The sequence below is a fragment of the Hibiscus syriacus genome, unplaced genomic scaffold (assembly GCF_006381635.1).
Source record: "Hibiscus syriacus cultivar Baekdansim isolate YM2019G1 unplaced genomic scaffold, ASM638163v2 tig00110393_pilon, whole genome shotgun sequence".
Classification (NCBI taxonomy): domain Eukaryota; kingdom Viridiplantae; phylum Streptophyta; class Magnoliopsida; order Malvales; family Malvaceae; genus Hibiscus; species Hibiscus syriacus.
This window is the reverse complement of record NW_024062721.1, coordinates 1425204-1569382: the sequence shown is the minus strand read 5'-3', so window position 1 is coordinate 1569382 and position 144179 is coordinate 1425204. Positions and strand designations below refer to the sequence as shown.

At 34.4% G+C, this 144179-nt stretch overlaps 8 protein-coding genes, 2 long non-coding RNA genes, 1 other non-coding gene and 5 pseudogenes across 11 annotated transcripts in view; 7 read left to right on the top strand and 9 right to left on the bottom strand.

The window, feature by feature from the left end:
• LOC120123541 (E3 ubiquitin-protein ligase PUB23-like) overlaps positions 1–201 on the top strand; it is a 2033-nt gene extending 1832 nt beyond the window's left edge. Inside the window, exon 4 of the mRNA XM_039142400.1 lies at positions 1–201. This exon is cut by the window's left edge and continues 12 nt beyond it. Within this exon, the coding sequence (XP_038998331.1) occupies positions 1–201 (201 nt within the window).
• Positions 202–2606: 2405 nt separating this feature from the next.
• On the bottom strand, positions 2607–5436 carry LOC120123484 (annotated as a pseudogene).
• An 11301-nt stretch (positions 5437–16737) lies between these two features.
• LOC120123436 (diphosphomevalonate decarboxylase MVD2, peroxisomal-like) lies at positions 16738–22008 on the top strand. Its single transcript, XM_039142332.1, has 10 exons — positions 16738–17252; positions 17535–17733; positions 17845–17908; positions 17996–18059; positions 18187–18267; positions 19082–19168; positions 19324–19481; positions 19572–19620; positions 21265–21389; positions 21581–22008. Exons 1-10 carry the CDS (start codon positions 17046–17048, stop codon positions 21792–21794), a joined length of 1248 nt encoding a protein of 415 aa, XP_038998263.1. The 5' UTR covers positions 16738–17045; the 3' UTR covers positions 21795–22008.
• Positions 22009–23463: 1455 nt separating this feature from the next.
• On the top strand, positions 23464–26530 carry LOC120123433 (26S proteasome regulatory subunit 6B homolog). The gene is made up of 6 exons (XM_039142329.1): positions 23464–24021; positions 25016–25246; positions 25429–25587; positions 25727–25879; positions 26036–26119; positions 26226–26530. The coding sequence occupies exons 1-6, from the start codon at positions 23524–23526 to the stop codon at positions 26358–26360; spliced, it is 1260 nt and encodes a 419-aa protein (XP_038998260.1). The 5' UTR covers positions 23464–23523; the 3' UTR covers positions 26361–26530.
• A 1475-nt stretch (positions 26531–28005) lies between these two features.
• Positions 28006–29486, top strand: LOC120123434 (annotated as a pseudogene).
• Positions 29487–33570: 4084 nt separating this feature from the next.
• Positions 33571–37494, bottom strand: LOC120123435 (ACT domain-containing protein ACR12-like). The gene is made up of 10 exons (XM_039142331.1): positions 37284–37494; positions 37156–37210; positions 36470–36592; positions 35889–35983; positions 35422–35506; positions 35194–35253; positions 34463–34518; positions 34216–34321; positions 34053–34121; positions 33571–33872 (listed from the first exon to the last, which is right to left on the bottom strand). Exons 1-10 carry the CDS (start codon positions 37460–37462, stop codon positions 33810–33812), a joined length of 891 nt encoding a protein of 296 aa, XP_038998262.1. The 5' UTR covers positions 37463–37494; the 3' UTR covers positions 33571–33809.
• A 9719-nt stretch (positions 37495–47213) lies between these two features.
• On the top strand, positions 47214–50064 carry LOC120123494 (protein SMAX1-LIKE 3-like). The gene is made up of 3 exons (XM_039142375.1): positions 47214–48562; positions 48665–48872; positions 48965–50064. The coding sequence occupies exons 1-3, from the start codon at positions 47397–47399 to the stop codon at positions 49913–49915; spliced, it is 2325 nt and encodes a 774-aa protein (XP_038998306.1). The 5' UTR covers positions 47214–47396; the 3' UTR covers positions 49916–50064.
• Positions 50065–80848: 30784 nt separating this feature from the next.
• Positions 80849–86223, top strand: LOC120123447 (annotated as a pseudogene).
• A 1626-nt stretch (positions 86224–87849) lies between these two features.
• On the bottom strand, positions 87850–91663 carry LOC120123540 (probable LRR receptor-like serine/threonine-protein kinase At3g47570). The gene is made up of 4 exons (XM_039142399.1): positions 91012–91663; positions 90790–90933; positions 88305–90290; positions 87850–88211 (listed from the first exon to the last, which is right to left on the bottom strand). Exons 1-4 carry the CDS (start codon positions 91637–91639, stop codon positions 87850–87852), a joined length of 3120 nt encoding a protein of 1039 aa, XP_038998330.1. The 5' UTR covers positions 91640–91663.
• Positions 91664–93361: 1698 nt separating this feature from the next.
• Positions 93362–93434, bottom strand: TRNAA-AGC. Its single transcript has one exon. It is a non-coding gene; the product is annotated as a tRNA-Ala (tRNA).
• Positions 93435–94494: 1060 nt separating this feature from the next.
• On the bottom strand, positions 94495–95957 carry LOC120123432. Its single transcript, XR_005516189.1, has 3 exons — positions 95943–95957; positions 95398–95564; positions 94495–94963 (listed from the first exon to the last, which is right to left on the bottom strand). It is a non-coding gene; the product is annotated as an uncharacterized LOC120123432 (long non-coding RNA).
• Positions 95958–104208: 8251 nt separating this feature from the next.
• On the bottom strand, positions 104209–110708 carry LOC120123431 (annotated as a pseudogene).
• Positions 110709–112226: 1518 nt separating this feature from the next.
• Positions 112227–129323, bottom strand: LOC120123539. The gene is made up of 5 exons (XM_039142398.1): positions 129264–129323; positions 129108–129233; positions 112935–113658; positions 112668–112747; positions 112227–112566 (listed from the first exon to the last, which is right to left on the bottom strand). The coding sequence occupies exons 1-5, from the start codon at positions 129321–129323 to the stop codon at positions 112483–112485; spliced, it is 1074 nt and encodes a 357-aa protein (XP_038998329.1). The 3' UTR covers positions 112227–112482.
• Positions 129145–132136, bottom strand: LOC120123429. The gene is made up of 6 exons (XM_039142328.1): positions 131924–132136; positions 131643–131848; positions 131444–131555; positions 131284–131363; positions 131026–131178; positions 129145–130869 (listed from the first exon to the last, which is right to left on the bottom strand). The coding sequence occupies exons 3-6, from the start codon at positions 131492–131494 to the stop codon at positions 129396–129398; spliced, it is 1758 nt and encodes a 585-aa protein (XP_038998259.1). The 5' UTR covers positions 131495–131555; positions 131643–131848; positions 131924–132136; the 3' UTR covers positions 129145–129395.
• Positions 132137–141246: 9110 nt separating this feature from the next.
• The window catches only part of LOC120123454, a 3774-nt pseudogene continuing 841 nt past the window's right edge, over positions 141247–144179 (bottom strand).
• The window catches only part of LOC120123455, a 5640-nt gene continuing 4419 nt past the window's right edge, over positions 142959–144179 (top strand). Inside the window, exon 1 of the long non-coding RNA XR_005516191.1 lies at positions 142959–143078. This is a non-coding gene — a long non-coding RNA (uncharacterized LOC120123455). The remainder of the gene's footprint in view (positions 143079–144179) is intronic.

Sequence of the window (144179 nt, the reverse complement as noted above, 5' to 3'; positions counted from 1 at the left end):
CCTGTGAAGAGGTCCTATAACGGAGGGAGAGCAGCATTGGTAGTGGCACTCCATGATCGTTCACCAAAAGAAGAAAGAGAGAAGAAGATTACATGGTTCCGCCACCGCCGCCCTCCACCGCCCCAAACGCCGACATTGCTCATGAAAGATGACGCAAATTGCTGCATTGGTGGATGTGGGTTGTCAATAATCCACACTTAAAAAAAACAAAAGATAATAGGGTCAGCATACACCGCTGTAATGTGATGGTGAAGGGTTAAGGTCAACCCCTATTTGTTTATTTTGGGTAAACCAATCACTGAGTTTGGTCATCTTCTGAATTCGTCAAGTTCAATGTGTTGCGTTGCATAGTGCCACTCAGCAAAAAAATTTGTTTCTGTTTTGGTCATTCAACTATTGTTTTTGAAAATCACATATAACATTATGCTTTAGTTACTTGCCATTAAAAATTTAATAATGATATTAATGTAGTTTTTTATTTTTCAATATTGATGTGCCTTACTTTATGATGGCACATTAGTATTACTATTAATTTTTTAATAGTAGGTTCTGAAATTTGAACCAAAAAATAATGTTATGAATGATTTTGAAAAAAAAAATAGTTGGATGATCAGAATAAAAATTAAATAATAGATGAATGATCAAATAAGTAATTTACCCTAAATTAATAAAAAGGGTATAGAGCTTGTGTTGTGGTTTTAGTTGACCCTGACTTTTAGCCTCACAAGGTGGGAAATTATTTACAAAAATTTATTAATTACAATTAAAGTGTCAAAATTAACATACTTATTACATTGTCATTATATATTATATCATAATATTGAAATTACTCTTAACTCTCCATCATAGATATGTTTTAAAATAAATCTTAATGTTATATATAAATTTTCGTAGAAGAATTATAACATATGAGCGAAAATAAATTTTCGTAAAATAAACCTTAAACCTAAAACTAACCCAAATGATAAACCTTGAAAAAAAACTAACCCCTAGTTTCAGAATATAGCCGTATCACGAATGAAATGGTATGGAAGTCTAAGTAAAAGAATAGAAAAATAGATGAAAACTCAAGTGAGTTTAATGCAATGTATTATAGTAAATAATAAATACAGATGATCAAACCAATGATATACATATAGACACTTCATCCCACAATGGTGCCTTTTGATTGGCTTCCTTGAACATGGAATCAAGTCTGATTCTGATCTAAAGCAGAGTGAGAGTATGTTGCCCAGGGGCTAGGCTAGGACATCCACTGTTTCCACCATTTCAACTACAAACAGAGTTGCACAAGGGACCAGAAGCTGAGGCACTCGGTAGATGATTATGGTCTAAGAAAACCGCTTGGCATTGCCGTCCCATTGTTGATCGAAATGAATGATTCATTGTATGGATCAGCTAATGGAGCCATGTTTATATATATAAGCCAAGTATGGTTCAGAGGGTTGAGGTAGTGTTGCCAGAAAATGAGTTCTAGCCGGAGATCAGGCAGGTCGTTCTGATCACTCATTTGCATTGGGTTTTCTTAGAGTGAGAAAAGAAGAACCACGATTCTGAATGGAAGGAGTCAAATATTCGTCAGAGATGAAAGGGTTTTTGTACTTTCACTTGGAAGACAGGATCCGGTTCTACCGAAGCATTGCACGTTGATGGATGGAATATACAGGTCGCACTGCTTGTAATGTGTCATTTGACCCACCATGTTCTCAGATGTCGTTTGCACACTACACACTTAAATTATTAGAATTTATTTAAAAAAAAATCGTTGCACTGTTAATGATTTGAGTTCGATGAATCGAATTAGTGCAATTTTAATTTACATGTCGCTCAACTGGATTCCATACATGTAAGAAAGCATAATTACATGAAGCAGCCCTGAAATGGCCAATGCGTGATTGCAGCACCAATCTACGGGCAAACCGAAAGAACCTGGTGGCTGTGTCAACTTCCAGTGATGTATAATAGTTCATCTTAATACATTTTTGCCATTTCTAGGGGGTAATGTCATTAACCACTCGTAGAATTTATTAAATTAATCGAAATTGAAATGAAAACATTTTGTCGATGGAATCATCAATTACTACAACTGTAAACGTGTCCTAAACTAAACTACAGGGTATATCAGATATGTATTTGATATCTTTGCCCTTCGATGGTAAAAGAGTGTTCTATTTAGCATTACCCAAAGCAGAAGTATCAGCTGGCTCGTTAGGGTCTCTTATTTATATATATATATATATATATATATCATTACAGCAAAAATGAATGTTTAAAACTAACAATAAAAAATGAAAACAAATGCAGAAAAAATAAAATAAAATATCTTTACTTAAATTTTTAATCTCAATTATTAATTTCCAATAAATCGGCCATAAAAAATTTTAACAATCGTAACTCATAAATATATAACAAAAATGATTAAAATTACATATGACAGCCTGACAGTTGTTGCAGGGCCTATAGGGTATACCAGTTGTTGACAGCCGAAGTACGACACTAAACTGAAAATTTGAGCTTCTAAGGAGAGGTGTTGTGGAAGACATTAACTTCATAGTTCAGCATTGGTGTGGAGGCTGTTTCCATGAAGTTTAGCAATTAGAAACTTGATCAACTCACTAAAATAAAATACCATGGATACAACAGGATAAAGCCTAACAACCTTACCAGTGCTTAATCTTCATCAAACTTGATCTTCTTAGGAGCAGGCTGAACGCTACCCACCTGCAAAATGTCAACCAGCACACATCTAAGCAAACACAATTCCAGAAAATCTTGTTATCAAAGAATAACATGATTGGAGAAGGAGATCACAGATGCAAATATATTGACAGATTATGAAGCTATATCTCTATTTACAGTCAAACTACACCCATAGTTGTAGTCACAGGCTCACAGCTGAAAACAGGAAGGACCACGTTAAAATGCCCCTTCAACTAAAAGCATCTTAATGGAAAGGAAGATTGCATTAAATAATAGATTTCCCTTTGTCACAAGTAAATCATCCTTCCAAAAGGGGACAAAAGGAGGAGCATCTGAAGCTTTATCAGCATGAGTAATGTTTCTTGTCAATTTTCATAGTCCATGTCAAAACCACAGATTCTTGGAATAAGAATAAAAAGTGATGCACCATGGTAAGAAGTTAAGGTCCTAAGCAAGTTGTTCAAGTCGATAACCGATCCACATGTAATGAAAGCTATGGTTAAACTCTTAGTTCACAAAGCAAAACCCTAAGCAAGTGTTGAGATACAAAATGTTCATTCACCTTTACCCCATGTGTTCCTATAGATTAACAAGTTTCAGTAATAAGGATTAAAGCAAGGAAAATACTGCAGAGGCAGATTCTTACAATTTCTGGGCATTCATAATCAATGCCAGCAGCCTCTATCCTCTTTCTACGCCTCACAACTTGTTTTAGGATCTTCTCCACCAACTTTTTATGCTCTTCCAACGTTCTTACCTGCATAGCAAAACAGACGAAAATTTTAAAAAATGGAATCAACAAATCAACTAGTCATTTAAATAAAAATATGTCAGAAAACTTTCCTATTCTGATGATTACCTTATTATGCCGCTGTCGTTCGATCTGCACATAATCCCCTGGCTTGTATTTAAAACTGAAACCTCTCCATCTATATATAAAAGAATACAGATTAATCAATCACCAACTTATCAGAGAAATGCAAGGAAAATGGCTGTGCACCTCCACAAAGTATTTTAACTACTGAAAATCCTATGCTTGGCCAGCAAGGGAGTAATAATGGTTGGCATAAACAAGCTACCTTCCAACTCACTAGTTTATTTTTTGGACTTGGGCCAAAACATATAAATATAAATTAAAAAAATACAAGCAGACATTAGAAACTCTTAACTCGGCTAACATATCCACGACATTAGGAATCCATCTACTCACCATTCAGATTGCTCAGAATCAGCGGGGGATACATCCAACACAAGTTACACATTTTAACTGTTGACAAGTAAATTACAGTATTTTTTTTCCAAAAGGTTTTTATCCTACTTTTTTAATACAATTTTGGGACTGGGACTCCTTATCCTCTTAAATTATTAAAATATCGTCCCATCACTCCAACCTCAAGTGAAGATAAAAAAGGGTTAAACGTAACCATTTCCTAGATACAAAATCTTGCTAGTACAGTGGCACACAAGGTCTTATTGCATTATATAGTTGGGGATAATATGCAGTAAATAAAGCACAACTAAATCGTTTCAAGAAAAAGCAGAAGAAATTTCCAAACAAAACATGCATGAATGAGAAATCTAAGTCACTCAAAAATTACTCATTGCTTACAATTTTGGATGAACATGCTCAGGGGGGGATAATATGGACTTGCAAAAGATGCTCAAACAACAGATAATTATGCATACAATCAGCTACAACTTCAGCCACCTACAGCCAACAAGAATTATTGTCAAAATAATCAGAATCACGATAAGCATAATTATAACAAACACTGTCTCCAACCTGTGGATTCTCGAATTCAATGAAACCAAAGTGCTTTGATTTTCCTGTCTGTTGAGCACAAATTGAAAAATTGCAGGAGAAAGTGATTTCTTAGTAATTATATTAGTCAAAATGTAAGTGAACAAATATAAAAAAAATGAGTGGAAAACATTCAGCAGATATCACACCCAACCAAATTACAAAGAAATCCATAATTTTCAATCGTAAAAATTTAAAATCAAAGAAGCAACAACTGTAACATGCAAATGTCATTAAAAGAAGAAACATATGTAGGAATTTAACACCAAACAACATCTAAGACACTCATTCTAAAGCATTTTTCCAAAATCAAACTAGAATGCTAGTACCTACAAATAAAAGAAAACACCCCATGCAGCCCGTAAGCGCAAATATGCTAGCAAAAAAGAAAAAAAAGAAAAAATAAAGAAAGATATATAAACGAATGCACATAATAGTGAAGCTGGCAGAATTGCTTAAAACCTTTTTATTTCTAGCAATCCTCAATCTCTTAATGGCACCGAACTGCTTAAAATAAGCTGCAAGAAAATACCCAGTTAGCAAGAATTTAAAAAACAAATATCCACTCCTTTTATACACAATTCACTTACCTTCCATTTCTTTCTCGTAAAAACCATGTGGTATTCGACCAATATATAAGACTGTAGCTTTATTTTGCTGGGGTTTGGTTTCTGGAAGCTCAAGCAATTGATCGCCTTCCAATGGCTTTATTATGCACATATATATGGAGCATTCAAAACCAGTTTAGGGTTACAAAAACAATAAATAAAATAAAATAAAAATAAAAACATGAAAAATATAATTCTAGCAAAGCAACATACCAAGAAATCGGCAGATGCAGGTTTGGAATCAGAGTTTGGAAAGTGTGCAGAAGCCTTCTTTAAGGCTTTCCTGGACGCTTTCCTTGCGTTGGCCCCCATCTACTCAAAACCCTTCAGAGGCTGCTGTATTTGGAAGATGAAAGCTCAATACTAAAACCCTGCCACAGGTTCTAGCTAGAAGGGAAAATATATATGTGTTTCAGGCCAAGTTTCATGGGTAGAGTCTATTAAGTTCAAGCCCATTTGGCCTTAATGTAGAGGAGGCAAATAGGCATATACACGTAGGGGTGTAAACGAGCCGAGTTGAGTTCGAGTATCGCTGAGCTCAACTCGATTCAAAAACTCTGAAATACAGCTTGACACGACTCGAAAACTCGCGAGCTTAAAATTTTTAAGCTTGAATCGAACTCAAAATCCTGAATTGAAGCTCGTGAGCAGCTCGAAAAGGCTCGATATGAAAAAAAATCTTAAACTTAACTAGATTAAAGCCTCAAACTTAAACTCGAATCTGAACCTTAAATACATGAAAGTCTTACTGTATTTTTAAAAAAAAAATCAACACATAAATGTTAATATTATTAATAATTTTTTTTTAAATAAAATCTTAATATATTATATTTTTGAGCTGCTCACGAGCTTTTCGAGTCGAGTATCAAGTAGCTCGTTTCAGCTCGTTAAGAATTCGAGTCGAGATCGAGCTTGATTCGAGTCCATTCGATCCGAGTATTTATCGAGCCTTGACCGAGTCGATCTTGAGTAGCTCGCGATCTGTCTCGTCTCATTTACAACCCTATTAATACACGTATCGGATTGTCTTCACGATTAGGACAATTTTCATCCATTTTTTTAATTATAATAGCAATTAATTTTATTAATAAATAAAAACACAATTAAAATTTATAAAAATAAAAATAAACAAATTCAATTATTCCTATTACAAACATAAAAAAACATGAATTAATCATTAAATAAAGGCTAAAACTAAAAAAATTACTCAAACTATGTCACTTTTTATTTTAAGTGTCTAAACTATTTTTAATCAAATTAAGTCCTTAAACTATTATATGTAACCACTTTAAGTACCTAAACTATTTTTTGGTCAAAATAAGTCCCTAAACTATGACGTTTTTACTTTAATCCTCTAAATTATTTTTTAGTCAAAACAAATACCTAATTTTTATATGACGTGTCAACATCTTATTAGTTGAAAAATATTTTCTAACTGAAAAAAATGATAAGGCTTCAAATGATTAAATATAATAGTTTAAGGACTTAATTTGACAAAAAAAATGATAAGAATTCAAATGATTAAATATAAAAGTTTAACTGAAAAAATAATAAAACTTCAAATGATTAAATATAATAATTTAAATGAACTCTATCTTCTTGAAAGATCACAACTAAAGAAAGACTTAAAGATTTCAACATATTAATTAATCAATGTACGTTTCTGCAAATCTATTATTTTTAGTTCTTGATGGTTTGACATGATTTGATCTTGATTTATTTTCATAATTATTATGATTTAGTACTAACAAATTGTATTATTGTCAGATCATGCTGAATCATTGAGAATCAATTGATTTTATGATTAATAATTTAGGAGATTAAAACTTTGAACAAAGCTATGCGCTAACCCCCTTCACTTTGCGATAAATTTATCTCCACTTTGCCTTAATTTCATCGCATGCCTCTATTTCAATTCTTTGAACTTTATAGATGGTAATTCAATCCACGATTAAGTTTTAGTGATATTGTATATTTTAATTATGCGTATGGAATCCCCAACATGATTCAATTCCTTAATATTGTGCATATCTCTTATTATTATTTAGGAAGCATTAGTTGACAGCAACTTTCTGTTAGTTTATTTAGTTTGCAATAACTTTGCTTTGACTAAAGTCATAATATTAAATACTTTGTTTCATAGTTTATTGAATTCTCTTCGTATCATTGTGATTGAATCTAAACTTTAGTTCTAGTTCTTCTCAATTCTTTTCGAATCTGCACTTGATCCTGTCGAGATTTTGGTTAATTCTATTAAGTAATTATATGCATAAATATACACTTAGTGAGACATTAATATAAAAATACAAGATAATACATAATAATAATAATACAAAACATGTCATATATCGATAGAACGAAGATATCATATAAAAATATAAATGTGACATATATCAAAGTCATTCATATCAAGTATCACCTAAAAATCATCAATTCAGATATAAAGCATTTCATATCAAATCATTTATAATTAATGAAAGATTTACTTTCAAATTCATCAGTCAAACATGTACTTTCCAAATTCTTTTTAAATCATAGCACAAAGTAAATAAATGAGAACGCAATGTATGCGAGTCACAAATATTGCACCTTTAGTGTCGAATCACATGTACAAAGATACCATCAACACATATGTATCAGTGTACTAAAGGTCAGGAATACTATAACAATATCAACACATATGTACTATATAATGTATCTTGAAAGTACTGTAGTACCTTCAACACATATGTACTACGTACCTAATGCAGCTGCTAATACTCTATGACATGTCAACTATACCAAGAACTCTCAATGTACTTACAATGAACATTTCTATTAAAATCACATATAATTCATTTATCAAAGATATACATACATAGAAACAATGAAATTATCATATAAAAGTGTAATGGATAGTTCAAACCCGAAAACATTCAATTCCAATTTAACAAAATAATATCATAAAATAAATCAAAGTTGTTCTTTATAAAATATTCAAGGTTGACTTATTACAAGCCTTCCTTATTTCATATATAATAATATAAGTAAGAATGCACTCACCTTAACACTATGTACTAATCCAAAATGTAGCCTTATGAATTTCTTTTTCGTTTCCTCTTTTGTTCACTTCGTCTTGGCTAAACTTGGATGCTTATATAATAATATAAGTAAGAATGCACTCACCTTAACACTATGTACTAATCCAAAATGTAGCCTTATGAATTTCTTTTTCGTTTCCTCTTTTGTTCACTTCGTCTTGGCTAAACTTGGATGCTTCAAGTGCATAAAATACAAAACCCACACAATTCAAAATGCATGTTGGAATTTAATTATAATCATGCTCATAAATCAAATAAAAAATCTCTAAAAAAATTCAATAGTCATAAATTTAGAGTATATAAACTTCATATACTTTAAATTAGTCTTGAATACCATAATTCCACCAAAACTTTATTTTTCCCTCTTTCAACACTTCAACTCTAATCTAACTAAAAAAATTGAAACTTGAATAATAAAAAATTATCTAAACGCTTAAAATATAATTTCCCTTTAACTTTCCTTAATAACTAAACTATTCCTTAAATCTTAACCTTAGGATTCAAGCTTCAAACAATCCATTTTGAGAATAATATCATTTCCTAATCATTTCCATCATCAAAAAAACATTTACACATCAATACCTTATGTAGACAATGGTTTTCGTCCCAAATTATTATTATTATTATTATTTTATTATTAAATAATTAATAATTACATGCTCAAAATAATATTAATCAGCCCAGCAGAATGACCCAAACCTAGACCCAATTACAAAGATCCGACCAAAAGCCTAAGATCCGACCTAGTCAGCGGGCCCAAACTCGGTTAGGGTTTTGTATCATTCTCCCAACCGCCTTCATCCTTAACTGTTGGATCTGATTTAGATCCAATGTTCCAGATTGGCTAATGATTAGGGTTTTACCCTAAGGAATTATCAACCGCCGTCGCCACCATGGATGACCATCGACCAGTGCGAGAGCTTCACCACTCGCTTCCCGCCGTGTGAGTCGTAGATCGACCTAAAACTGCCACTGTCGTTTTCGGATCTCACCGGTCAGATCTAAAATATATGGGTGTATTTAATGCACCCAACCAACTCACGGACGCCCTTGGTGACTCATGATCTCCTCTGGTGAGTCCCAGTCCCCCTAGGTAAGTCACCACCATAGCCCCGGTGACTCACAGGGCTTCTCCTTTTTGACCGGTTCGAAGGGAGAGCCACGGGGCCTATAAAAACCCTATAACCTGTAAGGAAAAGAGGAAGAGAGGAGAACACAACCACAACAGCCATTCGAGAGCAGCAAAAAATCGAAAATACCACAGCAAACCAACAAGGAATATCAATAACTGAAAGAAAAAGAGATAGGAAAGAAAGACTTACCTCGGTTCGCCGAAGCCTCCACACGTCATCGGAGAGTCGCTGGTTTAAAGGTATTTCCCTAGATATACGGTGTTTGGAAGGTTTTTAGACTTAGGGGATATCAGATTCGAATTTAGGGTGTGAAGGACGTTGATTTGAGGAAATTTTTATGTCGTCGGCCGCCGTAGTTCCGAAGAGCGATGGCCGGCCTCCCTCTAGCAAGGGAGGGAAGAGAGAAGGCATAAAGAACAAAGTTCTCTCTTTTTAGAGAGAGAAAGGTCATGAAAAAATGGGAAACACTGGCTATTTTCAACCGGGTTCATGGTATATATATCCCATGCCGAACAATGACGTTTTGGCCTGTGTGGGATGCACGTTTTAGGGAAATAGGTAAATCACGTGAGAATCCCTCATAGTTTTAATATGTTGCGTTTTAACCCTCTAGCTTTGTAACTTTTCATTTTGGTCACTGAAATTAATTTCCATGTACTTTAATTTGGATTTCAAATTTTATTTTGTTTCTATTTTAGTCACTGACTGTATTTAAATGTGTTTTGGGTAAATATTGGATTTAGTCTCTAGATTTTAATGTTTTCCATTTTAATCCCGAATAGTGATGATGGTTAAATTACAATTCTAGTATCTCAATTTATTTATGTTTCTGATTTAACCCTATTATTTTGTGTGTATTACAATTTGGTCACTTTGAGTTACCGACATTATTTATTTTAATTTCAAGCTCAAAATTTTACATCTTTCATTTTGGCCCTTCATGTTACTTTGGATTATTTATTATTTTAATATTCATATTATATAATATTTGCGCTTTAGTAAGTATATTTTATATTTATATTATTTATGTAGTAAATGTATTATATATTTTTTTGTTTCATGTGCATACCATGTAATATATGTACATTTGTACTTAACATATTTAAAGCTTTACATATATTTCTTTTTCTTCGTTAATTTTATATATTATTATTTATTTGTTATGTTTTTCTTTTATATATGAATATTTGGAATTTTAAAAATTAATATTTTCATTTTATTAGTTATCAAGCTCATAGTACATTATTATATGTATTTAGTTATTATTTTATGTATTGAGAATATATATACACATATGATAATTGTGTGATTTATTGCGTGAGTTTAGTTGTATTTTACTCAATACGTATGATAGCCTCATGAACATTATTTGACTCAAATTAAAATAATGTGATTAAGGGAAATATTCGTTCATTTTAAAATGATCACAAAGTGACTGTCTTGATGAACAAGAAAGTTACTTTCAAATATTTTAAAATGAAAAATATATCTCATTATGTGGAATCTAAAGAAAATGACTACACTTAAAATTTGGGAATGAAAGAAAAATAAATGTTCGTTTATTTAAATTCTTTGAGTAAAGACCGTTAGAACTTATCTAAGGTCTGACCTCGTTATCTTTAAATAATCGAATATCATTCTTCTTTCTAAAAAGAATTGGTAATTTTATAATTTAATTTAATTTTGTGCATTTGAATATTACGATGAAATAGTAATACTTCTTTATTTCGATTGGAGTAAGAATAGATTGTCTCAAGGTATGAGAGGTCGTTTTTTCTCGATAGGAAATAATTAAATATTATTAGATTTTATTTTAAAATTCATAAGGTTTTCTTTTAAGGAATCATAAATTAAATTAAAATTTGAACTTGTAAATTTTATTGCAAAGACAAATAATTAATGGACAAGGTATCGATTTAGGGCGTTGTGGGGGTGCTAATCCTTCCCCACACATAACCGACTCCCGACCCCTTTTCAAAATGAATTTCTGGTTAAACGCATATCATTTTTTTATCTTTTAAAATTGTTTTTCTTAAAATTATTTTAAAATGTATTTTTAGGTATTCGACTTACCTAACTCAGAGGTCGATGGCGACTCCAAGTTTGTTTATATATTTATTTTAAAACTCGATAGTTTCCAATATTAAGTTGGATCGATCCCCGTCATAGCTATAAAAAGCTGTGAGGACAGTTTCGACACCTTATTTTTTAAAACTCTTCGAATTTGTCCTCCATAGTATATCATTGAATTTTTGCTTCAAACAACATTTAAAACTTTTTAAGCACTTAATCCTTCATGACAAAACTCAAAATAAATTTCCATCTCAAATCTTAAACTTTTCCATAATAACCAAATAGGTTCCCATAGCTTTAGCAACTGATTTTCAACGTCAATCAAGTATAGAAATGATAAAACATCTAAGCTTTCATAACCCATCATCATTTCAAGTGAATCCTTAAACCCCAAATTATCTCTCCTCAAAATCCATAACATATATTAATAAAAACCATGAATAAATGGTACCAACTTATAGAAAATTTAATGAAAACAAAATTGGATTTCATGTCTACACCTTAAATCCAACTTAAAAAGCTTTAAAAAATCAAAATTAAACTTACTTTTTTTTGGGAGTTCATAGCAGCCGCTCCAATTTGGAGAGAATTCTTGATGTTTCTTTTATTTTTAGTATTTTTTTACAATTAAATACTTAAAATGAATTTAAAATTCATTTTAATACAAAATGACCACCTTGCTTTTATATTTTAGAGTTTTTGTAATCAAGCCACTTTTCAAGTTTTTCATCCAAAGGTTGAAATTATACCAATGAGTAAGTAGTTACCAACTTTTCCCTTATAAGTTTTCAAAATATCAATATTGCCCCTTTTAATCCTATGGTTAAGATTTATCGTGGAAATTATCTTAAATACAATGGTCCCTATTAAATACTATTCTTTTGAACATAGGAAGTGACTTTTTTAACCTTGTTATATTATCTAGCAAAATTTCCTAAATTTTCTATTCAATCCGTTATCTGAATTTCCCCCGAAAGTTAACAATTTATAACTTTTAAAACAAATTTTGTATAAAAAATTCGAGTAACACGAAAACATCATTCTCGGGGGTAAACTATCATTTAAGGAAATAAAATACATGTTTTTCAAAATTACCATTTAGTCCTTAAACTTTTCCTATGTTTATATTTTAGTCACCAAACTTTCATTTTATTCATTTTGGCCACTAACCAATTTTTTGGTTATTATAATTGAAATTTATTATTATTTTAGTTATATTTTTATTTAATTGAAAGATAAATTAAGATAAATTGATTGTTTGATAATATTTCTATGAATTTATTTATATTGTTAATATAATATATGTATATATTCATTTTGATTTTTTAATTTTGATTGTTGGTTAATAGAATATATATTTTTTGAAAAAAATTAATTCATATGATGGACAACTCATATAAAGATAAGGGAAAAATAAAACTAGAATGTAGTTGTTAAGGGTCAAACTCAAAAGAGATAATAATATGTTATAGGGTAAACTATGCCAATAATCCTCTTTATTTTCGATATGATCAACTTTTTTATTTTTTAATTGCCAACTCAGATTTTCGTTAACGAGTTAATGGAAATTAACAGCTGAGTGACTTAAACTAAACGATCTGATAACATAAGGAACCAAGCGCACTTAATTAAAAAACCGGTGACCAAAGTCGGTTAGACTTTGGTTATCCTGCATTATTTAAGGGTTATAAGTTTTATGATCTTATAATTAAAAACTTAAGGTGAGATCTATAACATTTTTTAGGATGTTGGGTTTGGAGGGAGAAATAGAGTTTAAAGAATCATTTTGAGGGGAATTTAATTATAACTCAATTTCTATTATCATTTTCTTTATGATATTCATGTGTTCATACATATCGTTAATAAAAAAGTGAATCTAGAATCTCAACAATATAATGTTGAACAATGCTCCATTTAATATGAGAAATTATTACGGAAGAATAAACTCAACAACCTTAAAGAACAAATGTCATTAAAAAGATCCACGAGATAAAAAAAATTATATTATTATGTTTCTACAAGAAACAAGGATGATAGTGGAATGATGGAAGATGAACTAATCAATTTTCGTCATGTCATAAAAGTTTTGACCCTTAAAAGTGGATTAATTTCATGTAAGAAGAATATAAGTTCTATACAATAAAATAAATATTTGGAATTTGCCTCATTACATGAAGGTGCAAAATTAATTGGTTACAAATGCATATTTATAACGAAGATGGATGCACGATCTCTGTAACTTTGTCTCCTTTGTCTCCATAAAGAAAGCTACAGAGGGGTTAGCATCTTGCAGTAAATACCAGAGACGACGAATTGTCCGAGGCATCTCCAAGCCTCGGACGTTCAAATTTATGAGTTCCATTGCTTCCGGGCGGCCTGTAATCGTAGGCTTACCGATATCTCTATACTACCACCCAAGTTTTCATCCAAAACAGCCGAGTATGTTTGGTTACTCCTCAGTTGCTTTACAGTCTCTTGCTTATCCATTGGAGTTTCCCCGTCAACTGACGTCATAGCACGTCAAAAACCATTTCGCATGGAGACTTCCGTTGCTTGTATCTTGAAAGTTTTCTCAACCCAAGCTTTAGTCTTACCACTCCCCCCTCGGTGCTATTGATGAGCCCTCTCCCCCTCATCACGAGTAGAGGGCCCAACACCACTCACAGTGTCCTTGCACGACCACAGACTAGACGCTACACCCTTCTCCGTTGAGATGCTCAAAGAGATACATCCCATAATAGAGAAAGATCGGTTTTTTCTTGTAGAATTCGCTGTGAACAAATTTTTTTTCCATGACCAAGTTTCCCACAAAGGAAACAAAAATAATTTGAGTTTCTCATATTGAAAGGTAACATACGAAAAAGAGCTAGACGGTGAAGCAAGATTCTTCTTCCTTTTTAATGGTTTTCGAACATCTATACTCACTCGAATCTGGATGCTTCCCTTATATCCCAATGAAATCGCAGTTGCATCATAATGAAGGAACATACCAATGAAGTTACCAAACTGTTTCGCCACTTGCTCTGAAATAAATCCCATCGGCAGATCCTGATCACCTCTACCCAGAACCAAACCATATTGAGATCAACCAACATTGGATCCTCACCGGGGACAGCTGATGCAAAATCAATAGGTGTGAGTTAAAATATCATGGGCCATCCGAAATTATCTTGTTCAAGTCTATGGCATGATAGAGCCGAAATAAGTAACAACCCTCTCCTAATTTACTAATTGAAATACCCCTAATGGGGTGCTAGACATTCGCCAAAGTATCCTTCATTGCTTGGACATTAATCATATTTGTCGTTAGAAAGCGACCAACCAAATAATTGTCAAACGAAATCGGGGACGTAAATGATTAGGGCTTTGTCCTCCTCTTCCTCCAACTTAAGTCCCTCAAACACCTGTTCAATGGCTCCCTTGACGAATCAAAAGAAAACAAGAAAACTCAATAAAAGACAAGCAAGCAAAACTGAGATCACAACTCAGGATACGTGCCAAAGCGACAGAAGAAGAAACGTTCCAAAGCGGTAAAGAAACCCAAACACAGTTTTTTTTATAGATTTATATTTTTTGGTAAAGGGTAATATTCGTATTCTTAAATTTTAATAGTCAGAAATTCGTATGCAATATAAATTCGTTGATAACGGTGGACTTATGGACAATAAAATATGTTTATGAAAGATTTAAGCATTCATACATTTCATGCGATGTAAGGGAGTAATTAACCAGTGAAAAATCGACGACGAAAGAGGCAGATAGAAATGATAAATTCATTGTGTAGAATTGACAATGATGATAAATTAGAGGGTGGTTTGAGAATTAAAGTTTTAAGGATTTTATAAGTTTTTTTTTAAAATATAAATCGACAATTTAAGATTTTTTTAGAAAAATAAGGATTTTAATTTTGTTAAAAAATTAAAAATCAAATCACGTGTCATGTCATGTAATTATTGGATGATAATATTTAATTATACCCTAAAATAATAACAAAATAAAATTTTAGACATCTATTTTAATAATTCTTTTATGAATTTTGAGGAATGTTGTTAATATTCTCGAAAAAAATACTTTTGATCATTTGAATTTTTGGACGAACACTTTAAACTTTTAAATTCGATAAAGTTCTAAACCCCAAAAAGTCATATATCGACAAACTCACTTCACGTATTTGGTCTATCATTTTATGATTTATATTTTTCAAAATATCTTTTAACTTTTATTAAATAAAAAAAACTTCATATCTATTAGGGGCTTAGAATTTTATCAAATTTGGGGTGTTCATCTTAAAATCCAAACGGTCAAAAGCATTTATCTAAAAATATAAATAATATATCCTAAAACTAACCCATGAATAACTATTAAAATACATTTAAGTACATTTCATTCAAAATAAATAAATAAACTGAATTGAATAACGAAAGTAAAAATACAAAGGATTTGATATTAATTTTATCGTGTTCGACAATCCACATCAACAACGAATAAATGATGTGATTGGTGAAAGAAATTATAATTTTTAAGAAAAAAGATAATAGGCATATTATTACTCCTATAATGATTTAATTCTCAATTTTAGTAATTGAATCATTTTCTAATTAAAAGGGAAAAACTATAATTTTACTTTATATATTTAGGAATAAATATAATAATATCTCTCTATATATTATTTTTTCAATTAAATCTTTATTTTTGTTGAATAAAAATAATATGTTTTTATTATTTCGGGTTGGGTCAGGTTCAGATTTTATCTCAAAAAATCGGTTTGGGTGGAGGATATATATTTTTCGGGTCAATTTGGGTCGGGTGAATGATGTAAAATTTTCGAGTCGGATCGGATTGACATAAAATTAACCCAAACCCGACCTATACCCATCCCTAATCAAATATTCCATTTCCACCTCTCAAAATGTACACTACAGTAAGATCATTAAAAAGAGAGTTAGGAGAGTCAACCACGAAAAATAACAAATTTAACATGGTTAGCAAGAATGTTATTCTCTTGAACTCCTGAACTAAAAGTTATTATATTTGAAGAAAAATATATTTAAATATTTGAATTAATGCAACTTATCTTGACTGATTGAGAAGAATATTGTTCTGGCTATGGTTAATTTTTCAAAATTTGACTAAACTTATCGTCACTGTGCCGCAAAGGTGTACATGTAAGCCAATTATAAATAGGCAGAATAAAGGATCTTTGGTCAGTGAAGAAGATGATTACAGCGAAAAGGAAATTTATTTACATGGATCAGTATACATAAAAATCCAGTCTCTTGAAAACAAGAGAAAAATAGTTGGAGAAAATTGGAGATGATGCTAATTTTATAAGATCCTAAAACGCGAACAATTCGATAAATCCAAATCTCAGGTCAATTCTGCATCAAAAAAGAAAACGTAGTTGTTGGGACTCAACAAGTCATCGAAAAAATCGTAAAAAAAAATGCGATTACACAGCCACCGAACTTGAAATTTTAGTATTTTACTATTCCATATCTTGTCTTAATTGGCTGCGCTCATGCTTGTTCATCTCCAATCCCACCATTTTCTATAAGAAGCCGTTTGGGTTTTCCTCTTTTGAGTCAAAACCATCACTTCTCCTCCCTCGCGTTGCGTTTCTGAAAGAAGAGAGATCCGATCCGATCTGAAAATGGGGGAGAAATGGGTGTTGATGAAAACGGCTCAGACCCCCACAAACATAGCGGTGATAAAGTATTGGGGAAAGCGGGACGAGACCCTTATTTTGCCTGTCAACGACAGTATCAGCGTCACTCTCGATCCCGCCCATCTCTGTACCACAACCACCGTCGCTGTCAGCCCTGCTTTCCAACAAGATCGCATGTGGCTTAATGGCAAGGTAAATTTCTCTATATAAAATAGAAAAGATATAACAACGATGTCATAAATGTTAATTGAATTATTATTATTATTATTATTATTCTTAATCTTTTGTTGGTTACTATAGGAAATGTCCCTTTCCGGAGGAAGGTACCAGAACTGTTTGAGGGAAATCCGAAAACGGGCTAGGGAAGTTGAGGATAAAGAGAAAGGAATAAAGATAGAGAAGAAAGATTGGAGAAACTGCATCTCCATATTGCTCTTATAACAATTTTCCTACAGCAGGTGTTGGTTACTATAGGAAATGTCCCTTTCCGGAGGAAGGTACCAGAACTGTTTGAGGGAAATCCGAAAACGGGCTAGGGAAGTTGAGGATAAAGAGAAAGGAATAAAGATAGAGAAGAAAGATTGGGAGAAACTGCATCTCCATATTGCGTCTTATAACAATTTTCCTACAGCAGCTGGATTGGCTTCCTCCGCTGCTGGTTTTGCTTGTCTTGGTACTATATTTAGATGAAAACATACCTATCCGTTAATCTTCTTTTTTCTCCTCTATTTTCCTTAGATGATCAATACAGTTTATAGGGCTAATGGTTTTCGGTTCGATGCAGTTTTCGCGCTTGCAAAGCTTATGAATGTTGAGGAAGATGAGAGTCAACTTTCTGCTATTGCTAGGTATGGCCATTTCACTTTAAGAAATTAAAGAATCTTAGTTGTAATTCAAGTGACGTATATTGATTTTTTTTTTTAAAATTCGTATAGGCAAGGTTCAGGCAGTGCTTGTCGCAGTTTATTTGGTGGATTTGTTAAGTGGATTATGGGAAAAGTAAGTTATTTCTTACTGTGTTTAGCAGTTCATTACTATATGTATTTAACAATTCTCCTTTCACCAAGAAGGGCAGTTTCGATTGAGTAACCAATGCTACTATTTTCTTCTAATTTGAAACATCTAGGAGGAGGATGGAAGTGATAGTCTTGCAGTTCAACTAGTGGATGAGAAACACTGGGATGATCTTTTCATCATTATTGCCGTTGTGAGTATTTACTCCAATCCTCTCGTTTCACATTCTTCCAAGTATAGGTTTACAGTTGCTACTCTGCAGTGAGATAATTTTTCTCTACAAGAACACAAAATATGTTACTCTTAGATTTCCCTAAATTTTGTCTCAATGGATCTGCACCCTTTTCTAATAGTTTGGTGTTATTGATTGCTGAGACTTCTAGTTTTGAAAGTTGAATTAAAGTGCAGGAAATATATGAAAACTAATATTTGATTTGCATTGTTTTGATCATTGGAGAATGTATAATCTCAGATCAATTTCTTCCCATGCTTTGCGTCTAGAGTAGTTCCTTATTTTTCCGCCCAGTTTCCCCATATTCTAACTAGTTATCTTCTTGTACCATATAATACATGCACACATATCTATTTTGATACATAAATATACATCTAATCGTTTTTGATGCACATATACATGTATGGATACTATACATGCACATATATTGCACTTTCATCCTTTGTGCATAACATGAGTGTAATTGTGTTTCTTTTACATGTTGCAGATACATTTAATATATGTTTTGAAGTTTATTAATATTAGATTTTTGCTTTATCTTGCTATTATATTTTATCAAAAATATTCTCCAATCTTTGAGGTGCTGAACTTGCAAATTATGTGTTTACGTATCTTTGTTATTAGAAAAACATTTCCAACTTGGCATAAGGTTGGGTCTTGTATTCTCCTGATCTGCTTCTATCTATCAGGTTTCTGGAAATGTTCCCAGTAACTGCTGGCAGTTTTACTATTTGCGATTGATGTTTGGTGTTAATTTCTATTTTTCTGGCTCTAGGTAAGTTCACGGCAGAAGGAAACAAGTAGCACCTCTGGAATGCGTGAGAGTGTTGAAACAAGTTTGCTTTTACAGCATAGAGCAAAGGTGGTTTTTGGTTTATTTTTAAAATTACTTTGCAATTTGCTTGGGTGGAACCAAAATAAAATTCACGTGATATTTTAATCATTGAAATATGATCTTGAGATTGTTTGAACTTGTATTGACTCATGCCTTCTTGTTACTGTTTTGGACTGAAATAGGAAGTTGTGCCAAAACGCACGTTAAAGATGGAAGAAGCCATAAAAAACCGTGATTTTGCATCTTTTGCAAAAATAACCTGTGCTGATAGTAACCAGTTCCATGCAGTCTGTTTGGATACGTCTCCACCCATATTCTACATGAATGATACATCTCACAGGTAAGTCCTGGTTATCGAATGCTGATTCCTTTTAGGAGTTTCGTCTTTTTAGCTCTAGAGTTGAGTTTTGATGAAGTGAAAATCTTTCAGGATAATAAGCCATGTTGAGAAGTGGAACCGTTCTGAAGAATCCCCTCAGGTTTGCTTATTTCTGCCATTTTATTTTGCAGCAAATGGCCTTAATCTTGAACATTTATCAGTCTAATTAGTAACCCTACTAAGTTAAGAAATGTAGTATGACAACTGTAAACTTTTGAAAAGACAGTAAAATGTCGAGTGCAGGGCTACCCGTGAATCATTCTGTTTGTTGCGGCCCTATTTATTGAGTCAATATGCTGGGGGCAGTGGAACGTATGCTACTTTGATCAGATGTTGTGTTGCATTGGGCCACTCAATTGTTGTGTCGCTTGCTTCATTTGTGAACCTTTTTGTTTGTTCATGCCTCAAACATGAATTGATGGATAACCTAATGCTCTAACAATAACAGTTTAATCATGAGCATGAATGCAACAGAAAATAAGACATAATATATATAACATAGTATCTGAGAGATTCTATATCAAACATATGATTAATAATCATACCTCAGCTCTTAAATATCATAATTTAGAGTTTAGATGAGATGACCCCCATAGCCTTTGAACTCCAAGAGTTTTCTTGAGGTTGAGCCATTCACGTGTTTGGCCTCTGATGGTGATCTACAGGGATGAGCAATCGGTTAAGTCAGTTTTCATAAATAACCAAATCAATCAACCTCTAACTATGACCGAACCAACCGACCTACATAGGTCTTAACTGACCTAACCATAGACAACGTCGGCCGGTTAAATCGGTTGACTGACATTTTCTTTATTTAGGTTTTTTCCTTTTGGATTTAATATAAATTTGGCTTGGCTTGGCTAGTTGTATTGCGTAAATATTTTTGGAATTCAGCTGTTGCCTTCTTGGGTTGGGGCTGTAAATTAGGTTGGATTAAATTTTTATTATATGTTATGATAAATTATTTAAAATAATATATTTGAATTCGGTCAGTTAAGTTAGTCTCATAGTCTGTTCAGTATTCAATAACCAATAACTGACTTAACCATTTTAACCAAAGCCTGAACCGAATTTGCCAAAATAATTGACTTAACTGAAACTAAAAAAAGTGAATCTGTTGATTAAGTTGATTTTAACTGACTTTTGCTCGCCAGTAGTGATCTCTAGGTTTGAATGACATTGGGTTAGTATATTTGCAAAATACGAACTTCTTGATTTCTATTCCTTTATTGGTAGTCGCTAACAGTTGGTTTCAGTCATTTTTTCTTTCCCTCTAATTGTAGTCAAAGAATGCTCTGAAATAAAAGTTTGTAAGCTATGTATTTAATTGGCTAATTACTGTATGACTAGGCATTATCCCATCATGGTTGATATCTTTTATTCAAAATGTGTTGTTGAAGATAACCAAGTTCATCCTTTTGAAATATATTTCTATACTCACTGTAGTGTGCTGAGGCCTTGTATAATATTAGCTGCAGCTTTCCTAAAAACTTTAACATTCTTGAGAGTACCTTTACATGCATTTGTGTCGGTGCACATGTGCTTGTGTATGTGTGATGGTTATGTTACTTCCAACAACTTCTTGCCATCAATGTCTGAGCTAGAGCAATCCATTCAATGTCGGGATCAAATTCAGCCTATAAGTATTTGTGCTTGGCTTCTTGGAGTTTTTCTATTATTTTTCATGTTTTTTTTCCTTTTTGGATGCAACGATACTTGGAAATTTATGATGAAAAACTGACAGGTGGCATATACATTTGATGCTGGGCCGAATGCAGTTTTAATAGCACAGAACCGAAAGGCAGCTGCTCAATTACTTCAGCGGCTGCTTTTCTCCTTCCCTCCAAAGTCTGATACTGATCTGGACAGGTAAATGGAAGTGCAGGTGCTAAGAAGCATGATGTTGGTATTGGATTATTCTAATACATATGATCATAAGACAAACATCCATTCATGTATCTTTTAGGCTCTTTTGTCACTGCACTCTAACCCCTTTTCCTACATGAAGGGATTCTCGGATATTGACTTTATGTAATTTTCCTTTTCCCCATTTTATTCAGTTACATTATCGGTGATAAGACAATACTTAAAGATGCCGGACTGGAGGGGATGAAGGATGTGGAAGCTTTATCCCCGCATCCCGAAAATGGTTCTGCCCAGAAATACCCTGGGGATGTCAATTACTTCATTTGTACAAGACCTGGGAAAGGCCCTGTTGTGCTTTCAAATGAAAATCTGGCTCTTCTTGACCCAGAAACTGGACTTCCCAAGTAAGAGGTGTCTTGCTTTCTCTATGCAACTTGGGTAACTTATCTTCTAAGGGAAGTGGAATGTCTCTGAGATGGCAAAATGCCAGTTAGGTTTAGCTATGCAGCTTGTTATCCTTTATGTATTTGTAGTTTCTTTTTTTGCCCTTCTACTTAAGATTTGAATCCTCGCCATGATTGAAACAATAATGAATAATTGCTTGCCTAATTGATCCTCTAAACCTCTGGTATTTCCTTGTAGTTTCCAATTGGTAATGTAAGAGACTATTATTGTTCGTTTCCTGATTTATTATTTTGAAACTAAAAAAGAATGGGAACTTCTTCACTCGGGGCTTTACTTTGTTGCTTTATACACTCGTTTTAGGGTAAACTAACTACATTATTAGTTAAAGTATGATTTGATTATTGGACTAAAAAATTACTTTCTTATCACTTGATTAACTGTTTTTTATTATTATTTCACCTCTTGCACTGCTAGTTCATCCCCTTCATCCTTTTAAAATAACACCAAAGGTTGTTCCTTTATTACAAAATATATTTGGGTTTTAAAAATCTCTCTTAGTTGAAGATGTTTTAGGGTTATAAGTGCCTCTATATGAAAGTGAGATTTTTTTAAACAAAAATAAATAATGGAAAACAAAACATAGAAGAAAAAACCCAAAATTTGGTTTAAACTGAAACAAACAAAAATTTTGGAAAAGGAAAATGAAATATAGTATACAGTCATACAGATGAAAGGGAACAAATCGAGAAAATATATTGAAGTTATTTTTTATAATTAGTGTTAGATTAATAATATAAAAATATTAAGAGTTATTTTTCTATAATTATAGATTGAATTGATAAAATATATAAATTTAAAAGTAAAATATTAGTTATATAATTAATTGTTATAATATATTTTCGTTAGAAATTAATGATATGAAATAATAAAAAGTAATTGATTAAATTACTAAAATGATTTTTAATCTAATAAACGAAACATAACTCAATTAATAGTTAAATGATTGTATGTCTATTTTTATTCTTCATTTTTTTGTATTAGTTATTAGTCTTCATTTTAAAATGAACTGATATTTACAAAAAGTGAAAGAATAAGATTCTAGAAGTATTATATGTGATTAAATAAAAACCTATTAATATAATTTTAATATTTATTTATTCAGATAAAACGTTTTAAAAATTTAAAATCAATTTTATAAAACTTTTAGAATGAGAATGTGTTATAAATAAAATAAAGGATAAATTATATATATAATTACTTAACTATCACTTTGGTTTTATTTTGATTAATTAAATATTTTTTTTAAAATTATCACTGATGTTACATTTAGTTTTATTTGATCAGTCACTATTACAAATTAATAATAATACTAACGTGTTATTATAAAGTAATATCACATCATCATTGAAAAAAATTAAAATATCAAATCAATGATTTTGTTATTTGTTTAATAGATGATTAAAATAAAACTGAAATGTAACGTTATTGATGGTTTAACTCAAAAAAATTAATTAAATGATAAAATAAAACTACAATGATAGTTTAAGTGACTAAATATATAGTGTATCCTAGAATAAATTATAATAAAGAGCAACGATGTCGTTTTCATGCAGATTACATTTAAAACTATATAAATAATACTCCCCGGTTGTATTTACCTCTCTAATGTCCTCTTTAGGTTCCATTTCCCTTTTCTTGCTCTTCAATACAAGCTCTGAGTCTGTGAAAACATATGGCAGCTTCTGCGATTGTGGCGGAACCCAAACCCGCGGCGGAGCCGCAGATTCCCAACACAAGACCCGATCTTGGTCAGTACCCTTCAGTGGACCCATCGGGTGCCGAAGAGGATGATCTGTACTGCCGCCTGAAATCCCTTCAAAGGCAGTTGGAGTTCATAGACATCCAAGAAGAGTATGTGAAAGACGAACATAAGAATCTTAAGCGAGAGCTTTTGAGGGCACAGGAGGAAGTCAAGCGGATCCAGTCGGTGCCCCTGGTCATTGGCCAGTTCATGGAGATGGTCGATCAAAACAATGGAATCGTGGGCTCCACCACGGGATCCAATTATTATGTAAGGATATTGAGTACCATTAACAGAGAGCTGCTAAAGCCGTCGGCTTCGGTGGCTCTTCACCGCCACTCTAATGCTTTGGTCGACGTTTTGCCTCCCGAGGCAGATTCCAGTATCTCTTTGCTTAGCCAATCCGAGAAGCCCGACGTTACATACAACGTTAGTTTCTTTCATTTTTCTTTTAAATCTGTTTTGAAGTTTGGTATTCTTTTGATTCATTTGGATTTAGGGTTTCTTAATTTACGGTGAGTTGTTTGGAATTAGGGTTTTGCTTCCTTCCTATTTAAATTAAGGGGATTTTAGGTTAATTGTTCGGAGAAGGGTATTTTAAATTGAGATTACTAGATAAGGGGTTTTTGGTTAATTTACGAACTGTGTGATACACATAGCTTGAAGTTATGTTGATCATTCAGAATTTTGATGTTTGAGTTTGAGGCTATGGATATTTTTAAAACTTTTTATGAGCTCTTTAGCCATGTAGACATAGGCTAGGCCTTAAGCTGGAATATAACATGGAGTGAATTTTAAATATTACTTGGGGAAATTGGCTTCATAGCTTTGTATATATATGCCTTTTAATTATCAGTCTGCAACATATCGCTTTATCCCCTGTAACTAATGTATTCAATATTTCCTAAGTTGGCCATCAATTTCAGTTGTGCTAAATGTTCCTGAATGATTAAATAGTTAGGATTCATGAAGATGTGAAATCATTTATGTAGGACTGATGTGTTCAGCACCCAATCGTTCCAATTTTTTATTTGTTATATCTAACGATGATACTTCACATATAGCATGAGTTTGAGTGATAGTGGTTTATCTCATTTTAAATATGCTTGTTGTGTTAGTGGTTATTGCATTATAACGGACCATATGATAATCTGAGTCTGAGTGTCTTTTAGAATTCATAGTTATCCATGTGTTTATGATTGACATTAAAAGCAATTTATTTGCTAGTAGTTTAGTTGCCTTGTTTTTTTTGAATCATGAATGTGTTTGAATGTTCTATTATCGTAGTTCTTTTATGTACTATAAGTCCTGCTGGAGTACATTGAATGACTCTTTATTTACATATCTTTTTGCTTGGAATCAAAATGACAATAATTATCCGTTTGGTGTTCTTTCTGGCTTATGAGGCATTTTCTTATCTTAGGATATTGGAGGATGTGACATCCAAAAGCAAGAAATTCGTGAGGCAGTGGAGTTACCATTGACTCATCACGAGCTCTACAAGCAGATTGGGATAGACCCTCCTCGTGGCGTTTTACTCTATGGCCCCCCTGGCACTGGAAAAACCATGCTTGCAAAGGCTGTGGCTAACCATACAACAGCTGCCTTCATTAGAGTAGTTGGATCTGAATTTGTTCAAAAGTATTTGGGTGAGGTAAGGAGATCTAACGGTGAAGTTTCTTTTAATTGTCATTACTAAATTCATCACCCCTTAATTAATGCAATACTTAGTTCTCTGCATTGAATTGACTTCCCTTAATACTGATTTGATCAAGTACTGTCTGCTATCATCTTTTGTTGGTGGATAATAGTATCTTGAGCATTGCTTTGTCTCAGGGTCCAAGGATGGTTCGTGATGTCTTCCGTCTTGCTAAAGAGAATGCTCCAGCTATTATCTTTATTGATGAGGTAGATGCCATTGCTACTGCTAGGTTTGATGCTCAAACTGGAGCTGATAGAGAAGTTCAGCGAATCCTCATGGAGCTCCTGAATCAGGTATATATTAGGAATTTTCAATATATCAATAAAGATGCTGCTTAAAATGTTATATCCTTCAACATATACAAGGAAATTGGTGTTTTAATTACTTAACCTTTTTTTCCTGAACTACTGCTTTTGCACCCAACTTTTCTAGATGGATGGATTTGACCAGACTGTGAATGTTAAGGTCATTATGGCAACCAATCGATCCGACACTTTGGACCCTGCTCTTCTTCGTCCTGGAAGGCTTGACCGAAAGATTGAGTTCCCTTTGCCCGATAGAAGGCAGAAGAGGCTTGTTTTCCAGGCAAGCAATGTCATTATTGTAGTTCAAGTTCTTATCTGTGTGATTCATGGTTCTTTGTGGTTGTGTATTTTTCTTTTGTTTCTTTCCATTTCTGGTTTATATTGTGAATAGTAAATGTTGCAATTTATTTTCTAAAGGTAATGTTTCATCTTACAGGTTTGCACTGCTAAAATGAACCTGAGTGATGAGGTAGACTTGGAGGATTATGTTTCTCGGCCAGATAAAATTAGTGCTGCAGAGGTTAGTTGTGGCATGCTATCAAAGCTCCCTATATATTTCTCCTCTCTAGTTTTGGTCATAAATATACTTTTACTTAATAATTGGCATGCCGGTTTGATTGAATCAGATTGCCGCCATCTGCCAAGAAGCTGGAATGCATGCAGTGCGCAAGAACCGATACGTCATACTTCCCAAAGACTTTGAAAAGGGTTACAGAACAAATGTGAAGAAGCCTGACACCGACTTTGAGTTCTACAAATGAAGAGATAAGTTTATGAATGCTGATAACTATGTGTGGGACTATTACATGCAAACATTTGTTGCAACGCGGGGTATGGCATGCTGTACCATTAAGAGAGTGTTAGACATTGAGCTATGCCATATTCTGAGAACGTTTTTCAATTGCAAAAAGAGAATGCTCAGGTATTGCAACTTTGAAGCAAAACTACTTGCTCATAGATATTTGCTGTGGGAATTCTTTTCTAGATTACTTCAATGCACTTGATGTAGAATCAAATCCCAAGTTTCTTTAATATATGTGTTGTTTTTTGGAGTAGGGGTCGTTTTGACTATTCATTTTTCTGGAAATAACAGCATAGATATGCAATTGGTCGATATGTTATTTTTATTTAGAAAAAACACGAAAATTGTAAAAAGCAATGATTCTAGGTAAGGCTTTGTATTAAATGGTATGCCTTAAAATCAGTATGAAAATAACTTGGACGGAAAACGCTACTGTAACGGCGTTTATTGAAACTTGCATCAGCCCATAACTATTGGTACATAGTTTGTTTAACTTTTGACGGGAAAGAAGTTAATGGGACCGTGATGAATGTTGCGACTTTCTCCTTTTGACATTGTAAAGCGAAGAGAAGAGTTAAAAAAGCACTTAAAATCACATTATGTGTTTGCCTTTTAAATCCCGGTTATCACGGCCGCCTCCACCACCACCACCACCACCAGACCTTTTAATCTCTCTCTTCTCATCCTTCTTTTTGGCTTAATGCAAAAATTACCCACTAAACTACTCATTTCTTTCTACATACTCATTTTTTCAGCTAATATAAATATCACACTTCCTAAACAAAACAGGAAGAAAAATAAAAATTCGGGTATCATTCCTAGCAATAATGAGGAAAATGTATAATTTGGGGCCAATTCTTTTTCTTTTTGACAAAATTCTCGCATAAACCAGAAGAAAGGGTTTGAAAGAATGATGACTCAGAGTCGGGATTTAGTGAAAAACATTACGTGTTAATATTAAAGAAACGAATAAATATTTTTTTTATTGTTTTAGAAAATGACACTGTAACTTCATAATGATAGGAAGAAAAGAAAGGAATGAAACCTATAGGTAAGTCGCCAAGAAGAAGAAGAAGAAGAAACCACAAATAAGCAAATAGCATGAAAGCTATATTATGAGAATGGCCTGAAAATTCAAACAGTCTACTTTAGCATTGGCAATTCTAAAAGTTAAGAGCATTGCATCGCAAATGCAAACACCGTTGAATGTTTCTTTTTCAAGAAAAAAAACTACACATATTTTTGTTAACATTTCAGTTGAAATTTTTTTCACTATAAGGAGGATATCTACATTCGATCTTTCGACTGGAGATGACATTGTTAAAAGGAATATTTCAACAGGCTTTTACAATTATATCTCAATTTCATTTAACAGCCATGTTCAATTGAATTACCAAATTACCTGAAGGAGGGAGAAGAAATGGCAATGAGTGAAAAAGACAACACTTTTACTTTCCATGAACTTGTCGTGGTCCACACATAATTACCTCCATTCATGCCTCGATGAAAGAAAGAAGAAAGCAATGGTTGACAACTTTAAGAGCACTTGTTTTCTGCTGTAAATCCTACACTTCCAGAGGACCAAAACCCTCCTCCATTTGCCCTTCAATGGCTAAGTATCCGAGGCATTTCACCTTCCTCTTCCTCACCTTGTTTGCTTGTTGCTTCTTTCAGGGCAAGTCATCGTCTTGGCTCAACACCGAAGCCAATGAAGTTGTAATGGTGCAAAGCAGGCGTCAGGATTGGCCTAAGAGATGTGATTTCTCAGTTGGTAAATGGATTTATGATGAATCATACCCTTTGTATGACTCCAACTGCCCATATCTTAGTACTGCAGTCACCTGTCAAAGAAATGGAAGGCCAGATTCTGGCTACGAGAAGTGGAAATGGAAGCCAAATGGTTGTTCTCTTCCAAGGTACCTACTTCCAATATAATATCGTTTGCAGATGCCCGGATTCGAATCCCGATCCACTCAATGCTATCTTTGATTTCTTGAGCTTATATTATGGTTTCAGGTTTGATGCACTGAAATTTCTTGGGAAGATGAGAAGGAAAAGGATAATGCTGGTGGGTGATTCTATTATGAGGAACCAATGGGAGAGTCTGGTCTGCCTGGTGCAAGGAGTTATACCAACAGGACATAAGAAGGTGACCTACAATGGTCCTTCAATGGCCTTCCATGCCTTGGTAAGAGAGAAATATGAATGGGAAAAAAAAGAGAACCCTTTTCTTTGTAATTGCTGCTCACGCAAATGGACTGATTTATTACAGGATTCCGAGACATCGGTCGAGTTTTCTTGGGCTCCACTGCTTGTGGAGCTGAAGAAAGGAGCTGACTACAAGAGGGTCTTGCATTTGGATCTGATTGAGGAGAATGCAAGATATTGGAGAGGTGTTGATGTTCTTGTGTTTGACTCGGCACACTGGTGGACTCATTCTGATCAATGGAGTTCGTAAGTATATTCGTATCGAACACATAACTGTATTCAACTCTCGTATCTAAGTTCGAGTAACATAAATACCGATTGCTCGGAGCAGTAACTCATGGCAAAATTGTCTTCCAACAACAAATATACAGGTGGGACTATTACATGGAGGGAAAATCTCTCTATAAAACCATGAATCCAATGATTGCATACCAGAAAGGACTCATAACAGGTACTCTATGTTCCTTTATATCTCCATGCTTTCTTAAACAAAGCTGATTCTTTTTCTCCCCTTTTTTGTTCATCGCAGACAAAATGGGTGAAAATGCTATAACCAGATAACTCCCCTTCAAATTTTCAGCCACCCTCGTGTTCCTGAACAAGTTTTAGTACTTAAAGGGGTGTTAAGAAGAATGGGATTTCCAGTATATCTACATGACATTACGACGATGTCGGCTTTTCGAACAGACGGGCGTCCTTCTGTTTATAGAAGGGAGTTGAACCAAGCACAGAGGCGGCACCCGATGGAGTTTTCGTCCGACTGTAGCCATTGGTGCCTCCCTGGGGTGCCTGATATTTGGAATGAGATGTTGAGTGCAATGCTCTAAGAAAGTCACCAATGGTGAACTTGTTTTAACCGTTTCTTCCAAAAATGTAGTCTTTGAGAGGTGACTGTGTATCTGGCATGCTCAATTCAGTAAAACCATCCGTTTATTCGTGTGCTGATTGAGTGTTCATGTTACTTGAGGAAATGTTCTGCAGTTTTTTTATTTCGTTTTTTCACCCTGCTTACAGTATGTGTTTGTAGTGGAACATAAACTGTCCAGGACCATATGTGAAGTACGAAGGACGGTTCCATAGTTGTAATCTATGTTACTCCATTTGATTTCCTTTTTATTTTCTTTGGTACAACACTTGTATTAGACATGCGCCACAAATACAAGGACATGATGCTCTAAATATATAAAAACTTTTAAAAATGAAATAAAACAATATAATCTTAATCTTTTACCTGAAATTTTGTCAATTTATGTATTTGCATCATGATACTATTTAAATCAAGTTGCCCCCTAAAATATTTTTCGAGATGTTTTGTTTCTCTAAGTTTAAATCGTTACCTCATTTACCCCAAATCGGTTAAAAAAACATGTGGGTAAATTACATATTTAGTCACTCAACTATTCATGTGATTCTATTTTGGTCTTCAAACTATTTTTATTTCCAAAATCATCACTGAATTAATTTTTTGTTCCTTTTTGGTCACTCAATCCAATCTGGTTTATTTTAAAACAAATGGGTTGATCGGATACCCTATTTCTTACCTGATATGCGTTGTACCAGAAACGTGTCGGGTTCGGGAGTCGGTTACGATCAAGGAAGGATTAGCACCCTTGAACCGCCCTTTCGGTATCAATTAATTTATCGGTTGTCTTTAATTGCGAAAATTAAAAATTTAAATTTAAATTTAGAAATCCGATTCGAATTACTTACATTTGATTAGTTGAAATTCTTCTACAAATAAAGAGTTGAAAATGTCAAATAAAAATAATAATAATCAAATTAAAGCAAAGTAAAAAATAATAATAAAATAATAAATAATCAAAGGGAAAAAAAGGTGCAAATATGAATATAAATCAAAGTGAAAAATATTAAAAAGAAATGACAAAATAATAAGGACATAAAAATGAAATAGGATAAAAGTGAAAAAAATGAAAAAGGAAAATAAAATAAAATACTAAAAAACAAATATTAAAAAAATGTTAGCGTTTAAAAGTAATGAAATAAAATAACAATAAATAAATAAATAAATAAATAAATAAATAAAAACTAAAAACAATAATAGAAAAAAATAGGAATTAAGGGGACCAAATTGAAACAGATCAAAACTTATGGCTTAAATCGAAATTAGGAAATGGGGTATGGTGACTAAAAAGTCAAGCTAAAAACTCACAGGGACCGCGGGTGAAGTTTACCCAAAAATGAAAATTATAGAAATACCCCCACCCTAAAACGACGTCGCATGGTGGATGTATAAATGGCCGAAATTTGGCCCAAAATTCTTCAAACCTCTCATTTATCCCAAATGTTCTCTCTCTACACAAAGGAGAGAACTAAGTTCTCTCTGGCTTCTCTCTAGCTAGCCTCCACCCAATCGAATCCCGAACGCCGTGAATCGCCACCGAAAATCGCTCCGGCCGCCACCTCCGACGATCGGGTAAACCCAAATTACACCACGAGCTTTTTTTCATCACCCCCAAACCACAAACGAAACCCAAACTATCAAAAAACACCTTTAACGCCGTAGATCTAACCCGAAAGATTAAATGTTTTTATTACCTTTGATGATGACTCCTCTGCTTCCCTGGAAACCGGAAATGCCTTGATTTTTGCTTATTTGTTTCTGATTTTTGCTGCGGGGCTTCGGCCTTTGGTTTATTGTTGTTTTAATGCTGTTTGGTTGTTTTGTGTGGGTGTTTGTCTCGATTCTTTGGTGTATTGTTCTCGTCGTTGGTACTGTGGTTCTCGTTGTTATCCCCCCTTCTCGCCGTGGTTCTGATGATATTTATAGGCCTTCATCGGCCGTTGGTTTGTTTCGAAATTCGGGGCTCTCGTGGCCGTTGAGGCCGGACCCCCCGAGATGGGTCAGTCCCGGGGATCTCGGCCGGCCGTTGACACTGATGACTGTTTGGCTCCCTGACTTTGCGGCGTGAGAAGGGTTGAATGAAACCCTAATCCTTTGCAACCTTGACCGTTGATCTCCATCTTGATCCAACGACTATGAACTGTGCGATGCTGGACTTAGATGAAACCCTATCTTACTACTGGGCTGGTTCAGGCCCAATGTTTGGACCAGAGTTGGACTGTGACTTATTGGACCCAAAACAGACCTGAAAACAAAATAAAAAATAAAATTAATTAAAGATAAAAAGATAACAATAATAATAATAATAATATATAATATAATATACATTTTCAAAAATATTTAAAATTATATATTATATGTTTTTTGAAAAATGTTTTCAAAATTATATAGTTTTCAAAAATGTTTTTAAAACTATATATTATAAGTTTTTGAAATGATTTAAAAACTATATAATATATATATGTTCTTCAAAATATTTTTTAAAAAACTATATATATTTTCAAAATGTTTAAAAACTATATAATATATATTTTTAAAAAAATGTTTTAAAAATTATATATTATATTTATTTTCAAAATACTTTAAAAACTATATAATATATATACTTTCAAAAAATATTTAAAAACTATATATTATATTTATTTTCAAAATATTTTTAAAAACTATATAATATATAAATGTTTTCAAAACTATATATTATATATAGGTTTTTAAAAATATTTTTAAACTAATATATATATATATATAATGAGACGAAAATGAGTGTATACAAATATATAATAATTAATTTATATCACATATTTTTTACTCAAAATATATTTTAATTTATAATAATAAATAATATTATAACATAAATAATAAATAACATATTCAATTGTTCAAACTTCAACCTAGCGACCAAATACAAACAAAAGGCCTGCTTTGGAACAATTCTAAACACACTTTATCCGTGGAGGACAAATTGGTGTGGAAAGGAGCTCCGTTAAAGGATTACCCATCTGGAACAATCTATAAAAACAAAACATTTAAGGGTTACTTTGCAGGACCCGATGATGATGGTTCCTATGCTGTTCTTGCCTACTAAGTAATGGACGAGGGTATACGGTGGGTTGTTGCCTGGGAAAACTTTAAAGATACAAACAACAAGGTATATATTGCATTACTCATCTTTTCACATCCACGTAGTTACACACAATAAATTAGGGTAAACTACACTCGTTGAATTTTTAGGATCATTTCATTTTGGTCACCAAATTTTAAAATTTACATTATAATTGCTAAAATTTTAATTTACTTTCATCAGTCATTATTGTTAAAAAAAATGCTTGTCGGTCAAATGCTTAAAGTTTTAATAAAATAAATATAATCAAAGTTGAATGATGAAATTTGTAGTTTATACTATATAAACATCAATTGCATCTACATGCAGCTCTATACTAATATCATAGATGCACCTGTTGATTGGGATAACGTCACAGACATGCTTGATACAGAAGGGAGCGTAGTTTATGACATTGACAAACATGAATACAAGCTGAAATCAAAATTGATGGCAAGAGCGATTCGCCAAAAAATGATAGCAACCATCGAGCCTGACGCTGTGTCTAATATGGCCGAATGAGGGGTAGAAGTAGGGCGATTTTCGCCTGCTCATCAGGCTGAGGCTGAGGCTGTGAAGCTCAATAATAATGTGCTTTCAAGTCATGGCCCTTTAAAATCACGTCCTTGCCATACTTTCATGCATACATGCGTGGATATTGTTACATACACTAAATGTGGATTCAAATAAACCGAGAGGCCCTCTTTTAGCTTATCTGATCTAGTTACGGTATACTGTTACAAAATATAATTAAATTTAGTGATGATTTTGAAAATAAAAAAATTTTTAGAGCTTAATATATTATGTGTTGGAAAATAGTACTATGATCAAATAAAATAATTTTACTGTGTTGTAGCATAAATCACTACATTAAAAATCCAATATACTCTCATATTCGCACACTCAAATGAGGGATGTAGAATCCAATTAGTATGCTTCTTTCTCGAAAAAGAAAGGAATATTATTGGAAAATTTTTCAAGAGATAAAACAGGAGAGTATCGGAGAAGAGAATGGACTGTTTTCATATATCCAAAGGACGAATTTTTGTAAACAACGTTTAGTTTCATATGGGATGCAGGTCGCCTAAGTGTGTGTGAAGTTTCGAGAAACATCCCAGAACTCATTGTGCAACATGAACCTATATATCTAGAGAGAGAAAGTTTTGATAGCCTGAGCTCCCATAGGAATGGGTACAAGAGAACCAACGAATTTGGTTTATAGGGTACATCTTCAAGTACTAATAGCTATCAATATCGGTTTCCGGCCTTCTAAGGTAATAACGCAGGCAATTCACCAGCACCTGCAAGATATGCAGTTAAAATTTAAGAGCAAAGGAATCACAAAAATCCAGCAGAAACATTATTTATTTTTCAAAACGAATGGCTCCATTCGAAAAGTAAAAGAACAGTTGATACTTGGGCAACTGAGAACAAGCAATTCGATATTGTTGAGAAAATAGATTGTCAGACTTAACAAATACCTGACACAAGGAACTATTTAAAGGTGCTCCTCTGTAGCTAACGTGAAACTTGTCTTTCGCCACTAATCCCTGTATAGTACACAGAACAAAAGGAGGTGAAAAAAGTTGCAGAACCAAATGTTTCAGTGTGCATACACAGACTCAAAAACAGCGAGATGGATACCTCCGTATCAATTTCTGCGGATTCTACATCAATGTTGACATCAGCAATGACTTTGATTATCTCTACCAGCAGTCCAGGTCGATCTGCTGTCTCTACGGAAAGCAAGCTGGTAACACAGGGAGCAAATATATAAGCTGATTATATCATAATGAATTAAAAATATCCCAATATGTGATCTAAACAGTAGAAAGCTGTGACTTATGAGCTGAAATCCATTTCCCATAAGAATATATTTTGGAGAGCAAACCTCCTCTTGGGTCCATCTTCCTTGATACGTATACGAGTAGCAATGTCCACATCAAGCTGCACCAACAAATTTCTAGAGGCTTAGGTTCAAAGTTCATAAGATCCCAAACCCACATAGTGCTTGCAACAACTCTTTATGAACTAATCAGAAAGCACTTTCATTTTTGAAGCCTGATCTAATCTTGATGACATCAAGATGTGATTTTGCTTAGACTGGGGGGGGGGGCAGGAAAAACCAAACTTAAAAAACTATTAAGATTAATTGTCCCCCATTCTATGTCAAAAGAACCAAATTTAACCGACAGGGATTGGGTTGGTTCAAGTGGTAAGCAGCGTGATATCGCTTAAGCAAGGTTTTGAGTTTGAGTCCTTGTGTATGCAAAAAAATCCCACCAAAGCCAGGTGTGCGACGCGGGTCGATCCGAATTAGTCAAGGCGAAGCCTTGGAACTAGAAGGGCAACAACAACAACAAAAAAGAACCAAATTTAATCCGTTCAAAGGATTCAGCTCTGGTGGTAATCAGTTTGGACTAAGAAATACTCTGAAAAGAACTAGAACACCATTTTGAATCCTAGTTAACTTGAATTGAATTACCAGTTTTGAAACGGCACAAAGTTTACAATCAGTTTGCAATCCATTCCAATGTCATAAAAGCAAGAGGCAACATTCAATCTAAGATAATCAAAGTATAAAAATCATGATTCCAATTTTGTACAAAATAATTATGTCACCTTCTTCTTTGGAGCCTTTACTCCAAAAGCCTCACCCATAGCAAGTAGCACACTAGATTCCTAGCAAGTCAAATTCAAACCAGGATATGTGAAAAAAATTAACAACTACATAATAATGTTTATACTTTGACAAGCCATAAGATTGACCATCCATGAGAGAAAGAGAGGGGGAGAGAGGGGGAGGGAGGGGAGGGAGAAAAAGTCAGAGTACGAATTCAGCATACATACTGGATGGTACTTCAAAAGATTGTTTATAATGGTGAGTCGAATTCTCTCTAACATATCAGGATCCTCAATTTTGCGCCCATTGTCTCTAGCATGAACAAACCAATTAATCTCTCTGAAGTAAAAAGAAAATTTTGAGAGAATTTATAAGGACAGTGATACATGCTGTGAGAATGATATTGATGTTTAGTTTTGAATATATCACATACTCACTCACTCTCTCACACAAACAAACAGTCACTCCTATCAAATTCCAATTATGTATTATCACCCACTGTGAAGGAAAAATATAAAATGCAATATTTAAAAGCCAAAATGAGTATGATAGATATTCAGCAATGAGTATGATAGATATGTTGTGACTGTTCAAGCTAATGAGTATGATAGATATTCAGCAACTTGTTATCAAAACATGCTCAAAGAGGGCAGCACAAGAAAATTGAGTCATAACAGTTGTAACAACTACTCACGATCGCGTGATGAAAAATTTTGTTTGTTTGACTAGTCCTTCAGTAACAACAGTTCCCTTTGCAACATCTAATCCCAAATCTTTCAATGCTCTCATCTGCCCAAGAAAAAAGATACTAAACAAATCAACAAGGAAAGAGGGAATTGCCAGATTTATCATTGCCTTTTTTTCTCCCTAAAATGAAATAACCAGAATCTATAACCTTAAAAAATAATGTAAATTGGAATCAAGACCGTTCGTTTGTGTAACACAAGGAAACACTGCTACCAGCATCCATATTACCTAATTATCTGAATCATCCAAATTTACTTAAACAGAAGTGAACTAACCACATGCACATAACAACCAATATTAACAATATTCCTGGATGCCAGCTTTATAAAAGAGTCGAAAAAAATGCAATCAGATAGTACTTTAAACAAACTGAGGTGAGGAGGTCTCTTACCTAAACATAGACAACTCAGTTACTAAATAAAACAAAGAATAGACAAAATAAGTCACATAATTGGCTTGGCGAGTAATCCCAGAAAAATAAGCTTATAACATTTTGAAAGGAGAAATCAATATAAGTTCCCACTTAACTGTATCAATGAGAGCACCCAGACGATCTCCAAAACTCAGCTGCACAACTGTTGCTTCTGGATCTGAGTCTTGATCAATCGAAACAATTGGCATTGGAATACAATCATCATCTTGGTCAGAATCCTGCATCATTATATATGCAGTGTGACGCAGAACAAAAATATGCTCAACAAGGGATTCATATATTTAGATTTTATGATAATTTTAGCATCTAGAAGAAAGGAATGTTAAAGATAGTGAAATAGTAATTTTGTCCATTCAGCTGTAAAAGCACAGTTCATGACATGGGTCATAACCTAGAAACACATATTTTTCGAGCTACAATATCTTTTTGAAGCGACTCAGCTAGGTGCATCTTTAAGAAGATAAAATATTCTCTTTGATTTAATTCATCACTCGTATTTGAGAACCACATTTCTTTCAGTTGTGGCTTAACCCCTTTACTGCAATTTCCTAATGAATCTACACAAATATGGATCTGTAACATTAAATAACCTTTCTTTTTTCCTTCTTTCGCAATTTTTTGGTTAAACTTAAAAAATATATATTAAAATCGGAACAGAAGAGCTACACCATTATGCATTCGAAAAGAAACACTGAGATTATTCATCTTAGTAAAACAAAATGATGCCTCCCAATCCATATGTCAGTTAAGTGAAAGATGAAACAAGAAGATGATTCTTTACCCATGAAAATGAATTAAACGAGTTGAAACCACTGCTAGCAACATTAACAATGTACCTGCGTGGACAATATTCCAAAAGGTAAATAAACCGAAAAAGAAAAAAGAATAGATAGATTGTCGTTATCTTACTTCCTTGCAGAGAAATCGGCCTCAGTGCCGCACTCAGAAAAGTTGAAGCGGAATTTGGAGGGATCAAGAGAAGTGAGAAGAGGTGCGAAGCCGGAACCGGGAGCTGTGGGACGACGGTGGACGAAGGGAGAAATAGAAGAAGAAAAAGAAGGAAAGGAAAGGGAATTAGACAACGCCATGGACTGGAGGTTGAAAAACTTTCAATGATCAAATTCAGGGGGCGATACCCATTTTATAGGCGAATTGCATTTTCCATTTTTTTAATATTTGGGATATGTCATGTACGGACGACTTAATATTAAAAATGTTAATATTTTTTTAATATTTAAGATGATTTACTGTCTAAAATATTATTTTTTTAATGAAAATATTAATATTAGTCGTTATTTAAAATATTTAATATTTTTAATAAAATGTTACTTAAAATATTATATTTTTACACAAAAAAATGTTAATATTAAATATTACCTAAAATAATCTTTTTTTTACATGAAATTATGTAACGGAATTAATATTTTTAATAAAAAAATAATATTTTAAATATGGATTTACCGAAAATATTTAAAAGATATTAACATTTTGTGTATGACATTTCCGTATATTAAAACTGTTTTATAACAGTAATACCATGTGAGAGTTTGGAATGGTTACGTGACGTGGGACCTACACAGTGGTTGTTTGATCCAGGTGAGTATATTGCTTTTCCTTTTTTTATTTTTTTAATAAAAACTGTTTTTTTTTTCTCTCTAACTTTCTTCTAAAAATTTTAATGATCAAAATAATTGCATCGTTGATGTTTATTTAATTATTTTGTTAATTTCTATCTATTTTGTATGTTGTGATTAAATTATAATAAAGTTAATTATTTATATGTTATTATTGCTACATATATTTTATATTAATTTGATGGTGATTGATGTTTATTCTTTTTCGTCGATATTAATATTTATTATTTTTTTTAATTTGTTTGGTTAAAATTTTAGTTATTTGTTTATATATTTTTATTTTTAATGAAAAAAATTTGCATTTCAATAGTTTAAGGAACATGATCATTTGCTGCGATTTAGTTTATTCGAATTTTACAGATTTTATTGTAATTTATTATATTTTTATTTATTTATAAAATTAATAATTAGAATAAACTACGCATTTATTACATAAATGATTAGTTTTAGTCTGTTTTAATACGTAAGCTTTTAATTATCCCTCGACTATTGGATAATGCTTTATTGAGTCCCTTGACTATGAAAAGTTACAAAATGGTCCTAGACTATAAGGAGTTACTTTGTTGCATCCCTCAACTATTAAAAGTTATAAAATGATCATTTGACTTTTCATTATGTACGAAAATCACATTTTTGTTAAAAAATTGAAGACAATCTGAGTTGTACGTTAACCTGATGACTTAGATTTGATAAAATCTGGTCTCATAATATCAAATGACTATCATATCTCAGTCAATATGCTAACGTTCAACTCAGGTAACCGTTAATTTTTAACAGAAAATAACAAGTTAGGAACATAATGAATAGTCGAATGATCATTCTGTAACTTTTAATAGTCGATGGACTTAACAAAGTAACTCCCTATAGTCAGAGAATTATTTTTTAACTTTTAATAGTCAATGAACTAAATAAAATAATATCTTATAACTAGGAATTTGTGTACTTTACCCATAATTTGTTAAGGCAAAATGATAATTTTTACTCATGTAGTAGACTCAATTTATCACTTTTTGCCCTATCATGTTTTCTCATCAATTTAATCATCGAAATTGCTCAATTGCATCATTTTATGTCACACCCTAACTTAAAACCCTAAATTATAAAGCCTAACCCCTAAATCACAACCTCTAAACCTCTAAACCATAAATTCTAAATCATAGACCATAATTTAGGGGTTTAAGTCAGGAGTAGGATATAAAATAACGCAACCGAGCAACTTTGAGAGTTAAATTGATGCGAAAACACGATATGAGCGAAACTGATAAATTTGGTCGACTACAAGAGCAAAAGTGACCCTTAAGCCATTTTTAAGCATGGTTTAATACTGTAATATTCTTAAAATCTAAAATAAATCATTCTTTCTTGATTCACAAAGGAAAAAATACTCTAAAAATGACTCCTCAATCCTATCCTTTATCTTTTGTCTATATAAATCATTTTTAAATGTTATGACACCTGGATAAAAAATAAATTAAAAAATGATCAAACGATCGAAATGTGCCAAAAGAAGAAGAGAAAAACGTATCATAAAGACAAATAAAAAACGTGTCATAAATATAGAGTCGTTAAAAATTTAAAAAAAAAGATGTGATATAAAAAATAACGAGAAAATAAAAAAATATATGTATTGTCCCCTAAAATGTTAAAAATTTTTCCTTCACTCTATCCCTGTGTTGGAATTATTTCGAAAAAGTGTTAAAATTTAATATCATAAATAATATTTTTTTTAAAAATAATTTAACTCTTTTAGAAACCGGCCAAATTAAATTTAAAAAGGGTCAATTTAATAAAAATCTAAAAGATGAAGGTTAAATTTATTATTATATATCTATATAATTTATAGATGAATTCTACATAGATGTGTTAAAAATACCGATTTAAAATATCTGACCTATTGATTTATCGATCTGGTAGAAAATTTTGAATATTTTTCTTGAAAAAATATTTCCACGGGTCGAGTGTCCGGTTCGCTGAAAATTAAGGGTGCGCGAATCAAACTCGAGCCACAACATTTAGTTTATTAAAATACCCAAAGGCCCTATTCTTAATTTATTTTTATTTTTATTTTAAATTACCAATTTTTTACCACAAAATGAAATCTCGAGTTTTAAAATCCATAATTTCAAATCAGATTATCACTCAAAATAAAATACAATAAATTAAAATCAGATTATAAAAGAAAGGTCTTTAATGTACTTGAGGTTGGGCTTTGTTTCATGGTGATGATGACAAAGAAAGGTCTCTAATGTACTTGAGGTTGGACTTTATTCGTTTATTTAAATGTCTTTATAGGATTAATAGAGTATTTGATAATTTTGTAAAGCTATAACGTTAGTTTGAATGGAATAATGGTATGTTGTGATAGACAAACTCTTGCATATGTGCTTTATTTGTTGGGATCTGAATGCATGTTAAATGTATTTTGATGTTAAGATTTGTCCTTAGAGGTTGCTTGATAGTTAAGAATGTGTTCAAGAGTTTCTTGTGATTTAAGAAGACTAATCGTGAATTTGTCCTAGGAGGATTGCTACCATGAGGAGTGCAGACCATGTCAAAAATCCAACAGCATGCAGTCGACTCACGGATGTGTGCCGTCAACGGAGAATCGCTACCCGTGTTCTACTTATATCCAATCGCCGGTAATGCTTCTCTGTTGTCCGATTCCACAATTATTACCTGAGCTCCAAGTTTGAAAGCCATATTCAGACCTTCGTAGATGCCCCACAACTCGGCATCAAAGATCGAGCAAATACCAAATGACTTCGAGAAACCTGTTAACCAAGTACCTGTTGCGTCGCAAATAACTCTCCCACATGTACTCAATCCCAAATCTGTACACTTAGAGCTGTCCGTGTTAAGCTTCCACCACCCTAGTTGGGGTGGAGACCAAACTGCAGCTGGGTTCTTGTTCCTCGCCCTTGAAGAATTGAGGAGACAATCCCGGATGAGGCCTTGAAACATGCGCATGCTCTTTTGGATTACAATTTCTTGTTCAAAAAAATCTGGTTCGAAAATCACCTTGTTTCGTCGAAGCCAAAGGTTCTAAAGAATCAGACTGAAATTGCAGGTAATCCAACTAAGCATATCCAGCTTGAAAATTCAGCGATGCGGTCGGGTTTTAGGAAGCTTCTCCAAACTGTCCTAGCTGGAATGCAATCTCAAAAAATATGCAGGGAGGATTCCACAGAGGCACCACAACTCGGACACCCTGTATCGACTGAGAGATGTCGTCTGGCCCGTTCCTCATTCAATAGGAGGCTACCCCTATAGGTAATCCAAAGAAGATTTTTAACTCAAGGGGAACCATTATATTCAGAAATTAAATTCCAAATAGCCTCTTCATCACTCAACACCATATTCAATCTTCGGTTGTAGACACTCCTCGTCGAAAAACACGACTATTTTCCCATCTCTAACCAGGGAAGTCCGAACCTCCATTAAGATGAGGAGGTTTCGTTGCTACCAGGTTTAAATGAGCTGAGGTAGGGAGATAGGTCATAATATCACTTCACCGGCATTCACCATTTTAATCAACAAAGGCAACCACCTTGGCGTCCTGTGGAGCTTGGCTTCCTTGTGCAAGACAAAGTTCACGCAATGGACCAAAGTCACCAAGCCACGGGTCATTCCAAAAATCCACCGTGGAACCATTCCCCAAATTCCAAACAATTCCATTCCAAACTTCCTCCCATATAAGACTAAGACCTGCCATAATCGAGAATAAACATTCTTCGTAATTGAAGCAGGAACAATTTCATGCATCTTATATTTACTCCGAAATACCCGGGCCCAAAGTTGATCTCGGTTAGACACCAATCGAAATCCAACTTTCATCAAGAGAGCTTCACTTTGGACTTGCAGGTTCTGAATTCCAAGACAACCCTGATGTATGCGCTAGCAAAGAATTTACCAACGTACCAAGTGAATGGCACGGTTATCCTCGGTACTTCCCCGAATAAAATTACGGATGAGGCACTCAATATCGTTACAAATACCTTTAGGCAGACAACAAATTTGCATCGCATAGAATGAAAGAGTCGCCAAGACGGATTTGGCCAACACGATGCATCCTGCCGTGGAAAGATGTTTAGCTTTCCAACCTGTCAGTCGATCTCGAACCTTTTAGACAAGGTAATGATATGTAGAGTGAGTAACACGGCGATGCAAGAGTGGTACCACAAGGTACTTCCCTAAATCATCAACCGGAGTGAATTGGAACCCATGGCTAACATCACTTCTTAAAGCTTCATCAACATTGTTTGAGAAACAAATATTAGTTTTTGATAAGCTGAACTTATGGCCTGATACTTCACAAAAATCTCCAATTACTCGTTTTGATAATATCAAGCTGGGAAAGCGAAGCCTTCGCAAAAAGAACGAGGTCCTTCTCTGAAAATACGAATGGGCTTCCAAAGATTATCCTCTACTGATCGTTTGATTGCTTGTGCAAGGCGTTCCATACAAAGAACAAATAGGTAGGGCGAAATGGGTCACCTTGCCGGTTCCACGAGAAAGGCTTTGTTTCATGGCGATGATGACAAAGAAAGGCTATGTCAAGATATTTCCCAGTGAATTGGGCCTTCACAATGGCACCAATGTCGAAAACACAATCAATGGATATGAAAAACTGCTATAAAAATTCAGGTTAATCCAAAATTTTGAATATCAACTTTTTTAATTTTTTATCTTCAATTTATTTTGTGTGAGATGCATCACAATGTTTATCTACACATCAAACAATATATATCAATAAATCGACTGAACATTTTATTAGAAAATTTAGAAAGCTAATAAAAACAAATACAGAGTCCCCAAAAACAGAGTGTTTGTAGAAGGGAAAGAAAAGAAAAAAATCCTCTACTACTTTATCCCTTTATTTTTTATGATTAATTGTATTTTACTCCTCATTTTATATAATTAATTATATGTTATCCTCTCATACTGATTGAAGACACCAGATTTTGTCTTTTTGATATTATATAATATACTTATATTATATAATATATTTTATTTTATTACATATATCGTATTTACATATATATATATTTGTTTTGCAGTCTGTCGGGCCCAAATTCAAGATCATATATGGCCCGACAAATACAAGAGGATCCAACAGAAGGCCCGGTTGGTGATCATCAGCTTCCATGTTGAACCCTAGCGCCGCATCCTTTGTTTCCAGCCATGCAAAGACCCCATGCCTCACGAGTCTTCACTGGTCACGCCTCTCCCCCGTAATTCCTGACAACAAACCACCTTCGTGGATATGTGAGACTCCAACCCCGGAACGTACAACGCAAGGATCTCGGCATCAACACCAACAACCAACAAATAGAGTTAGAATGGGACTCTGTAACCACATCTAAAAATAGGATTTTTTTTACTCCTATAAATATCAGTAATCAAACCCACTTGAGGGGGATTTTTTAGACTGAATTCACATACGAGATCACTGTGTAACATTCACCCACACACGATAGCCAATAAAGTCCAAGCCCTTGTAAAGATTTTCGAAAAAGATAATAAAAAAGAGGTAGCTTTTTTTTTCTTTTACCTTGTCTGTTCGGTTTCTCACTTTGCATGTTGTATCTCCTGTGTTGTTTGGTACGAATCGAACCCATAAGTTGCTTTTTGGCCGAGGACGAAAGGAGGCCCTTTTTTTGTTGTGTGCGTTTTTTTCTTCTTCTTTTTTAGATATACACTTGACAGGGTTAATTTTTGAAAAATGGTCTCGATCTTTGAAAAGGGAATTCGAAAAGCTTTAAAAAAAAAAGGGTAAACTTTTTGGGTTTCGTCGCCGTTCAAAGGCGGCGGCGAGGCGGCTTGGGTCACAGAATCTGGAAGTTCGCGGCGGCGTACATGTGTTCTTCAAGAACACAAGAACATTACAGAGGAAAATGGAGAGAAAAGGAGGGGAGGAGATGAGCTTCAGTTTGGGTTTGAGAACAAATGAATTCTTAAAACAGATTTTTAAGTTAAATACGCGACCCGTGGAGCCAGCTGACCCGACCCGTTTCATATCAGATCCACGTGTTTTCACGCAAAATAGGGGCAATCTCAGTTTTAGTCCTTTTATCTTAAATCCTTTTATTTTTCCCCCCTAAACCGATTTTAAACACCGATTTGCTTCTAATTTCACCCTACATTTTATCGTTTTTCCAATTTAATCCTTTGTGAGTAATTATTATATTTTATTATTTTATTTCCTTTTTATTTTTTTTATTTTTTTTCTAATATCTAATTATGTTTGTATTTATGAGTGTATTATTATTATTATATGCACGTATTTTCTATTTATGTGAAAAAAATAGTATATTTTATTAGGCTACATATATATTTTCTTCCTCTTATTTATTTTATTAATATTAATATTAGTATTTGTATATACCTATATATTACCATTTGTCTTCTTTATATATATATTTTCTTCTTGCTTTTTTAATATGTATATATTATTCTCATTGTTATTTTCCTATTCTTTATTTATTTCATTTTTCCCCCTCATTTTATTTATTTATTTTCTGTTATTTTCGGTTTCTTCATTATTTATTTTCATTTGTTTTTCCTAACACATTTTTTGACTTTTAAAGGGTACGATTTCAATCAATCAGAGGTAAGCAATTTTGGATCGTGATTTTACCTTTTGAATTAAACTTTCAATTTTCTTACTTAATGACAACTGGAAATTACGTAGTACCGAAAGGGCGGTTCAAGGGTGCTAATCCTTCCTTGACCGTAACCGACTCCCGAGCCCGATATATTTCTGGTAAGACGCAGATCAGGTAAGAAATAGGGTATCCGATCAACCCATTTATCTTTAAATAAATGATCGGTGGCGACTCCAATCCACATTTTTCAAGTCGAAGCCCAATTCCGGGGCCCAACTGAAAGACGGTTGTGACACTGATATTTTGACTTCGTCCCTTATCCTCTACTACTTTATTAATCTTAATTTTAAAACAAGTTTAAATAATTTATCATATATTAAGTATTTTTAATTATTATATACTTTAAAGTTATATTTTAAAATTTACTAGATTAAAATTTTAAGTATTTTTAAATTTACTAGATTAAAATTATAAATCATTATATATTTTAAGCATTTTTAGTGACAATCTATTTTTATTTTTTAAAATTTTATAAATTTATCTTTTCTAAAAATTTAAAAATTTATTTTTCTTAACATAAAATCTCCTATTCATTTCTATTCCGGTTAACATTTCCCCGGTCCATTTTGATAAAGTACAAAAACTCTTCTGTTCACACCTTCTTGCACCTTTTGATTTTATTGTTTCAGTTTCACCACCGTCTTTTGTAATTTTTTTTTTAAAATGGTTGAATTTAAATTTAACACGTATCTCATTTTGAATCAAATCCAACTTATATATATTTGGCTTTATATCTAACTTATTGTTTAAATGCATAACTGAAAGTTAATAATGTAATAAGCATTTATTAACAGTTTAATTATATGTATCCATTTAAGATATGTAACAACAACTTACTAAAGCTCTAATTACAAAAGATAATGTAACAATTATTTATTCATTTAAGGTTTTTAACGATGGGCTCCAGTTGCCATCTAAGACTATACTTTAAAAGAAAAAAATGAAATTTGTATGTACGTGTTTCTTAAGGAATTTTGTATTGGAAATATACGAAAAAAGAAATTTCACGGAAATCAAAACGAAGAAGAAAATAGAAAAAAATGTGAACATGAATCTTCAATTAACTCTGAAAGTATTGTATTTGAAAGATTATTTATATTCGAACCGATGCTTGAATATCTCGTCGACGTCAATATCGACATCGTCATTCATGCCGCTTAACAACCAAGATTTATCAAGTGAAGAAGTGTTTGCCAACACAACATTGGAAGAACATCACTTGTTGTGATGGGATGTTCTAATTGTTTAATATATGTAATGGTATCTGAAATAGAACCCAGTTGTCTTAGATGTCACACCTCTATTCTCATTGATATATTTTGTCCTATAGATAAAAAATCAAAATAATTCATACATTTGACAATGAAAATTCATACATCTGCATACGTAATGCTCAAATCCATGACCTAAACTCGGGACCTTAAGAGATAATAAATCTCTTAACCACTCTTAATCACTGAAATCGTTTAATTCATACCTCTTACATTCATAGTGTTCGAACCCGAAACCTCAAAAAAATCAATAATTCATTTATCACCCATTGGTGTATTTATTTTTTGGTATTTTTAGTCTGTTTTGCTCATACCCGTGATTTTCACTAGTCGATATTTTTTGGTTTGCATCATTTCAAGTTATTTTTTGGGTTTCTTGTCTATTCTTATACACGTCTAGTAAATGACTGTAGACAATTGATCACCTTTAAAAACTATTATCGAAGATGAATAATTATTTTATGAGAACTTTTATATTTTTATAATAAGGGATGGTTGTGTATATGACACTAGAGCTTGATGTGAATCATACTGTAATTGTATAATAAGTGACCGGTTAATGATTTGTAGAAAAAAAATGTGAGGCAAGAAAATTTTCAAAATAGGCACATGCCCATCCATGAGTATATGATTTCAACATTTGGATTTACTCCAATAGCATGCATTTAACGGATTGTATTCATTGCTTTGCTCTCTGGTTAAACAAATGTCAAAATGAGAATTTACAGCCGTAAATAACATGGACGTCAATGGACATGAAAAGCTCAAAGGCTTATTTATAATGAAAATAATGCCAGGAATCAAATTAACAAGGTTCATCGCATCCTTCTGGTGAGAACTTGAACACAAATGAAGTTGAGTTCAGCTGACACAAGAACAAGTCCACCACAACATAAATCATAATTGGTAGATTGAAACGCTGTAGACTGTTATACCTCGTGAATAAATCCGTCGTAGAATACTGCTACCCAATAACATAATTTAACTGTCTAAATTACCCATCACTGGGAATAATCGTTTTAGTGTTTTTTATAAAGACAAATAAAGTGCTTATTCCGTTCTTTGTTCTCAATAAAGTGTTTTAAAATCATATAAAAATAAAAATTATCATTAAAGCTACCAACTTTTAATTTATCGACAAAACTTTATATACTAAAAATAAAAGAAAAGGCAAAGTTAAATCACATGCAAACCACTTTCCCATACAAAAGACCAAAATTTTGCCTCACTAACAAGAAAAGAATAACCCCAACTTCCACTTGTATATATATAAAGCTTGATGGCTGCTGCCTTAGTTTGATAGCTCATGATTGATCAAATTCTTTGCTTTTCTTGATATCTAGATGAAACCCACCGAGCTTGAAGCTCTAAGTGTTTTATTTTCATTTCTTGATTCCCAGCGTTTGGAAGTAGTTTGTGTTTAGATTTGTAGTTAAAAACAGTAGAAAAAAGATGAGAGCTGGAGTTTGCACTGTGCAGCAAGCTTTAACAGTTGAGGCTGCGAGCATGGTGAAGCAAGCAATCGGCCTCGCTCGACGGCGAGGCCATGCGCAAGTTACTCCACTTCACGTCGCGGGCGCTATGCTCGCGACGTCCACCGGTCTTCTTCGAAGAGCTTGTCTTCAATCTCATTCCCATCCACTTCAGTTTAGAGCTTTAGAGCTTTGCTTCAATGTCTCGCTCAATCGTCTCCCTGCATCCACTTCTAGTCCTTTATTAGGCCCTCATCACCATCATCCTTCCCTCTCCAATGCCTTGGCGGCCGCGTTTAAACGCGCCCAGGCTCACCAACGCCGAGGCTCCATCGAGAACCAACAGCAACCGATCTTAGCTGTCAAAATAGAGTTAGAACATCTCATAATCTCCATCTTGGATGATCCGAGTGTTAGTAGGGTTATGAGGGAAGCCGGTTTCTCTAGCACCCAAGTTAAAATCAAAGTAGAACAAACAGTTTCTTTGGAGATCTCTTCCCAAACTCCCTCCACAAAGGAAAACAACCCCATCCCACAACCTCTCGGTTCTAACCCGAACGCTCAGACTCAGTTCGAGTTCGGGTTTTCATCGAGCAAACTGCTAGACCAAGTTAGGAACGACCGAGATGTGACCAATGTTTTGAGCACGATGATGAATAGGAAGGGAAACACCGTCATCATAGGAGAGTCAGTCGAAATTGCTGAGAGTGTTGTTAGAGGAGTGATGGATAAGTTGGAGAAAATGCAAGTCTCCGGGGATTTAAGATACCTTCAGTTAATCAGTTTTCCACTGTTTTCACTCAAAAATCTCGGTAAAGATGAAATGGAGCAGAAGCTTGTAGAGCTTAAATGCCTTTTAAAAAGTTATATGGGAAGAGGGGTTGTCTTGTACTTAGGTGATCTCAAATGGATTTCAGAGTTTTGGTCAAACTATGGTGATCAAGGAAGGAACTACTATTGCCCGGTGGAGCATATAGTTATGGAACTCAAAAGATTAGTGAGTGGGAAATTGTTTCTCATGGGAATTGCAACTTTGAAAACTTACATGAAGTGTAAATTAGGCCATCCTTCTCTTGAATCAATTTGGGAGCTTTATCCTCTTTCAGTTTCAGCTGACAGCTTAAGCCTCAGTCTTAATCTTGAAAGGTAAATTATTTGATTTATTTTCTCGAGAAAAAAAGGGTTGTTTGTTTTACTTATGGCTAATTATGCTAATCATTTTCTTTTCCATTTTTTGCTTTATTCCAGCTGCGATTCTCAGCCTCAGTATAGAGCAAAGGAATCTATAGATTCCATTACTAGGCCAGTGGCTGAAGCTGAAGTAAATAAGAATCAAAGTTCCTTCACTGGTAGATTGTTCAACTTTGACAATGTCGTCTCTTCCAGTTCAAGTTTGCCTTCATGGCTGCAAAGCTACAAGGAAGAAACCAGAACAAATCTTTCCCATGATACTAAGGTATTTATCCTTCTCCTTTGAACTTCAGTTTGCAGAATTAAGCATTGAAACAAGTTAAAATTCACATTTTCTTTTGCTTTTTTATTTCACAGGAAGCTCTTAATCTAAGCTGGCCAGTCATTTTTGAATCCAAGAAGTCACCTAAAGAGATCCAGTTTTGGATATCTGAAAATGACCCCAAGCCGGAACTCCTCTCGAATCCGAACTCTAGCCCGAATCCGAACTCTAGCCCGAATTCGGCTTCTTCGAGTGAGGCGATTGAGGAGGATATCAGCGGATTTAACGCGTTCAGGTCTCTTAATGCTGAAAACATGAATATTTTATGCAATGCTTTGGAGAAACAGGTTCCATGGCAGAAGAATGTGATTCCTGAAATCGTTAGCACCATCCTAGAATGCAGGTCGGGGATGAGAGAAGGCAAAAGCTGGTTAAACCAAAGAGAGCTCAAAGAAGAAACTTGGCTATTCTTCTTAGGATCCGACAATGAAGCCAAGCAGAAGATTGGTAGGGAGTTAGCTAGACTCGTGTTCGGTTCCCAAACCAGCTTTGCCTCCATAAGCCCGAGCGATTTTGGATCGAAAAGGGCCGATTCGAACCAAGATAACAAGAGGAAGAGATCAGATGAGTCAGGCAACGGTGATCATGTTCTTCATAGATTCGGCGAGGCGTTGAACGAGAACCCTCACAGGGTTTTCTTCGTGGAAGACATGGAGCACGTTGATTACGGCTGTCTGAAAAGGATCAAGCAAGCAATTGAAACCGGAAATGTGACTGTTCCTGATGGTGTTACGGTTCCTGTAATGGATGCCATTGTCATTTTCAGCTGCAAAAGCTTCAGTTCGACGTCGAGAGCTTGTTCTTCGAGGAGAAGGCCGAAATGTAGTGACACAGAAGAGATGAAAGAATCAGAAACAGAGCAAGATAAAAACCAATCTGTTTCTCTGGATTTAAACATTGCCATTGGAGATAACAGTGAGGGAAGTGACCATGAAATTGGGATACTGAAATGTGTTGATAACCAAATTGTTTTTAAAGAAGAGTAACAGCCGGGGAAGAAGATGGTGATGAAGGAGGCAATTATTTCTCTCTTTTTTTTTTTTTTTTTTACTTTGATTTTCGTTTCACTTACGTTGTGTGTGGTATATCTCTTTGGAGGGACGGAAAGAAAGAATGAAACTAACAGTGAAATTGTGGTTAGGAAATGACAGATTTAGCAATGTACAACTCATATTGTTATCACTGTATAATTATGTATCTTTAATCCTATTGTTAATATATGCATGTACCAATGATAGAGACGGTTGCATTTTAATCTCTAGTACTTTCCTCTTGCTCTGCCATTGTTACCTTCATTTTCTAAGATCATTATTTGATTCAGGTATCAATAAAATTAAAATTATTTAACCCAACTATAAACATGCATTTGAAAATAGTGTTTGGGGGGGGAACTAGTTGAATGTGAAAGATTCATGCCGTGAGAGCCATGCAAAGTAGCGATCATACTTCAAAATAAAAACAGCATATTCTTCCATAAATAATAAAGATCACTTCTTTTCATGAATGGATAGTTGATTTAACTTTTCTTTCCTTTTTTTTCTTCTTCTTCTTTAGTTCCAGTTAAGTATTTACAGCTTAACAATCCCAGCCCTTGAAAGGTATCGGCGGGATGATCAAAATCTAGAAGAAATAAATATGAATAAAAAACAAAGAGGGAGCATCTAAATCTTTAGACCAAAAAGATGTTGCTACTTTAGCATCACATAAAGGAACTTCAACTTTACAACTTTAATTACCAAACTTGGGGAATATTTGTTGCTTTTTAAGGGATTTTTTTATTAATTCAGATGTGATTAGGATGTTATATTTGTTTAGCTTTTCCTAGTCATTGATAATGTATACATATTTTGAGACATATTTGTTTTAATTTCAAATCTTTACGAAAAATAACATTATTTTCTACTGCTGAAGTCACTTGAGAGTTCACTATTTGTACTTTTCTTTTATAAAAAATATCTAATGATTTAATCAACAGGGGTTTATTCTAGTAGTAAAATGTTCGATTCCGTTTAAACAGATCTCGAATTTGAGTCATTGTAAATATAAAATATCCTTATTGAAAAACTCGTCTATCAAAAGATGCGAATTCATCCGACTATATGTATAACTAATTCCACCACTTATGACGGAAAGACAGAGTAAATTGCATCAAATTAAAACATATATTTTATTCTATTTGCTTAGACATGATCTCGAGTTCTGTTCCCATTAGCAAATTGGATGATAAAAAAAGCTTCTTTTTTTTTTTGGAAAAAGCAAATGGAAATCTTTATAAGATTATAAAACATATACATTCATCGTTAATGATTGAATAGTAAAAAGGAAATCTTTAATAAGTTTTGGTCACCTGTAAGCTCTGTTTTACCTTTTTAAAAAAAATTAAAACATGGTTGTCTTTGTAGTTAAAAGAATGATTTTTATTATTAGGAGTCTCAAGTTTAAGCACTAAAGCATACAGAGATAATTGAACATTCATTATCAAATAATTATAAGTATTTAACATAAAAATTATTTTATAAACACATTAACTTAATTAAAACCTCATTTACTATAAAAATAAATAATGTAACAATTCAAAGTTAAAAGCTACTTGGCACCCTCAAACTTTTGAAAAAACTAATATAATCTTTATATTTATTTTGTACTTAATACAATCTTCAAAATTGTGAAAAAATTAATTTAATTATTTGATTAAAGAAAATTATCTGGCATGACAATTAACCATGTTAACCCTCAAATCATCATGTAATATATTATACATGTAATACACTTTTTATATAATATATGTGAGTATACTAAATATGCCTTATATATGTGTGACAATTAACCATCCCTAGCTTTGGCACACTATCTGATTGGATACAAAATAAAATAAATTAGATAATAAAAATTAATAAATTATCCTCCAATCTATTAATGACACGGGTCACCACCTAATTAGAGATTAAATTTATTAAATTGAATTAAATTTATGATTAAATTGATAGAATGCATAAATATTGAGGACCAAATGTATAGTTATACTAATTTTACTAATTGCCACATCAACACTTATGTTAAATGTTAACGGTGAGTGGTTTAATTGAATGTGTTTAAATAGTTGGATGACTTGATTGAATTTTTTTTAAAACGGTGATCAAAATGGGAAGGGACTATATTTAGGTGATCATCGTTATAGTTTACCCTAATAATTTCATTAAGAAATTTAAAATATTTTTTTAGATTTTAATCTTATAATTATGTTTGTTAAATTATTCTTTTTATTAAAGAATAAGTGCAATGCAGACTACTATTTATTAGCTTCTTTTTTATTTTCACATCCTTCAAAAAAAAAAAAAGAAGGAAAAACAGAAATATATTTGTTGTTTTAATTCAATGGCGGCAGCGTTAAAGCAAAGCGGTAGAACAAAATGGAAGGATTTCGGACAAAGCTTGATCTTATAACATAATATTTGGTATGTCGGGAATACTGCAAAATTTGTGATTACTAATTAGTCAAATCAATGGTATATGTGCTTTTGAAATGACCATTCAGCTCAGTTGGTAGAGCATAAGGTTCTTAACCTTGAGGTCGTAGGATCGAGTCTCACGGAGGGCATTTCATAATTCGGAGGTCTCTTACGGAAGTTGCTTTCAACCTGATGTTGGGGTAATTTACTATCTTACCTCCCCTTACCCTATATATATATATATATATATATATATATATATATATATATATATGAAAAAAAGGGACAGTCATTTAATGGTATATGTGCCTCTCTGCGAAGCAACGAAGTAATCCATAACGGGCAAGTATCCTAATCTAAAAACAAAAGACAAATAAATGACATATTTTCACCAAAGACTGTCATGTCTACTTTTTTTTAAAAAAACTGTGAAATAATATATTAAATATTTAGTTTTTAAAATTAAATTATTAATAATGTTATTATTTATATACTATTTTTTTAAATACATGAATCGTTTTTATGTATTTAATGTTTAAATTTAAGTTCAAGTTCAAGCTTTAGTTTCAATCGAACTGAATCTGAGAATAGTTCGAGTATATTTTTTTTGGAGCTTCAGTTTTTGACTTGGAATTCGAGTCTAACTTGACAAATTTAAACTCATAAACTTTCGAGTTTGGTTGAACTCAACCTTAAACTTTTTGAATTGAGTCGAATCGAACTCAATAGACCCAAACTCGACTCTACTTATTTACATCCCGACATCAAATAATCTATTAAAATAACAGTATATATTTAGAACACAGTCAAGGTGGGATAATTTATCCTTTAATTTCCAAATGGCAGTAAGTAACTCACCGCTTTAGTCTGATTGCTCCACCCAAGACCTCAAAACTTTGAAAAGAAAAGATAAAAGAGGGGATGGGAGATGGTTGGGCAAGGAAATGGAGACAAATTTTCCACACATTTAACCCTTTTGCAGTCTTTAGGACAGATAAAAAAAGAAGACAAAAAGCAGTTTTGTTTACTTTTGTTGAATGTATTGCATGGAAGTAAGGGCATTAATTCTGGGATCTCTCAAAACCCACCACCAAATAATCACCGAATAATTGAACCCAACCAACCTGAACAGCACCGCTGCCTCGGATCCTTCAAAACGCTGCTGCTTTATATGTAGAAAAAGACCAGTCAAAAAGAGGACAATGGCAATGGCATCAAAGTTAACAAAAGAATATGAGTGGTGATATAGATTTTGAGTTACCGTTTTTGATATCATGTTGGCTTTCAATCATTGTTTTTCGTCTTCTCTTTAAGCTTTTTCTTTCTTTCTGGGAGATGGAGACTGTAACTTTTTTTAAGTGCTTACTTTTTGTTAAAATGAGATTAGAAGTTTGATCTTGTCAGGTAGTTGTTCAATGATTGACTCATTCAATGGGTATCGATACTACAAAGTGAGTATCGATATTGGTAAGGGCAATATCGATACCAAAGACACTTTGTAAATTTCAATAGTCATTTTTGGTATCAGTACTTGTCCACGTATTGTGAGTACTAAATATGAACGCGAAATATGTGCAAGTATACACAATCGAATAAGTAATACAATGATGAGTGAGTATCGTATCCACAGGGATTGGAGAGATCTTGAGTAAAGTTTATGCACTATTCTAAAGTAACTAAGTATATCTAATGGTATTCACAAATGAGAATGTTATGACAAAAATGAAATGGATGTAGGTGGGAATGGAAAGATGGTGTAATGTAATGTGGCAGCAAATGGAGATGTTGTGGCAAAATGGATAGAAATGTCGTGACAAATTAAATTGTGTTTAGTGCAATCAAATGAAAATGTAAAAGCAAAATAAAATGTAAATACTAGATTTAGTTATCATGACTTTAGACTCCTCACACGACAAGCTACTATGGGAATGAATGATAGGAGTCATTTGGGAAATTTAAGTCTACTTCTCAGAATGATCTTACTTCTATGTCTTATCTGCCCGACAAAGTTTACTAAAGGTTCCCTGTGCTATCTCTAGTTAAGGGACTCGACAGATTGAAGATGTATTGGAAAATCGGTTGGCGTTAGCTACTGCAGGGATCTTATTGGTCCAAATAACAGGATATGTCTCGGCAAAATCTTTTTGCGGCAACATTAACATCTAACCTATCGATCGTGCACTACTCATTTTAGTCGACTAAAATCCTAGCCTTATCTCTAAGGTGGATTAGGCCTAGTTACTACCTAGAACCCCTTGCTTATGCTGTTCCTCCTTAGTTTCTCTTGAACACTAAGGATGTACTACTTAGTCATTCTCTCGAACACTAAGTAATCTCCTAAGTAATGACTACTCTCATAGCTCCTACAACCTTAAGGCATTAAACTTCATAAACAAAACAGATAACAACATATAAAAACAACCATTCATTAAAGTAAAATCAAATATCCATAAGGAACTCCCACCAAATTAGACTAGTTCATGATGGGGTTCGAATGTTGCAAGCAATAAAGCAAGACAGTAATTCGATCCATACAACCCAAAAATGATATAAATAAAACAAAGAGCAAAGGGAAGGAGGAAAAACCTTTGACGTGCATTGCCAAAACTCCCCTCGGCCACCACGAACTATCCCAACGATCTAGCTCCTCTCGGACGCCTAGTTCGCCACTCCCTCTAGCTTGTCAACGGAGGAATGCCACTGCAAAAGTGATTGACGGAAAAAGGAAAGACCTTTTTCTCTCTAAATTTTTAGCTTAAGGCGACGTGTCAAAAAGTTCATTTTTTCATTATGCCTTCATCTCCTATTTATAGGGGGAGAATAAACCTAGGGTTTTGTGTTAAAATTACCATAGTACCCTAAAGTTCATTCATTTTATGTGAGATATGGTGCAGAGGTGGTAGTGGGCCCCTCCTATATGGTTGATAACAGAAATCACGTGTAGTCAATGACAGCTGACTCTTACTAAAAATATATTATTTTATCTTTTTTGCCCAGAAATGTCGTCCGAGTTGTTTCAGCAATCGTATTTTGCTTAGTAGTCTCATCATGTCATGGCAATTCACTTTTTCTTTTTCTTACTCCTAAATCCTGCACATCACCAAACAAACACCTTCCCCATAAAGCAGCACCGATTACAAAATAAAATGCAGCGACAAACATAATTCCACCACATGCAACTATATACTCCTAAATACATCTATATGATCCTAAATGGGCTCTTAGACAGTCAATAACTTAAGCGAAAAAGTCTCAAATATGACCTTTTTATGGAGTTATCACACCCCAAACTCAAGTTATTGCTTGTCCTCAAGCAATGGATAGTATTAAGAAAAATAAAAAATACCATGGCAAGTTCAGAAGTAGAATAATTATATGGGATAAAATTTCATCCCTCAGAACATTTGGCTTCAACACGCTAGACTAGTTTGAGAAATCAAGTACTCTCCCCTAGGGCAAGATCATTTGTGTGAGTGTGTGTGATTGTATCAAGTCCATGCTTAACAAACCTAAAAATTTTCTAAGTAAGCTTTCTTGTTTTGCCACGACATTTACAAGTTTTACTTCCACATTGTTTTCTTTTTTTTTTTGTTATGAGGGGAGTCAACCCATTACGCCTACTATCCCAAACTCTAGGTAAAAGAGAGCACACCTTCCACCCCGAGCTAGTCAGGTAGAGTCATCCCATGACTACTTTCATTCACTCATATACCATAGCTTCCATTTATTTAAATGCAGTTTCCAGGCAACGCCATAGCATAGCGGAGTGTCCCTCTACAGATATGTCGAAGCATTTATTCGTAATTTCATTTTTTTCATTGTGGGGTTTTAATCATTCTTTGACAAAGTTTAATGCCACGACATTTAAGAATTCTCTTATAAAAAATTTCTAAGTTCCTCAAGCATGGAAAACATACAATCGTGTATTCAAAGGTTTCAAAGAAGCAAGTCCTAGAGTTGATTCTATCATCCTCAACAGTCATGTACATTCTATCATAGCCATAAAGAGTTCATCATAATCGGACATCATTAATTTATTCCAGAAAACTAATTCTAACACTTACTAATGTCATGGCATATTCTTTCTACTAATACTATCATGCAATGATTTGAGAACCCTACCACCCCCAAACTTGAGAGAAGCATTACCCTCAATGCTAAATACAAACTAAGTAAAACTAAACTACATGTTATGTAATGCAATGCAATGCAAGGTACCTTGACTTCATGTTTGTGGTGATGCGACGGTCTTGCAACGTGTGCATTTTCGCAGTTGTGTGGGGCTGGAGTGTTCAGAGTATGATACTGGCGCAGCAGGGGAGTACTGGGGATTGTTGAGGCTCCTCTCGTCTAGACACATTCTTCAACTGATGTCGACTCCTGGTAAAGGAAATTGTTGTTGCATTTCTAATTGTACTACATCGTATGGCTTCGTGGGCTGTATTGGTGTTGTTAGAGTTGGTAGTTAGGGCTCAGTCTCTTGTCGCTCGATTATAGGCACGATCTGGATCGAGTTAACATCTTTCGACTCATCTTCATTATCTGGCTGTTGAGCATCTGCTGATGCCGTGGCATTCACAGATGTTCGTAAAAGTGTATCAATGAAGACTGGAAGATCAAGATCTACGTGCGGAAGGAACTCTATGATGGTTGTTGCCAAATCCTTATCCCGTTGCTTCATATAGGCAAAGAAGGTCATCAGGTTGCTCATCAGATTTACCACTTGGTCTTGGGTCTTTTCCATATATTTGGGAGTATATGCTTTCCGAAATATCTCAAATTGTTATAACAATTTTGTTGCGTTCGATCGGAGCACCAGTATAAACCAAAATAGCCCGAACATATAACAGTTCCACCTTCAAAATATTTTGCCCTGGCATTTTGTTCTCTTTTCGCTCTTTTTTGCTGTGGCAACTTGAAATCATTTGGGCAGCGAATTCGTTGAAAAGGTCGGGGTCATCCCTATGACTGTAGCCACCATCGTGTATGACCTTGTTCTTTCCTAGGCTATTCAAGTAAGGAAGCAAAACAACACTAACGAGAAAATTGACAATGTTAGTATACGACAAAATTGCTGCGACAAATAATAATTTCTTATTAGGGAATTTTCCTTAATCTCCATTCCATTCCATTCCTTAATTCTTTTATAATTTCTAGTCTAGACAGATGAATAATTACTTAGGGTTTAGGATGAGTAAATTCAATAGAATCCAAAGGTTCAAATTTCATACCTGGTCTAGCTATGGGTGAGCTAGACTGACTCATCTCCTTTGGAATATCCTCAAGCTCCTCTTCGTCTTTTTCATCAAGAATCAAGTGATTATCAGTGCATAAAAATTTGTTGCGGTAAAAATCTACAGCTTTCCTTTGGTCATCAACTCCTACTGATGGGGGCTTTTCTTTTGTCGTGGTAATATTTTTCTTGTCTTTATTGGTTGCACTCTTCAAACCCTCATCATTATTTTCCAACGAATGTGAATCTTCTTGCACCTTTAAATCTTCGTGCACGTTCTCATGACCGGGCTCTTCGAGTGTCCCCCCCAAACTTAGCATCTTTGTAGATTTTGATGCCACTCCTTAAGTTGAATATACCACAATGCTCTCTATCTTGAGCCTTAGTGACTTCAGTATCACTAGGAAGACTGCAATATGGGCGTGAATGTAATGCCGTGGCAATTTGGTCAACCTGATCCTCTAAGGCCCTCAAAGATGAGCTATGGCTTTGTAACACCCCAACCCGTACCCGACCCGAAAACGAGTTCGAGATGTCACATTGACTCTTTAAAAACAATTTCCTTACAAAATGACCGAACATTTGGACTTATATTAAGAAAATATAATCATATATTGTTGAATTATATTTCATTATAAATTTTTTTTAAAAAATATGTTTTCATGAACAGTACTATACGGTATGAATAGTACTATACTATATGAACAGTAATGAACAGTACCATGAATAGTAATACAGTGTACCGATGCATTGTTACAGTGTACCAATGTACAAAAAACTTCAAATATAAATTGTGTATCGTATCCACAGGGATTTGAGAGATCTTGAGTAAAGTTTATGCATTATTCTAAAGTAACTAAGTGTAGCTAATGGTATTCACAAATGAGAATAATGTGACAAAATGAAATGGATGTAGGTGGGAATGGAATGATGGTGTAATGTAATATGGCAGCAAATGGAGATGTTGTGGCAAAATGGATAGAAATGTCGTGACAAATTAAATTGTGTTTAGTGCAATCAAATGAAAATGTAAAAACAAAATAAAATGTAAATATTAGATTTGGTTATCAGGACTTTAGACTCCTCACACGACAAGCTACTATGGGAATGAATGATAGGAGTCACTTGGGAAATTTAAGTCTACTTCTCATAATGATCTTACTTCTATGCCTTATTTACCTAACAGAGTTTACTAAAAGTGCCCTGTGCTATCTCTAGTTAAGGGACTCGACAGATTAAAGATGTCTTCACAAACCGGTTGGCGTTAGCTACTGCAAGGATCCTATTGGTCCAGATAACAGGATATGTCTCGGCAATACCTTTTTGCGGTAGCATTAACATCTAACCTATCGATCGTGCACTACTCATTTTAGTCGACTGAAATCCTAGCCTTATCTCTAAGGTGGATTAGGCCTAGTTACTACCTAAAACCCCTTGCTTATGCGGTTCCTCCTTAGTTTCTCTTGAACACTAAGGATGTACTACTTAGACATTCTATCGAACACTAAGTAATCTCCTAATGAATAACTACTCTCATAGCTCCTACAACCTTAAGGCATTAAATTTCATAAATAAAATAGATAACAACATACAAAACAACCATTCATTAAAGCAAAATCAAATATCCATAAGGAACTCCCACCAAATAAGACTAGTTCATAGTGGGGTTCGAATGTTGCAAGCAATAAAGCAAGACAGTAATTAGATCCATACAACCCAAATGATATAAATGAAAACAAAGAGCAAATGGAAGGAGGAAAAACCTTCGACGTGCACTGCCGGAACTCTCCTCGGCCACCATAAACTGTCCCAGCGATCTAGCACCTCTCGGACGCCTAGTTCACCATTCCTTTTAGCTTGTCAACGGAGGAATGCCACGGTAAAAGTGATTGACAAAAAAAAGAGACACCTTTTTCTCTCTTAATTTTTAGCTTAAGGTGGCGTGTCAAAAAGTTTTTTTCATTGTGCCTTCATCTCCTATTTATTGGGGGAGAATAAACCTAAGGTTTTGTGTTAAAATTACCATAGTACCCTAAAGTTCATTCCTTTTATGTGAGATATGGTGCAGATATGGTAGTGGGCCCATTATGTGGCTGGTAGCAGAAATCACGTGTAGTCAATGACAGCTGGCTCTTACTAAAAATATCTTCTTTTTTCTTTTCAGCTCAGAAATACCATCCAAGTTGTCGTGGCAATCTCATTTTCCTCAGTAGTCTCATCATGTCATGGCAATTCGTTTTTTTCTTTTCCTTACTCCCAAATCCTACACATCACCAAACAAACACATTCCCCATAAAGCAGTACCGATTACAAAATAAAATGTCGCGACAAACATAATTTCACCACATGCAATTAAATGCTCCTAAATGCATCTATATGATTATAAATGGTCTCTTAGATAGTCAATAACTTAAGCGAAAAGGTCTCAAATATGACCTTTTTACGGGGTTATCAATACTCATAAGAGTATTTGTACTAGGGGTAGAGTATTGATTCTCTCAATAGAGTATCGATACTAGGAATTATTTTGAAACATCGAAGCTCATTTTGGTATTGGTACTCAGACAGTATAGATACCACAAGGCCAATATCGATACTTCCAATCTGGTATCACTACACTCTTCCTAGTTTTGGTAGAAAATCAAACTATTTTTGTGAGCTTGGTAAGGGTGTTATTAAAACATTGAGATTTCTCCAATAAGACAATAAGTGAGAACACCAATTGAATTTGTTGAAAACGAGCACAAGTATTTATGTGGCATAAGACTAGCATTTGTTTGACGCTCGGGAAACAACGAGGACACCCGAGTTACTTCAGTGTATGCATATTCGATTTATATTGAGAATAGAGATATCCAGATTTTCTCCTTCAATGCTATGACACTTTAATATTAGCGAGTAAGCATTTCCGTAGCAGTGTTGAGACACTTTAGTGATAGTGCTAAGACACTTCAGTGATAAAATTGCAAGGCCGATATGTATATAGGTTCGTATAATGTGTTGATGCATGATATTTTTCCATGATTTATGCTTAATGTATTTTGTTGTAGCATGACTTGACTTGTTAAGTATTCATAGCTAATGTATGTACGTAGTGTTGCGGAGTCATTTATGTGGCACTAAGCCCATAGCTCAACATTCATAATTGTTTTCGTTCGTAGGTTAGTAGGTGTCGAATTTGGAGCTTATCGCCAGACGGATGGATTCCAAATATCATCAGTTGTAGAGTATGCCTTGATTTTCCTTATTGGACATGTATTTCATAGACCCTTGTGTAAATTGAGTCATAACTCTTGTCGTTTTACTTGTCTTTGAGATTTATTTTGGGAGCTCACCGATTTTGTAAACCTAACTATTTTGCTTTTACCTTAATGTAGGGGATGATTTATATTACGAAATTAAAATGTTTTAAGAAAAATTTTGGGTTAGTCACTTCAGTGGCACTGTGTAATATCCAAACCCACCGGGCTTCGGTCAGATCGGATTTTGGGTGCTACAATTTTGGCATTTTTATATCGAGAACTTTACAAGGCTATAATCGTTGAAAAGGGTCAAAAAGACGATCTAGCGGGTTGTCTAGTCTTGCTACAGTCTTGGCATCGTATCAGTTCCCGATTTTTACACTAATTACAATAGTCCCAGTTGAGTTTCCTCTGGCTGGAAGGTTATTTTTTTAACTTTATTTTGTTAGTAAATTTTTCAATTTACTTTTTATCCTTATTTTTTTAGTTTAATTTTTTATATTATTTAGATGGCAACATAAAATTACCAAGACCAAGTAGTTAGGTGCAAATAAAAATTATATATGAATGAGGATCGATATCGTCGGTTGACATACAGTAAATGTTATTTTAGTAAATTACTTAATTTTTTATTTATAATGACTTTTATAATTAATATTTATAGTTTTCTTGGATTTCATATTGTGACGATGAGATCTACCAATTATTGCCACCGGGAATTTTTTGAATACTCAAAGTTGTAGTGTATCGTTACACCTTTGCTTCATTTTATGATTGTGGAGATGCACGTAACAGATTAAGTGTTGCGGTAGTTTGCGCCCCATTAACAAATTCCTACGCAAATATTTGATATGGACACACTCCATAGAATTGATATACATGGGAAACATAAAGAGAATTGACCGAGGAAGCATGTTGCATACATTCAGTAATGGAATTAGTTGCATTTATATGTGTTGAAATAGAGAGAAGAATATTGAGAAACAATAGCTTGACATTTCCATTGATTAAGAGTGAATATATATACACAATATTGGGCACACAGAAATAGGAAACTAGCCTAGAGTTGGGGAATTACAACTAATTACAAGGCACAAAAATAGGAAACTAACCTAGAGTTGGGGGATTACAACTAATTAGAAGGATTTTATAATTAATTACAATAATTTAAAATATAAAGAAAATATGTTATAATTAATTCTCTAATATGCCCCTTAAGATGTAGCTCCAGAGGAGACACCAATCTTGATCCTTAAATCTTGGAATCGGCTTCGTGGAAGCGGTTTGGTAAGAGCGTCGGAAAGTTGATCTGCTAAGGAAACATGAGTAACACGAAGAGCACTTGATTGAACTTGACCCTGAATAAAGTGATAGTCAAGTGCCACATGTTTCATGCACGAATGAAAGACTAGATTAGAACAGAGATATGAGGCACCAACATTATCACAGCAGATAACAGGCGGTGCAGGAAGAGTGATGCCAAGTTCTATGAGAAGGGAACAAACTCAATTGAGTTCAGAAGTAGTAGCAGCAACTGATCGATACTTAGCTTCCGTGGAGGATCGAGCAATTGTACGATGTTTCTTGGATGACCAAGAAATAGGATGACGACCAAGATAGACAATATAGGCAATCGTTAAGGTATAGTCATCTTTGTTTCTAGTCCAATCATCATCTGAGAAGGCATGAAGGGAAAGTGGATTTGCCTTGTGAAGGAATAATCCATGAGTTAATGTGCCACATAGATATCGAAGCAGTCATTTTGCAGCATTCCAATGTTCAGACACCGGATGATGTATGAATTGAGAAAGCTTGTTAACAACATATGCTATGTCTGGGAGAGTGAGGCAAGGATATTGTAGACTGCCAACAATTGTTTTATATTTTGTGCAGTCAGTTAGAGCTGTACCTGAATGAAGTGTGAGATTTTCATCTGTAACAAGTGGTGTAGCAATAGGTTTTGCACCAATCATTTTTGTCCGGGCAAGAAGATCAGTGATGTAGCACCTTTGAGTAAATAGCAGACCAGATGGAGTGGTGAGAACCTCAATATCGAGAAAATAAGACAAGTTACCAAGATCCTTGATTGAAAATCTTGGTGCCATGAGGTCAATGTAGCACTAAATAATATTGGTGTTGGTTCATATGATAATAATGTCATCCACATAAACAAGTAGATATATAGTAATGTCACCTGAGTGAAGAATGAATAGAGAAGTGTCTGTATGAGAGTTCGTGACCCAGACTCAATGAGGAATTGGTGAAGTTCAAGGTACCAAGCCCATAGGGCCTGCTTGAGTCCATATATAACTTTCTTTAGTTTGCATACATGTATTGGGTTGTCTTTATCAACAAATCATGGAGGCTGGGCCATGTAGACATCTTCGGAAAGATAACCCTGAATAAAGACATTATTAACATCCATTTGTTGCAATTGACAACTGTCAGGCTTAGAACAAGTTGTATTATTGTCGGTTTGACAACCAGACTAAAAGTGTCATGATAATCCACTCCAGGTCGTTGATGAAAGCTTTGGCAACTAATCTAGCTTTGTACTTGTCAATAGAACCATTAAGAAGCCATTTAATACAAAAAAACCCACTTACATCCAACAAGATTCTGTATAGAAGTAGATGGAAAAAGCTCCCAAGTTCCATTATGAACAAGAGCATCAAATTCATCATTCATAGCTTGTCTCTATTTAGGATCTTTTAGGGCTTGGGAAACAGTATGAGGCTCAATGTCTGATGGTTGATAAATGATAAAAGTGAGATTCATCTTGGTTAGGGGTTTATAGATGTTGTTTTTCGATCTAGTTGTCATGGGATGAGTATTTTTATGGGTGGGTTGTGCTATGATTGAAACATAAGAGGTCTCAGAATTATGTGGTTCTAGTAGTAAATGGTCGACCATGGTTTATTGGCGATTAACTGAGCTATATTTGGGTAAAGGGAGGTCTATGGACAAGGATCGACGATCGATTGGTGAGGAAGGGCAATGTACTATTTGGGTATTTTGTGACGGATGTTGACATGAGGAATCCTTTTGTGGTGGCATATTGAGTGAGCCACTTGAAATTGGTATAATTTGAACCAAGGGAAGCCATTTGGAAATGTTCTTTGGGGTGGGACGAGCTAGATAGAATTGGTGAGTGCTAAAAGGAAATGAGTTTTTAAGAAATTTGGCATGACGATAAATGTATGTTTTAGAAGTGGATAGAGCGAGACAGATATACACACTTTTTGTTGAAGAGTAGCCAAGTAAAACACAAGAAGTGGAACGAGAGTCAAGTTTATATTGAGAATAAGGACGAAGCCACGAATAACATAAGCAACCAAAAACCTGAAATTTAGTGTAGTTGGGTTGAGACTCAAAGAGTTTCTCAAAGGAGATGAAAGATGTAGTGTGGGTGTGGGCATACAGTTGATGAGATATACAACAGTGGCAAAGGCATAAGTCCAATAAGTTAAAGGCATTGATGCTTGAGTAAGGAGAGATAGACCAGTTTCAACAATATGGCGATGACGTCGTTCAGAAAAACTATTATGTTCTGGTGTATGGGGTGGTGTAGTAAGATATGATATACCGTTGGTGGAGAGGAAACGATCAAGGGCTTGATATTCACCATCATTATCTGAATAGAAGGTAACAATTCAGTGTTTAAATTGGTTTTTGACTAATGCCTTGAAACGTACAAAGACATCATACACATGAGATTTTTGTTTAAGGGGATAATACCAAATATATCGTGTAAAATGATCAACAAAAATAACATAGTATTGAAAACCATCAACAAAATAAACAAGAGAGGTCCAGACATCAGAAAAGATAAGTTCAAGCGGGTAGGATGAAGTTAAGGTAGAAGAAGAAAATGGAATTTTATGACTTTTATTGCATGAACGGGCATTGCAATGTGTGAAGGAGGATAATGGACTAGACAATGGTAAAAGAAATTTGGAAACAATATTTTTCATAATAGTAAATTATGGATGACATAGTCTAGAGTGCCACTCGGAAGAAGTGGTCTTGACACTGGAAAATTCAAGCAATGGTGGAGTGAAAACTAAAGGGGATGTAGTCGACCACTCATATACGACATCCTTAGGTTCACCCATAAAAAGGATTGCCCCGTGTTTAGATCCTTCACCTGAAAAGCAGAGGGTGAGAATTTAATAGAAACATGGTTATGAGTGCAAAATTGATAAATCAAAATTAAGTTCTTTTTCATGGAAGGGACACAAAGGACATTTTATAAAGTAAAGGTGCGAGAGGAAGTAGGTATGGTAGTAGAACCGGTATGGGTTATGTGAAGGGTCGATCCATCGCCAATCATGACATCATCAGATCCTTGGTACGAGCTATGAAGAGAGAGATTGCTAAATTCAAACATAGCGTGGTGAGATGATCCACTATCCACCAACCAAGTAGGTGTAGTGTTGTTGTAACACCCCAACCCGCATCCGATTTGGATCCGAGTCTGAGGTGTCACATTGATTTTTCAAAACTTGTCTCTTATAAAAATCATGAAAATATAATCTTTCATTAAATAAAGATTCATTATTTTATATGAAATAAACTGTTTGGTTTTACAAAACCCATCAGAGCATATTCAACTCAATCTATTAGTACATGCCAACTATATTCAAATAACAAAATACATTTAAAACATCTCTTTTCTAATCTAAACTTTGTAAGGGAGATGCTGACCTGTTTTGCTCCTCTTAGCTTCTCTTCTCGCTTTTCGAAACCTACGTGTGAAATACTCACACGCTAAGTCGATGACATAGTGAGGCATTAAACATATAAAAGTAACTCTAACTACTTAACCATGCATGAACATGTCATATCATGCTATCACACAAACAATATAGCATTACATATAATCAAATGTACACATATACACATCATTCATCCTTTCCAACATTAACCTTATTTTACTATCAATATGATTATCATTTATATCTTGTAATCATATCCTTTTGTACTTAACGTTTTAACCATCATGACTCATTTAACCACACAAAACACATATCATCATTAAAACCATATAATACAATTCGTCTCACAAAAGCATATACGTCATATGTCATATGTTTATTGTCATTGTAATGCCCCAAAAATTTATTTAAGGATTAAATTGAAATGAATTAAAAATACGAGGATTTATTAAATTAAATAATAAAAGACGAGGATGAATATGATTCATAGCTTAGACTAAATTGTAAGAAATGATGATTAAAAGGATATTTTGGTCATTTGGATTAAATTGAATTTAATATTCAATTAGTGGGGAAATAAGATAAGAGATAAGATGAAGAGGGGAATAGGAAGTCAACCCTTTCATCTTCTTATCTTCTTGCCGTGGAAAACTCTCCCCTTCAACTCAAAGGTAAGTTTTCAATTTAATAGTTATTTCATTTGATTATTTTATAGGGATTGAAGCTTTATATATTATGAAAGCTAAAGGAAAATTTAAATGAGATTAAAACTAAGTTATTGATGAGATATTAGAGATTAAAGAAAATGGATTTTTGAGTGACATGATGAAATATGAAGGTTTATGAATGTTTTATGGTAGATTTGACTTGTTATCAACTTAATTAAGAGATATGAAGTGTTAGAATTGGATTTAGAACATGTTAAAAATTGGGTATGATTCTTGAATCTCATGCAGAAGAAAAGATCTTGAGGTTAAGGATGTAGTAAATGCGTATAAATGAGTTTAGATGAAGGTATTGCAGTTAAGGGTATGAAAGGGGTTGGAATATGGAGCATTTGAGCTGGAACTAAGTGATTTTCATGCTCAAAATGTAAATTATGGACAAAGTGCATCGATGCACAAGGAGTGTACCGATGCACACTTAAATAAATAAACATCGAATACAGATAGTGCATCGATGCATAGGCTGTGTACCAATGCACCAGTGAGATGATGCATCGATACACTATAAAATGTACCGATGCATATATTAAATAAATAAATGAAAATAACTTTTATTTTAGTTTAAGAAATGAAAGATTTCAATATATTAATAAGTGATATTGAATGTGCCTTTAATGAATGCTTGAGTAGATCGAAATCAAGCTCCCGAGTCTAGCAAAACAAAATGCAAAGACAAAGTAGCTGAGTAATCAGAATTACGTATTGGAAATAATAGCAAGGCGAACCAGGTGAGTGCATTTAATTATGTACGTACATGTGGTAATAGTTAAAATAGAATAATCTATTGATGTATGCATAGTGATTTCCAAATGGCACTATATATGCTAAAATGATAAGGAAATCATACTGAGTGTATGAATTTCCATATGGAGCACTGAGTGTGCTAAAATTATAAGGAAAACATACTGAGTGTATGGATTTCCATATAGAGCACTGAGTGTACTAAAATGATAAGGAAATCATACTGAATATATGGATTTTTAGATAGGGCATTATATGTGCTAATATGGTAAGGAAATCATACTGAGTGTATGGATTTCCAGAAAAAACACTAAGGGTGATACAAGGATAAGGAAATCATACTAATAGTATGGATTTTCATATAGGGCACTTCATGTGACAAAAATGGTAAAGGAATCATACTAATGGTATGGATTCTCAAATAGGGCACTTCGTTTGCTAAAATGAGAAGGAAATCATATTAAGTATATGATATTCCAGATAGAGCACTGAGAGTCCTAACATTATAAGGAAATTATACGAATTGTATAAATTTCCTATGGAATGTATGGATTCCAATAACGATTAATAAATAAGGTTAATGACATCAGTGATGCAAATTATAGTAAGTATATTGGTAAAATAAGCTTACGAGCTTATGAAATTATAGTAAGTATATTGGTAAAATAAGCTTACAAGCTTATGAAATTATAGAAAGTATATTGGTAAAATAAGTTTATGAGCTTATGAAATTATAGTAAGTATATTGGTAAAATAAGCTTACGTGCTTATGAAATTATAGTAAGTATATTGGTAAAATAAGTTTACGAACTTATGAAATTATAGTAAGTATGTTGGTAAAATAAGCTTACGAGCTTATGGAATAATAGTAAGTATATTGGTAAAATAAGCTTACGAGCTTATGGAATAATGGTAAGTATATTGGTAAAATAAGCTTACGAGCTTAGGGATTTAATGGTAAGTATATTGTTAAAATAAACTTACGAGTTTATGGATTAAATGGTATGTTTATTGATAAGAAATTTTATAGTATCATGGTAAAAGATTGGATATATTGATAACATGATTTTATGGCATTTTGATTTTGACATTGAAATGCATGAATTGTATTGCACGGTTTATTGTTTTAATTGTCTCACTAGGTATATACTTAGCGTGTGATGATTTTCACGCGTAGGTAAAAAGTCAGTAGTGGAATAAAGAATTCAAGGTGACATCAAGCATCGATGAGTATATTTCAATATCAGTAAGACATCATATGATGAAATTTTGACTTAGATAGTGACATGTAATTAATAATGTTCAATTTATTTTGTTGAACTAATTTGGAAACAAAATGGTAAGTTATAGTGATAAAAGAACAAGTTTTTATGAGTTTTATGTAGTTTTCAGAAATTACTGTAGCAGTGCATCGATACAAATTTTAAGTTCAAAATTTTGGTGCATCGACACACTTTTCATGGTACTGTAGCAGTGCATCGGTACACTGTTCACTGTTCATCACTATTCACGGTACTGTTCATACTTATAGTATTGTTCATGAAAAAGTATTTTTTTTCAAATTTGTTATAACAAACATTACTTATTAATATATACTCGTATTTTATTAATATAAGTTCAAATGTGTTGTGATTTTGTAAGAACGTTGTTTTAAAAGTCAATGTGATATCTCAGACTCGTATTCGGGTCGGGTACGGGTTGGGGTGTTACATTTATCTCTTTGTTAGCCCATGTACATATGTGAGAACTAAAGATATGTGAGTACATAGAGGTTGTGCACTATACTGTCACCACAGCTCGTATAATTCCCACTAGGGGCGCGTAGAATTTGTCCCGTAGGACCACTATGTCCCGAAGGACCACATATCACATATTTCCCGAATGACCACTATGTCCCGAAGGACAACATATAACCCTCGACTCTTGGCATGCCAACTATACCCCTAGCTCTCATGACACATAACATGGGCATTATCATTTATCTTATTTCACATATTCACATAAAAACGTAGTTCACTTTCACATATCACGTAGCTTATGTCACATAACTTGGATCATATATCCTTATAGTCACATATATTACTTTTGTAAAACTTGTATCAACTTTTCATGTCATTTCATATTTCATGTCACATTGCTTATATCTTATTCTTATGTTTTTCCATATTCATATATTCACATACCTTAAAATCATATAGCTTATATCATTCATGCATAGTCATATAATTTAATATTACATGGTTTATATCATATTCACATATGATCATATATATCATTTTCACTATCGCACATGACTTATCACACTAACAAACACTTATACAAATCATGTAACATACATAGTAACATGTTATCACATATACTCATGCATACATATAAATCATAACAAACACATGCTTATATATATGAACTCATACATTCTACTATAGGAAATAGACTCATCGCAAGTCGTATTTTCATTAACACCAGATACCAATAGTATGCACTCACCTGGCCTCACTAGTCAATATCGAGCACTTATAACGCTTTGTCTTTCCCTCGATCGATCTTACTCGCCAATTGTTCCGGAACTCGTTTAGACTTAATATCTACATAAATATAGATTCCAAGACAATCATCAGAAGCCTAAACATCATAACTTGATTCTAATAACTTAAGCTAGTTGATGAATATAATTTACGTTTTCCATTAAGGGGGTATCGGTACACTAAGGGTGTATCGGTACCCAAATTGGGTTCGAAATTTCCATGTATCGATACATGCCTGTGTGTATCGATACATAGGTATTGGTACACCTCTGAATGTATCGATGCACCTTAAAGTTATTCTTCAAAATTTAGTCTTAATGTATCGGTACCTATTTATAGTGTACAGATTGACCTACCCTGAATAGACTGTTTTCACCCAAAAATCATCAATGCTTAACACAAATTTTCATGTATAAAACCCTTATTATGTTACCAAACTCATCCATAACACTTTAACTAATTTCTATCATTCCATCACCTTATGATCTCCCATATTTCATCCAAATTCTTAAAGCTAAGAATCATACCAAATTTTCCATGTAATCCAAACTTAATTCTAACACTTATAACTTCTTTTTCACACCTATGTCATGTCAAATTCAGCTTTCAAATTCACTAAAACCTTCTCATTCAAAATTTCTCTTAAAAACTCTATTTATTTAATCTCTCCCAAATATCCATCTTTGAGTTTTTACTTATCTTTAGACTTCCTTAATCTTTCTTAATACCCAAAGAGTCAAAACCAACTTATAAATTCAAAGAACAAACAACTTAAAATCAACTTACCTTAAAATGGAGCTCACGGGAAGAAGAAAGTAAGAAGAAGAAGAGAGCTTCAGACTTTTCCCTTATCTCACCCAATTCCACGTATTTATATCACTTAAAGGGAAAAAATAAAATCTTTGCTTTAAAAAGACCATAATACACTTCCATCTTTCCTTCTTTTCCAATCAGTCATACCCAAAGAAATTATAATTAAATCCCTAAACTTTTTACTTATTTCGAAATTAAGTACCAAATTTCCAAATTTTACATTTTAGTCACTAACCCGGTTATTGGGATGTTACAAATCTCCCCTACTTTAAGAAAATTCGTCATCGAATTTTCATTGCACACATTGATAAGAACATATATTCTAATGTTCTCATGTTGTTTCTTTTATTTAATCTTTCGCATTATCATTAATAACTTGGCTTTCATCACTTCAATTCTTTAACTACCTTTTTCCTATATACATCCATATAATGTCACTTATCATATAGACAATAGCATTAGTTTGTTATCACTCGAAATCATAAATTCGTCACATTCCTTATCAATCTTTAATTGCCTTGCCATAACAACCAAACTTTTACTCCCTCTTAACTTGATTACCTCTAAAACTTCCTTAATACATATAAATCATTCTTTGTTTCTCTGAGTATGTCTACTTGTCAAAGAAAATGAAATCCTTAATTCTTTATCATAATTGATTAACATACACTTTGCAGATTCAAACAACCTTTCGTATTACCCGACATGTCTTTCTTACTTCTAGTCACACTTAAAATCTATACCTCAACATAATCTTTATCACATCTGATTTTTTAAACTCTGTCCTTTTCATTTCTTTTTCCACTTATCCTTTCATAATCAATATTTTCTTATAACATAACTAACCCATATCTTTCACCCGTGCTCTCACACTCTTTTTAAGTTTATTTCCCTTATATTTATCTCTAATTACTCATCTTTATTGCATCTTCATAACTCTTATAATCCATATGAAATGCTCAAAATTTTGTTCTTATACAAAATCCTTATTCTATTTGCAATCTACATATTCTACTACTATCTTTAGCTTCCTTTAGATACACAAATCCTTATCTTCTTAGCTATACCATATTCATAAGATCCAATATACAACTGTATCCAAATTCACGTCACACTTGATTAATTTACTCTGACATTATCTTCTAATCCTTTAACTCAATTACACTAATTATCACATAACTTCGTTAATCAACACTAGTTCTTCCAATCTGAAACGTAAACATTCATCGAACCATTCATATACATTCTTTCATTCGAACTTAACTCATCAAACTCATATTCTTACTTATCAAATCCACATCCTTTCTCATAAACATATGCTCTTATAACTTCTTGTTATATCATTCTCATCACTTACTTTCACCTATATCATAGTCACGTGGCTTATCTTATATACATATATTCACTTACACCTAAATTATTTACATATCAATAATACTCTTTAAGTCTGGTACAAGCTATTCACAAACCACTTACATACTTTCTTTTCATTAAAATCATCCTTACAACGACTCATTCAACTTATCCAACTGCACGCTTATCCATACACGTTACGATTCCCCTGTTCTAAATTCATAAACTTTGTCTTCATATATCAGATAAACTTATCACCGAATATTTATTCTCGAACTTTCTACAATTTCTCACCACATCATTTGATCTTTGAATGTTCTTATGGTGACACTAGTTCACCATATTCTATCTTATCCACAAAATAACAAAACTACTTCATATTATTTTTCCTATTCAAAATGATGAAAACCTTCTATCACTAATCAAATATGATTTCAATCTTTTGAAATCAACATTTGATCTTACGAGACACTTCCAGAGGTGCCCGCTCTTCATCCTGCCTGGCCAGGGCAGGTGAATTACTATCACAATCAGATTTACCTATCACTTCATTTTGAAATCATCATAATCATACTTCTATTATAACTTAACAATCTAATTCTATTAGCAAGACAACATACTCCTTACACTATCATATCAGAAATTTTCACTCTATGTTGGTATGTACACATTTTTAAAACTCGTTTACCTTCAGTTTAAGTCTAGAATCAGCTAAACCTTAGCTCTGATACTATTAAATGTAACACCTCAACCCGTATCCGATCCGGATCTGAGTCTGAGGTGTCATATTGATTTTTCAAAACTTGTCTCTTATAAAAATCATGAAAATCTAATCTTTCATTAAATAAAGATTCATTATTTTACATGAAATAAACTGTTTGGTTTTACAAAACCCATTAGAGCATATTCAACTCAATATATTAGTACATGTCAACTATATTCAAATAACAAAACACATTTAAAACATCTCTTTTCTGATCTGAACTTTGTAAGAGAGATGCTGACCTGTCTTGCTCCTCTTAGCTTCTCTTCTCGCTTTTCGGAACCTACGTGTGAAACACTCACACGCTAAGTCGATGACTTAGTGAGGCATTAAACATATAAAAGTAACTCTAACTACTTAACCATGCATGAACATGTCATATCATACTATCACACAAACAATATAACATTACATATAATCAAATGCACACATATACACATCATTCATCCTTTCCAACATTAACCTTATTTCAATATCAATATGATTATCATTTATATCTTGTGATCATATCTTTTTGTACTTAACGTTTTAACCATCATGACTCATTTAACCACACAATACACATATCATCCTTAAAACCATATAATACAATTCATCTCACAAAAACATATACATCATATGTCATATGTTTATTGTTATCTCTTTGTTAGTCTATGTACATATGTGAGAACTAAAGATATGTGAGTACATAGAGGTTGTGCACTATGTTGTCACCACAGCTCGTATAATTCCCACTAGGGGTGCGTAGAATTTATCCCGTAGGACCACTATATCCCGTAGAACCACTATGTCCCGAAGGACCACATATCACATATGTCCCGAATGACTACTATGTCCCGAAGGATCACATAGAACCCTCGATTCTTGGCATGCCAACTATACCCCTAGCTCTCATGACACATAACATGGGCATTATCATTTATCTTATTTCACATATTCACATAAACACGTAGTTCACTTTCACATATCACGTAGCTTATGTCACATAACTTGGCTCACATATCCTTATAGTCACGTAGATCACTTTTGCATAGCTTGTTTCAACTTTTCATGTCATTTCATATTTCTTGTCACATTGCTTATATCTTATTCTTATGTTTTCTCATATTCATATATTCACATACCTTAAAATCATATAGCTTATACCATTCATGCATAGTCATATAATTTAATATTACATGGTTTATATCATATTCACATATGATCATATAGATCATTTTTACTATTGCACATGACTTATCACACTAACAGACACTTATACAAATCATGTAACATACATAGTAACATGTTATCACATATACTCATGCACACATATAAATCATAAAAAACACATGCTTATATCTATGAACTCATACATTCTACTGTAGGAAATAGACTCATCGCAAGTCATATTTCCATTAACACCAGATATCAATAGTATGCACTCACCTGGCCTCACTACTCAATATCGAGCACTTATAACACTTTGTCTTTCCCTCGATCGATCTTACTCGCCAATTGTTCCGGAACTTGTTTAGGCTTAATATCTACATAAATATAGATTCCAAGATAATCATTAGAAGCCTAAACATCATAACTTGATTCTAATAACTTAAGCTAGTTGAGTAACATAATTTACATTTTTCATTAAGGGGGTATCGATACACTATGGGTGTATCGGTACCTAAATTGGGTTCGAATTTTCCATGCATCGATACATGCCTGTGTGTATCGATAAATAGGTATCGGTACACCTCTGAATGTATCGATGCACCTTAAAGTTGTTCTTCAAAATTTAGTCTTAGTGTATCGGTACCTATTTATAGTGTACAGATAGACCTACCCAGAATAGAGTGTTTTTACCCGAAAATCATCAATACTTAACCCAAATTTTCATGTATAAAACCCTTATTATGTTACCAAACTCATTCATAACACTTTAACTAATTTCTATCATTCCATCACCTTATGATCTCCCATATTTCATCCAAATTCTTAAAGCTAAGAATCATACCAAATTTTCCATGTAATCCAAACTTAATTCTAACACTTATAACTTCTTTTTCACACATATGGAAAGTCAAATTCAGATTCCAAATTTATTAAAACCTTCTCTTTCAAAATTTCTCTTAAAACTCTATTTATTTAATCTCTCCTAACATATCCATCTTTGAGTTTTTACTTTTCTTTAGACTTCCTTAAGCTTTCTTAATACCCAAAGAGTCAAAACCAACTTATAAATTCAAAAAACAAACAACTTGAAATCAACTTACTTTAAAATGGAGCTCACGGGAAGAAGAAAGTAAGAAGAAGAATAGAAATTCCAAACTTTTCCCTTATCTCACCCAACTCCACGTATTTATATCACTTAAAGGGGAAAATAAAATATTTCCTTTGAAAATACCATAATAACCTTCCATCTTTCCTTCTTTTCCAATCAGTCCTACCCAAAGAAATTACGATTAAATCCCTGAACTTTTTACTTATTTCAAAATTGAGTACCAAATTTCCAAATGGGATGTTAGAGTTGTTGCCCAAAATAGCATGATTGGCTCGTGGTTGCCAAGGTGTGGAGGGGTGATATCCCTATGAGCCTTGAGGATAAGATGTTGGTTATTATTGATTAGTGACAATCTGAAACATCGGGTATCATTTGGCAGTGTGTCCTTGAGTGTCACATGCTTGACATCGACCTATATAAGGTTTGGGTTGGTGTTTATCATGAGGAGAAAGCATAGTGGTAAGGCCTGGTTGTTGTGGATTGGTGGCTGGTGGACGCCAGTTTGGACGATTCCGGAAGGCCGTGGGATTTATCGTGGCTGGTAGTGATAGAGAAAGTGGTTGAGCGGTCTGAAGAGATGCTTCTTTGTTGAGAAGTTTTTCATGAAGTTAAGCAAAAGAAATTGACGTGTCACGGGCATTAATGGCATCAATGACATATTTATACTCATCACTTAGTCCTTCTAGAACCCGATCAATAAGATCCTCATCATCAATTAGCTTCCCTAGAAGAGCAAGTTCATCGACACAAGTCTTTATCGCCTATATGTATTCACTAATTGATTTTGAGCCCTTGTTACACCATTTTAATTATTCCTTCAATTGTTTAATATGACCACGAGATGGTTTGGCGTAGGTATTAGCTAAGGTTTGCCATGCATCAAGTGGAGTGGTGGTGCGGGCAATAAGTGGTTGCGGTGAAACGGAGATGACACCAAGGAGAGCGTTAAAAAGAGACGATCTTAACGCTTTTAGGTTGTGTACGCCATATTTGGATATGTAACACCATTGACAGTGACAGTGGGTGGTAGTGGAGTTTGAGTGCCATCAATAAAGTGATAAAGATCATAACCTTCAAGAAGAGATTGGATTTGAAGGTTCCATGTGAGATAATTGGTGGATAACAATTTGGTGATATTGGAGAGATTGATTGTAAGGAGAGGATGTTGAGGATCTAGAGAATTTTAGATAGTAATAGGATCGTTGGTGGAAGAGAAAGTCGTATCGGAAACCATTGAAGGGACTGGTGGTGTAGTTATATATATATATATATATATATATATATATATATATATATGAAAGATCGTGTTGTTTTTGAAAAAAAAGAGGAAAATATACCCAGAAAGATTAGGCTCTTGATACCATGTTGAAATAGAGAGAAGAATATTGAGAAACAATGGTTTGACATTTCCATTGATTAAGAGTGAATATATATACACAAGATTGGGCACACAGAAATAGGAAACTAGCCTAGAGTTAGGGAATTAAAACAAGGTACAGAAATAGGAAACTAGCCTAGAGTTGAGGGATTACAACTAATTACAAGGATATTATAATTAATTACAATAATTTAAAATATAAAGAAAATTTGTTATAATTAATTCTCTAATAATATGTCATATATGTTTCGAGATTACAACTGTTGACCTTGATTTTGACATTTCTCCCTACCTCTGAAATTATGAAGAAAATGGGAAACTATATTTAACAACACCGAAAGAGAGAGAACAATGGGAAGAAATAAAGGTCAAATTCGTAAAGGACAAGAAATCATCATCATCGACTTCTTCGTCTTCGTCTTCTTCTTCTACTTCTGCCGAATATTTTGCATCTTAGACAAGTTATGTTTTATATCATACATATAATGCTTCAATGGAGAGTTAGTCGAAATGGGTTGGAGGTTCATGAGATGTAATGCAAAGCACTCAAACATCTTCAACAAAACATGCGAGTGAATGTGATCATATTATATATGGTCAACAAGGTACTGATTTCAGTGGTCAATTCTAGTCAATGACAAAAATGATAACGTCAAATACCTTAAGAACTCCATCATCGTATTTCGAAGGTGGATATCAAAGTGGAGTGATGTTTAGTGCACCTCTTGTTGAAGAAACAAATAAAGATAAAGACGATTAATGCGGACGACCAAGACGAAATTGATGAATCCTATGCCATTATCATTCGACCACTCCTCGACATCGTCAAGAATTACGAAAATATAAATAAATTTTTGTATGGATCGTATTATTTGTAACACCCCTTTTATTATTATTTTGTAATAAAATTATTTCGTATTAAACCATTTTTAAAATTAAATTTGACCAAACTCGTCACGTCAATGTGACGAGTTTCAACGGTTATATTTTTTAAAATTCAAAAGTTTTTCATTGTCCAACGGCTTGTGGAGTTTTAAATTTCAGAGGAACTCATCACCTCGACGTGACGAGTTTTGTAATTTTTTTTATTTTTTATAATTTTAAATTAATTACTAAATTTAAAAAAAATAAATTACTTTTCATCGGATTCGTCACGTCGCCATGACAAATTTTTATAAAATATATTATAATGTTGGCACACACGTGGTACACTTACCTGGGACCATTAAAAATTATATTTTGGACAAACTCATCACGTCGAGAGGACGAATTTACGTGCACAGTAATTTTGTCATAGTTTACAAAATAAATATCATTATAACTTATTGTACCAATTAATTTTGGCGGGTGACCTATTGGGAAAAAAAACTTGTGCCCTAACCTACAAAGACTGAATACTTGCAAGTAAGTACTAAAAAAATACTGGGTCAAGTCGCAATATATCTAGGATAACTGTGTAACCTTTTACAAATCATATGATTTACAAAAGTTCGCGTTGTAAAACTTAAAATTTAAAAGTTAGAAATTGCATAATCGAGACATAAAGTTAAAAAAATATTGTCATTGATGGAATGATGTCATTTTCCTACTAACAAGTATTACCCAAGTCATCTATTCATGAATACGATTCTTCATATGTGATGTTTGAAAGATTGTCTCATCAATGATTGTTTTCGGTTACTCTAAAGTCAAATCGTACATATTTATCTAAAAATTTAAATATATAATTTACAGGGCGAAGTCGAATACTCATTTAATTAAATATTATATTTAGGTCTGATTCGTGTCTCATACTATTTAATGAGTCTGATACTTAACCTGTAATATTTTTTTTTCTAAAAAAGTACATATTTTTTCCTATCGAGTCAATTATGACAAGTCAAATATTTTTAAAAATTCCTATTTAAAATTCATTCACACATAAAATCTCAGTTTTTGTCAATACAACCAACAGTCTTATCCATAATACTAGAAATACTTTAATGGGTATTATTATTTCTTTATTTTATAATTAAATATAAATAATTTTTATATCTAATTTTAGGTAAGAGTGAATAGAATCAGATTGGGTCAAATTTGAAAACCTCCCATCTAAAACCTAGTTCATACGAGCTGAACTTGTCCATAGGCCAGGCCGTGATCTCATTTTAAAGGATTTCATAGTCAAAATTCACTCAAATTACCCAATTTACAATTCAAATATAAAAAATTATTTAATTTTTTAAGTAGTTATATAATTAAATTTAAATTTGAGCCGAATCGACTCGGAAGTGAAAAACCATGGCCTTAAATCAACCCAAACCAGTTCCGGCCAGTAGGATGGACATGTTATTGGACCCATGAAGAAGTCTAATATGGGTCAAGCCTGCTAGATTGAAGGAGTACCTCCGCCAGCGGACAGTTCTAGCTTTAAGGCCTAAACTATGCGTTACCGCAGTTAAGTAGTCAAGGAAAATTAAAGGATTTGAACTCATATTTTGAACGATCCAATCCGATCCAACTTCGCGTTTAACAATTTTTTTTATCCATGGCAAGATTATCAACACGGAGAGACCTAATTTAAGGAACTCAAAGCACGAAACAAGCTACCTTAGTGATTAAAGAATAATTGTTGTCTTTAGAGGTCTTGGGTTCGAGCATATCATATGACAGAGGTATTTGAGCGCTCATTGTCAAATGAGTTGATAGTCTTTCAGACAAATATTATCTTATAACCATCTTTATGTGGTGTTGAAATGGAACTCAAGAATGTTTATTTGTGTTCATGCATCGGACATTTAAACAAATGAAAAACTCTTATACCATTAAAAATATTAAGATTAACGCATTCATATAACTAAAAACAGGGACAATCGCAAAATTTATACAAAGAGATTAGAATTTAAGAAGTAATATTAAAAATTTAAAATATATGAAATTATAAAATTTTAGAAGTATGAAATTAAATCATTAGTATAAAAAATCTAAAGTATATGAAGATTTAAAATTTTTAAAGATGCAACTGGAATCTAACACTCCCTCAATATATCTTTCAGTAAGAATATTACACCGAGAAGAGCATGCATTCACTCCAGTTGTAGCACATAAGACATTACTTTCTATTGTGGAAAGTGATTTTACCCGGTAGGATCCTTCCCAAACCCATTAGAGCATGAGCTGCAAGCAGTGAACCCTGCGAGTCAGTTCAGTCATTCGGGCAACAAATGGAAGCTTAACCGTTTCTCTATTCCGAAGACGCTTCTTGTCCCACCTACAAACAACATGCATGAAAATTTTCATCATCGACAAGCCAAAAGTATACTTTACAAACTAAGACAGTTTGAAAGGATTTTTATTGATGCAAATCAATTATTATAAAGCTTCTTCAACTAGGAAATGCAGCCTTCCACACATCAATCAAGCTTTGAAGGTATCTCGTATGTCAACAAAGCAATGATACGTAGGAGAATTTATACAAACATGTCTACTGCATACAGTCCCCTTAGCGAAATCAGGGATAAACAATGCCAATCCAAAATTGTAAGAACGTACCCTGCAGAGCTAGCTAATTAATCTCAAGCCTAAAACAACAAAAGACCGCCGAAATTCATGGCGGCAATCAAACATCTAAATCAAAATTTTAATAAGAATTAAAATTGTACCAGCATACTATTTTTATACATTTATCAAAAGGAAATCCAGCAAGTGTACTGTCGCCTGTGGAAATTCATAAATCAAATGCGTTTATCCTGAAATGCGTCACGAACTCAATTAAAATGCTTGATTAAATGAAGTATTCGGTGCATACCGATCTTCATGACGAACAACTTTGCCATCCTCAGCATATAGTCCGATCAGTGATCGGTGATATCATATCTATGTTTCTTCCGAAGAATTTGTATTGTTGTTTAATTGTCAACTAATATCTGGAATAAATATGCAGAGGTTGAAACCTCTAGCTATATCAACCATCAATTTGAAACAAAAGCAAAATGAAAGAGAACTTCAAAGTTCAGACCTCTTGCTTTCCAGCTGAAATTGCATTTTCTGTGACGCATAGCCCAGTGGGCAAGGGTATTAGCAGCTTTGTTTGTTTCTCTACGTGTAAAGACAACCTTGAAGCTAGGGTTCAAACCAAGTGAAGTTTGAGCTTCTTTATGATGGAAACCGGCGATAGAGAGGGCGAGGAAGGGATTAGTTAGTGATGTCAATCAAGCCACATGTCATTAATGTTTAATGAAAGAGCTTACATGATTGTTAATAAAATTGATATAATTCTACATTTGGTCTTCATTACTTATACATTCAATCAATTTGGTCATAATTTTAATTAAAAAAAATTAACCCTTCAATCATGTGATAACACATATAAGAATGTGTCATCACATGATTGGAGGCTAATTTTTTAAATAAAATTAAAATTATGATCAAATTGATTGAATGTGCAAGTATTGAAGATCAAATATAAAATTATATTAATTTTACTAATAAATGTTAACGAAAATTGATTTGATTGATATCATTTAAATAGTTAAATGATCTTATTGATAAAATTAAAAGATAAGAGATTACAATAGAATTATCTTATAATTAAGCAGTCAGATATGTAATTTACCCTTTATTTAAAGGACATAAAAGGCAGCGGGGTGACTGGAGTCTGGCGGTAGCCAAAGGTTTGCGCGTGGAAAATACGGAATAGTAGACGACTTTGGTTTAGGATACATTTCCATAATTCCATTCCCAATAGTGTTTTTGCACGTTTTTTCATTTTGTTTTTCCTTTTATCTTAGTTTCATCGTAGTAAAGACCATTTCTTAAAAAGTAAGTCATTTCCAAAGTTTTCAAGTAAACAAAAATTCAAAAATATCACTGCAAGTTATCGATCGGCAATGGTGAAAGAGACGGAATACTACGATGTGTTAGGGGTCAGCCCTTCTGCTACAGAGGCTGAAATCAAGAAAGCCTATTATATCAAGGTGATTATTTCTCTATTGCTGCTAAATTAGGTTAATCTTTTTTCACAGTTTTGAGTGTTGGTAGATCTATCGGAAAACAATCTTTGATAGTTAAATCAGAGCTCATCTCTGTTCAGCTAGATTAGGTTATATTTTTTAGATTTAGTGCTGACAGATCCGTCTGAAAACACTCTTTGATTGTAGAATCAGAGCTGGCCTTTCTTATTCAAAGAGTACTAACCAATTTAATCTGTTTTTCTTAGATTAATTTGCTCAGTACTAAGAGTTTCCCCCTTTGTCATTCTCCATTCTTTTTTTTTTAAAATAGATCGGTATATCCTTATGCAGTTCAGCTAATGCTCAGCAATTTTTTGCCTTCAACTTTTTCCTGTATGGTTAGTGGTCCTTTTAAGATAAAATCTTCACTTTGTTTATTGTATGCAGGCCCGGCAGGTTCACCCGGATAAAAATCCCAATGATCCTCTAGCAGCACAGAATTTTCAGGCAAGCCTTATATTTAGCATGACCAACAGTCTGCTTCCCAAAAAATTGGTGTTTTAAATAATGGTTTCTCTTCTTATATAGTCTAGTAATTGTAATAATGGAAGTGTAGACTTGCTTGGAGGGATGTCTTCACTTTACCCGCTAATAATGTTTCAGCACCACATACTTGCCTTACTGCCAAATGCTGCAGACTGGCATACTAAATCAGTGTCTTTTTTGTTTAACTCTGGCAATTTTGCCATAGCTTCTTTTCAGGACCTCGCCTACTTAAAATTTTTATTGGCTTGTTGGATCCAGAACTAATAACATTTATCATTGCGCCATGAATTGTTTAGTTGTCTGCTATTGTTTTTAAAACTCTTTAAAGCTGTTTGGGTAAAGAACAATGATCTTTTATCTGAATCTCATTGTTCTTGTGGAACACTGAGATTAAACCTAAATCCTTTCACAGTTCACACCATACGAGGTAATAATTATGAATTATATTATTTTTTTAATATACTTTAATTAGGACCATACCGACATATCCTCAGTAAGAGGAAAAAAGAGACAAATTGTTTAACTATACGGTTATATGGACAGTCTTTTGAACATTGTGTCAAGTACAAACTGCTTCAGTTTCTAACCTTATTGTGTTCATTGCACCTGTTCTTTACCTCAATATTGGTTAGATCTTTCTGGTGAGTTCTTATTTTCTGAGTTCTACTCAGGTGTTGGGAGAGGCCTACCAAGTATTAAGTGATCCAACACAACGACAAGCATATGATGCTTATGGGAAATCAGGAATCTCAACGTTAATTTCCTATTCTAAGTCTATTAATATATATAAATCTCTAGGTTCATAGTTTGTCAATTTTTTTAAAGAAGGGTGATATTCTTTCCATGGATTTTAATTTGATGTTTTTTGTAACCTGCAGTGAAGCAATTATTGATCCTGCAGCAATATTTGCAATGCTTTTTGGTAGTGAGCTTTTTGAGGAATATATAGGGCAGCTTGCTATGGCTTCAATGGCCTCACTAGACATTTCTATGGAAGAGGAGCAATTTGATACTAAAAAGTTGCAGGAGAAAATGAAGGTCAAAGTTCTTGTTTATGCATGTAGAAGATAGGGACTTGTACAAAGAATTTCAATTTTGATAGAGTGAGTTATTGACGGAAGAAATAGGGCAAATGAAGTCTTAATTCAATAAACTACGGATTATGTTTTGCATCATTGTAACTCCTCTTATTGTTTGAACCTAGGAAATATTGTGGAGAGGAGCAAAACTAGCTTTGACTTTACAAGTTTCCATAAAACACCCTTAAACATCTACACCCACTTCCTCTGTAATTTTAAGATAAATATATAGTTGGGTTGGGGCCTTTTTTTTTGGGGTGGGGGGGGGGGATGTATCCTAACTTATCTTCTGAAAAGACAAACATGCCTTTCTATCTCAAGTGATCTTGATTTGAACGGTTTGGGAAAATATTTTTTGAATAAGTCGTTAATTATGGAATTGGTTTTTTAATAATAAAATTATTTTTCTTATTTTCATTGCCAGTGAGGTGTTACTGCATTTATTAGAAGTCACTATTACGGTCCCGTAGCTTCTAACTTTTTGTTCTTGACCTCCTTACATGGTTTTTCTGAAAACAAGAAAACTAAAAAGAGGCAGGTGTTAAAAAGTTAATTTTCTCCTGTATTATTTTATATAATGTCAGAATTTATAAGGCAATGAGTATCTTGGAGTATTAAGAAATTTTGATCAACTTACAGTTGATAAATTATTCTTAGTATCATGATGGATTGTTGGTTTGATGTAGCTTTATTTTTTATAGAAAGATTTTTTTCATCAGTGTTGACTTCTTTTACCTACTGATAAAATATTATCCCCGTCATCATCAACTGTGCAACGTAATACAAAATCTATTCATAGGTGGTAGAAGCATTTGCCAAGTATGGTCACTTGAATCCCATATAACACAATTATATTTTTATATAAATTTCTTGATGCAAAATGTTTGTCTACAGGTTGTTCAAAAGGAAAGAGAAGAAAAACTTGCACAAATTCTGAAGATCGACTAAATCAATATGTCCAAGGAAACAAAGAGGATTTTGTTAATCATGCAAAAGCTGAGGTATCAAGGCTCTCTAATGCAGGTACTATTTCCTGTTCTCTGAAAATTGGAAATCATTTTTCACCTTGTTGGATGAATTCCTACATGTAAACAATTAAACATCTTCATGATTCTTCACCGCTCATTTTAATTGGCCGTCTGAAATGATTGCATTAATGACAAAAGTGAACAGTCATCAACACCAAATTGAAGATTAAACTTAAGTGCTGTATATTCTTAAATATTAATCTGTTTTTCTTGTTGATATCAGTTTAATCTTGCATTTAGGTTCCAATTTTAATTTGCCTGGAGGTGGAAAATTATAAAATTCGATTATTTAATCTAGTTTGTGATTTTTTCAAATGACTTTCCAGTTTGGAAAACCCTTATATGCAATACACATGGGGCAATTTTGGTGCCATTCAGTGTAAACTTGGTCACTATCGGGGTTCTTTGATAAAAGTTTCTAAATTGGTGATTGAAAATGGATGCCAAAGCCTGCTCACAAATTTTAATTTAGGATAGGTATATCTGCTTTGCATGTCTTCAAACTCGTTTTTCCTCATTATCTTTGTTTTTGTTGGATCTTTGATTGTAGAATTGATTTGCAGTACTGACTGATTTGCTGTACATGTTTTACAGCTTATGGTGTTGATATGTTGAATACAATTGGTTATATATGTAAGACAAGCAGCAAAAGAGCTTGGGAAGAAAGCAATATACTTGGGTGTGCCATTTGTTGCTGAGTGGTTCAGAGTCAAAGGCCATTCTATTAAATCCCAATTAACAGCAGCAACAGGTGAGTAAAGTGGCTAACTTTGATGATTAGTACACAATGATCATGTTTTGTTGATAACCCTTTGATTTTGTACTGCTGTTTGATCAATGATGTGTCTTTTATTCAATCCTTAACAAGGATAAAATCAATTGCACTGTTAATGTTTCTTGTAAATAAGACTTTTTGTGGAAAGAGCTGTTGCGCTCAATCATTTTTTAGCCTTCTTGGTTTAGGTGCAATTGCTTTGCTTCAGCTTCAGGAGGATATGAAGAAGCAGCTTAATGAAGAAGGAAACTACACTGAGGAGGAGCTTGAAGAGTACATGCAATCTAACAAGAAGCTGATGATTGATTCTTTATGGAAGCTTAATGTAGCTGACATAGAATCTACTCTTTCTAGTGTTTGTCAAATGGTTGTTTCACTTGTCTCTTCTTTTATGGCTATTAGATGACACTGATTTAGTTATTTGTTGTATATTCCTAGTAATCTGTCAAACTTCTGTTTTAGGTTCTCCAAGATGGCAATTGCAGAAGGGAAGAGCTTCGAGCACGAGCGAAAGGGTTGAAAACTCTTGGTAAAATCTTCCAGGTATGCATTTCTTTTCCCATTTCTATTGCTTTTTCCCTTTCTTAATTTGAAATCTTCATGAAAATGCTATGGTATGGTGTAGAGGGCCAAGTCTGCCAATGGAAGTGAGAGTGAACCTGTTGTAGGCAGTAGTGGTGTACGTACATTGGATGGAAATGAACCAAGCCTTGACGGCAGTTCTCCTAATGCATCATCAATGTCTTTAAATCAGGAAGAGTTATCTCGTTCTACATTTGCATCACAGGTATGATTATTATGCCGGTCAATAAACTCTTTGTTTTATCCATGTGAATATGGGCCCTTATGTGCTGATGGCATTATAACTATTCTAGGTTAGCGTTACCTACCTGCTATATAAGCAGGCTAGCAAAACTATTTTAATTTCATAGTTTTTGGTTACTTTGGTTATGTTTAGAAAATCTGGAATTGATCTTGAGATATGCAGATGAGATCTTGAAGAACTTTCATCTGATATTATCATGTGGTGTGTGTGAGAGTAATGTTTATATTTTTCTTCACATGACCTTGAAATTTTTAACTCAAAATTCTGAACCAAAGTAAATTTAAAGCACTACATTAGATGTAGTGTCTGGGTTCTTATGTTCAAAACAGACAGATTGAAATTATTTTATTTCCAGAAAGACCCTGAATGTGCCACTTTTTCGTTTGGTAGGAGATGGGAAATGAAGGTGAATGCTAGAGAATCACAAATGTTCTTTCTCACCCATGTCACTACTGTTCTTACGTGGCTTAACTACTTTTTTGAAAAAGTATTATTTTTCTGACTATTTAAAGCATTGAAATTGTAGAGTCCCTACGTGGAAGCCCCCAACTTCGTGGATGCCCAGTTCACCTTCAACTTTCCAAGACCAACAGCACCACCTGGTGCACAAAGGACATTCTTGAATTAGCCGAGGTTGAGATGGTTCATCTCTAAATGTGCATGTTTTGTATTCGTGGATGCAGCTATCACAGGTATTTGTGAATGTCATGTCATTTGTGTACGTATACCTGTCTCTGGGTGGTCTGTATGCATAGCGTGAAAGAATGATGGCTGTAGAATATTGTTGTTTGCATTTCACAGGTTGGCTGAGATATTACCTTCTTGCCTGCCTTTTTTTAGTAGTTCTTTTGCATTTGTTGTGTTGTGGTTTTAGAATGTAAATTAGTAATACACACACCCCTTTGCCTCCGTTTCTTTGTTTGAAATGAAGTAATTGAATTCAGATATTGAATACACTGTATACAATGATAGTACTAGCAACATTATTCATGCAATAGCGTAGGGTGAAGGGGAAGTTCTACAGTGCGGCACCCTTAATATACAATTAAAAAAAGGTGTTACCGGTTTTATTATTATTTAAATAACAAAACCGGTAGAAAAAATAACAAAATCGGTAGAAATAATAATGTTTCTAGTAATTTTTTACCGGTTTTATTATTTAAATAATAACAAAACCGGTAACGTCTTTTTTTATCCATATATTAAGGTTGTTGCACGTGATCATTTCCTAGGGTGAAGATATATCATAAAATGATTTTGTATTTTTTTTTCTTCAATTTTCTTTCTTTTGCTTAAGTGAGCTTTTATTTATATATCTAATTAAGTATATGAGAATATTATTATTTTTTGTTTAATTAAGTCTTAAAAGTTCTTTTATCTAACCATTTTAACATCGTTCTCATGTTAATATTTCATCTAATGATGGCTTTGTATATTTCTTGTTAAAATCGTTCTCATATTTATATATTTCTTGTGTATTTATATTTATTTTATTTCTTTATCTAATGATGACCTTTAAGATAATGAATGAAAAAGTTCATGAGCAACAAGTAGGTTACCAGAAATTTGTAAAACACATTAATTTTAGAAGTGCATAATGGCATGATCCCCTTAAGGTGGTTAACAATAGTTTTAAATGCAATCTTAAAAATAACCGTCAATGGCTAATCGATTTAAAAAAAATTATTAATCACGGGCATTAGCTCTTTGGGATCAACATAATGACCCCAAAAGGTTCAAAAGAAAGAAATAGTTGAAAAGTAAAACGCAATCCATACTCTCTTAGAGGTTAAGTCAGGTCGGCTCTGGGTAATTTTTGGCCCGAGACGAAATAAAAGAAATGAACTTTTATTTATGTTCTTTATTTTTTGGCCCATAATTAAATAAAAGAAATGAATCCCTATTTATGTGATATTAACATGCATAGTTTAGATATTATTATAGAAAATATTATGGGCCCTAGGCGGGCGCCCCTCTTGCTCCGACCCAGGGCCGACCCTGGTTAAGTGGTGATGGTCCGATTGATGAAATATTGAAACCTTTAATGAAGCTCATCTATATTTATTTAATATATATCAATGTATTGAATTCGATTCATGATGGTTGTTAGGAATTCGTAAATGAGAAGAGAATCAAAAGCAAGATCAATATAAATGAGATATATATAAGAAATAAGATTTAATATGATTCGATTTTATTTTATCTCTATAAATAAAAGAAACAATAATCCAATATAGAGATTACAAAGAGTTTTTTTGTTTCATATATCTCAAAATTTGATATATATACTAATGTATACCAAAAATACTCTTTCAATATCTTATAAAACTATCTTTATTACCTAAACCTTAAAAATTGCAAATAATTTCTCTTCAAAATAATTTGAAAGATTAAGACTCTATTTATGAAGCTAAATGTTTGGTCACTGAAAATTACATAAATAAATTATAAATATTAAATTAAAAATTAATTAGTAGAAAAAACAAGGTAAATAGACGTGAAACCATCCTGAATATAATCTACTTGATGTGAAGATTAAACATGTTCAACTTGAACTTGATTCAAGTACATGGCTTTGATCTTCTTCAACCTGGCAACAACTTCTTCAATATCAATCCTCTCCTCTGCTAAGTCGGCCGAACATTGCAGGGCTAATTGCAGGACGGAAGATACGCAATCCTTTACCGCTAATCCTTCTCTATCTACCGTATTTAGCAAATTAGTGTCCATAACATGATCTACTTCAAACGGTAATGATTCTTTCACCCAACATTTTAGGCTCATTTCTTCGGCAAACATGTCGTTTGTTGGTTTCTTTCCGGTGAAAGTTTCCATAACAAGAATCCCGAAACTATACACATCACATTTGGTTGAAACAATTCCTTCTGAACCGTATTCTGTGTAACAAACGAAATCATCTGAAAAAATAATTTCAAGGCAAATGCATGTCTATGTGATCGTATATGAGTAGAAATACTAATTTGCATTACCTGGTGACATATAACCTATAGTTGCTAGTGTCTTGGTTTGTGTCATTAAGTCTTCTTCACCCAAGAGTTTTGCAATGCCAAAATCACCCAGGTGTGCGACCATGCTTTTGTCCAGGAGGATATTGTTTGGCTTTAAATCGCAGTGAACGACCGGTGGGGTGTGATTGTGGTGGAGATATTCCAGTGCCGATGCGATATCGATCATTATGTTCAGCCTTTTCGAAATATCCAGATCATGGTTGTGAGAATAAAGCCACTTCTCCAAGCTTCCATTGGGCATGAACTCGAGTACCAAAGCTTTGAATTCGATGTTAGAGCAACTACTGATGATTTTAACCAAATTTCGATGACGGATGTTGCGAAGTACCTCGCACTCGACATCGAAGCTTTTAAGGGCTCTATCTTGATTTGTATCGAAGACTTTTACCGCAATGGTCATCCCGGTTGGGAGAGTCCCTTGGTATACTGACCCAAAACTCCCTGCTCCTAGTAAATTGCTTTCGGAAAATCCATCGGTGGCTTCATGGAGATCATGGTAAGAAACCCTTCTCCATTCAGCCAATGGTAGCAAATCATCGTGCACTTCATCTTTCAAACTTCGACATCGTAAAAGGACAATGACCATGGTCGATATTAATATCACCGAGCCGGTTGCAGGTAGGATATATAATAAAAGCTTGGAACTCCCGGACCTTCTAGAGGGATCATCAGTTCTGCAGAGTGGGACTTGAAACTGTGGTGAACCACACAACTCTTCATTGCCTATGAATGATCGGCTTGAGTAGTTCTGCAACGGCCCTCCGTTCGGAATTTCCCCTGTGAGTCTATTGAAAGAGACATTCAAATATTTGAGATTTCGTAGATTCTCTAACGACTTCGGGATCGATCCTGAGAGGTTGTTTCTCGACAAATCCAAGTACTCCAAACTTGTCAACTCATAGAAAGACTGAGGAACAGAGCCCTGTAACATGTTACCAGATAAGGAGAGATGAGTTAGGTGCATGAGACCAGCAATGCTGCTCGGGATAGCACCGGAGAACCGATTATCAGACAAATTCAAATTGGTCACAGACTTCCAGTTCCCAATATCAACCGGGAGAGAACCAGTTAGGGAATTTGAAGATAACTCCAGGAACAAGATACCATTAAGTCTCGCCAAGGTCGACGGAATCGAAGTAAACTTATTTGAGCCTAAGAACAGATTTCTCAGAGAAACAACATCACCTAAGCATGCTGGAATCGGTCCAGATAGTTCATTATCCGTGAGAGTCAAGTAAGCCAAACTCCGCAAATGACATAACTCGGACGGGATCGATCCGTGTAGCTTATTACTCCCAAGGCTAACATTTTGAAGGTCACTCAAATTCCCAAGTGTTGCAGGCATTGTTCCAGTAAACTCATTGTGATCAAGCCCCAACCAAAACAGCCGCCTTAACTTTCCGATTTCACTTGGGATCCGGCCCTTAATGCTGCAATGAGAAGCATAGAAAAGGGTTACAGAAGCAGATAAATTCCCCACAGAAACCGGAAGTTCACCGCTGATCAAAGGATTATCATCAAATATCACAACTTGCAAGTCTTTACAGTTTGTCAACGATGAGAGAAAGCTCAATTCAGGGTCGCTACTTAAATTGTTATGTCCTACGTCGAAGTGTTGCAGATCTTTTAGATTGCCAAACGTGCTTGGAACAAGCCCGGAAAAGGAATTGTTCGTTAGCTGAAGATAAATAAGTTTAGAGGCATTGGAGATGGAACTTGGGATCGGTCCAATGAGTTCATTTATCTCAAGATAAAGCCCTTCGAGTTTCGGAAGTCCATGACCCGTAACTGGTGGAAGCTGGCCGGAGAGTTGATTGAAACCAAGCCAAATAACTCTTGTAGTAGACATGTTAAAGATCGAAGGAGGGATGAAACCAGTGAAATTATTATGTCCCAAAAATAAGATTTCTAGATTCTCTAGGTTTCCAAACTGAAATGGAAGTGTACCTGCCATAATGAGTAAGCTGTTAAGACTTAAACACGATATCTGGTGTTAACAAAGACCTAAATGAAACAAGGCCGTCAATGAACTAACTTATTAAGTTTAATAAATGAGTATAACTAAAAAATTTATCTTCATTTAATAAATGAATTAATATAAAGAAGTTTCTGTTCAATTATGATCACAAACAATCTCATTTGAAAAACTCGTTTATCATGTTCTCCTTTTACTTTAATTTTTTTATATTTTAAATATCGGTGAAGATAGAGACTAAATTGAGTATAATATGAACTTTAGAATTTAAACTGGTAAAGTTTAAAGAGCCTAAGAATTAATGGTATAATTTCATCATTTTAGTAAATATGTTTAAATGTTGAGCAACACATTCACAACCGTTAAATAACTAACAAGAGTTTTTTTTTTTAAAAAATAAACCAACATCGACGTAAACTTATTCCTCCAAACATACCCCTACAAAGGAAACCATTTACAGCTATAGTATACCTGACAAGCTATTATAAGAAAAGTCAAGGGAACTCAGAAATGTCAAGTTCCCAATACTTGAAGGCACAGGCCCTGTTAAGTTGTTCCATGAAAAGCTAAGCATCTCTAAGTTCAGAAGATCACCGATCGTCCCAGGGATTTGACCTACAAAAGAATACCTGTGGGGGTAAGAAAAAGAACAGCAGAAACATGTCTTGAAACATAAACTGTGGAAAATGGAACCTGAAAGCAGGTTACTTTCCAAAGACAATATCTTCAAGGTGGAAATGTTTCCAAACCCGACAGGAATCCGGCCTTGCAGATTGTTTCTGTTCAAATTCAAAATCTCCAGCTTTGGTAAATAGCACAGAGACGATGGGATTAAACCCGTGAAGTTGTTTCCAAATAGATACAAGGTTCGAAGACGGGTGAAGGAAGAACCAAACCACGACGGGACTTCCCCACTGATTTGGTTGTTCCCCAAGTTCATGTGGCTCAACCGACGCAGATTAGCCAATTGGTTGGGTAATGAGCCATGGAAACTGTTGTTAAGAATGGTGAGGCTTGACAAGAAAGAAAGATTTCCCAGGTCCGGTGGGATGGTCCCTACCAGAGCCATGCCTGTGAGATTTAAAGCCGTGATTCTAACGTTCATGGATCCGCAGGTGACGCCGATCCAACTGCAGACCGGCGTGGTGATGGACCAGTTGGTTGATAAGAGGTTTCGAGGGTCGGAAGTTATACGAGATTTGAGTACGAGAAGAGCAGACTGATCTGTGGTGATGTTGGGTGATTGGGTTGATGAAGAAGAAACAAAATATGGAAACAAAATCAGAGCAACAAGAGGGAGCATGGAGCGAGTATTTGTCATTTGATGAAATGATCAGCAAAATGAACCAGCCTTTCTTTTCCTGAGAATTTAAGTTGCATGTATCTGTTAGAATGTGGATTGGATTTCCAGGCTTTCAGATTTGTCAAATTGGAAGACATCGAATGTCAGAGATGACTGCCCCCAATGGGACCGATTTTCGCAAGTTGTGCAAATTGCCAATGTGATGATTTTGTTTTGATCCCTAAATTAACAAGGTATCCATAATTTGATCCTTCAATGCTCAGCTATAAATAGTCGAATCATTTGCCATTGAAAACCACCCCAAAAATCATTTCAGCATTTATAATATTATGAAAATAATAAAGTTTTATCATCCGCTATAATAATAATTACTGAAATGTAAAAAAAATATCCTTTATTTTTTTTTATTAATCTAAGGTACAAGGTAGTATTTTTTTTTTATAAAAAAATAACATTTGATAGTAAAAATTTATCACCCTTGTAGTTATTAGTGTTCAAATTTAAGATCTTTTTAGAGATAACAGACATCATTTTGACCACTGAAGTAGCTTGGTTAGTACGAAAATATGCTTTATTAAACCTCAATTCAATATGTTATCTTTATTATTTATTTATTTCGTTCAATATGGTATTTAAATATTTAATAGTATAACTAGTTTATCCGTTATGCATTTAAGTAATTTTCATTTTGATTGAGTTTTAAAATTATATTCGTGTGAAAAATAATTTAATTTTTCTAACTGATACTTGATGTTTTAGCGATATTTGTGATTCATCTTTTTTATACTGAGAATTTATTTGATATATTGTTCTTAAATTATATTTCTTATTTCAGGATCTATTATGTAATAATGAATATTGTTTATTTACGTCGAAATGATATCAAAATTTGGATAAAACGAATCATCAAACACTTCGTCCATACAAATGAGGTGGAGGATGGTAAATGTAAATTTCTGAATAAAATTACTTGATGAATCTGATCATTTTGATATGAGATGTCGTAGATATTTTTTTCCTATGAGATCTAGACATCATCATTAAGAGAAAATAATCCACAAATGACGAAGCGACTAAAACAATAATATTTTGTGAATCAGGTGCCACAATCATAAGGCAAAGAACCCTCCTGCAGTGCACCAGAAAAACCACCTTGGCTTGAATCAATATAGCTGGGATATCAGCACAATCCCGCAGATCGTGCATACAGTTTCCTCATGAACACCACACATCGGAATCGGACGTGTCCATTACTCAAATTAGCCGACCACCAAAAGGAATATTAGCTTACTCTTTCTCTGGTTTGGGGTTGTAGCCATTTGAGCAAAGTAGTATATTCTGCCGACATTCATGGTTGTTTTGCCAGCATGGTTACTGCTGCTACATACTGAAGAAGTTTGATTAGGACCACGCAAAGGATGGGTTTTGGCTGACCCTCTCTCGTCGATCGTACCTTGTTAGATTCTTTGACAAGTTTTGCCATCTTAGAAACATTGGCATGATTATCAGACGCCAAACCACTCATGTCATGAAGTTTAATATTTTTGACAAATCAGCTTTGTCACAGCGATATCTGATGAAGAGAAAATCCAAAGATTGCCAAGAACAGCAGAAACATGGAAAAATAGGTAGAAGAAAGGATTAGTGAAATTCAGGGAGAAAAAATTAGAGAGACAAACAAAAAGAACATTGCTGGGTTGATCACAGAGTGAGAATAGAAAGTCCGCATAAAAATAGAAATGGAGATGCGGGGTATCGATCCCCGTACCTCTCGCATGCTAAGCGAGCGCTCTACCATCTGAGCTACATCCACATTGATGATGGTTTAAAGCGTTTTTTTTATTAATTATAAATATAAATCAACATCAACTTAAATCCTTGTTTTCACAATTTTGGCCTGGCTTGGTATCATGGGTTCAGGAGAAGGTGGTCGAATAAATAAGAGTTGTTCAATATTACTAATAATTAAAAGTTATTCAATATTTGTGTCTGTCACATATCCTAATATACACGAGTACGGTCCAAAGACTCACTAAATCCATAGAAAATGTAGGGAAAAATAAATATACACTCACATCCAAATCTGAATAACATAGCTGCTGGGTAAAGAGGGAGATTTGGTAGAAAGAGAATAATAACCAGGATATCTGATGACATTTCTGTTAGTTTACTCTTTCTGGTTTGGGCAATTTGTATATTCTGCTGACATTCTTGGTTGTTTTGCCAGCTTGATTACTGCTAAATACTGAAGAAGTCTGATTAGGACCATGTAAAGGCTGGATTTTGGCTAACCCTCTCTCGTCCATCGTGTCATATTAAATTCTGTGACAAGTTTTGCCATTTTAGAAACATTGGCATGATTATCAGACGCCAATCCACTTGTGCAGTTGAGTATTTTTTGGCAATCAGCTTTTTAAAAGTGATATCTAATGAAGAGCAAATCCAAAGATTGTCAAGAACAACAGAAAATGGCAGAAAATGGGAAAAAAAGGTAGAAGAAAGGATCAGTGAAGTTCAAGGAGAAGAAATAAGAGAGACAGACAAAAAAAAATTGTTGGATTGATCATAGAGTTTGAGCAATATTTGTAAAAAAAAAATCAGTGAATTTAAATCAACCTAATCCTTGTTGGTCAGGTTTGGTATCATGGCTTCAGGACAAGGTGAAGGAACAATTAAGAGTTGTTCAATATTTCCAAAGTTGGTTCCCGCAGGGTAAGGTAGAAATTGAACAACATTTATGTTTGCTCAAGAAATAAAAGTTGAATAAGGAGAATAAAAATGTTAAAATTTCGGTCATAAATTTAGTTTGATCTAATATAATCGAGAAATTGTATAAACTTTTACACCAGTGAATGTAGATCTCTCCCCTCTGTATAAACATATTGTGGGGGTGGCATGACTGAAATATGAGGTGTCAGTTTGCCAAAAAAATGCTTACAGAAACAACAACGGATACTGGTTGATGAGAGAGAGAAAAGGGTTTGCCATTTTCAGTTAATAACACGGCACCTTTCTCTATCAAGAACCAATAGGTAAGGAAATAGAGTGGCTGCATGTGGTCCATAATATTTACAAAATATTGCACTCACTCGATTTTGTAATTACCCAAATGACTAAAATTCCTTGAGAGTTTTTGAATTTCTGTAAATAATGAGGAACAGTGATCCTCCTAACCTAGTGATGCGATTCCTGGAATCTTAAGTGTGTGAAGTAGTTTATGCATACACACCACCAAAAGAATTCTTAGATTAGTAAACAGCAACCTCAATCGATGATTGACAATCTTTAGCGGACTGAAAAATCTTCAACAAAACAAAATGCCTTTGCAAGAATGTCCTCTGCCTGCAAAAGACGATGTCATAGATGGTTACATCTCGAATTACTGGCCGGTAACTCTTACAAAACTCACATTGGATGCGAGGAAGGTGTTAATAACTAGTCGATGGAACTTACTTCTGCAATGCCTTTTTTATATTCATGCAATATTGATCTTAAAATACCAAGAGATCTCAAGGCATCTAGAGTAGTACTGCAAATATCTTTGGAAGCTATCGGAATCATGCAATCTATCGAGCAATGAACACATAGAAGGTAAAACATAAATGCTTCTCTGCAGCTCGACAGTATATGTTGCAACATAATTCTAAATGAATGAGAGAAGTACACCTTAGAATCAAAGATGATTAATCCTAATGAGATACTTATAAAAATAACAAGATTCCGAATATATATATAATCATGAACCACAAAAGCTTAAGTACAGATTAACTGTGTACCTTCTGAGATCAATCCAAGCTTTTTTAACTTCTTCACTCCTAGATGAAAAGTTGCAATAGGAACCACATTTCAAACAATACCCAGGATCAATATGGAGGGAGCTATGTGCTTGATCAAGAGATATGTGAGCCACTTTCTTGACGTCAGTATCATCTGACTCGTATACCTGGAGATAGAATGACAAAGTTACAAGTTCTATCTGATTAACTCTGCAAAACCAACAAAATAATACCCCATAAAGAGCTGATAAACTACATAGTAATATTCACAAAAGCAAGACGTGCTAGTTCAGTTCTTACAAAAAGTGCATAAACTAATTAAGTAAAATTCATTCTGCCAGCATTATTCATCTTTTATTGGAACTGATTGAATTTTAATTAGAATTTCTCTTAACTATTCATAAATAGGAATTTTAAACATATTTTATTAAAAATTTAGCATAAATTCACCAGTTGAAAATCTCGTGGTGGAGTAGCTAGTCAGTAGTCATTCTTCTACTGTATAGGTAATACTTACTAAATTGCAACAAGAAAAAATGAAGTACCTGCAAATGGGACTCTGTAACATCCGCAATACCGGGTTAGTGACCAAATTGTAAAGTTTCAGAATTTGGTGACTAAAGTAGAAGAATGAAGGAATTCAATGATTATTTGAATATATATTGAAGGTTATTTGGTAATTATTAAAGGAAATTAAGGGTATTATGGTCATTTGACCAGAAGGATTTTTATATTTTTTTTAAGGTAATATAAACGTGGGATGTGTGAGAACCATCCAGAGTGCTCTTCTCCTTTCTTCTTCTTCATACGTGGGGGAGCAAGGCAAAGGTAAGTTTAATTTCAGTTGGTTAATTCTTGAGTTTTAAGCTTAGTTTTGATTCTTTGGGTATTAAATAAGCTTAAGGAAAGCTTATATGGGATTTAAACAATAAGATAAAGGAATTATGAAGGAATTTGCCATATGAGTTTTAAGATGAAATTTTGATATGGTATGGTTGTTGAAGTTTTATGGATGAATTTGACTTGTCATCAATCTAATTAAGAAGTATGAAGTGTTAGAATGGGAATTAGAACACATTGAAATTTGATATGATTTTGAATCTTATATGGATGATAGGATTTTGAGGTTTAAGATGAAATAAATGATATAGATTGGTTTAAGTATGTGTACTAGAGTTAAGAATGAAAAGGGAATGATATATGAAGTGTTTGAGTGGAAATGAAGTAATTTTCGGGTTGAAAATATGATTTCTGGGCAAGGGGAATCGGTACCCATTCAAGGGGAACCGATACCCTTCAAACGACAGAATTCCAGAATGTCTTGAGGGAATTGATACCCCCATGGTAGGGAACCGATTCCCCCTAAAGAAAAATGTTAATATGGTTTAATAAGTTCGTTTAAGTTGCTAGTATCCAATTACAAGGTGTAGGTATCTAATGATTGCCTCAAAATGTACATGTATGTAGATTCTATGCATAAAGCAACTCCGAACGTTTGGCAAGTAAGATCGATCAAGGAAAAATAACAGATATTGACTAGTGAGGCCAGGTGAGTGCATATTCAATAGTATATGATGTGCGATGGGAATAAGACTTGTGATGAGTCTATTTCCTGAAGTGTTACACATGAATGCATGATAAAGGCATGAGTTGAATATGCATGTATGTATGCTTGATTATATGGATTGATCTGTTCTTTTATGTGTTAGATGATAAAGTATAAGTAATTACATAAGAAAGGTTATGAATTATGAGATAAACTATGTGATCATAGTAAAATATAATTATATTATATGATAAGTGAAATAAGCTAGATGGGAAAGATTCATATGTTTAAATAAAAACTATAAACACATGGGTTGTAGGATAGAATTTATGAAGTATATGAGAAGATTATAGATGTTATATGAAATTGAATTAAGTAAACAGATTAGATATACCTAAAGAAATAATAGAAGTGAGATGTTTATAAGTCTGCCCTAGATGATAGAATATGAATTATAAGAGTGCTATATGATTTATATTAGGATAAATCTGAGGATATATATATATAGATAAATATGAAATGAAATGAAATGAGTTATATGAATACATAATTATGTGAAGAAATGGTGGATTACCTGAACATGTGAATATATTGTCTAAGAGAAGGCATAAGATTAAGATATAAGCAATGTGACTATAAGTATATATGTGCTCTAAGTGATATTGACTTAGGTATTTCTATTATAATGTTACATAATATGTTATGTATGATAAATGAATTATGTGATGGTATAAGAAATGATATGAAATATATATATGTGAAAACAAGTATATGTTATGAGATAAGACCTATGACTATAAGCTACGTGAAGTGTTCTAGGTGTTTTATATATTATATGAAGTATGATCTTATATGAACAAGATATAAGTATGGTTATATGAATAAAGGTGATTGGGTGAGAATGATAATTATATGAAAACATGATATAGGTGACATGTGAATTATATGGAAATGATCTACGTGTAAGTGAACTACGTGACTATGTGATAATATGAAAAGAAGCTATGTGATACGTGATATGTGAAAGTGAATTACAAGTTTATGTGAATATTTGAAATGAAATAATGATAACGCCCATGTTATGTGTCATGAGAGCTAGGGGTATAGTTGGCATGCCAAGAGTCGAGGGTTTACCTATATTCTACGGAACATATGGACAGTTTTACCTATGTCTTTCGAGACATATGGACAGTATACCTATGTTCTAAGGAACATATGGACAGTTTACCGAGGATCTTTATGACCTCTGGATAGTTACAGGGATCTGTGTGACCTCTGGATAGGTCCTTCGGGACATTTATGAGCTGTGGTGACAGCATAGTGGTTGCACAACCTCAATAGACTCACATATCTACAGTTCTCACAGGTGCACATGGGCTAATAAGAGAGATAACATGGAATGTAATGTATAAGAATATGTGATGTATATACTTATGGTGATATGTCATGTGTTGCTTGAATTAATGATGTTGATAAAGATAATAATATACATGGGCAATGCAATTGGAAGACAAACGAAAAGTGAAAGTAATACAAGAAGATATGTTGCGTGTGTGTATGACATGATTATATATATTGTTATCATGCAATAGATACATGCATATTGAAATGTCATGATTCAATGGTATGAATGCACGTTCATGAATTATTGTTATATGTTTAATTATTGCCTCACTAAGTCAACGACTTAGCGTGTGATTGTTTCACACGTAGGTTTCGAGAAGAATAAAGAGTAATGCGGAGCAAGACAGGTCAGTTCTCCTTACCAAATGTCAGATCAGAAAATGTATGTACTGTTTAAGAGTGTAGTTGGCATGTAGTCTAAAGATATAATGGTATGAACTCTGATATCTGTTGTAAACGTTTTGAAGTAATTTAAATGTTATCAAAGTTTTAAATTACTCACTATTTTATACGAATAAATGTTTGAAAAGTCAATGTGACACTTCGGACTCGTATCCGGGTCGGATACGGGTTGGGGGTGTTACAGACTCATTGCTGATTGTTTCTAGAATGTTAGGTTTCTTCTTCTCACAGTTAGCCACAAGATTATCCAAAACCACTCCAGAACAATTTGGATTAACGCAACAAAATCCACTAACTACATGATCAGATACATTCACTTTGAACAACCACGACACCAACACCGAAAAAGTACTCTTCTTCAAGAAATTAAGGCGTTCTTTGCAGTCCCATTGCCCAACCTGTATAATAGGAACTTTAAATCATTCACGGGAAGCCTTGCCTCATCCGATAGTAATAAGGCTCCAGGCCCGGATGGCTTAAATATGAGATTCTTCAAGAGTTGGCAGTCAATCAAGGTAGACATCTTAAGGTTTCAAGGATGTCTATAAGGGGAGAAGGTGGGAGGAAGGCGTCAATCACTCCTTTATCACTTTAATTCCGAAGACAAGTAATCCGGAAAATGAGAGGTCTATCGTCCGAAAGCCTAGTTGCAGGGCTGTAAAAGATTCTGTCGAAAGTTCTGTCAGAAGGCGAGGATGTGTGTTCGTCGAAAGTATCGAGTTGGTTCCCCTACTTTGAATGGGTGGTGCTGGGATTCCAATTTAGAAGGAATCTATTGGACTGGGAACTGAAAAGTTGGAGGAACTCACTTCGATCCTGAATAATGTTAGTATGGGCTCGTCGGTGGAGGACTGGAAACGGGGAAAGAATTTACTCGGTCAACTCTTGTGTCAAATTAGTGGTTGGGTTGTCTGGAAATGATCTGTTCTGGTTGAAGAATATTTGGAGTAGTCTTATGCCCCCAAGGGTTGAAATTTTTGTGTGGTAGGTAGTTAATCAAAAACTGACGGTTAAATCTGAATTAATAAGAAGAGGCATAAATGGGATTGTAGACCCCCTTTGCCCATTCTGTGGTTTGTTCACCACCTATTCTTTACTTGTAGTGTAGTTTGTGGTCTTTGGGTTCGGTTTCTATGGCTTTGGAATGTTTTTTCGATGGTTTCTAATTCGAAAAAAGTTTTCTTGGAAGCATGGCCTAGTTTATGTACAAAGTCTGTAATTTGGAACTTCATCCCTAGTGTCATCTTGTGGACCATCTGGAAATTTCAAAATTCCATCATCTTGAGAATGGGAAGCTGTATCAACCAACCTCTTCTTTTAGCTTGTTTCAGGTTGGTTCTTAGTTCTTGGCAAAGTTCCAAATTGTCATCTCTTTTGATTGTCTGGTGGGGAATCCTACTTGGCTGATTCTTGCCCTACCATCAAGGCCTTAATTCCATCCCCCTCCTTTGGTCTCCCCGCCCTTGGGTTCTTTAAGGTAAATGTTGATGGGGTTGTGAATAAAGATTAGTTGGGAAGTGGCATTGGTGGGCTACTGAGAGATGAATAGAGTAAGTTATCGGGGTCGTTTCTCCTATGCTGCTGGCCCAAGCCTCCAATTTTTGTTGAATTGAATATCATTCAAGCGGGCCTTTCCTTATTTGTAGAATCTAAATGGTGTGATAAAGGTAGACTGATTCTGGAAAGTGATAGTCCCATATTTTTGGAGTGGTTAAAAAATTTTGGAAATTGTCCTATGACTTTTTTAATTTTAGGTAAGGAATTGTGAATGTGCATTGGTTCGTAATGTGATCTTTAGACAAATTAAGTGTTCCGCGAATTGGGAGGCGGATAGGGTAATTAAAGAGTTTTGTGACTAGAGAGTGAGTGTACTTAGAGGGGACTTGCTTAGCTTCTGGTTTCTCAGCATAATTGTAATCTTGCTTTGTGTTGGTTCTAATGAATAAAATTTTGAGGTACTTTTCTTCCTTCTAATGGCCGTCGTAATACGATGGTTATTAAAAGGGTTTTTAATGAGACCTCTTCTCTTTATGAGAGAGAATGGATAAATCTTGCAAGTATTTTTATGGTTTATTTGCTTTTTCACCAAGACCTTGCACATCAGCCTATTGACAAAGTGAAGAGAGGTAACATGGTTAAAATCATGTCAAGCAAAACCTTGATCGAGAATGTGTAGATAAGTCTTTACCTATCTAGGATTATACGAAAATAAAGCTAGCTCCAGAAGCTCACATTAAGCAAAAGGATTCCAACCTTCTCTTGCTTCCTGAATTGTTTAGGAATGGATTATCCTTCGGTTATTTATTATTTTTTAGGGTTGATTCAAATTTAAACAGCACGAAACTTTAAGTCTCATTTCATGCTAGGTGAACAGAACCAAGCATTAAAAAGGCAATTACAAGAAGAGGTTAGAAGGTACAGTAAGACTATACTTGAGGGTAAAAAGAAAAATTGAGATTGTAGTATAATTTCATAAATATAAATGAATATCAGAGAAAGAATGATAGAGGACCTGTGATATAGAGTTTCCATTAATTGACATCTCCGAACTGTAAGAGCAACAACAATAACAACAATAACAAAACCCTATTCCCATATGCAATGGGGTAAGGGGGAGGTGAGGTAGTAGGCTGCCCCCAACGTCTTCATATGCGCGTCTGTAATTTGAAGTAATCCCTGCAAATAAATCCCTGCGTGGAAAATCTGCTTATAGACAGAAACGTAAGTCCCGGCTAAATTTAAAAGAGGAAACATGAAGAGAATGATAAACAGAAGTCAACGATAGCAAGATGCGATAAGGAATAAAGTTAAAATGGTTAAAACCTAAACTAAGATAACACTACTCTGCCACCCTAATTCTAAGCCTACATAAATTCCAATGACAGAAACATATAAAAAGTAGAATTCATGGAAATTACTATAAAGGCATTAAAAACGAAGACTGAGATGCCCACACTACTCAGCTACTCTGGTCTTAAGTCTCCATACTTTCCTATCGGAGGTCATGTCCTCGATAAGGGTTAAATCCTTCAAATCAGATCTCAAGCAGTCTACCCACTTCCTCATTGGTCGTCCTCTCTTTCTGGCACCGTCGACTGTTATCGACTCTACCCTCTTGACTGCATCCGACGGTTGTCGCCTAAGAACATGCCCAAACCATTGTAGTCTTCCCTCCCTCAATTTTTCGGATACATGCACCACCCCCAAATACATCCTAATTGTAGAGTTTGGTCTCATGTCCCACAGAGTCCTACCACATGCCCATCGAAGCATTCTCATTTCTGCGGCCTCCATCCTCCTCAAGTGATCTTTCTTGATTGCCCAATATTCTGATCCATACAGCAGCGCTGGTCTTATTGTCATTCTATAAAATTTTCCCTTAAGTTTTAGAGGCATCTTCTTGTCACACAAAACTCCAGTTGCAGCCTTCCACTTTAGTCATCCCGCCTTTATACGGTGTGTAACGTCATCATCTACACCCCCATTTTTATGTATCATAGACCCTAGATACTTGAAACAATCCTTTGAGGGGAGAACGTGTCCTTCGATGCATACTTCTACATTTTCATCGTTTTGGTTCCCACTGAAGTTTGAACATAAATACTCTGTCTTTTCAATATTGATCCTTAGACTTTTTTCTTCCAAGGCAGTCTTCCAGGTAGCCAGTCTACCATTCAGCTCAGTTTTTGTTTCAGCAACTAGGACAATGTCGTCAGCGAAAAGCATACACCATGGAACACCGTCTGGAGTCGCACAATAGACGTCGTCCATAATCAAGGCGAAGATGTAAGGGCTAAGAGCCGACCCCTGGTGGAGTCCGATTTCCACCGGGAAAGTCTCGGTGTCGCCAACTGTAGTCCTGACGTATGAAGATCTACAGTACATATCACGAATCACCCAGATATAAGCAGTTGGGATCCGTCTCATTTCCAAGGTCTTCCAGATCGTATCGCGGGGAACGCTATCATACGCCTTCTCAAGATCAATAAACGCCATATGAAGATCTCTATTTTTTCCCTATATTTCTCCATAAGCCGTCGAAGTAGATGAATCGCCTCCGTAGTAGACCTGTCCGACATAAAGCCAAATTGGTTTTCCGAAACCCTAGTAATCAGTCTCAACCTAGCCTCTATCACCCTTTCCCATAGCTTCATGGTATGACTGAGTAGTTTAATACCTCTGTAGTTACCACAACGTTGGGGATCTCTTTTATTCTTATAGATTGGTATCACCGTAGATTCTCTCCACTCCTCTGGCATGTTGGCGATCTCTAAAATAATATTAAAGATGCTGGTCAACCACTTAACTCCATCTTCTTATAGAGCCAACCACACAGTGATAGGAATTTGATCTGGACCGACAGCTTTGTCCCTCCCCATCTTTCTAAGAGCCATTTTGACTTCCTCAATCTCAATCCTACTTGTAGGGCAGTCATTGACCGTAGTATGATGGTCGACTGATCCATCAATGGTACTATCTCTACAGAGAGAGGCATCGTCATTAAATAATCCGAAGAAGTAACTACCCCAAACCCTCTTAATATCATGTTCTTTCACTGAAAGAACACCATTTTTTTCCTTAATAAACCTAATGCTACCTAGATCCTTTTCCCTATTCTCGCTGGATTTTGCAAGCCTGAAGATGCCGTTTTGTCCTTCCTTGGTGTCTAATCTCTTGTACATTTCCTCGTATGCCTTATCCTTTGCTTTAGCCACTGTTTTCTTGGCTTCCCGCTTTGCCTCCTTGTATCTATGTTTAGCTCTCGATCTTTCCTCGTCGTTATTGCATTGTAGAAACTTCTTGAAGCAAGTTTGTTTTGTCTTCACCTTAGTTTGGACTTCTTCATTCCACCACCACGATTCTTTATGTTCCTTGACCTTCCCTGTTGACAATCCAAGGGTGTTTTTTCCCACCTCTCTGATGGAATTTGCCATATTTTTCCATAACATATCTGCATTATTTGAGTTTGTAGTTCCAAAACCTGTATGAGACAAAACCTTACTCCTAAAGTCATCAGCTGTCGCTCCATGTAAATTCTTCCAAAGGATCCTAGGTTTACCTAGTTTAGCCCTCCTATGAGTTTTTTGCCCGTGGCGTACACCAAAACCAACAATCTGTGTTGTGATGCACATGCCTCTTCAGGGAACACCTTACAGTCAATGCAAGCCCATCGATCCCGATTTCGAACCAGGATGTAGTCGATTTGGGTACAATGTCCCCCGCTATGGAACGTAATCAAATTCACATCTCTCTTGTTAAAGGAGTTAGTGACCACCATATCGTGTGCAGTAGCAAAATCAAGCAACGTGCGCCCCTCCTCGTTCCTACTACCAAAACTGAAACCCCCATGAATACTGTCATACCCGTCGATTGCACTACCTATATGGCCATTGAAATCTCCCCTTATGAAAACTCTTTGGTCCTCCGGAATGCTCCTAAGTACATCATCTAACGAATCCCAGAAGCAACATTTCTCCCCCTCCCCTAGGCCAACGTGTGGGGCGTACACTGAAAAGACATTCACCACTTTCGCTTCTAAAACAACCTTAATCATCCGAACTGTAAGAGCGTTGGAGACAAAATAACAATACAATGGACTATATATGTAATTCCAATTTGTTTTCTAGCGGCATTTTCTAATAACTCTCACAAAGCCCTTACAAGTAGAAAAACTACAGGCCATAAGCTGGAATATCAACCCTTGACATTAGTTATCCATTACAGAATTAAACTTAACATCCACATTAAACTTGAGGAATATACCAAAAATTCCGAAAGATTAGGAACGTCAGTAAATTGTCCTTTCTGCTCCATGGATTTCACTACTACTCGACCAGCCAGAACTACATCAGAAGGCAATATTGCAGGCCAATGCACACCTTGACATTCATGTTTATGTTCTGGAATGTGGTCAAGTTTTGGATCGCAATCACTGCCTCCAATTATATATGGACACTCTTCGTTACAGTTGGGCTTCTTTTTGGGGATGCTAATTTTACTAGAATAATTTACGTGTATTTGTCCACCTGCTTGCATTTTGCATTGTTGGGAACAGTACAATGGCAATGAACATGAAACACAGGGAATTGTATCTGCTGGTAGTTCATTCAAACAATAATGGCAATAAGTTTCCCTGTACTGCTTCAAAATGACCTGTATATAGTATGGCCAAGTAAAGGTTATATTTCCAATTACCAGAATTGGAAGTTTCCACAACCAGAGGATGAGGGCTTTTTTTTTATAGGAATGGCAGGCCTCGTTAAAAACCCCCTTCATGATTAATAGATCATAAAATGCTCTTTAATCAGCGAAAGGAGGAAAAGAGTGCCTTATAATTCATTAAAACACATAAATTACATAATACTTAGGGAACAATCATATAGACTCCCTATACACACCAACCCATAGTAAAAAAATAACAGACCCAAACATAACCAAAAGGCTAAACAGCTAGCCAATACCAGCCTTTGCTAAGGCATCAGCCTCAACATTAGCTGACCTAGCAACCCATTGAATGATGCCTCCCAAACCTCTTAACTTAGTAATAATTTCGTACACAAGGTCTACATATACATTGGGACATCTATCATAGTTCTTGATCCAGTCCACCGCAACTTTACTATCGGATTCAACAATCAAGCGATCCTCAAAACGCCGCTGGATTGAAGCAAAGAAAATCAAGCCCTTCTTAATTGACATAAGCTCTATCAAAATGGGAGGACCCAGACCAGAAGCCTCTTGAAAAGAACCCACCATCGAGCCATTCTCCATTCTTAGAATTCCCCCAACTCCACTTTTCCTCCAATCTGCAGTAGCAGCTGCATCCACATTCAATTTAATATAGCCCTTTGGAGGCCGAGTCCAGGCCTTAATTTTAATGATTGAAGATCTAGAAATAGCGCAACAATCCCCAAGCGAAGGATCACAAATAAGACAGTCCTTTAGAATAGACGTCTCCTTATAGACAGCTAAGAACCATGCAGCCAGCCTACATCTTGCCATAAAGAACATATCAATCTGATCTAAACTCCCCTTATCAAACACAATCGCATTCCTACATTTCCAGATTGTCCAAAACACCACTCCCGGAATGAAAGTCCAGATTATAGAATTAGGTACCAAATCTCCCCAAGCTAACAAGAAACTTTTAGCATCAGCTTGTAACACTGAACAAACTCCCCAAAATCTCAAAAAATTATTCCAAACAGACCACGCGAACGAGCAAGTTAAAAATACATGAGAAGAGGATCCATCCACCTTTTTACATAATGGACAAGCAACATCAACAATTGTTGAAACTCCTCTCTTCTGTAATTCAAGTTTAACTGGCAACCTTTGATACACCACTTGCCACATGAAGATCTCCACTCTAGGAGGCACCAAACCCCTCCAAATGTGCTTCATCCAAAAAGGATCTGCTGTCAAAACAGGACAGCAAGACTTCAAACACGAATTAACAGAAAAAATTCCTTCCCCATTCCCTCTCCAAACCATACCATCTGACATCTCATTATAAAGAGTGAAGTTATGGATTACAGCCATTAACTCAACAAACTGATCCAATTCCCATTCACTTAAATTCCTTCTCAATTGAATATGCCAAACCCAACCTGAAGACCGAAACTCCCCAAACTCATTAAGCTTCCCATTTTTGTTTATCGAAAGAGCAAACAATCTTTGGAAAACCACTTTAAGAGGGGAATCAAGCGCCCAACGATCAAACCAAAATCTGATACTCCCACCATTCCCCACCTTAATATTAAACAAACTTCGAAACTTAGTTCCAAAGTGATCCTCATTGAAATGGTTATTGACCATCGATTTCCAGATCCAAGAAGCATTAGTATGTAGTTTTTCATTGATCGACAAAGAACTAGAATCCAAATTATATTTACTGCAGATTACCTTTTTCCACACTGAATCGCAGTCATTAGCAAACCTCCAACTCCATTTCCCAAGTAGAGCTCTATTCATATAATTAAGATCCACAACACCAAGACCACCCACCCGTTTATTAGAGCAAACTGTTGACCAATTAACCCAATGAATTTTTTTGACCTCAACCCCTCCTCCCCATAAAAATCTAGCCATGATAGCATTGAGTTTATTATATACCGAAACAGGAATCTTGAACAAGGACATATAGTAGGTTGGTAAAGAACACAAAATTGCCTTTAATAAAACCAATCTGCTTGCCATAGACAGAGTCTTAGCCTTCCAACCTGTTAATTTGTTGTAAAACTTCTGCACTATCGGATCCCACATCTGCTGAGAATTTCGCTTAACACCAAGAGGAAGCCCCAAATATTCCGACGGGAAATGACCTACTAAACAACCTATAGCATTAGCCCACTGAGTAACCAATTCCTCAGTAACATTAATCCCAAATAATTTACTCTTAGTGAGATTCAATTTAAGGCCTGACATAACTTCAAAAACTCGAAGAACCCTCTTAACATTAAGAATCTGAGTCTTCGATGCATTGCAGAAGATGATGAGATCATCTGCAAATTGCAGATGAGACAAATTTACAACATTCTCGTCTTTGCCAATTGTCAGGCCGCAAAACAGACCTGACTGGACTGCTTGGATAATCAGAAGACTAAGCAATTCGCCAACAAGATTGAACAGCAATGGGGAGAGGGAACATCCCTGTCTAAGACCTCTAGACAACGAAAATTCATCTGTAGGAACACCATTAGCCAGCACTGACATCGAAGCAGTAGAGACACACATCCGAATCCAGCTACACCATTTTGATCCGAAGCCCATTTTATCCAAAACTTTAAAGAGAATGTCCCAATCTACCGTATCATAGGCCTTCTTAAAATCCACCTTAAAGACACAAGCCTTCAAACCTTTCTTCCTCCATAAGTTGATACCTTCATTAGCAATAAAGGAAAAATCCAAAATTTGTCGACCCGGAATAAAAGCAAATTGTGAGTCACTGATAATATCCTTGATGCAACCTCTCAATCTTCTCGACAAACACTTGGAAAGAATCTTGTACATCCCTCCTACGAGAGAAATAGGTCTGAAATCATCCAAACCCCTAATATTAGAACCCTTCGGGATTAAGGTAATGAAAGAATGATTAATGCCATTCTCCCACTCCTTCCCCAAAAAGAAATTATGGAAAAACTTCAAAATATCCCTCTTCAAGTAAGGCCAGAATTTTTTGAAAAAACCCATATTCAACCCATCCGGCCCAAGAGCTTTGTTACTATCACACGAGTTTATGGTATCCCAAATCTCTTCTTCCTTAAACTCCTTCTCTAGCAACAGACTCTGCTCCAGAGAAATTCTTGAAAAATTCAAATTAATATCCTCCACTTCCAAGGTAGAACGATGATTAAACCCCACTCATGCACACACCAAAGAGAAAGAACATCTCAGCAGACGTAAGCCAGGCTTGGATCTTTTAGTACAATTTTCTTCCCCTCGTTCTAAGCCCCAAACCCTTCAATAAAACAAGATTATCTTATGAAATGCATACAATCACGAAACAAGAAAGTCACCCATTTTGTTCCCATTTCAGTTTTTCACATCAAGAGAACAGGACATCATATCTGCATATGTAACTCATGTGGATGGATAGAGCTCAGTAAAGTACAATGAATTGAATCAAGGGGTGATTAAGCACAATAATTCTCTAAATTCACAGAGTAAATAATAATCTATCAAAGTAAACCAGTTATATCATTCAAACCTTACGTAATAAAGTTAAGGAATCAAATGTACCTAAAATAAAAAGTTAAGGAATTAAATGTACCAAAAATATAAAGTTAAGAACTAAATATCAGTAAGTAGTAAACTGCAATGTTCAAACAGTGATGGATACCAACCATATTATTATACGAAGTGAAAAGAAGCAAAGAGGACACTGAACATGGAATTAAGCAAGGTATTACAGAGAAATGTATTCTTAACTACTCATTAAGCAATGCCTATTCAAATTTATAACCATTTAAAATCAAATGAAAAAACAAACAATAAAACATATAAATAATAATATAATAGATCATACCACAGCATAAGTTTCTTCAGTATGAATCAAGGAAGCTTCAGGAATGTCAAATTGTGAAATCATTCCCCTTCCTTTGTCTTCTGTTTCTACACGCTGTAGTTGTATTTGTTGTGGCACATCCGGCAGATGATTTGTGATGTCTTAGTAATTGAACAAAGAAAAAAAAAGCATCTTTTGCTACAAGTGTATATCGATAATGCAGTTAACAGGGATAAACAATAATTAAAGTAAAATTAAGAAAATCTAACCAATCTACAAAGCCTCTGATACAGAAAGCAGTAAAACATGCATAAGGATTTATAAGCAAAAAGAATTCTTCTCTACAAGAGATTGCAACGATTATAACAAACAAACAAAAAAAAGTATTCCAATATTCCCAATAACTTCTCATTGTTTAGTTGTTAATATCATTTTTTATATAGCATCACACTTTCATTTCAAGTAGAAAATATACATGAAAAAAAAATTAGAATGTAAGGTCCTTCAAATTACACTGCAAAAACAGTGAATAAAATGTTGATATAAAAGGAAAATCTGTGAAAGATAAAAGGATTGGTAATTGATGAAAATTTGAAGGTGAAAATCAGAGATACATGAGCGCCGAGCTAAGGTTACCATCTTACCTGGAATTCCTACAGTTTTCTGGCTATGGTGAACTGGTTTAGACTTTTATTCTCACGAATGCAGTGCAAGTATTTCCAGTTCACTTTCTATCTGTTTCTTTCCCCCTAGCGATGTCTCCATATTCTTAGCAACAGTTAAGTGATGGACCGCATCTTCGTAGTTGCACAGTGTAGCATTCACTTTACCTCTCCTTTACCACACCTACAATAAAGAAATGTTAATGCCACCAGAAACAGCTTAGTTTGGTGGAATCAGCACAAAAAACAATCACAAAAGGAAAGACTGTTATATGCAACTTTGAGACAAAAAGAAAGCTACATGCCTACATCCGTAACAAGAAGATAGAGATGTTTCCATATAATAGGGCATATATATAAATTTTGTCTCAAATCACACAAGCCGAGCTCAATTGTACAAACCCTCCTACAAAAACATTACAATCTTGTGTTTACCCCTCAACCATATTTTTCTCTTTAAAAAATTAATAGCCCATTTTTCACAGTTTGATATAGACAGTGACTGCTGCGAGGCCAGGGCTCCTTTTGAGAGCAAATGCAAATGATTGTGAAGGAAGAGGCCATAAGATGAGTTTAATATGTACCTTAGGATAGGAAGGAGAAATTTCTAGAGCCCTGTTGCAATCTCGAAGAGACTCCATAGGCAGTCCCATTTTCTAGAAAGTTGAAAACCAAAACAATGACAGTTTTCAGGGAATTACATTAGATGAACGATTGAACGTTTGGGAGAGAAAAAAACAGATAGAGAGAGTGACTCGTGTGAAATAAAGAAGCTCGATTCAAATACAATGTGGCAACAAGATTCTTGCCAGTGCCGTGGGCGTCAATGGGAGCAAGACGAAGCGCCTGTCACATTTCCATTAAAACCAGCATGCGAAAGCTCAAGAAAGGGAAAATTCATTCATTACTTCGGTAAAAAAAATGTAAAAAAGAGAAGAAGAGACCTGAGAATAGCAACTTAAAGCCTGGGAGTGATCTCCAGAGGAATAGCATTGATTTCCCTTTTGCTTCAACTCCAAAGCAGCGTCCTTGTTCTTAGCACAAAGACCGGCCTGGGCCGATGGCTGTGCGGCCAAATCCGATATCAACTGATGAAATTGCGGCAAACTGAGGAAATATTGGAGCAGTGAAGACGATAGTGAAGGAAGATCGTCGATACTGCTCTCCGCCACCCTCCGCTTCAGGCTCTCCGGAACCAAACATTTAAGCTTCTCCATTTACGAACGCTGGCTCTTTCTACTGTCTGCTTCACTTCACTGCTTTATATCTTCCTTTTCCTTTTGTCTCTTGTCACTATGACTCTCATTCCTTTCGACTAAGAACTTCAGGGTTAACTCGTGTTCTGTTCTCTCCCTAAACTCAAAGGGTCCAATGCTGTTATTGGTCCATGTATTATATATAAGTTTTGAATCTAGTCCATTTAATTATTTTCATTCAAATAGTGGGTTTAACGTAATGCAACAACTAATTATTGTCAATATTAAGCAAAAGAAAAATAACGACCTATAAAAATAAAAATATTTATTATAATACTCTAATAAAAAATTATATCTATTCATTTTCTATTTCGAATAATTAAATGAAGAAAAAAACAATATTACATGGAAAAGTATAAAAAATTCAATGATAATTTAAGTCTAAAACAAACAATATTTTTATTTAATAATCAATATTTAATTTATTAATTGATTAATCTGAAATAAATTTCATAGAAACTTATTATAATAACAATCTTTTCGATTGAATTTACTTTAATCATTACATTAGAATCAAATTTTGTTTAAAGAATTGAATATTTCATCTCATTAGACCAATCAATTATTAGTTAATAAATGATTTTTAACTACTCGATTTGTTGTAGTATAAGAGTATTCATTTTTGTTATCTTCCTAGAGGTTTTGAGTTCGAGCTAAATTCGAGTGACATCAAAAGAATAAGACAATTTTAAACATTTACTACTTTGTAATCACCATCGCAATTCAAAATAAAAAGATAGAGAGAATTCCTTCTAAAGAAAATTTAAATTTTGACACCACATCATTTTTCTTTATAAAAGTTGAAGGTCTCATTAAAAACTCCCTTTATGTTTTTCAAAATACTGTCAAGTATTCGAAAAGTAACGAAAAGAAAAAAAAAAGTACCTCAAATTTTATTATCATCTTAAATCCATACAAGAAGTTGAAGTACTATCGTCCTTTAAACTCTCCTAATAAGAACAGGACCACATTCAAACAAAGTTCAAAAAAGACCTCCCAATAATACACAAATCCATAAAGAACAGATTCCATAAAGGGTAGCGGACATAATCCAGGATCTTTTAACCACCCTACTGCCATCCTGCTGTCGCTCTCCTCAATCAACCCGTTCCTCTTGTTAACTTCCATGTCTAAGAACGTCAAGATGCCTTGTTTGATTGCTAATAATTCTGCTAAAATAGGGGGTCCTTGCCCAACAACCTTAGAGAACGTAGCTAGACAGTGCCCACTCTGATCCCTATACAAACCGCCAATACCCCCTCCTTCCCAAGAGTTCATCGTAGCTCCGTCCACATTTACCTTGATGAACCCAGGCGGCGGTGGTGGAGACCAAATCTCAATCACCGTATTTTGGATTGCAGCTCCTATCACGTTGTCAGCCAGCGAAACTGACCAAACTGTCGAAAGAGATGGCTCATTAAACATCACTGCTTCAATTTTCTCCTCCCAAAGCTTCCATGGACTGAAACAAGATCTTAGCCTAGAGCTGTATATAGTACTCCAAAATACCAAGGCTTGAAACATTTGAATTTTTCTATAATGTGCACCCAAAATAAAGAAAATCCATTAATTCATCATTGTTTTTATGTTCTCAACATAATGAATGATTAACAGGGGACAAAGTGTTTAGCATGATGGGGATCCTAATGTACTGGTATATACGTCAACACTCCACCAACAGAGAGATGATCCTTCGCAGCTGACATGCAAAAGAATACAACAAAAAGAGAAATGCAGAGGAAACTTTTGCTCCAACAAAGTTTATGTAGCCTAAATATTGAGACCGCAGACACCGATAACCTCGACTCTTTATAAACATCCTAGCTTTACAGAAGCTTCTCTAACTTGGTTTACCACCCCTAAATGTTGAAAGGGAGAAGAATGACCGTGTCCCTGAAAAAAATGGCAAACAATGGATTGCAATTCAAAACCACAAACATACCATCAGAATGAACAAAAAGGAAATTGCAAGAGAGAAGAATATGGGAATTGACCTTTAGTAATTGAGGCTGTGGCAGAGACGCTGCCATGCTGCATTTTGTGTGTGCATCAAACGTTCTGACACCTGATTGAGCTGCATACACAAAATCCACAGTACTTTCATAATGAGATTTGTCTGAAAATATTTTGGTATTTGCCAGAAAGTTGAGCAAAGAAGAGAAAGAAACATTAAAGCAATTTTCATATGTGCTTTTGACCTACAACCATCTAGATTCTGTAACAGTTTGACACAAAGCATTTATGATTAAGAGAAAATATACCAGATCGAAGCCCGTGAGAACTCAAATTATGGTCAAAGCCATCGGACAGCAATGTCTTTTCTTGACCATGGTTCTTTATTTTAAGGGCAACCTTTCGCATTAGGTTATCAGAATTTCTCTTATTAGTAACTTTTGATTCTTCTGTGTCCTCTCCTTCAGAAAAGACTGATGGGCTAGACCAGCCAGTTATATTTGCATCCCCCTTACTCTTCCGAGCAAATTTTAACAGCTTCTTTAATCCCTTGGGTGCATCGTTTTGGTAAACCATTGCAGGCAGACTTTCAGCATTTCCCCATTCAGTAATGTAACCTTCGCTACGTTCTTCTTGCAGCATCTGTGACAGAGAATGCCGCACCCGTGGACTTGTTGATTCAACAGGTGCTATGTCAGTTGAAGATGTAATTTCAGCCGTTTTGTCATCACATACATTAGGCAGGTTCTGGTGCTCTTCTTTTTCCACCCAAGCTGTTGGTGAGATGGTTGATTCTTCCTCACATTGGGAAGACCCGACAATAGTTTTTAAGCCGGCATCAAGACCAGCAGCAAGTTCATTAGCACTCTCAACCACATCACCATTCTGATGGCTATTCAACTGTGTTTCTGACTGCGTAGTATCATCACAATGATCCAGCAAAGAAACATCCTGATCCTGATGCTCACTCACCAAGACAGAAGCATTAGCAATCACATCACTCTCATGAGGATCAAGAGAATTTTCAGTGATCTTTGAAGATATTCATTTTTTTTTCATTTTAATGTTATTATTATTATTATAATTATTATTATTATAATTATAATAATTATTATTATTATTATTAATATATATTATTTATTAATATTTCAAAACCCGGAGCCCAATAATCAGGCCCATATCACAAGCCCAAACCAGATGGAAACCTTAAAACATTTAGGGTTTCAGTTAGGGTTTTCTAACCCTAGCCCCGTGCGCCGCCGCCTCAATGGTTTCCAGCCGCCTCAGAAGTCTTCAGCCACCGCCGTTGGTTCCAGAAGGCCACATGTCCGCTGCCTACACTCCACCAATGCCACGAAGCCACCCCGAAGAAGCCTCCAGAAGCTCTGCTGCCACAACCCCGACCGTCCACGTCGCCTCTATGGTGAGTCACCAGCATAGCTTTGGTGACTCACCGAATTTTTCACCCTTCAGACCGGTCCGATGGCCACACCGGTGATGGCTATAAAGCCATCACCCCATCTGCGAACAAAAAAAAAAAAGGACAGAGACGGAGAGAGAGACAGAAACAGAGAACAAAGAAACAAAAACAAAGAACAAATAACCCACAACCAGCAGTCAACAACAACGCAGCAACAAAAAAAAAAGGAGAGAAGAGAGGAAAGAAACTTACTCTGTCATCGGAGAACCCCAACCGTCGCCGGATACAACGAAAACCGAAGGTACTTTTGTAGATTTGCTCCGATTGGGAGCTTTTTAAGGAAAAAGAACACCGGAAACGGTTTTAGACCGTCTCGATCTATATTTTGGTGTTTTTTTTGTAATTTCCGGCCACCATTAACGGTGGCCGGCAGCGGTGGTCGGAGCCCGGCAGCGGTGGCTGACCGGGACGGCTTTCTCTTAGTTTAGAGAGAAGCCAGAGAACTCTGCTCTCTCTCTGTTAGAGAGAGAACAGAAATGAAGAAATGAGAAGCTGGCCCGTAGGGCCAGCCGGTTTTCGGGTATTAATACCCTCTCCCAAACGACGTCGTTTTGGGGAGGGTATTTCTGTAATTTCATAAAGGGTAAACCCCATCCGAAGCCATTCCAACTTGTAATTTTTACATTTTAGTCACTAAATCAAGTTTATAATCCTTTTAATTCGGTTCTTTAATTTCATTTTTATTTGTTTTAGTCCTTTATATTAAAATAATATATATAGGATAAATAACAGATTTAGTCCTATAATTTTAATAATTAATATTTTAATCTGAATAATATGTTTTAATTTATTTTAATCTAATATCCGAATTTTAGATAATTTTATTTTAGTCACTAAATAAATAAAATAAAGGAATAGCATGTTTAATCCCTATAATTTTGATTAATTATGAATTAGGTTTTTAATTTTACTTTTACTATAATTTAGTCATTTATATTAAATGTTTTCATTTATTTTACTGCTTTTAAATATATCATTCTAGTTATATTTTATTGTTTTAATTTTACTTGTTTATATTTTTAAATATTTTTATTATTATGTATTCATAAATATATATATAATAAATAATAATTTATCTTTTTAATAAATTATTTTAATATTTATTTTTCAATATCGACGAAAAGGACAGTCTTAATACAACTGGATGTCCTATTCTGGTATTTTAAAATTAAAAAAATATAAAAAATATTATTTAATTTAAATATCAAAGAAAAGAGCTGTCTTAAGGCACCTAGAAGTCCTTTTCCGATATTTTTAAATATTTCTTTTATATAATTTTGAAATAATAGGATTATAAATTAAATATATTTTGAATTTTTAAAATTTTTAATAATAGAGACAATTTATAATTAAAAAGTACCAATTTTGGGCGTTGTAGGGGTGCTAATCCTTCCCTAAACGTAATCGACCACGAATCCCTTTTTATTATTAAAAAGAACGAATTTTTGGTTATAAACGCAGATCAGTTCAATTTTTTAATTGATGTTTTCTTAAAAAAAACTCTGTTAAAAGATAATTTTTAGGTATTCGACCTACCTGACCCAAAAGGCCGATGGCGACTCACAAATTATTTTCAAAACCATTTATTCACATAAAATTTTTCAGCCAAGTATAATATTTCGTGCCCGGACGAAAACCGGTTACGACAGCTTGGCGACTCTGCTGGGGAATTGGTCAAACTTTAAAATCAATTATAAATTGTCTCTATTAATTAAAAATTAAAAGTTCATATATTTAATTTTTAATTCTTTCTTTTCAAAATTTTTATATTTACTTATTATTTTCATAATATTTATATGTTTCATTTTACTTGTAAGTATTTTATTTCGTTATTTATTTTTCTGTCAAAGGTTTGAACATTTCTCCTCACACACAACACTTGCATTGCATAACATAAAGCTCTATAATTGAGTTTGTCCCTTTTAAGTGGGAGTGAAAGCGACGTCTTCGTGAGAATTTATTCTCCGTGTCAGACCTAGCAAGTAACTTTCGGGGTTTATATGCTCTATGTCTTCGTGAGAATTTATTCTCCGTGTTAGTCATAGAGAAATGTATCCCCTCGAATTGAACTCGGTCCGTTTAAGTCTGTAATGGACTAGGATTGAGGGTTTGATAGCCCAAGGGGGCATCAACAAGGACAGTTCGAGTACCTTTACTCCTAGAACTGAAAACCTGCATATAATAAACCCTAGGAACTCTCTCGATCTGAAACCATGCCGAAATTTTGTCAGTAGGTATACACAAAGGAGAAATAAGCTCTAGCTTTTAATTTATTTTATTTCCTTTTCCTGAATAAATGCATGCGAACTAGAAATCGTGCGGTTAAGTTAAATTTTCCAAACAAATCATGGAACTAGAAAACATGAGGCTAAGATTTATACATTGATAAATAGATTTTTTTAGTTGGTACTAACTATTCTATTTTTTTTTCATGCATATTACATTGCTCTAATATGTTCATATTGATTTCTTTTGTTTGCATTACATGATCATGGCATAACCAAAAGGTGTTGGCTTGAAAAACTGTTCATCATATTGGAAAGAAATCGTAAATGGACAAAGAGTTTTATGATCAAACAAAATATGATACGACCAAGGAAAGACATCCTGAAGAAACTACGAGGATCGAGGGAAGTTCTGCACACAGAGAACCGGTTATATTAATACCAAAAGTAATCCATAAAGATTCTGCCAGATTGATACCAAAAGAAGTCTATGGTAAGAGTATCAGTCGGGACATTCAGAGTAGTGGAGATTTTTATGAATCTCAAGCATGTTATTTGAAGGACTTGAACGACCAAAACGAGAAATTGAGCACAGAAATGAAAACCATGCATGAAGATTTTTAGAAGATCAGTCAAACCTTTCAAAATGCTGGCCTAGGAAGTACCTCAGAAGAATGGATAACAGGGGTCACCAAGCTGAAAAAGAACTGCAACATATATGAAGATCTTGTTCAAGAACTTCTTGGACAGAAAAGATCTCTTACAAGGGAAAATGAGCAACTCCGAGAAGTGACAGAAAATGAAAGAGAATGTCATGGAAGAGGTTGCAGTCCAGACAAGCAATATGTCCCTTAAGTTGATAGACTAATTTGGCTTTGGAGAAGTTAGGAATGAAATATATCCCTACATGTAAAGTTTTGTTTGATGTACCGAAACTTTTGCGTTCAATGAAATCTGTTCTAAGATGATCACTCTTGAGTAACACCTTTTCATACATGCATTTGTATTTTGCATTTGTACATTTTTACGTTTGTATTTACATTTACATTTTTTAAATTTACATCATGCATTAAAACATATTTAATTAAATAATAATGTTTATTTATTTTCAATATCAAGAAAAGGGCAGTCTTAATATAACTGGATGTCCTATTCTGGTATTTTAAATAATTTACATTTACATTTTACATTGCATATTTACATTTGGCATCTTTGCATTTGTATTGCACAATTTGTATTCTTGTTATTACATTCACATATTTACATTTGCATTTGGCATCTTTGCATTTTTTATGTCATAATACATTAAACATTCATTCATTAAAGTAAGGATTTCAAACGAAGTGATCTTGGTTTTTCCTTGAAGCAAGAACGCTCAGCACGACACAAGAAAAATGTCTAAAGAAACTGAAGATAGGCTAGCCAAATTTGAGATAAAGCAGAAAGAAATACAAGAGGATTGAGGAGCAGTTGGCACAAATCGAAGCTAATTCTCAGATCGATCTGCTGAACAATATGAAAGAAATGATTGATAAGCATTTGACTGCTGGAAAGAGTCTTGTTGAAAACCCCACAAATTCTTTGGGTGTTAACCTGTTCATATTCCTGAGTTCACCTCTGTACCCCAGGAAATTCAGTCACCAATTTATTTGCTGTTAAGAACTCACCATATCAAGCTGGAGCATCGTTCCCCACTGATTGTCCTACTACTTCTGAGTTGAAGCCTGATGAATTTTGTAATGAGGTCCTTGACCTAAACAAATCAGTTGAGAAGGAAAAATTCACTCAATACTGGAAAATATAGAAGAGGTGATAAAATCTATAGAGACAGTTGAGTCATTTTATGGGTTTGATGCCAAATAACTAAGTTTGGTCCCTGGCCTGGTTATTCCACCAAAGTTCAAGGTTCCAGATTTTGAGAAGTATAATGGGACTACATGCCCTTCATATCATATCACTATGTATTGTCGTCGTATGACTGGCTATGTAGAGAATGAAAAATTGTTGATCCACTGTTTCCAAGACAGTTTATCTGGGTCTGCATCCAGATGGTATAATCAGCTAAAACGTACTCAAATACGTTCTTGGAGGGATTTAGCTCAAGCTTTTTTTGGTCAATACAAGCACATGACTGATATGGCCCCTGATCGAACAATGTTGCAAAGCATGAATATGAAGTGCAATGAAAGCTTTCGACAATATTCACAATGATGGAAAGACGTTGCTTCTCAAGTACATCCACCATTGATTGAAAAAGAGTTCACTACTTTGTTCATCAGCACATTAAAATTTCCTTATGTTAATCACATGATAGGGGTTGTCCCTAATAATTTCTCTGACATCATCATAAGTGGAGAAATCATCGAAATAGGAGGCTCTGACAATACTAAAGTCAAGAAAGAAGCTGGGGTTAATACAATGAGGTCTTATTCAGTTAAACATGGTGCCAAACCTTATAGAGTGACCAAGAAGAAAAAGAATGTGCAGGGATTTCAATTTCCTCCCTTCCACAGTTCGAGTGAAAAATTGCATCCAAAAATGCTCTCAGCCAGATCAATTACTCCACAACTTTGATCAATCACAATGGCCTAAATGAGAATTGGACCTATAAGGAAGTTCCTTGGATAAATCAGACTAGAATTCCAAATTATTCAGCTAAGGTTCCTGGTAACCTTAAGGGAAATTTCCAAGACCCTTTAGAGCAAGCAATTCAAAAATGCAAGATAAAAGAAGGGGTTAAGGTTCAATGTTCAGAAACCATTGTTGCAACAAAAAATAATATAACCAAATCCTACGAAGAATATCAGGCACAAGAAAATGGGAAAAGAAATCAAAAGGCTCCCATGGATGTAATTCGAGATTGGCCTATAGGTCTAAGAAAGAATGAGGCAGATATAACCCAGAAGACACCTCAGATACCTATATCAGATTTTCCGAAACCAGTAAGGCAAGGGGAAACTTAAGGAGTCTGGTTAATACTACCCCAGTTATAGCTGAAATGAGCATTCAAACCCCCTCAATAACATGAGAGCATTCATTCGTTCAGAACGATCAAAGAAAGTGATAGCCTCGCGAGCAAGAAAAACTCTAAAGGTGTTTCAAGAATCTATCTCAGACCTGTACCCTCATTTGGTTAAAGCTCAATACATTACACCAAGATTGGTGAAGGTGTCACCAAGGCCTTATGCTCATTGCTATGATCAAAATAGCTTCTGTAATTTTCACTTGGAGTATCTGGACATTCAACAGGGAATTGTTGGTCACTGTTAAAGGAAATAGACGCTCGTCGATAAGGGAGTCTTGACACAAGAAATGATCAAGAAAGGGGAGCAAATAAGGATAAAAATCCTGGGCCAAGTACATACCCAACAATAGAGGAGTGATGAGTCATGATAAATAAATAAGTGGAAGTGTTGTCTACCACTATAGTACTTTCTATTTTCAGCATCTTGTTTGAACTTGTTTTTTTGTTTCTTTCTCCGCCTTTTGTGCAAAAAAATAAATTGTGTTGCTTTTATGGTTATGAGCAAAGAATCAAGTTTTAATCTTGAGATTATTGAGTATCAAGTAGATTAATATTCTTTTAAATTTGCAAGAGTTATAGATCTATTGGCAAGTGATAAATTATATCTTCCATATCCCATCCAACACCAATTACTCGACCTTTACCAAAACCAAATCCTGACACTACATTTATCTGAGACTCTGAAGAAATGTCTCTACCTGTTTTTGAGTCACAAACTCTAGATGTTTACCTTCTGGGTAGAGTCGATTGATTGATGATACTACCTTCCACCATATACATGACTTATAAGTCACACATTTGTCCTTCCAAATACAAAACCATCATAAACCAAAAGACCTCAAAAGAACCAAATTTTCAACTATTCGTGAATTTTACTGCAAGAAGAGACAATATGAGGCATCATGGACCAACTCATTGATGATAATTTCGAGTGATTAGGGCATACTCAAAGAAGAAGGGGAAAGTGATTGATTGAAAAAAATATCATGCATTAATTACATTTTTTCATGTAAATAAAGTTAATCTTGAATATTCATCCCCCTGTGGATACCTCTTTTTACAAGGTTTCTGTGTATGAGATGATGAACGGCATTGTTTCATTTATCCTTTAATATATATATATATATCCTTTGTTGTCCCCATTTGAGCCTGAATAATTTTCTTCTAATTCAACCCTAACCAAAGATCACCCTCTACATTGGGGGCAAGGTAAAGGATATTGGCTCACAAGAATAAAGATTGTCAATACAGTTTTATTACGAAGACAAGTTTCCATGAAGTCATGAAAGTTTTGAACTACAAAGTATGTCAAATACAGTGTGCTTGAAGATCAATCCAATCAAGAATAATGGAAAACCTCCAAAATGCAAAAGGAAAAGGAGGTGCTCAAAGCAATTGAAGTATTATACTCATCCATCAAAGAAAGAAGAAAAAAAAGGAAAAAAAAAAAGAAAAGGAAAATTGAATCAAGATGGTGATTTATTGAGCCTCAAGTTACAAGGTTGATCAAGTACAAACAAGAAGAGTAAGAAATGCTGGAGATATGAGAAAATGGAAATGAATCCAAAATTTGGCAGTCTTGAGGGATCCAGTTGATGGAAAATTCCCCAGCAAGGCAGATCCAAGTCAAACAAAACAAGATTGATGGCATCAGAATGAATTGATCCTTGGTTTGATGACCCTTAAACACTTATTTGGGCCTTTTTATCCCTTTTTTTCATAACCATAAGCCATGGCCTACGTTATGTACCTGAAAAGTCCATTTTAATCGTACATGGATTTCTAAGTAAAAGAGAATATCTTCAGAATTCATTCCGCCTCTCAAGATTGATTTTTATTTGCAAAAATTGGTTTTTAAAATCTTTAATGCATTATATGAAAAATGATAAAAGGAGGGTTCAAGATATAAATTTTTAAAAAAACATCTTTGAAACCAAAGGAGGATTCGAGTTGAAAACCTGAAAAGGCGGCTCGAATATTGAATGGTGCAACAACGACATAAGAGACGATCTTAAGCTCTTAATGAAGCACACATCTCAAAAACGTTCCTGAGATTCTGGAAACGAGAAGCATCTCTACAAGATGAGCATAACAACCATTTCTTCAAGTTAGTGGAAGCCCGAAGCGACATACTGAACCAACTTGAAAGAACCTACTTTACCAAAATCAACCTACACCTCAAATCAGTCAATAATTTTGACACTTGCCATAGGATTATGATTTTTGAATGATTTAAAAGTGTAGTTGATTTATTTGATATTTATTAAACTCATTGTTTATGATTCGATTATATTGTGAACCTGAAAGGGGTAATACTTTGCAAAATTCTTCATTCTTCAATAAAGAAAGGAGAAAAAACATTTTCAAACAGTACAGTCTCGAATGAGGAAGGTCCTTAAAGCAATGTTGCTTATTCTACCTCTATTGTAAAAAAGAATGAACGAAGCCAGAAGAATGAAGCGCTTCACATTTTTTAAGGCAAGTGGTCCAAGAAGCCAGAAAGTCTGGAGAATTGAACTTGTGACACTCTCCTATGACATTAGCAATTCATCAAGAAAGATTATCGTTTATCTCATGCTGAGGGCGATAAGCATCACCAGAAAGATTATTTTCCCCAACCATCAATTCATGTTCTCTAGAAGATTACATCATAAAGCCATGAACAAGTCACTACCTGCACTCTGGTTATACCGTGATGTTGGCTCAAGTCTTGATACATTATTGCTACTTCTTCTATGCTGATCATTTTCTTTGTCAAGATGATATTCATTATGTCCTTCAGAAGATTGCTGAATTTGAATTTGAGGACTTATGGCACAGAATAAGACATTGGAACAGAATCTACCCTTATAGGCCTTTTATATAGGGTAACATTGGTTACAGGATTCCAAAAGTTGAAGATGACAAATTTTACTGTCAACTAAACCGTTCCATAATTCGAAAAGAGTGGGATATATTGAAGCAACAGAAGAGACAGTTTGTTGTAGCAATCATTGCAAGTAAATGCACCAACAAAAATCTTCAAGCCTGTCACAATGATGTTTATTTCTTCCAGTAAGGTTGTTACGCTGGATGCCACTTACAACAAGGTCGAATTCAACAAAACTACTCATCAATTGCTCCAACCGATCATCATTCAGTTCTTGCACATCTATTTTCAAAAGTATGCCAAGACAGTAAAAGGCAACTTCTGCATCATTGATCCCAGAGAAAAGAGACAGGACATTGATACCACCATGGAACATGTCTCTACAGATCCTTGTGTATGGTTTTTAGGGAAACCTAGAAGCATTTCCACCTCATCAGATTCAAGTGGAACAATTTTATTCTTTTCAACCCATACCAGATTCCATTTTCAGCACTCATCAAGAACATACTTCTGGACACTCGAAGGTGGCTCATTGTCATAAGCTTCAAGAGCCTTACAGATCCTTTCTGTCAATTTGGCACTTCCTGTACATGTTCATAAACAGTTCAACTTTGTTCTTGGATCCCATGAAGGCCATCATTTCTTTGTCAATGGAAAAGCATCAGCACATGGAGGAAGCAGAATAAGAGAAAATCTGTTCTCAATTGGCAGAATTATGAATATAGCCCTTTTCAGTGTAGTAGCATGAAAATGCTTCGAATCTACAAATTCTGGCTCTACATCGAATAAGTACTGTGATATTCCAGTCCAAACATTAACTGGAGCAAGTACCATGTGCTCATAGTAGAAATAAGAAGACTCAATAGCATCTTCTGGAAGTGTTCTTTGAGTTATCTGATCTGGTTTGGTATGAACCCCAAAAACCAATCATTGGATTTTAAAGATGAATTTGCTCATAGTAGAAATAAGAAGACTCAATAGCATCTTCTGGAAGTGTTCTTTGAGTTATCTGATCTGGTTTGGTATGAACCCCAAAACCAATCATTGGATTTAAAAGATGAATTTGCTCATAGTAGAAATAAGGAGACCCAATAGATTCTGAAGTGTTCTTGAGTTATCTGATATGATTCGGTAGGAACCCCAGAACCGATCATTGGAATTGAAAGATGAACTGCATGATCATCTTCATTAAGAAGCTTCTTTTCAAGCTTCCTCTGCTTCTTCCTTTTCCACAATCATAGCCCAAGTTTCGCCTTTGCTTGTAATTGGGATCATTGCATAATGGCTTCCTATCTTCTACCATAAGAAGTGCATCATTAACCTTAGCCATTTGATCAGCACATATAAAATCTGTCAATTCTGCAATTGATGAATCTGACATCTCTCCATGGTTATTGAAGCCTCAACCTCTGAGAATCCCATTTTGTCAAGTATAACAGTTTACTCTCCTCATCAGAATCAGAATTCATGATTTCCTCGATATCAGAAGAACTATCATATCTGTGAAATCATCCTGAAAGATCGCTTCATAATCAGATGAGTTGTTATCAGGATCAACATGTTGCATGGGTGCGGATTTTTGATGAGCTTGTACCATTGTATATGTAGTCTTGCCATTGCATCAGATTACTGTTTGCATAAATTGGTTTCTCTCCCACAGAAAAGTATTTCAGAGATGGCCTTCACTGAAAGATGATAAGCCACTGTGTCAGCCTGGAACGGATTACCAAGCTATTTTACTACTCTGTCTGACTAAATCCCTCCAGATACGGAAAATGGTCACCTCATTCAGAAGACACATATCTCAGACGTTTCTGTCAGAATGATTGAGTACTTCTTAAGTTGTGACAATATCAAGAGAATTTCTCCAGTTACTTGACAATATTATTGTTTAGTGACACCAGAATGAGAGTATTCAGGATAAACATATTTGGAGCACGAATAAAGCCACAAGTATCCACCACAGTGTATTGTCAAAATTGAACCTTGTATGGATCATGATATTCAAGTCAAACAGACGTCGAGAGTAAACCAGAAATAGAAAATTGAGGCATCTAGAAAGCCCAATTTAGACAGATCTAGAGAGACATATTGAAGGCCAATTTCTACCAGAAATAGAATATTGGGGCATTTTGAAGGCTCACAGCAATATGAATATTTGGGCATTTTTGGAGACTCATCTCAACAAGAAGTAATGTTGAGCACACTTTTAACATCTGTATCAGCAAATGTTGGGGCATTTTAAAGGTTCCTTCAGACAGATCCATGTGGGCATTTTGAAGGCTCAGATTAACAAGAAGCAAATATCGGGGCATGTTGAAAGCCCATTTCAATCAGAATTAGGACTGTTGATGCATTTTTGAACGATCGTATCAGCAATTGTTGGGGCATGCTGAAGGCCTACATCATCATCTGTCAAGATCATTGACTTGAACAGATATTTCCAATGAGACAGAAAGGTATGAAGAATGAAAATGGTGAAACAATGACAATGAAGCTGACTATACATAATTGCTTCGTTCATCAGGCAGTACATTATGATCATGTTGTTGAAAAAATATCTACTCAGCAAATGTTTCAAATACCCAATCTTCTTAACCATGTGTCACATGATAGCGTGTTCCTTATTAAGCTACATCACAATCATGAATAAAGATGGTCCCTTTGTAACCATTCGATCCAAGGATCAGTTCCTCGAGACCTCGAAATCTGAATTTGGCCTTTTGTGTGTCGGTGATGATTGGAAATATTTCTTTGAGATTCCTAGCAGTTAGTTTCAACCATAATGTTGAGATTATGAAGCTGTTTTTCACATCAGTTTTTTGCTTACTGACATTGAAAAGGGAGACTCGACTCTCCCTTATATTACTGTTATTCCCGTTGTTATTGGGATCATCATTGCTAGCCAGGGTGAACTGAGTTTTCATCTATTTTGGTTTATCATGGGTGTTTCATCCCCAGCGGCAAGAATTCCATTAACCTCTTCTGTACATGGCCCCTATAGCTGATATGTTTCTAATTCTTACAACGTCATTACAGAAGAAAACGTGATCAATATATATTGCCTTTGCCCGATATGAAAACGTGATCAGTTGGTATCTCCTATTCAATTCGACACTAGTACATTTTGTGAATTTGATCAACTTTTTGGTCATACTAATATCACACTTGAATCTCCACTGAGTTTTGCTCTCAAATGGTCTTATGACATCATTCAAAAGCTTTGAACACTAGGCAAAGAGCTTCAATGATTAAGAAATCTTGGCAGAAGCCACAGAAAAGGATGAATGTGTTGTCAAACGCTTTATGAACGTCTGAGCAAAAACCACAAGAAAGGATGAATGTGTTGTCAAATGTTTTACAAACATCTGAGCAGAAGCCACAGAAAAGGATGAATGTGTTGTCAAGTGTTTTACATCTCGACAGAAACCACAAGAAAAGATGAATGTATTGTCAAATGTTTTATGAACCAGTGATTATGGTGCTGAACCAATGTTGTGATCATATGGTTTCCATTTTTGATCCAAGATGAAGTCTGTCTTCTTCAACCCCAAGATTAGAAGTTGAGATATGATGAAGATTTCTTTCCACAGAATGAGAGCTGAAATTCTAACAACAAGAAACTATTGGAGCCAACTAAGATCAAACAATAGGTTGTTGTTAAACATCTTTACATGATATGGTTTGAGTTGCTTTGTTCGAGATCCAATTAGATGTGGAGACATGAAAGGAATTGGAATAAATCCTCCTTGTGATATGTTTCAAGAGTCAAATCAGAACAGACTCTACTCTCTTAATTAATCCCTGCTGAGTCAGGCATATCTACATCTACACTCTTCAAAGATGATAGATTCTCATTTTAAAGATGACAGATTCTCTTTTCAAAGATGAAAACTTTATGGGATTTCTACACAAGTCCAAACAAATAAAGTTGGTTTTATCCAAGACAAAATGGGGCATTAAGGTCATAATTCTGACTAAGACAAGAGTTCCACAAATAAAACAATTCTTCTGAGACTTTCATGAAGCAAAGAATACATAAAGATACAAGTTGATCAGATAGTTCTTCAGAAATGCAAGCTTGATAGCATAAGTTGCTACACTGATATCCAGAGGTGACCCTGGCAATAAATGATGAAGTGGAGGAAAACTGAGTTCACCATTTTGAAGTCAAATGAAGATTGCATCAACATTCATGCATCATATTTAGACATTTGCAAAATAGGAGCATTTTCATTCATTTTATCCATGTTGAATATTTGACAGGAATTTCAAAATTTTAGCAAAGATCAAATCCATCATCTGATGGATCAGCTTTTCCAGAAAAAGTTCATAATTAGAAGAACTCATCTGAAGAAGGAAGAAGAAATTCATAATGAGAAGAATTTGTTCAACCTTTTGCTCAAATCCATCACTTGATGGGTCAGCTTTTCCAGAGAAGTTCATAATGAGAAGAACTCATCTGAAGAAGGATGAAGAAGTTCATAACGAGAAAAATTTGTTCAACCTTTTGTTCAAATCTATCACTTGATGGATTATCTTTTCCAGTTCGAGTTCATAATGAGAAGAACTCATCTGAAGAAGGATGAAGAAGTTCATAATGAGAAGAATTTGTTCAACCTTTTGCTCAAATCTATCACTTGATGGATTAAAATTTCCAGGTAGAGTTCATAATGAGAAGAACTCATTACTTGAAGAAGGATGAAGAAGTTCATAACGAGAAAAATTTGTTCAACCTTTTGTTCAAATCTATCACTTGATGGACTATCTTTTCCAGTTCGAGTTCATAATGAGAACTCATCTGAAGAAAGAAAGAAGAAGTTCATAATGAGAAGAATTTGTTCAACTTTTTGCTCAAATCCATCACTTGATGGGTCAGTTTTCCCAGAGAAGTTCATAATGAGAAGAACTCATCAGGAGAAGAAGAAGTTCATAATAAGAAGAGCTTATTCAACCTTTTGAATGACTCTATCACAGAAAGAAAGAGGTCAACATCATCCCCAGCGGAAAGTTCATGATGAGAAGAACTCATCTGAAAAAAAAGAAGAATTTATTCAACATCTCCATACTAATCAAGTGAAGTCAAATGAAAAAAAACTTATTATCTTTTCGTCTTTGCTCTATTCTTATTAAGAATAAGCAAAGAGGGGCAGCTGAAGATATTCATTTTTTTTTTCATTTTAATGTTATTATTATTATTATAATTATTATTATTATAATTATAATTATTATTATTATTATTATTATTATATATTATTTATTAATATTTCAAAACCCGGAGCCCAATAATCAGGCCCATATCACAAGCCCAAACCAGATGAAAACCCTAAAACATTTAGGGTTTCAGTTAGGGTTTTCTAACCCTAGCCCCGTGCGCCGCCGCCTCAATGGTTTCCAGCCGCCTCAGAAGTCTTCAGCCACCGCCGTTGGTTCCAGAAGGCCACATGTCCGCTGCCTACACTCCACCAATGCCACGAAGCCACCCCGAAGAAGCCTCCAGAAGCTCTGCTGCCATAACCCCGACCGTCCACGTCGCCTCTATGGTGAGTCACCAGCATAGCTTTGGTGACTCACCGAATTTTTCACCCTTCAGACCGGTCCGATGGCCACACCGGTGATGGCTATAAAGCCATCACCCCATCTGCGAAAAAAAAAAAAGGACAGAGACGGAGAGAGAGACAGAAACAGAGAACAAAGAAACAAAAATAAAGAACAAATAACCCACAACCAGCAGTCAACAACAACGCAGCAACAAAAAAAAAGGAGAGAAGAGAGGAAAGAAACTTACTCTGTCATCGGAGAACCCCAACCGTCGCCGGATACAACGAAAACCGAAGGTACTTTTGACCGGGACGGCTTTCTCTTAGTTTAGAGAGAAGCCAGAGAACTCTGCTCTCTCTCTGTTAGAGAGAACAGAAATGAAGAATGAGAAGCTGGCCCGTAGGGCCAGCCGGTTTCGGGTATTAATACCCTCTCCCAAACGACGTCGTTTTGGGGGGTATTTCTGTAATTTCATAAAGGGAAACCCCATCCGAAGCTATTCCAACTGTAATTTTTACATTTTAGTCACTAAATCAATTTTATCCTTTAATTCGGTTCTTTAATTTCATTTTTATTTGTTTTAGTCCTTTATATTAAAAATAATATATAGGATAAATAACAGATTTAGTCCTATAATTTTCTAATTATTTTTAATCTGAATATATGTTTTAATTTATTTTAATCTAATATCCGAATTTTAGATTTTATTTTAGTCACTAAATATAAATAAAGGAATAGCATGTTTTAATCCCTATAATTTGATTAATTATGAATTAGGTTTTTAATTTTACTTTACTATAATTTAGTCATTTAAATGTTTTCATTTATTTTACTGCTTTTAAATATATCATTCTAGTTATTTTATTGTTTTAATTTTACTTGTTTATATTTTAAATATTTTATTATTATGTATATATATATAATAATAATAATTTATCTTTTTAATAAATTATTTAATATTTATTTTTCAATATCGACGAAAAGGACAGTCTTAATACAACGGATGTCCTATTCTGGTATTTTAAAATTAAAAAAATTAAAAATATTATTTAAATATCAAAGAAAAGAGCTGTCTTAAGGCACCTAAAGTCCTTTTCCGATATTTTAAATATTTCTTTTATATAATTTTGAAATACTAGGATTATAAATTAAATATATTTTGAATTTTTAAAATTTTTAATAATAGAGACAATTTATAATTAAAAAGTACCAATTTGGGCGTTGTAGGGGTGCTAATCCTTCCTAAACGTAATCGACCATATTTTCAAAACCATTTATTCACATAAAATTTTTCAGCCAAGTATAATATTTCGTGCCCGGACGAAAACCGGTTACGACAATCTTCAAAGAGTTCTCCAACTGAGAAGGATTTTTACTCTTGTTAACACGACCACTAGACGTTAATCCCGAACCTTTACGGAGAGATGGCTTTGATTCCAATGGAACTACACTACTTTTCTTCGTAACCTGTTATACAAACTAGGCTTTGCTGGATACATACTGGAAGAGTCCCCAGGTGCCGCTGCTGTTTTGTTTTGTTGTTTTGCTGCTTTTCATCAATTTTTGTTCCTGCTTCTCATTCACACCTACTAAACCTCGTTTCTCAGTCTGGGTTGCCTTTGGATTTCTTCATTGTGGCTGGGAATTTTCCACTTTAGGACTCGGTTGAGCTGCTGCTTTTTCTGATTGAGGCTTCCGACGTTTTGATGTTGTGCCTGAAGAAGAAATTTCACCAGGAATTTTAACCAGTGATGCCCCTGCTGTTCTCGGTGATGGTGCTGAAGGCCATGACTTACGAATAGCAGGCAAGGAGGATGTTCTAGCTGAAACCTTCTTTTCAGGTGAAAGTTTATCGGTTTCCTTCCTTGTATTAGCAGGCTGTGAAGGATTCTTCAGTAACTTTTGGGAATTCTTAACAGTTATTTGGGACTTTGTCGGAGGATCATTTTTTTGAATACTATTCACATTGGTGGAAGCCATTCTAGCTTTCCTCTCACCAAGATTTTTTAGCATTGCTTTCAACTTTGTTTCTTTTTCTGCATGCTTTCCAACATTCTCTCCTCTAAGTTTTTGATCCCTCTTCTCCTTGTAATGGTGATAGAATCCACCTCTCTGCTCTGGAGGCAGATTTTGTCCAATTTCCATTTGAGGCTTCTTATGGCTAACGAGCTGATTTTCCTTCATTTTTCCGCACATTTGGTTCAACTCCGCTTCGTTCTGTTGACACCATTCAACTGTGCTTTTTGACATTTCATTATCTTCTTCTTCATGTAAAATATCTGTGACCTCTTGAATATTTATAGGACTACAAGAGCTCTCTTCCAGCCTTTCTAACCCCACATCAATAGTTTCCTTGATGTTTACCACTTCAGTCCTACTATCAGATTCCAAATTAACTTCTGCAGATCTCTCCATAATATCATTATCAATGAAATTGTTAGAAGGCTCTGAAACAGGATGATCTTCAGAACCATTCTGCGATTGTGACTGGACAGCTGATTCACCCATACTTGCACTCCATCTTCTCAACGCAGACCTTTTTGGAACATCAGCAATCTGATCCCTTTGTTTACTTTCAAAAAGACTTATTTTATCTTGGACACTCATGCGCTGAATATTATTCTCAGGTTTCTTAATGTGTCCGGATCCTTCCTCTTCACTATCATCTGAAGCTACATCTCTTTGAATTGATATCTGTTCTTTAGCAGGAAAGTAACTAAGGCTCTTTACGGTCAGAGCAGGGACTCTATGCGAGCCAGTCCTCCCAATTTGAACCCTTCTCATTGGAGATGCTGCCCGTCTTGGAGATGCAGATCTTATAAGAGCTCGACTTCTTTCTGCGGATATTGGATTCTCCTCACTTGAGTCAGAAGATTCCTCACTTTCTGTTGAGCTTTGACGTTCAACCTGCGCAGCTTTTGCTGGTGAAACACCATATTTAACGGGTGTTTCAGAACTTACTGGGTTTGAAGTTTTATTATTTCCATCAGTCTTGTTTATGCTGCCATTAACTGAAGCATGAGTGCATGAGGAGTTTTCATCATTACGAGGATTAGAAATTTCGCACTTTTCTCTCAGCTCTAGAAACGTGCACAAAAATTTCCTGCAATAGATATTAACAAGATCATTGGTTTGCTAATAATTCATCTCGGAAACTGTTACAAAAATTTTGGGATGTAAAAGAAGATTGCAATTACAAATTCTTTGGGCAAATCAAATCCAAAGGATTGATGCACTTTGCTTTTGGAAGGCAACTTACTTTACATCACTAGCCCCAAAATTTTCCGAAAACTTTGCTAGATAAGTGATTTCTTCATAGGAGCAGATTTCTCCAACCGCCTTGTTAAAAGCTGCCACTAACTTACTTCTTAATGATCCAAGTCTAGAGTCCATAGCGCGTAAGAGCTCATTCCTAGCAAAGGTTTCCAAAGGTTGGTTGAATTTAAAGGAGAACGAGAAGACTAAAACACATTAACTAACAAAATATTACATATATATATTAATGGAGTGAACATACTTTGATGTTTCTGATGATCTCTGGACTCCAGGCTGCGGAGATCTACCATTTTCGCTACTTTGATTATGATCTTGATGACCCTGAGAAAACGAAAGTTTAGCAAGTGAGATCTCCAACGTAAACAAAAAATTCAAACACTTTAGGACACAAGGATACTTACCTGAGCATATAGAGAAAGATGAAATCTTTTAGCTTCCTCCAATTGAGACATCTCAGCTTCAATAACTTTAGCAGTATCCAATAAATCAGTAGAACCCACAATATCTAAGAATCTGTGAAAGTAAAAACGGGTGAATACAAAGTAGGAAGGAACCCCATTGCTTTTCTAGCAGCATACAGAGTAAACTAAGGAAAAAAACCTGGAGAAAGTATATAGAGTAAACCATGCGGGAGATTTGAGATTGCTGGGGGGTTGGAGTTTGTAATTAGCGGCATTTGAATTGAATTGGAAATGGATCCGCAGGTGTACAAGTTGTTTAACTCGGGCAAATGAGGCAAGAGTTTTTGAAGAACCCCAACACTCAGTTTCTCTACATTTTTACCCCGACATGTATATGCCTCGTACCTTGAAAAAAGATTGAGAAAATAATTGAAATTTTGCAGAAACTTGCAGAAAAACTAAAGAGAAATGAGAATGAACCTGTTTTGAGAAGGCAGAATCTGAATGGTTGCGTAATCTAAAATCGCATCTCCTCCGCCCATCTCTTCTGGGTTCTTCTTCTTCCCGTTGTTTATCTAACAATTCAGGGGAAAAAAGTAGAGATTGAAACTTAGCTTAAGGTTAAATCCAGGATCTGAAGAGATGCGAAAATCAAAAGAATGTGCATTATTCACACTTTACTTTTTTTCAACTTCGTGTGTAGTGGAAAATGGAATTTCTATAAAAACAAACAAGAGTCCAGCATTTGACTTGGGAGAGACATAGAGTAGGGAGAGTAGAATCGTAGTTGCGGTGAAAGTGGAATGTTGAATAAGGAAGTGAAATCATCAAATCATCAAATCAGATATAAATTGTTTGATTATTTTGATGGTTGGATTTAGATCAAGTTATTTTTATGTTAATTTGATATCATATTTATTTTAGGGTCGGATCAAGTTTCAGTTCATATCGATGTCAGTTCAAGTCTGAATCAGTTAAATATCAGGATAATTCAGGTTTAGATGGACTTCAGGTCTAATCTCGCTCAGATCGAATCACATCATTGATAGACAATATTCAGGTCAGATTTTACCGAGTACAGATTGATTTCAGGTCGGGTCATTTTTTGGATAATTATTTTTCACATTTCATGAAGGACGAATTGTAATTTGTAATTATATATGATTTTGAGTAAATTATCAATAAAAATATAATTTTAAGGACCAAATTGAACAAACATAAAATTACAAATTGAAATTTAAATAAATTAAATAGCACTCATGGATGAGGATCAAATCAAAATAATTATAAATGTTAAGTTGAAATTAATATACAATAGACTAAATTGAATTCATTTAAAAAGTTGGTGAACAAAAGTTTATAAAGTTTGGAAATTATGATATAATTTATAGAGTTTGAAGTATATTATGCAATTTATTGGGTTCGAAGTAAATTACAAAAATATTAATAAGTATGGGTTAATTTCATATACAAATATAATTTTAAACACTAAATTAAACAAATATAAAATTACAAGTTAAGATTTAATAAATTAAACGACACATATGAATCAAATCGAAATAATTGTAAAATATGAAGTTGAAACTAATATAAAAATAGACTAAATTACATTCATTTCAAAAATTGAGGAGTAAAAGTTTATAAAGTTTTGGATATTATAATATAATTAATATATATATATATATATATATATGCATAAATATATATACTTATACATATACCTATAAGTATGTATATATGTTATACTTATATACTTATCCATATATAATATATATATATATATATATATATATTTAATATATAAGTATATATACCTTGATAGATAGATATACTTATATATATATATATATATATATATATATATATATATATGCATGATTAATGATGTATGTATATATGTATGATGTATATACATAAGTGTATATAAATACATATAAATAAATATGTGTATATATATATACATATGCATGATATATGTATATATATACATTTATATATGTATATAATTACATAAGTATATATATGTATATATATATATTCATATTTATATATGTCACAATTTATTTATTTTTTTTAAAAGTAAAATTAATAAAAAATTATAATTATTAAAAAAATCATTTAGCAAATCCTTAAAACTCTTAACACCATAAATGCAAGTGTTCGATCTCCTTTATTCTTCTTCAAAACCGACGACAAAGTGATAAAATCCAAGGAAAACTTTTAACTGTTAAAAATCAAAAGCAAAGTGGATTGGAAAATTCTCACGTGCGGTAGTCTAATATACGATTAAGAAAAGATGTTATTAGATATGTTATTTTTTTAATATTTTCAGTAAAAAAAATTACCTAAAATCTCATAATTTTATCAATTGTAACTTATAAGTTAGGTAAATATCATATCAGTTCAATAACAAACCAGATCATTTACACAAGTCAAGTTGATAATAGATCGGGTAATACCATCTATTTACCAGGTTAATCTCGGGTTTGGGTTCATATCAGTCGGATCAGGACGGGTTCGGTTACCATATTATTGGTTTAGTTCAAATTCATGTCATTCTTACATCGAATGCAGGTCGGGTTCATATCTATAATTTTCAGGTCCAACTCGGGTTAAGTTCAATATCAGTTCAAACTCGAATCGATTTCGGATCACCATCACCTCGGATCACAAACAATTTTAACTCAAATTGATTTCATTCGGTTCTACAGACAGAATCAACCTTTTACCTCCATAATGTTGAAGTTACTTTAAAGCAATAACAAACACATCGCCATTTCTAGCTTAAGAACGGAGCTTATTGAATACACTTTTTTTATATAAAAAAAGAACTTGAAATTCCATTATGATTACTTACAACCGCTTGAAGAAAAAGAAGAGGTGAAGGACCACGTGATTTATACCAAACAATCTCAAAGGTAATAATTGATCCATCATACCATAATCCACTTTGCGCACCCTCACCGACAAGCATTTGTTATGTATTTAGATTTCATTATAAGTTTAACACTTAGTACTCAATGCTTTATATATACACAATAAAGAGGAAAAGAATGTTCCATTCCTCATTCCTTGCCCCATAAGCACAACTCACACTCCAACTGATTTCACCGCTCAAAACATAAATTACTTTCTTCTCTTCTTGGAAACCCTTTCGTGTGTAGGGTCATGAATACCCCAATATATCAGTATAAAGTTGACACCAATGGAACAAATAATTTGAATGACGGTTTAATGATTTGTGGAAACGTTATTACAGAAATTAAGACATCAATTATAGAACAATATAGGTTTTTATATAAGCTTAGAGATACGACTTTACATCTTACAGAAAGTTAAAATTTTATTGTGTATATGAAAATTTATATAATTTAGAGATTATATAATTTTAATCTTTGTAACATGTTTCGAATCTTATGAGTCACAATTGAAAAATTAACATTCTATCATTGTAGACTCGAATTCAAACTTAAGCTCGAGTTGTTTTTTTTATTAAATAGGATCAATTCAATCAAATTAATACCGCCCATTCATCATTTGAGTTGGTCTACAGGCGGGTTTGCAGTACTTCTAATCTAAGTTTACATTATAGACCAACCAAACAATTTTATTGATTAAAGAAATTATTGTTATCTATAAAGGTCTTAAATTAGAGATGATGTTTAAGCGTTTATTATTAAATAATTAAGAAATTTTCAAACAAATACTATTGACTATGCACCGAAAGTGTGCATAATAAATGCAACTTTCGGTGCTGCTTGAAAAAAAAAAGGGCAGCAGCTATTGTTGAATTTTCAGCAATGGTAAAATCTCATTTTTAGCCATTGTAATTTAGGGTATTTACAAATTAGTCCTTAAAACTTCAACTATAAATACCCTAGCTCATTTAACTTCAAAATCATCCCAAAACATTCTAGCTTTCTTCCAATACTAGAGAGAATTTAGAGAGTTTCTTGAGAGTTGTTTTCTCCTTTTTATCAATAGAGAATTATCATTGTTTTCTCCTTGGTCGATCGAGAGAAGTTGTAATTCTTATTTTCTCATAATGAAATTCTTCTACCGTTACCCGTGGTTTTTATCCTATATTATTTAGGGGTTTTCCACGTAAATTTTGTCTCTTTTATCTTTATTTTTATTTTCTCAAATTATCAGTTACGATTTTGCTCTTTTCGATAGCCGTCTTCCGCAACAATTGGTATCAAAGCCAGATTAGAGTGTGTAATATCTGCTTATTGTCTTTGTGGTTGCCATCAAAAGGTGGATCCCTCCAATATAAGAAAGTAAGAAGTTATTACCCATTCTTTGAAAGTTCTAGATAACTATTCACGATAGTGAAATAGTGGGAGCTATCCGTAAAAGAAGCTATGGCAACGAAATTTGATATTGAAAAATTCAATGGGAGAAATTTATCATTGTGGAAATTGAAGATGAAGCTTATCTTGAGGAAAGACGGTTGTCTTCCAGCTATCAGTGAAAGGTCGGTAGATTTCACAGATGACAACAAATGGATCGAAATGGACATAAATGTTATGGCAAACTTTCATCTAGCATTAGCAGATGAAGTATTGTCAAGCATCGAGGAGGATAATACAGCTAAGGAGATATGGGATCATCTCACCAAATTGTACGAGGTCACATCGCTTCACAATAAAATTTTCCTTAAGAGAAAATTGTACACTCTCCGTATGCCAGAATCTACTTCAGTGACGGAGCACTTAAATATACTGAACACTTTATTTTCTCAACTTACATCTTTAAGCTGTAAAATAGGAGAACAAGAACGTGTTGAACTTCTTCTTCAAAGTCTACCGGATTCGTATGATCAACTCATCATCAACTTGACAAACAGTATTGTCACTAGTCTAGTCTTTGATGACGTTGCAGCTGTTGTTCTACAAGAAGAAAATCGGCGCAAGAACAAGGAAGACAGACAAGTAAATCTGCAACAAGCAGAAGCATTGACAACGATGACAACGATGAGAGGGAGATCAACAGAACGTGGCCAAAGCAGCAGTCACAAACATGGTAGATCGAAGTCGAGGAGCAAGAAGAATTTAAAGTGCTACAACTGTGGAAAGAATGGTCACTTGAAGAATGATTGTTGGAGTCTAAATAAAAACTCCAACCTATAAGGCAATACCGCAAACACTTCAGATGATGGAGATGTTCTATGTTGTGAAGCGTCAACCACCGTGGAAGGCAGAAAAAGATTTGCAGATATATGACTCATTGATTCGGGAGCAACATATCACATGACCTCAAGAAGAGAATGGTTCCATCATTATGAACCTGTCTCAAGAGGATCTGTGTATAGTTGCAATGATCATGCCTTAGAGATCATTGGCGTAGGAACCATCAAATTGAAGATGTATGATGGAACAATTAAAGTTGTTCGAGATGTGCGGCACGTGAAAGGCCTGAAGAAAAATTTATTATCCTACGGATTGTTGGATAATAATGCAAGCAAGATTGAAACACGTGAAGGAATCATGAAGGTGTTTCGTGGAGCGCTTGTGGTGCTAAAAGGTGAAAAGATAACCAACAAATTTGTACATGCTGAAGGGAGAGACTTTGCTAGAAGCAGAAGCCTCTATTGCCTCATGTAGTTCAGATTCTGCAATGCTATGGCATCATAAACTTGGACACATGTCGGAACAAGGAATGAAAATCCTTATGGAGCAAAAGCTACTTCCAGGCTTAACAAAGGTAACACTTCCTTTGTGTGAGCATTGCATAACAAGTAAGCAACATCGGTTGAAATTCAACACATCAAATTCTAGAGGAAAAAATGTTCTAGAATTGATTCACTCTGACGTATGGCAAGTACCAGTTACATCCCTAGGTGGAGCAAAATACTTTGTCTCATTTATTGATGACTACCCCAGAAGATGTTGGGTGTACCCTATTAAGAAGAAGTAAGACGTGTTTTCAACTTTCAAAAACTTCAAGGCGCGGGTGGAACTTGATTCTGGAAATAAAATCAAGTGTTTCAGAACAGATAATGGAGGAGAATACACAAGAGAAGAATTTGATGACTTTTGCATGAAAGAAGGCATCAAAAGACAGTTCACAGTGGCAAACACTCCTCAACAAAATGGAGTGGCAGAGCGGATGAACAGAACCTTGTTAGAAAGAACAAGAGCAATGTTGAGGGATGCAGGCCTAGAAAAATCATTCTGGGCAGAAGCAGTCAATATCGCCTGTTAGTTGGTGAATCGAGCTCCATCAACTACAATAGAGCTAAAGACACCAATGGAGATGTGGACTGGTAAACCAGCTGATTATTCAAACCTCCATGTATTTGGAAGTATTGTGTATGTGATGTACAACTCCCAAGAAATCTCAAAGCTGGATCCAAAATCCATGAAATGCAAATTCTTGGGGTATACTGATGGAGTCAAGGGGTATCACTTGTGGGATCCCACTGCCCGCAAAGTGATCATCAGCAGGGATGTTATCTTTGTACAAGATAAACTACAAAGAAAAGAAGACGATGATAGCACTGAAGAGTCAGAGACTACACAGATATATGTGGAAAAGGAGGTTGAAGAAGGAGATTCTTCTGAAGCAGAACCAGCACATGATGAACAAGAACCAGAGAGTTCTGAAGCTCCAACAACTCGTCAATCAGATCGTGTGAGAAGACGTCCCAAATTGCACTTAGATTATGTTATAGAAGGAAATATTGCATACTATCTTTTAACAGAGGACGGTGAGCCATCAACATATGATGAGGTAATAAACAGCTCAGATGCTTCACTGTGGATGATGGCGATGCAAGAAGAAATTGAAGCCCTTCATAAAAATAATACATGAGACCTTGTGCCACTACTACAAGGAAAGAATCCAATTGGTAACAAATGGGTCTTCAAAATCAAGCGAAATAGTGACGATCAAGTTGAGAGGTATCGTGCAAGACTGGTGGTCAAAGGATATGCTCAAAAAGAAGTATTGATTTTAATAAAATATTTTCTCCTGTGGTTCGACTAACAACAGTTCGAGTAGTTTTGGCAATGTGTGCTACATTGAACTTACATCTAGAGAAACTAGATGTTAAAACAGCTTTTCTTCATGAAAATCTTGAAGAAGATATTTACATGCTCCAGCCTGAAGGTTTTGAAGAAAAAGAAAAGAATAACTTGGTTTGCAGGTTGAACAAATCTCTGTACGGTCTAAAGCAGGCGCCGAGGTGTTGGTATAAGAGATTTGATTCCTTCATTATGTGCATTGGATACAACAGACTTAATGCAGACCCTTGTGCTTATTTCAAGAGGTCTGGTGATAACGATTTTGTTATATTGCTGTTGTATGTGGATGACATGTTGGATGCATGACCCAACAAAGATCATATTGAAGAATTGAAGGCATAACTGACTATGGAATTTGAAATTAAGGACTTGGGATCAGCAAACAAGATTCTAGGGATGCAAATTCACCAAGACAAAAGTAATAGGAAGATTTGGCTTTCACAAAAGAATTACTTGAAGAAGATCTTGTCACGATTTAACATGTAAGATTGTAAGTCAATTTATACCCCTCTTCCTATTAACTTCAAATTATCCTCCAGTATGAGTCCTAGCAGTGAAGAAGAGAGGATGGAGATGTCTCGAGTACCGTATGCATCAGCAGTGGGAAGTTTAATATTCGCTATGATATGCACAAGACCACGCATTGCACAAGCAGTGGGAGTGGTTAGTCGGTACATGGCGAATCCAGGCAAAGAGCATTGGAATTCAGTAAAGAGGATCCTGAGATACATCAAAGGGACCTCAAATGTTGTATTATGTTACGGAGGATCAAATTTACTTATCAATGAGTATGTTGATTCTGACTATGCAGGGGATTTGGATAAAAGTAAATCTACTACAGGATACGTATTTAAAGTTGCTAGTGGAGCTATAAGCTGAGTATCAAAATTGCAGTCAGTTGTGGCTACATCCACAACAGAAGCAGAATATGTAGCAGCTACACAAGCCAGTAAAGAAGCAATTTGGTTGAAGATGCTATTGGAGGAGCTTGGGCACAATCAAGAGTATGTCTCTCTGTTTTGTGATAGTCAAAGCGCCTTGCATCTAGCAAGGAATCCATCATTTCATTCAAGGACAAAGCACATACGAGTTCAATACCATTTCATTCGTAAAAAGGTGAAAAAATGGACGGTAGATATGCAGAAGATTCATACCAAAGACAATATAGCAGATTTCATGACGAAGGCGATCAATGCTGATAAATTTACATGGTGTCGATCCTCTTGTGGCCTGTCAGAGACGTAAGCAACATGATGGTACAAGGTAGAAAGAATGGTGTGAAGATATGATTGTTCCAATCAAATCTTCAAGTGGGAGATTGTTTACTATGCACCGAAAGTGTGCATAATAAATGCAACTTTCGGTGCTGCTTGAAAAAAAAGGGGCAGCAGCTATTGTTGAATTTTCAACAATGGTAAAATCTCATTTTTAGCCATTATAATTTAGGGTATTTACAAATTAGTCCTTAAAACTTCAACTATAAATACCCTAGCTCATTTAGCTTCAAAAGCATCCCAAAGCATTCTAGCTTTCTTCTAATACTAGAGAAAATTTAGAGAGTTTCTTGAGAGTCGTTTTCTCCTTTTTATCAAGAGAGAATTATCATTGTTTTCTCCTTGGTCGATCGAGAGAAGTTGTAATTCCTATTTTCTCATAATGAAATTCTTCTACCGTTGCCTGCGGTTCTTACCCTATATTATTTAGGGGTTTTCCACGTAAATTTTGTGTCTCTTTTATCTTCATTTTTATTTTCTCAAATTATCAGTTACGATTTTGCTCTTTTCGATAGCCGTCTTCCGCAACAAATACTACTTTATTATCACCCTATATTAATAAAAAAATATTTGCATTATTATTATTTTTTGGCTTAATACCAAAATAAATGTCCAAATTATATCGTTTTAACCAAATAGGTGTCTAAACTATTTTTTGACTCATCTAGGTACCTAATGTTACAAACGTTACCCATTTAAATACTCGGACTGTCAACGACGTTAATTTCTCTCGTTAAGTGACATATGTCATAATCTGGTGATTTTACATTTTTTTAAAAAAAATTAAAAAAATTATTATATTTATTAAAAAAAACTCTAATTTCTCTTAAATTATGATATAGCTCCAAATCCCTAAAATCTCCCAATGTTAACCTTAACTCGCCAAGACGTAGTCCTTGTCATCCTCCTAATCATACATCGTATTTGTTGTCGCCAATTGGTCGTCAGAATCGCATGGGATCGTGATTTTCAACCTATGGTTCGCGGGGCATAAAACATCTATCGATTATCAATCGGTCACGATTTCAAAAGGGTTTTGGTCTCCGGGAGAAGGGGAGGTTGAGTGGAACTTCATCGACAACAAAAGATGACAATCGACGTAACTTTAGGGGTTGAAATGAAGGTTTTCAAAATTTTGATTTATTTCGAAATTTGTATTTTTTTAAAAATATATATAATTTAAATTTTTTAATTATAAATAAAAATTTTAAATTTAACAATTGTGACATGCCACTTAACAAAAAACTAGCACCGTTAACAATCTAGACACCTAAAATAATAACTTTTGTAACATCAGACACCTGAATAAGTTAAAAAATAGTTTAAACATCTATTTGAGAAAAACATTACAGTTTAGACGCTTGTTTTGATATTAAGCCTTATTTTTTTCACGTCATTCAAGCGCACAACCCTTAGATTTCCCTTTCACTCCATCCCATATTCGAGACACAAACACACTTCATACATAATAAGATCGTTTAGAACACAAACAAAATGAATTTCTCATAAATAACGGTACAGTTCCGTGAAAATCACAAAGCCTCCCTCCCCCACCCCAATTCACAAACAACTCAACTAAAATTACATTAATAAAATCCTAATCAAAATCAAATCATTAGTTAGACCACACATGCACTAAACCGAGCCTATTACCCGTATAAATCTCATTGCGTTCTTCGTCATAGAAAAGAGCAGTGATATCTTCTAATGCTTCCGCAACCGTGCTTATAATTCTCGACATGTTGCTCTGTGTTTTCAAAATGCAACTACATTTGCCACTGCAGCTGCATTGTTTTTCCACAGGGAAATTATTGCCAGCCCTTATTTTAGCAAGACATTTCCCTGTCAATATATTGCTGATATTAATGGAGCCTGTCACAACAAGGATGTATCAAGTTCATTAGCCGCACACATAGACGGTGAAACAAATACAAACTAAAGAAAGATGCAGGAAACAAAGATCATTAAAAAGAACAACAAATTATCCTGCTTTACAAACATGCCAAGCGCTTAAACCTGAGTTTTAGGGTTGCATTTCAAAGAAAGTGAGTAGTTTAAAGAAAGAAAATACTAACCGTTTCCTTCAGATAATGGATCATCAGAATCAGCCTTGCAGTATGAGATAATGAGGTCTTGATCACTTGTGATGTATATATTATTAGTGTTGCAGTCAGGATGCCACAAAAGGTGATCCTCAAATGAAGTTACAAGTTCTCCACGGAAATTCCATACAGCCACTGTCCGATTTCTAAATGTAAGGAATAACTGGTTCTCATACAGAAAAATAAATGCTGACGGGGTCGTAAATTCATTTTTGCTAACTTCTGTTAGCTCAGAATTGCGAACCTGCACAATTACATTGTAGAAATTCTTTTAGCTTCCAAACTTTCTACTTTTAGAATGGAATAAATGAATATTCACAAAGATTCTTACATCAAGAATCTGGAGGTTTTCGTTTTCCTGCTTCACAAGAAGCTTTTCATTAAACTGTTCAATGAAATCCACCTTCTTATTCCGGTGAAGAAGGACTAAAAGATTTGAGAACAGTACCATCCTCTATTGAAAGAATCTTAAGAGGAACATGGCCACCAACTTTAGCGAAAATCAATAACATGATCCCTGGACTGTCAAAAATAAATGATGGAAACAAAGTCAATTACGTAACAAGACACCATTAAAGCAAACAGGTTAAGGCACCATTTGATTGTTACTCCCGGTACTTCTTTTATCTCCAGTAAAAAGGCAAAAGTTTGTTTAGACTAAATAATACTTATAATTAGAAATAGTAATTTTTTACAAGAATAAAATGCATAATGTATACAACAGTTAAGAAACAATCAAGAAAAGCCTAAATTATTATCAACTATCAATACGTACGGAAGAATTTATTTTTTTAATAGAATAATACGTACAGAAGAATACGAAAACCATAAAGGTTCCCTTTTATTATCAATGAATGAATCTTTATTCTTGCAGGAAGAAGACAACCATCATGTAAGGAGCATTACCTGATTTTAATCTCTTGCACATTTCTATCTGATATGGAGTATAACATTGTATAATTTTTTAGGTCAAACACCTTGTATATGCTGATTACAAAACAAAAACAATATATATCAAACTCAGAAATCTAGTTAAGGAACCAATTGAGTTTAGCACAAAAGGACATTCAATAGGTGAGTAATTACCTATCCTGTGCGGAATAGGTGAGCACCTTCCCATTAACATCATCAAACTCGACAAAACCAGGCCACTTAAGTGACTCGGATTCAAAAAGAGAAAAACCAGCATCAGGTTGGCCTCTCCGTATGTATCTGTCAATCAAACAGAATAGTTTCAGAACGGAAACATGCCCAAAAGCAGTAATTCATGTTTTTCTTTGACATTTCCCCCCATTTATCTTTTCAGATCAAATTGGAATAAGAGAAGGGTTCTAAAGAGGTTAAAAAGGACAGACATACTCAATCCTTGTGCTTCTGCATTTCAAAGAGCTGAAATTGTCTGATGCATAAACTGAGACTGTAATGAGCGAGTCGTTGTTTTTATTGTAAAACAAGCTTCGTATAACTTCATCAGCAGTGACATTTAGAAAGCATATTCTTTGATTGGTTTCTGCATCCAAAAACAATAAATATTGATACCCCCAACCTAATTCTTGATTCAAATAGAAACATAAAAGGCAATCAAAAACAAGTTTAGAAGGTAAAACATGATCCCCACCTCGGCTAAATGCTGCACATATACCAGATTGAGCAAGAGCAAAGACAATGTCTCGTGCAGCTACAATCTCTATAATCTTTGATCTCTTCCTCAGAAATGATAATACCATCGAACAATGTCCTTTTGGATCATGAGTATCATATTCCTCCTATGTATACACATGCAACATATCACCAACATGAATTTAGTAAGCAAGCTCAATAAGAACAGCAATGCCAATCAGCCCTGTGGCTACACAAGTAACAGATCACCTATTGACTTTCAAATTAATCCTTTTGCTTGATAGACTTCAAGCAAAACAAAATGAAAGAAATACCCTTCTCTGCCTTCCTACTTAATGTAGAAATAAATACAAAGATCACTGTTAAAAAGATGAACTGGATCAAATAGCAGGAATGTATCAAGATTATCTTAACACCAGCAATAGAAAAAAAAGAATCTAAGTTTAAATATCCACCTATGCATTTGAGCTTATATTTCTTACTCGAATTTCTTAAACAAGCTTTATCATACAAGGAAATAAATAAAATCGACATCAGGAATCTTTGGAACAAAATTCCACCATTTCAAACTTTTTCTTTCGCTATTAATCATATTATAAAAAATTAAACAGACAAAATATAAAGATCAATAAATTTTAAAAAACAATAAAACTGAATCAGAATTGTAGCAATAGTAAGGTAACATGGAAAGGATGGATGCTCCACTCTAGTA

What these genes read in the sequence shown, in the direction of transcription:
- LOC120123429 (XM_039142328.1), bottom strand. Translation starts at nt 131,494, where the DNA reads ATGTCTCAATTGGAGGAAGCTAAAAGATTTCATCTTTCTCTATATGCT. An exon ending in AGATCATCAGAAACATCAAA is followed by an intron (nt 131,179 to 131,283) that starts GTATGTTCACTC and finishes AACCTTTGCTAG; the next exon opens with GAATGAGCTCTTACGCGCTA. An exon ending in TTTGGGGCTAGTGATGTAAA is followed by an intron (nt 130,870 to 131,025) that starts GTAAGTTGCCTT and finishes TATCTATTGCAG; the next exon opens with GAAATTTTTGTGCACGTTTC.
- LOC120123435 (XM_039142331.1), bottom strand. Translation starts at nt 37,462, where the DNA reads ATGGCGTTGTCTAATTCCCTTTCCTTTCCTTCTTTTTCTTCTTCTATT. An exon ending in CGTTTAATTCATTTTCATGG is followed by an intron (nt 36,593 to 37,155) that starts GTAAAGAATCAT and finishes ATAATGATGCAG; the next exon opens with GATTCTGACCAAGATGATGA. An exon ending in AAATTTTTCATCACGCGATC is followed by an intron (nt 35,507 to 35,888) that starts GTGAGTAGTTGT and finishes TGTTCATGCTAG; the next exon opens with AGACAATGGGCGCAAAATTG.
- LOC120123494 (XM_039142375.1), top strand. Translation starts at nt 47,397, where the DNA reads ATGAGAGCTGGAGTTTGCACTGTGCAGCAAGCTTTAACAGTTGAGGCT. An exon ending in CTCAGTCTTAATCTTGAAAG is followed by an intron (nt 48,563 to 48,664) that starts GTAAATTATTTG and finishes GCTTTATTCCAG; the next exon opens with CTGCGATTCTCAGCCTCAGT. An exon ending in ATCTTTCCCATGATACTAAG is followed by an intron (nt 48,873 to 48,964) that starts GTATTTATCCTT and finishes TTTATTTCACAG; the next exon opens with GAAGCTCTTAATCTAAGCTG.
- LOC120123539 (XM_039142398.1), bottom strand. Translation starts at nt 129,323, where the DNA reads ATGAAAAGCAGCAAAACAACAAAACAAAACAGCAGCGGCACCTGGGGA. An exon ending in CCTGGGGACTCTTCCAGTAT is followed by an intron (nt 129,234 to 129,263) that starts GTATCCAGCAAA and finishes TTTGTATAACAG; the next exon opens with GTTACGAAGAAAAGTAGTGT. An exon ending in CACAGCCTCAATTACTAAAG is followed by an intron (nt 112,567 to 112,667) that starts GTCAATTCCCAT and finishes CATTTTTTTCAG; the next exon opens with GGACACGGTCATTCTTCTCC.
- LOC120123540 (XM_039142399.1), bottom strand. Translation starts at nt 91,639, where the DNA reads ATGACAAATACTCGCTCCATGCTCCCTCTTGTTGCTCTGATTTTGTTT. An exon ending in GGAAAGTAACCTGCTTTCAG is followed by an intron (nt 90,934 to 91,011) that starts GTTCCATTTTCC and finishes ATTCTTTTGTAG; the next exon opens with GTCAAATCCCTGGGACGATC. An exon ending in TATAGGTTATATGTCACCAG is followed by an intron (nt 88,212 to 88,304) that starts GTAATGCAAATT and finishes TTTGTTACACAG; the next exon opens with AATACGGTTCAGAAGGAATT.
- LOC120123436 (XM_039142332.1), top strand. Translation starts at nt 17,046, where the DNA reads ATGGGGGAGAAATGGGTGTTGATGAAAACGGCTCAGACCCCCACAAAC. An exon ending in GCATGTGGCTTAATGGCAAG is followed by an intron (nt 17,253 to 17,534) that starts GTAAATTTCTCT and finishes TGGTTACTATAG; the next exon opens with GAAATGTCCCTTTCCGGAGG. An exon ending in TTTTACAGCATAGAGCAAAG is followed by an intron (nt 19,169 to 19,323) that starts GTGGTTTTTGGT and finishes GGACTGAAATAG; the next exon opens with GAAGTTGTGCCAAAACGCAC.
- LOC120123433 (XM_039142329.1), top strand. Translation starts at nt 23,524, where the DNA reads ATGGCAGCTTCTGCGATTGTGGCGGAACCCAAACCCGCGGCGGAGCCG. An exon ending in TTCAAAAGTATTTGGGTGAG is followed by an intron (nt 25,247 to 25,428) that starts GTAAGGAGATCT and finishes GCTTTGTCTCAG; the next exon opens with GGTCCAAGGATGGTTCGTGA. An exon ending in AGAAGAGGCTTGTTTTCCAG is followed by an intron (nt 25,880 to 26,035) that starts GCAAGCAATGTC and finishes TTCATCTTACAG; the next exon opens with GTTTGCACTGCTAAAATGAA.